Source organism: Struthio camelus, chromosome 3 (genome assembly GCF_040807025.1).
Source record: "Struthio camelus isolate bStrCam1 chromosome 3, bStrCam1.hap1, whole genome shotgun sequence".
NCBI classification, from domain to species: domain Eukaryota; kingdom Metazoa; phylum Chordata; class Aves; order Struthioniformes; family Struthionidae; genus Struthio; species Struthio camelus.
In genome coordinates, this window is record NC_090944.1 from 92297612 (window position 1) to 92441790 (window position 144179).

Sequence of the window (144179 nt, forward strand, 5' to 3'; positions counted from 1 at the left end):
TGGATCCAAACCTCATCTGGCATGGTCCAAAACACTGATGCTGAGAAGTCTATGATTTCTGCAAACAAAGAGCCTAGATATTGGACTACTGCAATGGCATGCCTACTCCCCCAAAGTGGTCCCTAAAACATTCTCCAAAACTCAAAGCCCTGAAGGAAACATGACAGCGAGGTCAAACCACAAAAGCTGAGGTCTAGCTGGTGATAAGATATTATAGCATCTCAGTGGGAGGCTACTTTATATCATGACGTTTTTGTTTTTTAATTAATCGACGTGTATAGGGTTTTTGACATCTAGCATATGAAGGGTAAGTATATGATTGCTGTATGCAGAAAGAGAAAGGGTATATATTGTATACATCTACATGTACACATCTATAGCTACTGAAAATATATGTGTGTATGTGTGAGGAAGTGTACAATACATGTTACATATTTTGAAGGAAATATATGATAATTTCTTCTCGAATATTGAACAGAACACCGGTTGCCAAAATAGCACATAGGGAAAGTCCTCCCATCCCCTCGCAAAACCAAGCATCGTCTGTACTGCGTTCTGGCACATAACAAGCACTAATGTTCTTAAACAATGTGTGCCTGAAGAAAAAGGATGGATGGATGGAGGCAGGGGAGGTTTGTAAATATTGCCCACAAATCATTCAGGACTTCTTTCACAGTGCAGTATCAAAGCCAGACTAAATTAGCAGTCCACTTCCCCCGCTCTCCTTCCCACTCAAGTCATGTCTGTTTACCCTCAGTAATGACAAAACGTAGACAACTGTCTGCTAGGACTGTGGTGACATTGGCACACACATACCAGACAAGCAGAATGTTGTGGGAAACAGAGATTGAAGCATCTTGATATACGAGAAACAATTATCACGGGAATTGTTGTTTCTCAATGCAACAGCTATAATAAATAGTTGCCATATGCTAAGCACAGATGCCTCCTTGAAAAGCAGCGCTGTGATGGCACAGCCCATGTTCTTCAGTCTGGGGCTTTGATAAAATGATCGGCTTTTTGCAGTCAGAACTGCTGGCCCAAGGAAAGGTACGTCAGGCCACTGAGGGGCTTAGAGAAGAGAAGGGGCTCAATAACAGCTTTGTGTTTTGTTGGTAGGTTTTGGAGGGGAACCTGAAACTGATCCCTCCAATTAGGCGAGAAAACCTGGGATGCCTCTTGGTAAAATGGCTCTCAACTCTGACTGCTTCTCAAAAAGCAGATAATGGAGAGGCAGAGAACGCTTTCTTGAGGAAGAAGTGCTAGATTGCCTGCTTTATGCACGTATCAGGACTGCAAGATGATTTAGTGCATTGCAGGGGTTTCAGGCTTCGTTTGACTTCAACGCTTATGAGTGGAATGGTTTATATAGGTTTACATGTACACACACGCGCACACACCCACACCCACATACGTATTTATCTCCACCCATATATCACAAGATTGTTTCGTTAATCTTGATAGGAAAAAAATACTTTTGTAGCAGAGGATGGTAAAGAAGCAAACAGAAGTCTGTGAGGTTCTTCCACCTATTTCACTAACATATCAGAAGACAGCTGCGGCGTTCCACAGAAAAAGTAAAACAAAACAAAAAACTAACCTGTCAAAACAAACCAGGCAGACCAACTTACACAGTGTGTTTCCCGCTGAGATTGGCAGGACTGATGCTATTTCACCAGCACTCCTGTTTTTGCATGCTGCTCATCTGCCTAGATCCTAAACTCTTTAAAACTGTATCTTCCTCGCATTTACATAACCCTACAGGCACATCTCCAGCCCTGCCTCTTGCACAATGTAAGGGCTAGATTGTCATTTAAGTGCTGAAAAAAGGCAGAGGGAACCCAGATCTGTATCCTTAGGTGCTCAGATACTTTGGGGAAAAAAAACCCTGCCTCTGTGCTCTTCAGGGCAGTGACCAGGCTTTTACAGCAGTCAGCACACTGAACCCCTGCGCTATGTACGCTACAAGCAACTGCTAGTAGTATCTGCTTCTTCCCCTGTACTATAGTGGGACCACAGTCTCAAACTGGACATCCAGGTATTACTGTAATAGAAACATCTGTTTCACACTCAGGACTTCACTGCCAGCACACACAAAAATTGGCACTCCAAGAGACTTAGCGAAGTGAGAAAACTGTGGATGAACATCTCAAATTAAACAACCTGGGTCTGTGTGCGTGTGTGTCACTTTAAGAACATGGAAGGGCATATATTTGGAAAGCCAGCTGTGAAACCCGTAGATAGGCTTTTGAAAAAAACATCGCATCATGCACAGCAGATGCTGGCTTCATAAATGTCACAGAAGGCTATGATGTAAGCTGCCGTACTGTTCGGCTGACATAATTTATGTGCGCTATCATACCGAACGCTAATAGTTTTTAAAATACATTTTTTAAAAGTTGTTAACTAAATGAATAAAACATGTTAAAAAAATCTTGGCTAGTTTTTCATTTCTCGCATGATTAACATAAGACAGTGATTAAGAACTAAAAGAAATTTCCAATAACTTCAAAAATTTCATTCATGCAGTCCCTTTTAATCAGAATTTTTCTTTTATCTGAATTGAGCTGTATCCTTTGTCAAGAACTGTAACAGCAACAATACCAGGAACTTCCTTATTATTATCCTATTTATGCCAAAGATTCTGATTGCTACCCCCCAACTCCCACCCCAAATTTAAAGGAAAATGGAAAACTGTTAAGGAAAATTAAACCCTGCAGAGTGGTTGCTATGCATTTTGAATAGCTCTTTTGTGCATGGATCGTACATACATACATACTACACGATTCTTTTATTGGTTAAATTTGTATCTAGTGTGTGTTTATTACACAGCCAAGAAAAAAAACACTGTTAAGAGGCTGCCCGTTTTCAGCTCTTGTTCCATTTGCAGCAACACTTACAAGATAGCTGAATAAAGGACAAATGCTCAAGTACTAAAGTCCCTTTTTTTAGCATACGAAGACTTTACAGGCTTGACACTTAAGAGTTCTCAGAAGTTTTACTCTTTCCAGGATCTTTTTGGACTCTCACTGAAACCTCTGCAACATTTCTTTAAACCCAACTCATTGGTCATAAACAATAAACAGGATTTTCCCCAGCAGCCTTGTTATTAGCCTACTAAAGATATTGTATGAGGATGACAATATCAATATACAAGCTATTTTAACTCTGTGCATTCCACAGCCCATTTCATCTGAAAGACTTATAAACCCAGACCCCACTGCTGCACCTGGCTCCACACAGAGAAGCCTTTTCAGTCTCGCAGAGCTGAAGGGAAGGAATGAAATTCTATACCGGCACCAGCGTCTGCTTTAATTTAGATACAGGACTGGAGCCACTTTGCAGTCCTTGTGCAAACCTTCTTCACACAACGCTTGCACTGAAGTCAAGGGGAGCCCCTGGCTAACGCTGAGGACAGAAGGATTCAGTTTGTAGTTCCACTGTACAAACTGAACGCACTGCTGACTGGGGCTGTCCTTGGCTACAGCAGTACAAGGAAAGCGGTTTAACCCAACAATCACCGCCCAACAGCCTAGGGCAACACATGAAGGAGAGCAATGCAATCACTCGAGGAATACAGAGAAGTAAAGTCCAATCACTCAGAGTTGGAATTTAGCTGCAACGCGCAAGCTGGTGCATTGACAGTTGTGAGAAGGACCAAGGGACATTTAAGAAGAACAAGCAGTCAGGACTGGGGCTTCACAGTTGATTTGAAGGAGAAGTTAGAAAGGTACATGGAACAGTATCTGTGATGGAGCTGACCTGCGCTCACAGAGAGCAGGAAGTTTTCCCCCTCTTTTAGGGGACATTTTACTCATTAAGGGAAGCAGCGTCTTTCTCCTTCCTCTGGAGGAGCGGGCTTATTCTGCAGATATTTACAAGTGAAAATTCTGACACTCAGCTGAAGGGAAGGGGTAGAAAAGCCGTAGCTGAGGGAGTTCATGGAGAAAGGTGTATGCTCCTGAATGTTTAAGCATGGTGTGTTTAAGAGGAGTCACACAAATCACTCTACAAAATACATCAGGTTGAACAGAATGGCATTTTATCCTGAGTTACAAGTTTTGCCAGTCCTTTCTATCGGGGACGTCACCCTAGCATCCTTTTATGCAACATGCTGGCTGAATACTCTGCTGCACTATCAATACATTAGAATATGCTTCAGCGGCTAAGGATTAACAATTAAAAAAAAAAAAACGCAGCTCCAAATGAGTTCCTCATTTCCTCTCCCAGGCTGTGACTGAGACACTTTCACAAGCCCTTTTATAATATATTGCCTGCAAGGATTTCTCCAGGAATCCCTTCAACTGGGACTCTAAATGTAAGACAGCGTCTTCAGCATTCCTCAACATCAGCAACGACAAACGTGCTTGGAGCGCACCCTGCTCCTTGATGGTGACTCCAAACGTCCTCAGAGCTGCAGCAACAGTGAGGAAAGGTGGCCATCACATCCATGTCTCACCAGCTTGTTGCTGCTGCGAAAGGGACATAGATGTGCAGCACCAACATGTCTTGCTATGGCTCCAAATGCCACCATAATGGAAATACTGAGGAAGAATAGGTTCAGAAGACAGAATTTGGCTTAGCCATGTAACATCACTAGAGACTTTGCCCTTATCTTTGTTACTCTCCACTGTTACCATAGCACTTCTCTACAGTCAAATGATTTGGACATTTATTTCCTCATTTGCAAGCACCCTAGACAATTTGTTTCAGGTATTATATCTGTATTTTCCTTTGACGGATATCTTAAGTGCTGTTGCACAGCTTATTGGTAGCAGATGTCCCACAGCATTGTTCTGGATGGGGGATATTGCAGCTACCCATAAACAATATGTCCTGCTCACATCACTCACTGGGCTTGCTGGGTGTGAGAAAGAGAACGGTGGTTGTTTCTGACTCTCCCTTTCTTTCACGTCTGCTGTCTCCAGTGACTAATCTCTGATAGACAGTCCAGTCTCCTGGGAACATATGTCTGTCTGTTGGGCCAAGCAGCTATTGTTAGTTCTGCTTTCTGACAAGTCTAGTTCAGGACAGTCTCTTAAACTTGTGCCCGTAGTGTCAAGAGTTCCCGTATAGGGATCTTCATCTAATCTCCTCTGGGATATTCTTAAGTGTTGTATTTTCCCTTTTCCTCCGGCTTGGGCTCTGTCCCTTTAGGTTTGCATGCCAGCGACGTTTTGAAGTTGACAGCAATTACTGAGAATCTGAAGACAACTTCAAGTATCTCATTCACAGGAAGAAATTCCTATTTTCCTCAGCTCTACTCAGCTCTGCTTCTACTGAGTAGTTGCCTTGGGTAACTACCCTAATTGTCCTGCTCAAAGACAAATAATAGCGTTTGTGTTTGACTCTCAAGTTTCTCAAGGCATCAGAAAAAAAATGCAAGAATAACCAACATTTTCAAGCACATAGTGCATGGCCAAAATAGGATCAAAAGTCATATTTCAAGAGCTATGTGCATGTTCATAACAGCTTGTTATCCTCTGCTCTGGGTTTTCCTTACTGCTCGTGGGGATGGACACAAGAACTTTGTAGCTCACTGCATTTTCAGAGGAGACAAGTTGTTACAAGAAGAGCTCTTAACATAAGATTCCCAAGTAAGCGCACACAAAAGCAGATAAGAAAGTGCCCAAAGCATCCCAGGATTCAGAACTGCGATGAAGTCACTAGGAGCTGATGGAAGATAGACCTTTCTGCTCGGAGATAAGAGCCTAATTTTAGACAATTATTTTAAACCTAGTTTCCTAAGGAAACAAGGTTTATTCACTGACTTTCTGTATGTTTGCCTGTCTCCCTGCATGCTTAGCTCTCCTAACGAACTTTGAATTAACTAGCTAGTTTGCACCAGTTTTGGTGGAAGCTGAAACTGCTCTCCAAAATACGACATTTCTACAGCTCTTATGAAAATGGGCGCCGGGGCAGAAAAAGAAGGTTCTGTTTGTGATATTACTGAAGAAAAGGCTTTTGCAGAAGCTCAGGCCTTTTGAGGTGCAAAGAATCCATATGGGAGACATAATGAATGTCTCAGTTATGGGAAAACCCTAGACTAGAGCCAACATTTCATTAAACACCAGAGAATACAAGCATGACACGGAAATCCTGCAGAGACCACACTCCGTTAGTTTCTCTGCTCCTGTCACAGAACTTCTTGTCTTAAACTGTAAACAAATTTTCTTACGTTGCTGATTCTCAGGTTCCCCCTTCCTAGTCATTATGGGTCATTTTAGAACATCCAAATCAAAGGGAAAATACAAAGTATCATACAGACAGTCCATTTACTTTATCCATCAGATCAGATGGTCTGTTACCACTTGTGTATTTGTATGATTACTTACATTTAGACAGTAAGGGAAAGGAGCAAAGAAAGATGAGTGGGAGAAGAGCTGTGCTAAGAGTGCAATTGCTTTCTGAAGACAGTATCTATTTAATTTAAGGTGTTATCAAATACTGCTGGCCAGGGCTGGTGGGGGCATTTGCAACTACGTAAAATTCAGTCAGGCATGCTGTTGTGCTGAGGATGAAATGCTTCTCAAGAACATATCTATTTCAACAGTCTTCTGGTCCAGATCCCTCTAGTCACTTCTTATTACAGAGAAAGAGCGAGTGGAGAATGAACCGAAAGGTTTGAATTTTCAAGGCTACTTATATGAAAATACAGTAACAACTGAGTTATCCATCTGGTTCTGAAGGGGAGCCATAACAATATTAGTAAAATTGGAATTTTATATGAGTCAAATAACACAAAGCATCAACTGGGTTCAGCTTGCTCTGAGAACAATCCATCTTTGCATTATTTTGCTGTTGTTGTATCTTACTGAGTTGTTGATTCTACCCTTTTGCTAAAATTTCGCACCCTCTGCTTGGCTAAAGAAGGGCAGGGTTAGCATAAGGAATATTTATCTTCCCAATGCTGTTTGAGTGCTCACTGAAGTGGAGATACAGCACTTCTCCTCCTAATCAATGATTCAAGGTAGCAACTAGTATCATTTGAAATGGCAGATTTTGAGTTAGGTGGACTCATTTGTATGAATCGGCAGTTTTTCTGTTATCTGTATGGCTTGGCTGTTGTTACAGAACTTATCTACGTGGTTTGATGACATATCACAGCTGTCAAGCTGATTAGCTTTTCCAAAGTGGTCACCAAATGATAACTGCATGCAACAGTATCAGTTTCTTTATACATATGCTACTTCTGTTCATGTTTACCTGATGGCGAACTCTGCTGATGCTTCTAATACAGGCTTCTTTTTATTGCAGATTTGAAATATTAGTGTTACATCAATGCAGGCAAGCAGTAAAAAGGGAGGAGTCAGTGAACATCTTTGAAAAGGCAAAGAAAACACACACAGTTCATGCAACTTCAGAAGACCAAGCCCTAACCTAAAGCCACATCTGGGCATGCATTTGCAAATACGCTTCTGAGAGCTGCCTAGATGTGCATTTAGATTCTATTTCTGGATGCTGCCAAGGGCTTGAACAAAAACGAAACATCACAGATTCAATATTATGAGAAGTATGAATGTTCATGGCCAAAAAAGGTCTTTTGGGATGTCATCAGGTCAAAAGAATAATGCGGAAATGGCTGAGAACGGAGAAATGTCTACGAAAGCACAGAAACAGGATCCAAGGAAGAGGAATGTGTCTTCCATAAGGAGAAAAAAAAAAGAACCTAAAAATCCCAAACCCGAAACAAAATCCTGCAAATACTTGAAAAGACAAAGGACTAGGAACTGCCTGTAAAAAGTAAGACACTATGTGCTGATGTGCAGTTAAGGAATATTGCAGCAAAGAACCAGGATTCTTGTCATTTCCAATAGAGAAACTGTGGCTGCAGGAGTCCATCAATTACTGGTGGTGTCAGCATTTGTACTTCAAATCAAAGGCAGTCAAAATAGCACCATTTAAGACTACCAGCTGGATAATCCAAACTGAATGTTATGCAGAAAAAAACCTCCTCTGTATACCAAGTACTCTTTGCATTTATCATAAAGTGTCTTTGCTAATCCAGATATGATAACAACCTTTATCTCAAAGCAAGAGTAGTTCTATCTGAAAAGAAAAATGTAAACCAATAAATAATGTCTCAACTGAGAAACAAACCCTTTGAAACCTGAAAGACCAGGTTTGAAGGAGACACTAGGTATGTATCAGCCAGGGTGACAAAGGGAAACAGATCATGTATCCAGACAACTTGTTGATGGATATGCTTGCCAAAGATAATTTAGTGCTGAACACAGAGCTGAAAGCAACCAAGTAAAAATCAATAGGCATCCAAGTGGTGCTGAGTAGAGCAGTTTTACAGGGGACAGCAGGCATCAAAGTACGCAGTGAGAGTGAGCTGTGGCCTTTTCAGCTCTCAGAACTGAATTAAGTCAAATGCTTCAGTCACATGGTTTCTTCATACAATGTTAACAGGATAGAAGGAAGACTTAAGCCCATCAGCAAGAACAGAGCAATGGATAAACCCCTTTGGCTAAGACTTAGTTTATTTAGTCAGATGGGCGAAAAAAAAGTCCACTAAAGCCCCCCTGAAACCATCGCTACCCCATCTGTCTGTGTTATTAACGAAGACTTGTCCAAAGACTGAGCGGTGTTAACAAGGCATCTCTGCTCATTCGAACTAAACAAAGGTGCAGAAAGTCATAAAGTTAATACACTGTTAAACATTTACCAGACAATAACTAAAGGTGATGAGAAATCCAACAGAGGATCCATGACCAGCGTTCATTTCAAGGACACAACTGCAGACCACAGTATCCAAATAACAGAAATATTTTTGTCTTGTCCCATCAGCAAGTCAAACTTCATTCAATTTCTGTTTAAAAGATGGGATGGAGGTACATTACAAAGGCAACGTACATTATGGAGTTCTCTATTCAACTGCGACTCTCTCTTTCTGACTAACCAAAGACCACCACCAGAAAACAGAACTCAAAGTACCATAAAAGAAGGAAGATGTGTGTTATAATGCATGCTCAAATGACAGATGAAATCCAGGAGTAATCCAGGTCTTGGCTAACGCATGACAAAGTTCGAAAACAGACACACAACCTCATTCACTGACAGTAATATAAGAGCATGCCCCCTTGGGACAGATGCATGCAGAGTAATGACTGGCCTGCATGTTTTTTTGGGATGCAATGCTGTTAGTGTGTTTTCACACAAAGGAAAACTGGGAGCCCTAGAACTCATGCAAAGAAAATGTCATTACCAATATAACTTTTCAGTGTTTGGACAACCCTGGGAGCTTTCATCAGGTTTCTTTCAGAAATTGCAAGAATTCACATGCCATCTGTTTGTCCCTAAAAGTTCAACAACTGATGCCATTATCGACTCTTCTCTGCCAAAAGGGATGAAATTGACTCCAGCCAGCTTCCCCCATGCAAAGACTGCTTATTCCAGCATGAACTGCATGCAAACCATTAAGCAGGAATTTTGAGATGATTCCTGCAACGTGAACCCACTCTGCTGGATCCAACGAGTTATGGCTGGACAACTGATGCCAAAGGGAATTTGGACATTCAGTGGATGCCTGAATCATCATCACCCAAAATTGTCTTCAAGCTTATGAATTACAGATGTGCAATGTCCACTCCTGCCAAACTGATGAATGCTTATGCATTAGTAATGGATTCAAATGCACAAAGATATGCAAGTTCCAAGCCATACCAACTAAGCGACTGATGGTAAAAAGGAACGCAGTGTGCAAATCACTTCAGTGAAGATTTGGCAGAGAAGGATGAAAAGGAGAATAATCATGTTATCTGAAATACCACATTCAAACAGTGTGGTATTATACAAGACCTGTGCAGCAAATATCTATAAAGCTTCCATGGCAGGGAAATATTATACTGTTTATTGACGGTATATTTAAACTTTTCAGATTCCTACTTGTATTCTGAGCCTTTTTTTTTACTCACAAAATATGAAATCAGATAAAGTGAAGATCGCTGTCAAAAACATGCTTAGCAGCACTGAGCCACCCACTGCCAAAACAAAGTCTACAGGTAGTAACATCAGCAAAGAGTATCTGCCACCACAGGTACTACCAACAACGGAAATGTCTGACCTTGGCTGCTGGCTGGGCAATGACACTCACTTGTACTTTGTAAGTTCTGCCCAAGTGGCAAGGTCTTTTGGCCAGCGTTCCAGCTGTTAAAAACGGGCAAACTGTCCTTACTAAATGGGAAGATGGGACTTCAATGGATATAACAAGCCAGGGCCAATACAGAAAAAACGTGGACCTGCTCTCTCGCTGTCCTGGCTGCTCATTTCCATCCTTCTGGTACCGTGTGCCATCTACCAACACGAGGGTTTCTGCAGCCACGCAACAAACTAGATCCAGCTACCCCCCGCCACACAAACAGACAAACACGCACCCATCCCTCTTTCCCACAAACTCAGAAGGAATCTGAAAGGTTATTTCCAGATGAATCTGCTCCAGTTCACCATTAGACTCCAAAAAGAACAGTATGGTGAAAAGAACAGAATAGCACAAGAGTGAGAACAAGCAGCCAGAAGCAGAGGAAGCGCGGAAGTACTTCTTTTATCAACACTTACAACTTATGCTGGCTTAAAGCATTTGTTTGACTACAACCCGGAGATCCTCCAAATAGCATCTCATTCCAGTTTATATATTACCACTCCATAATCCTGTCATCACTGCCTGGAGCTGGTCAAAACACTGCAAGGGAAAAAAGAGAGTTCCTTTTTCAAAATCTAAACTCAAGCCTTTCTTCGGGTGTTGTTAGATATGAAAAGGATTGAAGACTGTTCGTAAACATTTAGTTCCAACTTGATCCCTCCCCCAAAATATGGGAAAAGATAATGTCGGGCCCCATTTCCTTGATAAGCACTATTTCCCTATTACTTTGGACCAACCAAGCAGTCTGCAATGCTCTCCCTGAGCTACAGCTCACTAGTAACAATTTTACTTTGCACTTTTTTGCAAAATTAATTGTTGGGTCAAAACTTTTACATTATTTCCTGTAAATCAGCACAACTTCTCCAATATCCACACAGTCGTTGACTTCACCTGAATCCAAAGTTTATTTGAGATCGGGGTATTTACACGTGAAGCAAACAAGCCAATTCAGATGCTGATTTTAACCTTCTCGGTGCCCAGGTGATGACAGAGGTCTCATTTCAATCTAATGATTCAAACCGACCTTTGCTGTAAAAGTCTCCTAGCCCGGGTAGCCTATAAGAAAGGCTGACAAACTTCTGGAGCTCCAAGAATCATTCTCTTCTCCTCACGCTCCTCTTCAAGCATTTGCACTAGCACTGATAACAATACCAGAAACAACAACAAATCCCTACTCAAGTCACATTCGCAAGAAAAGCAGGTAACGCTATTCCCCTTCTCCCCGACAGAACTCTCCCTCAACAGCAGCACACATGAAACATTTTATTAAAGTGACATATGTCTAATTGGCTGAAAGGTAATATTCAAAGAGGCACACAGGCCCGCTGCTCCTCTCTGAGCTCAGGGACTGCAGCTGGCAGAGTGTTAAATCAGTTAACAGTTGGGCCCATTACTGTGCTGCACCACTGCTGCTGCTGCTGCTGTTACCGGGGCTCTCGCCGAGTTTGGCTCATTGAGCTCCCCAGTCAATGGAGAAGGCATCTCTATTGTGCACCTCAAAGCATGCTCACAGCCCCTGAAAGAGAAACAGGCCCCAAACTACTGGGGCAGATCGTATGACAGGATTACTTGCTTGTTGTTCCTCTTTCTTTCTTTTTTCCTTCTTTAAAGGACTTCTATTGGACTACAGGAAGGAATTACGTGAGGGGGAGACCGTGTTACATAGTGACAGCTGGAAAACTGGGGATTGCAGACCAGTAACAGAGAGCTGGGTTCCTTCTGTGCCTGCTGGACACCTACCTAAGGCATCTTTTAATTAATTTGTGTAGAGAGTGATCTTCAGAACTCGGGCAGTACAGAGCAAATCCTCATGCAACTGACGTTAGTGGCAGACTGCCCTCTGACTGCTCTGAGGCCAGGATTTTTGCACAAAAGCATACACAACAGCCCCACTTTGAAAACCTCAGAGCACAGCAAGGCAATCAAGTATGCATTGCTCTTCACAGGATTCAACCATCCAAATTCAGGAAATGTGTTAAAGCTGTGTTTAAACACAGCTCTGAATGTCCAGCACACCAGCCACAGCAGAGATCACATCCTTGCCTGGTAAAAATCAGTATCTCTCCAATGAAGTCAATAGATGTCAGCTAGCTGAGGAGCTTCCCTAGCAGCACAATTGTGCCTTTGCAACCAGTTCTGACACCCGTCTAACCAACATCAGACAGGCAGTTTACGTTCACCCCATCGGCTTTTCACAAGCATCAGCCAAGGCTATGTGTACACACCTCGGAAGCCTGTATATATGCTTTCAAGATAATACCTAAAGTTTACCTTCCAGTGTTGCAGATAGGCCACAGTATCAGAGACCTTCACCGCTGTACAGTGATGACAGTAACCGTTACAAAGCTTTCCATTAAAGCAGCAACAGCATCACTATACGGAATTTCAGCAGGAGCCTTAGCGCTACAGACTCCTAGAAATGCTCAGTCATTACACATTTTTGGTAAAGCACAGGTGTGTGCCTCATCGCTTTCTTAGTGGCATCTCCAAGCTTTGAAAGTCCGTATCGTGCTTGCTGTTCAACCACCACTCATTAAGTCCACACGGTAATTTATCCTTTCTGCGGCATGTAGAGATCAGTACAACTGTTTAATTTGAGTCTAATAACTGCACAGAACATGCAGGCCTACCCTGTGTAAAGCACTTGCTGTTCTGAACTACAAATCTTGCTATAGCTGGATAAACAGTGGCTTATACTATCAGTTTTGCTTCATGTATTTTGATCAAGGGAAATTCAAGTTGTCACATCTTCAAGTAAAGTGTTGAATTCTGCATTGCTTTGATTTGAAAAGCACAGTAGCCCAGGCCTGTAAAACTAGCAAAAACCCTAGGCTCTGTAAGGTTTTTTAAGAGAGGAAAATTTGGCCCAATTTTCATTTACGTACAGGCACATTTATACCATTCTGGCAACACAAAAGGACACGAAAGTGGATTTAAAAGAAGACTGGCACCAAACGAGTTACCACAAGATAGGATATAAATGTAGCGTGCTTAAGCTCCATTGTGGTAACTGATAAATTGAAGATAAATGCTTTTCATCATAACCACAATAAACGCAAGGTAAGAGACTCAGCTTGCCACTCAACAAAAGCACAGCACACTACCTCACACTTACTGCGAAACAACAACCAACACACACGCCGTTGCCACAAAGCAGATGATGCAATATAAACCCCCACCCATGCTGCCCTTCTGGTAATTTGTTCATGTGCTTGCCCGAGGGTGAATAAAACCAGTCTACTATGCCAGAACAACCTGAAATAGTAACATATGCTGAAGTTATACATTATTATCGTTATTAACGCCTAGGATTATGTCAGCGTGTACGATATCGTACCCAGTTCTACCACACACATCATGTAGTCTCACAGCACACAGCATTGTTGCACTATGCAGTCATTTAATTAAAGCCATAATCGACGCATGGGGGAAGAAAGGAAGAGCCCTTTTTCTGAAGAGTTTACAATCCAAAAGCCTTATGAAAAGAAGGTTACAGGTATCTGACAGGATGACGTAAAGATTGAAAGGGGATTTTGTGCTAGGAGCAGAAGACAGGAGGATTTCAAAAATATGAGAAATGAGAGGAGCTGGCAGAAAGGCTAGCCAGAGTGAAGGCCACAGCTATGATGGAGAGGGACAAGATAGAAAGGAGAGCTTGTAGGAGGGAGAGGCTAAAAAGTTCACTTTTTGCTAGGTAGGGACTGGAAAGTGGCAGCATATATGAAAGAAGATTCTGAAAAAGCAGGAAAGAGGCAAGGCTGTGGGCAGAAGAAGAGGAAGAGCAGTGGACAGATGGATGGAAGAGCCTTCAGCCCTGAGGCTGGCGCTGAGAGACCATGGAAGTAAAGGATGTTGTCTAGGGCACAAAACTGCAGAGTCAGCAGAGAAGAAAATGCTGAAGAATACCAACACAGAAAATGAGAGGCCGAGGCATTTCACAACTTCATCGTGTTTAAGACAACCGAGCATCCAGATTTCTTGCATTCCAAAGGCCATTATGCTTCCCTCAGTTGCCTCAGCCTTGAGCCTAGCTATCACAGTCATCTTCATCAGAAATGTTCATTTATCAGACACTGCTCTTTTCTTTTTACATATAATACTAAAATCACTAAAGGACATAGTCTACTTGGCCCTCGTTTCCGGTATGCAGCTCTGTTGGCATCACGGCTGAGCCGGGGCTCTCGGCATCTAATGAAGGTCAACATGGTCTAGCGATCTCAGCAGGCTAGGGTTGGGAGGTAGGCATGCCTCGGTTCTCATGCCAGCTCTCACACTTTGCTTCTCTCTCCTTAAAATGGGAATACCACCTGCCAGCCCCACAGGCTTGTCATGAGGATTGATTAATGTTTGCAGACATTTTTAAGAGACAGGGAAAGCTCACCAGGCAGAGCTGCAAAAAGGGTGCATGTGGGCAAACAGTTTTATTACTGCTACTGTGGCTTAACATCTCTTTCACTCTATAAACTGAGGGCTATGTGGTGAAGGAATGATTACATTTGGTAGCATTCAGTTGTGTCTCAGAGATTTGTGGTTGTCAGACAAACACAAAACACAGTAATTACAGAACAAATTGCTTTCATCCAGGGGAAAAGTTGCCCATCTCTAGCCCTTTGCCTGGCTCTCAAAATACCTCTGTAGCCTTGCACATCTTCAGGGCTACAAGCATTTCTGTGCTGAGCCAGTCACTTTTATCAAACAAACTTTATAAACACCAAGAGCTCGAGCCATAGATGTGTTCCCTGACATTGATACCGGGCTCCTATTAGAAAGTGTGCCTGCCCTTAGATTTCAGCCTGTAACGCAAACAGTTTATCACGGGCATCACGTGCACATCAGTATGCGGCCTTTTACGTTTGCCCTAAAACTTGTAACTTGCATTCTGACTGCAACCACCTCCCCCCCCTCCACAAGCCAAAGGAAAAGGCAGGCACGGGGTAAGCCATACCGACCCGGGGCTGCCATTCCAGAGCACAGATAAAAGTGAAACCTGAGCGGAAAATGTTTGCGGTGCCACTGGCAATCAAGGGCTCCGTTGTCCCAGCAACGGGAACACTTCATCAGCTCAGCTAACAGATGGTCAGTGAGCAACAGGCAGCATATGTTCCAATAAGCACTGACATCAGCACAGATGGAGGGTGGGCAGGAGGCTGGCCCTGAAACATAACCTGACATTTCCTTCTCATTTGGTGCTGCATTGTTATAACTCACACAGGAAGATTAGCAGGGAAAAGTGAATAGCATTAGGGAATCTGCTCAGGAACCGATTACTAACACTTCACTGCAGTTTTAGATTTTTACTTAACCAGAGTGCAACATTGTTAACAACATTCAGCGGCAGAAAAGGAAAATGCAATGGGTTTTAACGATGGGGCTTTATTTTCATCACAAGCAGGTTTTCCCAAGAACACTAATTAACAGATTGCCACCTTCTAGGACTCTAGATCTCCAGTTCCACTGATTTCTACAGCTTTTTCTTTTTCCCTCTCCATCCACCCTCAACAGAACGCAACCAAATGCCCCACAGGATTAAATAAACCCCCACAACACATTGTCAGGAAAGGTATAACTTTCCTCAGCCCACAAATAAACTTTAAATATTGCTACAAAAGACAAAAAGTCTTATAGCCACAGGGAAAAAAAAAATAGGCATATATATCCCTGCTGATGAGCATTCAGCAAAAAAAATGGGACTCAAAGGGGACTACAGTCCTTGGAAATCAACAATACATTCATCTGGGACATAGGGAATTAGTATGCAAACAGGTTACAGGCAAGTTTTATATTCATAGTCTTGCATTGAGGATTATGGGAAAGCATGTTGGACGGCTTCAGAACGCCTCTTTGTGACAGATAGCGAGATGTCAAGTAGATATGTCTAAATGGTGTAAGCACAGAGCTGTATCACAGGCAAATAATAAAGAAAGGGAACATGTGCAGCAACAACCTTCTGTTACCTCCTAATACCTTTAGAAGCCTTTTCCTCCACTAACGCGTGGGAAAGTTTAGCAGGCACCTCCCTTTAGTGCCAACGGGACTTGCATCTCTTGCATCAATGGAAGAACAGACCCTCCAGTGAAGCCAGTCTTCACTCCTGGGGGACTGCCAAGCTGTTCTGGGGACGGCAAACTCTTGTGTCTCTGTTCCTTGTATCTTTCTTTGGAGAGCATGAATTTTCTCAGAGGTGTGCAGTCTGGACAACCCCAGAATGCCCCTGCACTAATTCATACAGTTTCTCCTCAGAAGCTTTTTAGGAAAAAAAAAAAAAAAACCCAGATACTCCGCAGTCCTACAGTCCATTCACATGAGGACCTCCTACTCCTGCTTCAAGATTAATTTATTCCCACAGCACCTCTGAGAAGCAAATATTGTCAGAGCTGTTTTGCCAATGAGCAGAGAGCAGCATGGAGAGACCTGTGTCCATATCGTCAAGTGGCTTCCAGTTTGTGCACTTTGGTATTTAACCTCATCATTACAGTTATTGTGGGCAACGTTCCTGTGGCTATCCACTACCATGATCAGCACCCAAAGGATCTAAGCTTCATAGAGATTTTTAGAGAAAGACAGGCCCTGCTCCAGAAGATGACAGCAGGTGGCAAAAGAAGTTGGTGTGACTTGACCACCAAGTAAGTAAATGACAGGTCTAGGAAAGCGCAGGAGAATTAATCGGGCTTCCTTACACCCATACCCTACTCATTAGACAGTATCATCTTACACCAGGCCAAATTAGGTACTCATCAACACTGAAAATAAGTGTCCAATAAGAACTTGCTAATGAATGATGTATCTAAATGACTGGATATGCAATCCCATTTCAACTGCAGATTTCTGCATGAGCAGCAAGGAATCCCAAGCACGTATTCTTGTTCCTGACTTACAGCAACAAGCACTGTAACTCTAGCAAAGCCTTTTAAGGACACTTTTAGGTTGAAAAGACTGAGTAGCTGAACCATTTGTGACTCATTTCAAGGACAGGGATGCCAGTCTCCTGAGAGGTGCCAATCTTACGCTCTGGGCTGCTTTATGCCATCAAAGGCTTTTAGCCATCGAAAAGGCAATCTGCAAGTCTGGGATTGGGCTGTCAGATGCCCAACACTGACGCCTGTCAGTGTTATTTGGGGGTTCTCTTCCAATCATAGAGGACTTTTTTTTCCATTTCCTCCACCCTATGTAAGCAAAGACTGTGCATACATAGCAGTTCAGTGCAGCCTCTCTGCCTCAAAGACTATTTATTTCAAACAGCACTCTTTGGTGCTTTGACAAATCTTCATCTAGGTTAAATCAGCACAGCTCCTTTGCGATCAACATGCTTCTTACATTGTAACTGAGAATGGGCAAAGATATATAAACTCAAAAAGAAAAATCCAAAGGGTTTGTTTAAGTTGCAGGGATAATGCAGACTGTTTACAAAACTGCTGCGATAGTATCTTCCAGTTAAGGACATCTGAAAGGACATTTAACATATGAAGCATTTTAGGACCCAGGAGGATTGGTCTGATTTGGTATGTGTTCTTCATTGGAGAAAATATCCTCTGAATCTCTATTTGTACTATTCATGCACCAAAATGTGAGGTAAGTAGGGCAGACCTTTGCAAGGGATGAGTTATCCAATAAGATAGGCACTAGGTGTGCTTTTTCTCCCCATCTACATCTATAGGAGACAAGGAGTCTCAACAGAGCTAACTTCTCTAGCAAAGCTGGCAGTTGGAGGCTGCATGGCTAACTCTCCAGAAGTTCCCTGCCTTCAGTGAGGTCCGTCAGCGAATGGACCAGGTTGAAGTAACTGAACACTCACTTCCAGTGATTCCTTCAGTTCTCTGGAGTGGTACAGGTAATGGCTCGGGCTAGTGGCTAATCTAAGGGAGAAAGACAGAAAGTCAGACAGACAGAAAGACAGACAGAGAGAAAGAAAGAGAGAAAGAGAGAGAGGAGATTGCTTCCACCTCTCCCTCACTCTCCAGCTTCCCGATCCTCAGAACAACAAGCACAATCACATTTATCAAAATACAAGATTATTTCTCTCTCCTGTTCACTGCCTTTGTTTTGCTTCACTACAGCCACCACTTTCCAAAAGTTAATCTGTATCTCCCACTGTGGGAAGGGAAAAAAAAGAAAAGCCTTGCAAAATGCTGCTTTTCTTTTATCATCATTCTTTATCATTCTCTACAGCAAAGAGTACGCAAGAAGGCTTGTAGCTGGGCTGGTACCTTTTCATGGCAATTTTGGAAGGTCTATTTAGAGGTGAGTTAGAAGGCTTTACAAAACACACCCTTTTTTCTTCAGTTTTCTGTTCAGTCAGATACAGTCTTTTGGTAATCCTGTGCAACTTTGTAGTATTCTCTTCTCCACTTGCCTTCAATTTCTTGGTTTTGCAGGCTCTCTTACTCTGCAATAGCAGACTCAGAGGTTCCCCTGAGGTTAGGTTTTTAATTGTTACTGTTGGTTAGAGATGCAGCCAGTAATATATTCTGAACAGCTTTGAAATGTTTAGCACGACCATATGTTATCTTTGTAACATGCTACGAAACAGTCAGCAAAATTATAGCTTCTACATGTAATGGCCTATCGTTGCTATAAATACATTCCAGGTGCGACCAAGACATGCAGCTAACTAACTGACTGAGACTCTCCCTAAAAAGCACTTGGTTGTCACAGCTTGTTCCCTGACATACCAAATCACTTTGGTCAATGAGGTCTGGGACTAATGCCATATGACTGATGGAACTCAGTACTAACATCTCTGTGGACAAAAAAAATACTTTAGACTCCAGATGGCTGACATTTTTGCATGTGTTTGTAAAAACAAAGCCAATGTTTCCAAATAATCAAATTAGGTTACTAATGCTTTTATATCAAAACTGTATGTATTGCAAAAGTTTCACTAGGATGCATGTTACCTACTAACTGACCTCAAACTGAGACAGTAGAACTGATGCACCAGCCATAATAGTTCTGCAGGGTAACCACAAATCATGCATTCCCGTGACTGTGGGTTGCGCAGAACCCACATGCATTCCCGTGACTGTCAGGTTAGCGCAGAACTGCTGCACCCTGTCAACACCCTCTAATTTAATAGAGTGGACCCCACACAAAGTGCTTGGACACAGTACTCGGGGACAGTCAGCTAGTCTGTCTCTTAAGACTGCATGAACATCCCAGAACCTCCAAGTAACTTCTGCCAATTTACCTTTGTGAATTACCCTTAACAAGGCAATTCTCTTCTCTGTGACTCGGCTATAATATTACATCTTCTGCTTTGAATTTGGTTAAATGAAACACACTACGTAAAAGCTAAGCACTAATTATGCTTCTTTAGCATGGACACAAACATGATGCACAACCCAGCAGATGGAGTATCTGACCGAAAGCCTTGCTTCTGGGGAATGACTGCTACTCTTAAAAGAGGCTGACAGTCCAGGAAAAGGAACCACATAGCTGGAATTGAACACACACACTAATGCAGTACCTGCCCTAGGGAATGGCTGGAAAAGGCACCATTGCCCTCCCCTGCCCCAGTGGCCTGCTTCCAGAGCCCTAATGATGGCAATTACCACAACTATCAGCACAGGAACTAAGTGAGGATTGAATATGCCTGAAGCAAACTGGAGGAAGGAGAATGACCCAAAGAGTAACTGTTTTCTGTATCACTGACTTTCAACGTGTGGTCTGAGGGCCCTGGGGAACAACTTTTGGCTTTTGAGAAAAGAGGATGGGCTCACTTTAATACGGAGCAAGTCCCATTATCGGTTAGGTCCTGTGTATCCTCACCTGCTCCCAGCTACTTGTTTTTTCTGCCTCTCTTTTGTGCTGGCTCTAGTGTTTGTGCAGCCACACAGCAGACAGATCAGGTAACTGATGAGACCAAAAACTAATGATAATTTTTAGTTCCTTGATCAGGTTAGCTTTCAGAAAAGCCAACTCCCTGACTTCACAAACAAAGCACGAGCAAAGCAAGACTGCTGACAGTAGTCTTCAGTTTGCTATAAAGCGGCCCAGCGGAAATTTTTAGGAGGCCGTGAACCAAGAAAGATTCGATTCCAGTTTTGTTTTATCCAGCGTGCTGTGCTGTGCACAAGCAGAACAGGAAACATTTCTCAGGAGACTACGCAGGCAGAAAAGGGAGTGCAGTGGCTAACTCCCGGGAATCAGTGCCATAGCGGATTTTTATTTTAACTCAAAGGTAACTAATGTATCTAAGTGACTAAGACTGGTGACTGTAGGGGAGGATAGCCTGCAACTACCCAAACCAGACACAGCAGTCTGTCAGCAGAGAGCTCAAAGAAATAAGGCAAACCGCCCACAGCGAAAAAAAAGCATTTTCGTTTTACTGTGAGGTAAATTCACTTAGGCAGCTTTGTCATCCCTCCCCTCCACAAACACCCGGGTCTGGCCTTGGCCCGTTTACCTGGCAGTAAAACCAGCCTTGCCTTAAGCTGCTTTCCACATCAGTTGCATATGGTTAACTGCCCCAGGGGTGAACGCACAGATCTTTGCGCAGCAGCGAAAGGGCAGGGCAGGGCAGGGCAGGGCAGGGCAGGCCATGCCAGATCCTGGCTGCCAGGACTGGAAACGCCAAGTGAAGGAGCGCCGCTAGCTGCCTGTCACTCAAACGTGCATTGTGCAGACACGCACGGACATCTCAGCCAGCAGGAGCTCACTTAAATTGGCACTGTAATTCTGTCTTCAGCTATGCGATCCCAAACTTGCCCTTGCAGAGGACACGTGGCCACAGGGCAAATCAGTTCAGTGCATTAAACCAGCAGAAAAATTAAACCAGCTTCAAAAAAAAATTAGCATCTGGATCCAGCTTAGGATGTCAGAGGAACGCCAGTGCCAGCACAAGAAAGCGGGTAAAGGAGGGACAAACAACAGTAGTATCAGTTGACTTAAACCGCTGCGGAAATGTAGCCTCAGCTAAGTATCCAGGAAGTAAGTGGCAGCTACCGGGCAATGTGAGACTTGTCTTGAATTTTTACCAGCAAAGCTGCAGAGTCCTAGCACAGACAGGGCCTACCACAGCTGAGCTACACCTACAGTTAAAATCCCTGACAGGACAGACAAAGCCGGTCACCAGAAACGAAGACATGGCTCTCAAAAGCAGTTCACTGGGCGCTTCCTGAACGTTTGCTTGTGGCCCACTGATGGCAGGGGAGCATAACATATCAAAAAATCCTTACTGAGAGCAGTTCCTGAAGCCTATGAGAGATCACAACACACGGTGTAGTTGCTTGCCTAACATCCCCATCAATTTGATGGCTTCAGTGGTAGGTTAAAGCACTGCAAACAGAGGGACCCCAGCAAGATTTGCTCAGAGGAAGCATAAACAGAACAGTCCTGACAAGGCTTATGCAATGTTAGGAGCATATTTGTGCAGGGACTGGCAGCGTTTTACAAGCAATTGCAGGTGCCTGATCTTAATGCTAGCAACTGCTTCTTTTTGTCTGTACTGTAGCCAGGACTTGTGAGTGTGAGAGAGATTGAATGCTTTGTAATGAAGGTATATTGTAACATTTCTCTCCAGGTGGCACTTTGTTAACAACAATTAGATCCTGATTGATCTCTGAAGGGCTAATTCTTATGTGGTTTGCAAGGGTCCTACATGGAGCAAGTGTTGAGTGGGGGCACTTTAAAAGTATTAGTGAGAAAAAGAAGAAGAATAGTGCCATAAGAAATTTGCAATACAATGCCCAAGCCTCCTTTGCGCCCCACAGTAATTTGTTCTTATTCCTGTTATTATCCCCTCGGGCACTAATGGTCACTTTATTAATTAGTTGAAAATTGCATTCTAGGTCAAATGGCAGCTTTTTTTCCCTCCCATTGTTGCAAATTGCTAGTGGTATGGCCCAGTAAATGGCAGTGTTACTGCAAAATGGGAAAGATCCTTTGCTTTTCAAGATAAAGCTCATAGACCAGCTGCACTTTCCAGGGCATTTCTAAGCATAGCCTTTCCCCAGGCCTGCTTTTAAGCAGTTAGAAATTAAACAGAACTCACTGTCATTGTTAAGATTTCTAATCATAGGCTGTTACTGTATTTGCTCTTACTCTCCTCACCCTTCCCCCACAGCCCGTATTTTAACTCCAACCAAGCCTGTTTTGTAAGGTGCATCTCTGCAGTGCTTAGCCCCATTTTTCAGGAAAGGAGGCAATGTGTTTAAGTGCCTTCATTTCTGTTGCTCTAATGGAAAAACTTTAAAGACATCTGCTTTCGCAAAAAAGGACAAACGCTCAGCAATTTCTGAGAAGTAAGGACTTGTTGGAGATATCTGAAGTTAGAGACTCAAAAATCACAAATCACTCTTGAAAATATTTGTTGCCTAGTGAATGGAGAAATTGAGCAAACCAAAGTCTCAGAAAACAAATTCAGAAGCCTACAGATTTTGCAAAAGCTTTTAGTAAAGCAAACCCCTACTGAGGACAATAGGTGTTAGCCTTTAAACCAGAGGAACAGCCCACCAGAAGGGAACATCAAAGCAGTCTATTTTCCATTAACTACTCTCTGCATCCTACTGTGCTGGATGCAATCTGTTATACAAGTTTGTGTTCCAGCAGTCAGGAAACCAACCAGAAGCCAGAAGGTCTGGGCTAATTTCCCAGCACTGTCAGGCTAACACATCCAAAAGGAAGCAGTTAATGTGAAGTCAGTTGTGCAAACTGTCCAAGAAAAAACGTAGCCCTTAATTTCTGTTTTTCAAGCCGTCCTGGCCTCACAGCCTCTCAATTCTCTTCTGTAAAGGTACACTCAAACTGCCTTATCTCCTTGTCTGGTGGGCCCAGTTTAAAACCAACAGAAATCAGAGAAAAACTTCCCTCTGGCCTTTCAGAGCTTTGAAGTCAAAAAAAGGGTGAGGAAACATCAGTTTGGGAAGAAAATGCTACAGAGCCTCTTAGAGAAGTGCTTCATACCCTTTACCCTCACATACCTAGAAGTACATGAATTTCATGGTTGAAACCGCTCCTTCCCCAAGGACAGACTCATATCCAGCATGTGGAAGGGTAAACGCATCTCAGCCCGCAGCAGCCTGAACACTCAGACTCCCAACAATGAAATGCTGCAGGCTGGCTCTAGCTGTAGCCCCTAGTGAGCACTACTGGGGGCAAATAACAACCTCTTGAATCACTGCACTTTTGGAGCACAAGCATCAGGTGGTGGTCATTTTTTTTCTTTCAGATCACAGAATCACAGAATGGTTGAGGTTGGAAGGGACCTCTGGAGGTCATCTAGTCCAACCTCCCTGCTCAAGCAGGGTCCTCTAGAGCATATTGCCCAGGATCACATCCAGACGGGTTTTGAATATCTCCAGCGAAGGAGACTCCACTACCTCTCTAGGCAAAGATCCTAATTTCTAAAACGATAAGCCATCATGCTTGCTAGCTTGGGCCAATAGACTAAGGAGAACTGGGGATGTTCAAGAGGGAGAGGGAGGGAGAAGATACTGGACTGATTAAGCAATAAAATGTTAGGGTAAATAAATGCATAATCCCAGACTTAGGATTTCTCTGCTACTCACAACAAGTAAGTATTAGGACACAGAAGCTGGCTTCTATTAGCACCTAATATTTTTTCCTTTGATGCTATTTTTTAACTTGCTTAGAGCAAGAGTTTCTTACAGCACTGTTTGCTGCCAGGAATTAATGTAATACACACTGATACAAAGGAGTAAAAGAAGTCTGTCCTCAAGAGTAACAGGCTGATGAATTTGGAGATTATTAATGACTTTTTCTCTTCAACGACTTCAGGAAATCATTCAAAATGTAATCTTCATGTAAAACATAAACCACAGCAACTGACTAGACTTGCGGAGGGGGTCACACTGAGTTGCAAAATCAGCCTGGATATGCAGAGACTCAATAAAAAACCTAACTGGAGAAAGCATATTGCAACCATGATGGAAGTCCAATATGTTTTAGAAGGTTTTCGAATTGTTTCTAACACATGGAACTTTTGGTATGGATGCACAGCCCATCTTTCAAATGCTCTGCGCTGCTGTGTATACACTCACCTGTGTAGCTGCTCTCCCGCTTTTGTTTAGAAGTGCAAAGTCACTAGTGGATTTCATGGAAGCTCAGCTTTTTGTTCCTCTGTGGGGTCTGTCCTCTGCATAGGTAAGGCGGAGAAGAAAGCCTTTCCCTTGTAGGTGTTATTGGTAACACCTACAAGGGAAAGGCTTTCTCAAAAAGTTTTCTAATCTGCCCAAAGTTAGTTAAGATTCTGAGTCAGCCTTTTCACCACATTTCAGTAAACCACACATTTAAACACGGTGCTCTTTCATATGCATATTACGTAGCAGAAGTTTAGCTTTATCACCAGAAAGCCTCAAACCTGAATAAACGTTACTCAAATTGAAAACCCTCCAGCAGAATGCAGACTAAAGGATCTTACGGGTAATTAAACCAGAGAGCAAAGATGATTATCAAAAGGCAGCACATTATACATTTACATACTTTTAGATGAGCTGCATCTTCATTACAAACGAAAATTAAAGTATTCTCAGAAAGTAAATACAGGCCCTGCTGGGCCTCCTGTTATTACCAAACAAATGAACCCTTGACTCAAACTAAGCTGGATCTGATAAAGATAACCCCTGAATGGTTACCTTGAGTTCAAACTGCCAAATGTGATAAACAGCATGCACGTTTCCTACCACTGTTCTAAAAATTATGACTGCTTTCACTAAACAATGACTTTTTGAGCAGTCCACAGCATATTTAGAAATCACATTTGAGATCAGGGCTGTTCTTACAGTGTATTTCGCTGTTTAATCAGAGTCCAAAACCCAGTTTCATAGTTGGCTACCTAAAGACAGGGGGGCAACATCCTCTACTAAAAAGCCTTCCGTTATCAAGCACTGTCAGATGGTTCATATCCAGGACTGGTTTCTACATCTAGTATTTCTTGTGTCTTCTAGCACAGAAGACACACGCCCACATTTGAAATGGCTAGCTTTTATTATAGTTGCTGGCAAATGGAAGGGCACGAAATGAAAGCCATTGTATTTGCATTTCACATCAAAAGTCATGCCTAGATTAAGTATATTAACTTTGATTACCTCCCTTGTTATGCATTTGACCGCTCATAATAATAGGTCATTCAGTAAGTAATCTAATGACTAACTGTGAGAAAATAAAACATATCAATACAAAAATACAAGCCTAAAAACATTAAGCCTCATACGCATCCCTCTTTTGTCTCTTCCTTGTTGTCCAAGATTGCATGATTTTCAGGTTCAGGAATGTATGAGACAGGTAAGCACGTCAAGTCCTTCATCTTTGCAGGCCCAGAGAGCAGCAGGTGCAAATACAATCAAAGAGAAGAGTCTTATGATGCTTACACTAGCAACACCCTGCCTACTGATGAAACACAACTTTGATATCAAATATGAATACCTAGCACAGAATGTAACACTGTGTGGTTGCAATTTTGCAGTCAAAGCAGGTCTCTGACCCCAATTAAATGCCTACCTTCCTATTGTAGTATACAGAGATATGGGAGGCAGAAAAGAGAAGCTGAAATTACTACAGCTGAAGTCCTGTTTGCACTCTGGTTTCAAGTGCACTACAGAGTTTTCAGCTGTGCGCTAGCATAACTCCTACTCCACGCAACAAGTGCTGCTCATTACAAGATCAGGGCCAGTATACGGTTTTGATTCCTAAGCTCAACAGACAAATGCTTAAGACTCTACACTTTTTATACAATAAAGATACATTTGCCCAGTTAGCACATGCCAAGACAAATATTAGTTCTCGCCTCTGTAATGAGCTTAAATGTGATGTTCAGGCTGATGAGTACTCAACCAGAATATCCTCCCAGCCCCCTCTATGTCTTTTACAGACAAAACTGCAAACCATCATGTGCTGTCTCTAGGACAAAGATGGACATCCAGGTAAGAAGTCCTAGCCTTTGGAGGCACTGTAGGTTAAACCTGCAATCTGATGTCTGACTAGGACTTCAAAGGCAGGAGAAGACAGCAGAGCTCTAAAAAGCATGAGCTGTAGAAATGTATTCTGTAACAAATGAATTTCCAAGCTCTGAAGCAATTTCACATTTATGGTGTGTAACTTCCAAACATAGCGTACTCAGTAGTCTAATTATGAGTGAGAAAGTTCTGGATGTCACCTGCAAGGTCTATCAAAGCAATGGATGCAAGCTCCTAACTATATAGAGAAATATACAGACACACCTTGCTGGTGGCAGCTGTCTTTGTTTTTTCTCATAGCAGCAACCAGTCCAATAAGCCATATTTGTTGTGCTTACGCTGTCCAATTACTGTTGTACCTAGAGTCAAACTCCCTGACTGTGTGTGCTGCCTAGACCTTAAAATCCACTGGCAGGGAGCAGCAAGGGTGGGCTGCTCCACAAGGGAAGGCAAGCCAGGAGCTGATGGCGACAATGCAGGCAAGGCAGCGTCCTCACTGATGAGGGTGCAGTGATGCAGTACCTGAAGAAGAGCAGCAGAGCAGGTCTGGTGATGGTAACCGGGTTCAGACAACAGCCCAGTGATCACCAGGGAAGTCCACAGCGACAAGGCTTGTCCGAAGCCAAGCCAGAAAGCCAAATCAGCAAGGCACGGGCAGGATCAGCAAGGTACCGGCTGGACACAGGCATACCTGCAAAGTAGATCAGGCAGGGACCAAGGGCAAGGACCTGGGCTTAAATGAACCTCCTGAGTGCAGCAGCCTCCCATGAGACTTCTCACAACTCTCTCACACACCAGCCGGAACCACGGTCACCCAGCTGAAGGCAACCAAACCCATGGGGGCTGCGGGTAGAGTCTGGTAGTGCACTCAGCATGTAGCCACCTATGTGGCTCTCAGGCCCATCTGCACCTGGAAGACTAGGGCACACTGCGGCTTGTACACACGCCACCACCGAGCCCTGCCCTGAGCAATTTCAGCAAGTCTGAACGACCTACATTCAGGAGCAACATTACCAGACTGCCAAAACTTAGATCTAAGAGCGTAGCCTCACCAGACTCTCAGACGTTGTCATGCTACCCCTATATTCTCAAGTACGCTATGCCTATGTGGCGCAAACAAGCCAAGCTTTCCTCTTATATACTAGGCAGACCATGCTCTTATACCACCAAAAGACGCCTTCTAAGGATGGAGGCTCTTGCATCATAACAGGATCTTCCATCAACCCTCCTATGGAAGCAGTATATACTAGCCTGCCTCCCTGCTTCACCGACAAGAAGAGAGCCAATGTTTAAACGTGAACAAGTAAACTTTTGATCTTATTCCCCAACATTTAATTAAAGGCCACTTCTGCAAAACAATAGCATGTTTGCTTATCCTTACAACTTTGCCCAGAAAACATGGTACAGAACAACTTGCAGAGCTTTAGCACTGCTGTTCCCTTCTCCCTGAGGGCAGTGTTTGTTAACGCGGCAAAGCAATTGAAAGTGTAGCTCCCCATTTTATAAAATAGGCACAATCCATACCTTTGGCTGCTTACTGCGTCGCAAGCATCGTAAGATTAACTCAGCATTTTCTGCAGCCCTCAGATTCCCAGAACAATGGTGTCACATATGAGCAAAGTAATGTAAGATATGACGCATACATATAGATAAAAAAGGGGGATCAACAAATGTCTTCCCATTGTTTTCACTCGCAATGATCAGGTTACTATTTCTGTTAAAGTTACAGTCAATTAAGTTATTGATGTGAATGAAGGTTCTCTCAACCCCTTTCCTGAACAGCAGCTGATAAATAACAGCACAATTTCAATGAATATTTGCTGAAAGGTAGCTACATGTTGCAGAGGCTAGAAGAGGCAGCAGTACAGAAAGTAAGCAGTAAGAATGTTTTTCTCGCATTTTTTTCCCCTCACAAACATAGGTCCCTTCACTTCAGATCCATGCGTCTCTTCTTCCTCTCTCCCGTACAGATTCAAAGTATCCCTGTAGCCCAAATATTAAGGAAACCCTGTCAGACTGGAATCTTTAAGGACATTTTCTTGCATGCAATTTACTTCTATAGTCCCTAAGTTTCCTGGTGCTCTGACTAACCTAAAGTCCATTAGGACAGGAAAGTAGCACCTCCATGCTTCAACTTCATGCTTCTGCATTGACGCTCTGCTTTGCGGTGGGGAAAAAAACCTTTGGCTTAGAAATAATAATAATAGCAGCTTCTGCTTATGGTGTAGTATAATTATTACCAATAATTCATAACATACCACAACTAGCACAGCAAAACTCCCACTCTAACTGTATTTAATTTTGGCTGTTCAGGCCAACAGAAATCTTTCCCAATATCAGAAGCTAAACTGGGAATTATCGACAGATCTTGGCACACAGTGACATTCTTTTTAAATGCACTATTATACAAAATGAGATTCCTGAAACTAGAGAACTTTTCATAAAACTCAGACCACATTTTTCCAAAAGAGCCTGAAAAAACAGGAGGTAGTACAATTACAATCAGCGACAAACCAGTAGAAAAAGGCAGCAGGAATGCTCCTATCATCAGAAGATCCCTAGAATGCAAATCAGATACTGCATTCTGTAGCAGTTGCGTCTACTCACATTTTTAATAGAATCAGAAATGCTGTGCTGTTGCCAGTTTTTAGCTGGACTATTGCTACATGCAGAGTATGACAGAATATACTTATTGGGATATAGACAAAAATATACATATGAGGAAATTACAGGATCATGTTATGTATGTCTGACAATACTATTCCCATTGACACAACACGTATACTAAATAGGAAAAGTTCTATTGACAGTTGACTTAAAGAAGTTACCTGCACAAGACCTAAGACACAACATTAACTGAACACGAATGGACCAAAACCAACAGATTTTAAATCCTCCAACCATGAGGAGAAATCTAAGTTCTGTAGTAGCTTTGGTATTCCTTTTGAAAAGAAATTTCAAAATTAGAGCTAAACTTTCCCTTTGGGATATAAAAATAACAAATATTTTCTTCATGCTAAACACTTCTACAGATAGATTTACTTTTGAGTGTACATACGTACTATTTTAAAAATACCCATACCTCCAAAGCAGTGATTAAGATTGCGTGATGTGTAACAGACCAGTGAAAATTAACACAGGAGATACCCGATTGCCTTACCTGTACACTGCTCCTTTACTTATATCTCTTAGGACTATCTTATTAGTACAGAGTGAAATTATGGCCCCACTAACATCTACAAATGATTCACCACTGAGGTCAATGGACAAAAAAATTTACCCTCTGTGCTTCAAAGAACTGCCATTAAAAAAATGAACGCACTCAAAATGCCTGCTAGTTTCCTCTTGATTTACAGTTTCTTCCAAAATTATACTGGCTAGAGCCTCACACTGAAGCCTTTAGTTTGAGGGTAAAGACAGATTTAAGGTCTGACATAAATCTTAAATGTTTAGGGAACGGCATATGGAGGACAATTCTCCATGTTCTAAAAGAGGACACTGCATTTAGCTAAGCTCTGAACGCCTCCTAACTGACTGGACATTAAAGCTGTAGCAATCTTGTATGCAAAAAAACTTAATTCTACAAATTTCTTGAATGTTTTAGCTACAATTTTCTCATTTTCTGCGACTTATGATGGAGGAACTATTAAGCCACAGACACAAACACAAATTTTTTTAATGCTAAAATTAATGGAAACAATCCACATTACAGAAAAGTATCCTTTTGTGTACAAGACGGACGTACATACATCCTCTCATAGCAGAGGATGATATTTAGGTTTATCAAAAGAGACTTCTTACCGTCTTTTGGTAATAGAAACAGAGGAATTAATTAAATTTCTGCAGTCGTCTTTGACAAGTCGTCTACTTTTTGGTCATTTTACTTTTATGGTTGATTTTCATAATTGTGTCAACAAGGCTTTTGTAAAGGGCTCAAAACAACAGTATCCAGAACCTAAATTATGTAGTAACTGTTTCATAAAATTCCATACATTTATTTCTGTAAGCAAGAGGTTAGAAACAAAGAGGATACAAAATAAAATGCAACTGAAAACAAGGAGCCATGATACGCTTCTGATCAGAGCCTTCCCATCACCGTTCTTGAAATACTGATGAAGTTTTTATGATCTTGAGCATATAGTACTTCATAAAAATATTTATTGTTTTCTTATCCATTTTCATCCACTTTCAGTAATGAGCAGAGTCATCTGGGCCATCTAAAATACAAACAGCTGTGAGGATCCAGATACGACACACAAACAACACTGAAACAATTCTAGTAACAAAAAACCCTGTGAAAAGCTAAAGTAATCAAACTGCTCAAGAATCCAAAGAAAACACAATGTGCTTGACAGGCACCAAGTGTCTAGGGTAAAATTTTTAGTCTCATTTCCAGAATGTTTTCAAAGGTGCATCTTCAGATTTACAGGTATCTCTGAAAATCTGCTAACCACTAGAGTTTTCAGAGCCTACGTTTTTCTGTGGCTGTAAGATTCCTGGGACCACACTTTTTAGTGGTCTTTATACAGTTGAAGATGCAGCCTACAGGCAGCTACCACTGTTCTATCAGATCTGGAGCACCTAGTTCTTCTTTGGGGAAAAAAAAGATATAGGTATATTTTGAAAATTTTATTTTCCTCTTCAGATGTCTTCTTCTCTCAGTTTTGGATTTCCTTAAATACATCAATGGAATTTAGAGACAAAAATGTGTGGATACAGAATTTAGACCAATTCAAGCTACATATAAGGCATGGAATATTTTTATAGTAACAGGACTGTAATCCTTAGCTACAAATATTATGTATTTTGCAATACCCGAAGTCTTGATGTCGTGACTAGATACTCTTTTCAGGTGGGGTCCACCTTAATCAGAAGTTATAGCCTGATGCAAGGGTGAGATATTGTGGTCTGTATTATGCAGGTGATTAAACTATCATAGAGAAGCACACTGGGTTTTTTGATCTGTGTATTAATTATCCAGACCAGCACCTGTGCTTTAAACCTTAAGCAGGGAAAAGTTCTAGAAATCTTAACGCAAGGATAAGTCCTGTAGCACCTGCTATTCTCTGTCAGAAAGGGTCATGAGATAGTTTTCATATAAGGATCTAATTTTCAAATGCTTATAGAAATAAATTATCTGGCAGCAATGCAATAAGAAACACAAGACTGAGATGCAGTTGATGTATCAGTAAAATCTAATATGAACTATATGAACAAGATACTAATCAGTGTTACTCAGAACAAAAAGGAAAAATAATCCAAGACAGCTGACTTTCTAAGACAATAAACATTAAGACCATGGTGCAACCCCACTGATTTTGGTGAGAGTTCTTCAGTCCAAGTGATTTCCAGGACTGGAATATAAAATAACTCATGGAATTGTTCTTTTTACTCTGACAAAAGTTAACATACCAAAACCAGAAATAAAAATCTGTCACAACTCCAGATAAGCTATTTTCACATAATTCATATACTTTGGGATGTAGTGGTCTTAAATGATTTGTGAAAAATACTTTTCTGAATGCTAAATTGAGACTTTGGACAAGACAAAACTGTAAAATCTGTGGTCTCTGACTCAATGAACGTTAGGCAAGAATCACGTCAGAAACGTCTTAGTCACTCAGCATAGTAAAAAATTTGCTGGTTCTTACTAAAGATTGAAAATACAAAAGTGGAAAACTTCTAAAAGCTATTTGGAATAGCTATTATTCTCAATAACTAAAGATGCTTTTATGAAAATGTGCAAACTTTATCAGATTTTAAAACTGCATCTTAACATTTCCCCCTGTCTTTGGATATCTCCTCATTCTTATGCTCAGTCTTTTTTGTGAGTAGGAATGAGACATCATGCTTTGATTGTTCTTTCATTCCATACTTTCTGTATGAAGAAGAGAGGTTATTACATAACTTAATGTACCCAAAATGTTCAAGAACCAAACTAAAGATAGGGTGATTCCAAAGCACATAAACAGAGAAAAACCCATCAGTTTTGTAAACATCCACTTGAGCCAACCCAATCCAAAGACTGCTAGAAAGCTAATAAAAGCATGGAATGGCTGAAGACTGCATAAATGGAGACATTTTTCAATTAGGTTGTTGAGATACAGACCAGTAAGGAGATAACCACAGTTCTAAGTGCGTCATCCAGTTTCTATGTGACCTAAATGCTGTTGACACTTGAGGTTTTTTTTTCCCCCCGGATATAATTTTTACACTTCATGATCTAAAATGGGACTTTTATATAACTGCCTAATTTTATGTCTGAAGACAGCAATTAAGCAAAGTACCTCTGATTATTTTTAACTGAATGGATATGCAAACAGAAGACATTAAGAAAGATGCTACAACCTCTAAAACAAAGTTTCTTAAAAAAACACAAGTACTGTCTGAGGATGGGCTTTTTTTGGTACCAGTTTACTAACATATGACCTTAAGATGCTGTTAACAACATTATGTGTTCTTGTGTTCTGTTATTATGTATTTCTTTGGTGTTGCCTGTATTAGTTCTGTTCCAAACTGATTAACTTTATAATTAAAGAAATATATATGTAACACTGAAATTGAAGCAAAAAGTAAAATATATCAATGTAAAAAATCTAATTCTAAACAAGAATGCTTGAATCAGAATTCTGGAAAGAATAAATGCATAGTTCTCATAAATATTATTCACTGCAGGAGTAACACATGCTAAGACTCAGACATAGCCTTGATGAGCAGAAATCATTCTCTCCTCAGCAGTGATGTGGTTCACCACGTTCAACTGAAGTAGAAAAAAATTGCTTAACTAAGAAGGACCAAAGCAATAGCAGTTTTGGGCTCCTGTAAGAAAGCACCGCACTTCATAGGAAGGTTATTTTGTTTCAATGGCAAGTGACAAGTTACATCAGTGATACAATGTTTCAATCTTTTCAAGAGGTTTCAGTAACAGGGGGAGCAGGGTATAACCCTTAAGACTAAGCTTTCATCTGCTAGTACAACCCACAATTCAGCATGGCTATTCTACATTATTCACGGTGAGCAAATTCTTGTTAATATACGAAGCTACATGCAAAATGCACACAATTATAAACTGACCACTCGCTAATGATACGGTAAAAATACTTTGGACTTTCCATGCCAGTAGGACAAAATAACGTTGTAGATAAACTAGTACGCCTCATCTGGTTCCCTTCACAAAAGTTTTAGTGATTTTGGTCGCATAACAAGCATAGTCCTAAAATGACAAGGGATTAACAGGCTAAATATGCTGCTCAGTTACTTGGCAAAGTTCCTGAGAAGTGGATGGCGTAGATAAAAATGATCTCAATGGTAACTATCCCATCATTTCAGTTTGCTAGCTCTACAAATATATTCTTTACCGAGGAGGAAGCTCGCATCTTCTCCTTCGGTCTGGAGGTCCCAGTCTGTATTCTCTACCTGCAGGGAGTAGAACAGGAATTAAATATTTTCAATTGACAGTAAAGCAGAAAAACACAAGCTTATTCATGATGGCATGCAAGAAAAAATTCATTTATATGTATTCCAGAAAAAGAATGTGTCCCCTTCCTGTTGGTGTATAACTGTTAGTGTATAATTATGGCTAGTATTTTGAGACATAGGAGGATAAAGTCCATGGTGGAATTGCTCTTCTTAAAGCACCTGCGCCACTGTAACATTTAATTCCAGTCCAACTGATGGCTTGGGATAGTGAATCATACATCAACGTAATTTTCAAACACGATTTCTGTAGGTCTTAGTGCTCAGTTTATTTTTAGCTATTTTTGGAATGAGGTAGCAATGTGATTCAAAACAATATGTCTGTGATGTTAACTGCTAATTAATGAGGTTTCATCTAGGAATAGGCTATAAGGCCCTGTCTACACTGAGGAAGGAAGTACATTACTTAACTTGTTTTCAAACATGTTTTGAAACCTGTTTCGCTTGAGTTGAAGGGACTACAAACCATGGTGAAAGTAGATTTTGAAACAGCATTTCACTTTTTAAATACTTCCTTTAAAAACAGTAAATTCCATAATAATAAAATAATATGTATAATCTATGAATTATGATGATAGTCCTCAACACAGGGCAGATGGAGAACACGTCTAAGGCATACGGCCTTTACTCACTTTAACAGCATGCAAACAATGTGTTGGAAGGCACGCCAAATATGTGAAACATGAAGTGGCCTTTTCACCATACAGTATTCTGTCTTGGACTAAGTGAGTGTTCTCAGGTCAACAGGCAGCACTTAATGCTAGAATCCCTTACCAAGTGTTAATTAGCTAAACATCTAAACTAAAGACGAGGGGAGCTGTTCCTTTATGAATTGCACATTCGGCACTTTTGAGTACTTGTGCCATATGTATTGAATAACAATAGAATCAGTATATGTCTGCAAATACGATACTTAAAACTTAATGTGCTTGCGGGAACATGCTTACATGCACAGGAAAAGACACTGAATGGCCTAGCTGGAATTTCAGTATGGTTTTTTAGCCATTAACCTAGAACCCAGAAGGTTTTCCTTTATTACAGACATCTACGCGACCTTACGCAAGACTTTTAAACTCAAAATACAAAGATCATGATGTGCTGCAATGCCCAATTTTTAGGTATTTTACATCTCAATTACAGAAGCCTAACCTTAGCTTTAAATTGGATACCTAGACAGATTAGATTAGATACCTATTAGGTACCTATTGTATAATAAGCATCAGAATGTTTAGGCACTCAGAATGGGATACACAAAAGTCAGCATGCTAAATGGGAAGTCATCTAAATTAACTAACAAGAAATGCTGCGCATAAAACTTCTACTTCTCCGTGCGAAGGCGTTCAGGTGTCCTGCTCTGAGTTACATGGATGTACTCTCTCCTTTTGTGACATATGGCCGAGAAGTCTACCAAGAAAACTTTAAAAAGAGACCCAGCTGAGCCCCCTTTTCTCAAAACATGAGGATGAGATGTCATTACAACAGATCAGTGGTTAGCATTCATCATAAAATGAGGGATGCCTAGGTTCAAGTCCTGTTCTGCCTGAGGGGATTCAAACCACCATCTCAGAGAAATACCAGTGCTTCTTAGGTTTATGCTTTCTGGGTGGATGCGCTCTTTCCTCCAAAGCTGAAGTTGAGCTACTCTCATGGAATCCTTAAAGAGTAATTAACAAGAGACAGCAAAAGCTGCCTAATCATTAGGTACTTTCTTGAGAGCAATGATACATGCCCCACGGTTATTGTTCCATTACTTTGCAACGCATTTTATCCAATGATTTATATATAATACGCAACACTTTCCAGAGCAGAAACTATACCACAGGAAGCTAAGGGATGGGGTAGCTGGATATCAGTAACAGTAGTAGGAAGTTTTACGACATAAGCTATGAGGAACACAAAATGCTTCTTTTTGTCCCTTTCTTTTCTCTTCAGCGAGACATATATAGCTCAGACAGTAGCGACAAATGAAGCAAACTAAACAGCTCTCTTAATACTAGCAAACTTATAAATAAGAAACTTCATCAAAATGAGTCATCTTGCCAGGTCAGTTTAAAGGGAGCTCTAAAACACTGCAGGACTCTTTTGTAAGGGTAGGCATAATTTTCTAGTAAATGTATTTTACTTGTAACAGAAGCCCTTTAATTGAATTTACGGGATCATATGCTAAGAGTCTCCTGAGAGTGGCATAAAAGGGCTTGATTTTGCCCGTGTAGAAGAAGCTAAGCTCTGTCTTAATAATGCTGCTGAATCATGTTCATAATATGATTCAGCACTCTTACTGTGGAACATACTTTGTGAAATACATCTTGTCATAAGATCCCTGGAAGTGATCAGAGAGCCTACAAAAGCCATCCCTGAAGAGCAGGCTACTTGAGACAGTCACAAGAATGATGATTAGTTTTAGTTCTGCTCCCAACCAGCATTAATGCTCTTTGTTTTAGCTTTAGCTCCACAGGCCATCAAACAATCTTATCTATGAATCAAATGACAGTTCTCATTCTCAAGCATGCAATGACAGAAACTAAAACACATTCAAGATTGTACTGTATTTATTTATTAACACTCTCCCCCAATCATATCATCAATCTTCTTTCAAAACCTAACCTGGAAACATAAAAGAAATTTAGGCGCTGTAGACTTAAGAAAATAACTGACCTGTCCTAGGTGCTTCTCTTCCTTTTGCTCATTTTATTTTTTCTACATACATATGCTTTACCTCATAACAAGGAAGAAAAAAGTTGAATTAATGTCAGCTCAACAGCGTTATCCACAGTGATGTTTCACTGAAACACCTGTTCTGTTCAAGAAGCGAGGTTAGTGAATGATTTAATCTTAACTTCCGCCAAGACAGAAGAGAACTTACATTTGTATTACTTAGGCAAGGATCTGGAAGCTGAGACCCTAATGTAGAAAACCACTTAAAATGTGTTTAACTTTATTCACATGCTTAAGTGCTTTTTTGAAGTATGAGTTAAGATTTGCAACTAAACATTTCAGAAAGACATTTCTGTGCAGCTGTGACAATTAATTTTAGAACAACTACAATTTTTAAAATCATTCAGCTGAGATCAGAATTTCTGCTACGAGTGGTACACAACTAAAACTGACACAAATAAGTTTTGCTACTGACTGCTGTGGCCGCAGGACAACCTCATACATACAAATGCAAACTGCGTAAAGGAACAGAGTTATTACAGTTGACAGAGATAATTCCAAATATACACACACAGATATTCTTTTTTTTTTTTTTTTTTTTTTTTTTAACCTTGTGGCTGAGGGCTTCTCCACGGGAACCTCCTCATCTGATTACGATACGGAGGAACAAAAGAAGTTCTGTATGTTTGCTGGAACCTGGGGTTGAATTCTCTTTGAAGTGTTCCTGAAAAACAGTATTTACTAACTGTTTCTGACTGTGTATTAGATTAAATGAAGAAAAAGAGAGAGGAAATGTTCTTTTTTGGGAAACATCATTTCTTAGATTTAGGCCAAAATACTTAGGTGAAATTATGACTTTTCCAAACTACAGTTAGCCTAATAACTATGGTTCTCGTGCTCATTTCCATCTATGCTCATCACAATTACAACCTGTTAACAAGTGTATTTAGAAATCAGATTGAAATTCTGTAACATAGATTTGGAGACTGCAGTCATTTAAAAGAAAAAGAAATCTTTGTCCAAATTGAAGCCACAAATCATAATGAAAACGGTTAAGTATGGCTCTAAAGCAATAGCAGATGCTAACAAGGTTCAGTACCATAAATCACCATCAGGTACTTTTAGTTCAGAACGTTCATCACCAGTATGGCCTCGTATCACACCAGAAGTATTGCTGCCACATGATGCACAGCACTGAACCAGCAGAAAGTCGTTCTGTCTGTTGCAATTTGCTCAAAAAAATTTGAATGGGTAATTTTTATCCTTGCAGACTTTATACCAGATCAGGTATTAAGCAGGTAATAAACATAAAATCAGTGCAAACACTCTATCACGTGACATTCAGCTAATTCAACTGTAATAAAATCATCCGCTCGTGCCTGAACCAGATCAAATTTGTAGTGTTAGGTGATCCTGTTGTGCATAGATCTGTAATTAACGAACACAGAACCATAGGTCTGCTAATAGTAGAGAAATAATCTATAGAACAACACCACAAAGAAATAAAAAGGCCCACAAAGAGGCTAAAATAGTCTTTCCTTTAAAAGATATCAAAAGCAGGAAGCAATAACTTTTTAAGTACTAATGACAGTATTTTAAAATCTATTCGTTGCAATTAAAATGATGCCACTACATAGCCTTTGAACCGAGATTTGGTGTGAATCAGTTTGAAGCCGCAAAAGCCTAAAAATTCAGGCTGCTCTGCGAACGACGCTGAAAACCTTTTAGACGTTTCTTCCCTGAAAGTCAGGCAGAACTGGTGGGAAGACTAGTATCTTTAGTAAACCAACTGATATAGTTGGAAAAAATAAGCATAGCCTTATGCAAAAAGCCCTCCTTCAGGTTGACCAAAAGCTTGCCTGTATTTTCAACGACATCAGTCATTTCTATAAAATGTCTTCAGGGACTCACTCAGGCCTTAAAGTATCACGGCTAAAATAGCTCCTCTGAGGGAAAAGAAGAAAAAAAAAAAGCTCTGAGTCATCTAATTCCTGCCATAAAAATAACCTTAATTACTAAACAAATAGCAGTGATGTTTCTGTCAGTGGACAGTATTTTATTTATTGCATGCATCTCAGCAGCTATGCAGCTAGATGAAAAAATTATTTTATCCAAACTTGGGTAATCAAATTCTCAAAAATTCCTAAAAAAACCAGGTAATATTTTCTTAGATCTCTCCTTCAGTTTCTTGGAGAAAGACCTTATGATTTACTCAGCTTGACAGGCTGCCTGGGGAAATGCTGCTGTTGTTGAAGGATAATTGAACTCATCAATATACTGGCTTTATTGAGGAAAATTAACATGATGCCAACCTGTGATAATTCCATTCCCCCTCTGTCTGCTCTGGATTGTTCTGTTCTTCGCCATGCAAGCCTTGCAAATGAATGACTTTAGATTCTGGAAGGGTGTATACAACGACTCCTGCAGACAATAAGGTTAAAATCAATGACTGTTTTGCCTTTGTCTCTTCAGGTGTAGCACAAATCAACCACATTTACAAATATTACACAAATTTTCTTGGCCCAGACTACATACATGCTTGAAACTACCACATCTTCTGGTTTGCATTTTTCAGGAAACAAAGTTAAAACATTTCATATCAAAAGAGGATTCTTGAAGGGGTGATTAGGTGTGTAGAGGGAATGTATTTTGTTTTTCCCTCTCTCGGTGAAGTTTGCTTTTCTGCTCTGCCCACATCCATAAGTCACTTCCTTCCCTATTATATCAACTTGCATCTGCAGATATACCTAACTAGACTTATTTATCAGCAATACCTCAGGCAGAGACGGTTAAAGCCTCCAGACAAGGAGTCATGAACTGATGGAAAAAGCATTGGTGAAAATCAAAGTATCTTCATCTCATACATCACAGATGAACCTTAACACAATAGTAACACATCAGCTATAATTCCAGACGTTTGTTGACTGATAAAGCATAACTTCATCTAAAGACAGATGAGGAATTAAATGAAAATGTTCTTCGTGTGATGAAAAGTTCTACTGTCAAAATGACAAGCTGAAGCTATTTAAAGACCCAACACGAAGATATGTGATATATCCTCAGCTTTCACTGATTTAAGGCAGCTTTGAAGAACTGTCAGATCTTGAAACTTTTTTCTTGGTTTATTGGTTTGTACCGAGCATTTGGGCAGTAGTGCACATGGAAAAGAATCAGTAAAAAGGGATTTTTTGAGAAATACTATAATATGTGATTTCCATAAAGCTGGACTGACCCTTACCAGAATAAAAGTATCTTTTTATAACCAAGATTTGGCAGGCAGGGGGAGAGGATTATCTGATAAGGCAAAAGACCACAGCCAACAGAGAGGTTTCTTAATTAGAGGTAGAGTCCGAATCCCTGAAACCTTCATTAAACTTTCCTAGTATGTTTTTTGAGTTAACAAACTTCCTTAGAGATAGAGCTTTATGCACAACCCATAGATTTTTTTTTTTCCACGCAGAGCACGGTCTGTGACAAACTTTCACTAACAGGAAATCCTTTCATTATATTCTTGGGAGAATAAATTCCGAATGTGTTTATGAAGGTTGGATGAAAGGCATGATCAGAAAAGGACAAAACATATCACCTATGCTTAGTCCATTAGGTAATTTGTTTTTAATTTAAAAAACGGATCATGAACATACCCCATTAGTGACAGACAAAATAAAAAGGCTAATTAAGTGGTAATATAATTGCCTCACTACTTTATGAGACTATTATATCCAATTTTCTCTTTGGATAAACAAACTAATATGATTACTCTTATGGAAAACAGAGAACTAGCATCCTACGAGCTTATATTAAAAAAAAGGCGAGATGCCTCTATTTTTGATTCTTATCAGGGGCCTTCTATTTTTTATCTTTAGCGGCTGCTAGGGCTACACAGAGCTGATTTACACAAAAACTTACCCACAAATACACCATCTTCATGTAATTTATACATTATATTCTTTTGGTACAAGGATCTGTGTAAAAGTAAACCCTAAAATGTTCAAATATTGCTGCTATACATGTCAATATCTAACCAAGACTGTATCTCTACTGTACTTTCCATAAAGATATTTACTGTATTTAAACCCACCATCATCAAAACAGTACTGATTCTGGGATCTCCTGAACTCACAGAAGTAATATAACTGTTCAGATCCTATGCACACAAAGGAGAGACCTTAGGAGTTAGGCAGCAGGGAACAGTAAAAGAAGTAACTTTTTCCTACTACTTTTTAAAAACAAAACATCCACGTAGAATAACTGTTTTTCTGAATACAATGCTGTAGCTATCAACAGATTAGATTTATGATGCTCAAGGGCAGATTGTTAACAAACAAGTGTTGAAAGACCTTGGCTTCCAGCGCTACATTACGCTCTGCCAGGAACTAAGTACCAATTGTATTTATTAAAGTTGAACTTATAATAGCAGGAACAACGAATTGCATATGCTTGTTGTTTTGCCACTGTCCCCAGCTAAACTGGCATCTCTTGGCAATTCTCTCAAAAACAGATTCTTGCCTTTCATACCGATAAGCTGGAAAACTATTTTATTAGTCTGGGAGCTATCTCTGCCATATATGTACCATAAAACCATAACTAAAAAAGAAAAAATATTCAAACTACTCTAAAAATTCACAGGACTAGACTGAGTATTTTTTCCACAGCAGAACAGTTTATCTTGGGTTTGTTTAGACTGGAATATCAGGCTTTTTAAAACCCTAAGTTAGATATGTTAGCTGAGAAGTAAATCTTCAGCTGTGTGCTAGGGATCTAAGCATTTTCCTTCATCTCCCTCCTACGACATGTTGAAATATAACTTCAATTTGACCATATCAGTATTTTCAACTGTAAGCTAAAACATGCTTGCTAACATGTTTAAGAATACCTTTCAACCAATATCAGTTTTATTCAGATTTAGATACATATTTTAAAGGTCACTCACTAACCTGAATTCTACCCGCACGGAAAAGTAGTACTTTCATGCAGACTTCCATAGTTTTCCATTTTTTCATTTATTCTTTACATTCTCTGCTATTCTGCATAAGTCCTACATGAAAAACTGGATGAACCAATGGCCCAATCCAAAATCTAGTGAAATCAAGAGAATGATCAGTGGGAACCACACTTATGGTCCTCATCATGTGATTGATTCAATATGGAAAGGATTATGCTCCTCCGCCATGCTGCAAACCCATACAGTCCACCCACCCATATGCGTTCCTCTCCTCACTCTAATTCAGGATGGAATCCAATGGGACACCAAATCAGAAAAAGAAACTAATTATACAAAGACTGGTATTAAACGCATGAGATTAGAATCGTCCAAAAACAAAAACATGTTTTTCCGTAATCGCTTTATTTGAACCTGAGGTGATATGCATAACAAGTTAAAACATTTCTAAGGTAAAATTTTCAAAAATAATTAAGCGGTACAGGATTTTCAGTTCCATAGTCAAGGGATACATGAATCTAAGGTCTCACGTGCTTTCTACGCGGATGAGTACGGCACTACACAAGCTCCTCTTCACATGTTTTGCGCTAGTGGGGCATGAGCCAGGTCTAGTCTGGGGGCTTCACAGGTGCCTTAATCCAGACTTTGCATCCTGCCTCTGGGCCTGGACATGATGCCACCCTAATGCAGCCACCTGGTCCAGGCCAGACCGGGCTCACGTCTAGCAAGACCCTGCTGATATCTGTCTGAACTTGCCTGTGCAGACATGCTTTAAGTCACATTGATTTAAGTAACACAGGATGCAAACCGTACAAATGATCAGCTTCTGAAAGTTTAGAGCTAAATAAGTACTTAAAGACACAGGAAGGTATGCAGGGAGATTCTAAAATATACCTAGATATACACTTCACTCTGATTTCCAGTTCCTCTTGGAATTCACCTATCTCAAACTTTAGGTTCCTTAATACCTTTAAAAATGTCACTCTTCAGCGCTTTAAAAATTTCACCCATTATGTTTATTTAAATAAATTCTTAAGATTTTGCCTAAAATCTTGTGGTAAAGTATTTCATTAACGTCTCAGTATTACAAAACTGTTACAGCTATTTTCATTTTTTGAAATGGACAACCAGTCTGGCGCTTCCTTGTACTATTATTTTCGGAGTAGTGGAAATCAAATTAAAGGTAAAATTTAATTTCCTTCACAGTCTCAGCACTTCTACTTTCTTGTGTTTTTTTGGCAGGAAAGATGAAATAGGAATAAGAAAGAGAGGAAAAATAGAAAGAAAGAAAGGGGACCAGCGTAAACATGAATCTTAAAATGAAACAAAGTCTGTAAGGGGCAGGTACATTTTTCCAAGAACACAAAACTATCTAAGAGGATGTGATTACTCACATTGCCTTCCAAAAGCTCCTCCATAGAACACCCTCGGTGTGACTGCTGATACTTTTCTTGAAAAAGTTTCCCATCAAACAGTTTCCATGGCATCAAATCATCCATTCTGAATGGAAAGCCACAGGCACTGTTGGCCATGAGCAAAGTTGTAAGGCCGCGAATAAAGACAGCGCCAAGATGTACAGCTCTGGAGTCCACTTGAGCAAGCTGTTAATACAAAAAAAAATACATCTCACAAATCAAGGAATGTAAGTGACCTTACCATGTCACAGAACGATGCGAACAGCAGAGCAAATGCTTAACAGACCCAAAGCTGTGAGAATGACGGTTATGCGGCATCTTGTATAAATGTCCTCTATTCCACAGCACTGAAGGGCTTTGCAGAATTCTGTATCAAGTTTTATACATTAAAGTAAAGGAAGCAGAAGTTTGTTTTAACAAATACAGCATCACATTCAAGTTTTTAAGACAGATACGCTCAAAATGAAAACTGAAAGACAAAAGGAAAGGCTACTCCCTATAGTATTTCTCAAGTGTTAACAGTTCACCACAAGGAATTCCATTAGTGGAATGTAAAACACTAACTGGGAGTATAAAGTGATGTGTACAAAGTTATCCATTGACCTTCCACAGTTTCATCAACTGGGAAATGTTACAGCACTTAAGAGATCATTTAAATTATAAGATCTGACAGAACAAAGTTCATTGTGCCCAGGCTTCAGAAATATTTTAAATACCCTAAAATTTCCTCTGACTGCAGAGGCCAAACTCTCTCTTCAACGTGGATTTCTTCAGAAGAAATAGTGGAACGGTATGACAACAACCAGAAAATACAAAATGAGAAACTCAACAAGAAAACTAAAACTTGCAGCCAAAATAAACTTAATGGGTGATTTTACCATCCTGCTGTGTCACAGTATGGCCAGCTACTAAAGCCTTGAATCCAAGAAGGTGAAAACTCTGTAAGTAAGCATAAACAGTACAAAGCTCCTCTCAGGGGAACGCCTCTTCCACAGTCTGTATTGCTGCTGTCTGTCAGGAGCAGGAGGAATTTGTAACAATGCTGCCATCAATACAGCAATCTATGGCAGCTGCTGTACTCTTACACTACAGTTTTCCTTACAGCATAAGTTGCACCAGGAATGGAATAGCATCCAAAATAGTCCAGAACAGAAAGGACAAAAAAGTGGCTCAAATTTGCTTTAGCCCTCCCTCCTGGAGAACTGTGAATAGTTTGTATGAAATGCAATAGAAAAGGTTGGCCCGTTATTAATAACAACAACAACATCTTATATCCTGAAAGGTTCCCCCAGAAAACCTTACAGGTGCGCATCATTGCTCTATTTAAAGAATGACAGGTAACAGCATACAACAGAAATGTTGCATTAGCGGACCGGAACACTTTTTCCCTAAGGTTCACATAACAAAACCACAAATCCTTCAGTAGCGACATGGAGCTAGGAAACTTCTTATGAAAGATCCAAACACAGTAAATCACATGGAAGAGAATACAGCTAGAACCTCATGGTCAAGGACGTCAGTTTTCTTTTTTATTATACAATGAGCTGCAGCCGGTAGTATAATGAGATTATGCAAAACTGGTTCCTGTGATAGGGTTCCCCTAACCACAGACAAGGGGCAGTAGGGTTCTGTTAAACCCACTTGAAGAAATTAGGTGTACCTCTACTGGCATTTTTTTCTGCTGGGTGGAGGCAAAAGAGGACCTAGAGATGATGCTGCTGGCAAAAGATACCAGGGAGGGTGGTCCAGAGCCCTGTTAGAAGAACTTCTGCCTCTAGCGATTCCTGGAGAGGCATTGAGCTGACCACCAGGGCACTGAAGCAAAACGACGCCCAGTACCTGAAACCCACCCAACAGAGACAACTGAGACAACCACAGACATCCAGATAAATGCCACAACTCCAGCTAATTTGAGCGGTTACCTGAAAAATGAAAGGCCTATCCTTCACTGGCCTTCGTACCCTTCATACTTGAGAACGGGGAAACCCTGCCTCTCCCCCGCTTAAAATAAAAGTATTTTCAGTATGGGATTCAGGCTATGAGTTTTAGGAAGTTACTGCTTCCTTTGGATGTAAGTTATCTTTTTCTCAGCTGAGACGGGTAACTACATGCACACTCAAAATCTATTGCTCTGGCAAGTAAAGCAAGTTTTTGCGAATTGCCACCGAACGACGCTGAAGGGTACTTAACCAAGGAACGGGGTTTAGGTGAACCAGTATTATTTGTACTAAGGAGACTATAAGGGTGCACACAACCAGTTATTATGTCATAGCCGAGAGATGATAGGTTCTTACACTCCATTAACTAGATGGCTTCTGATCACCTTTTCAAATCTCATGACCCGATAAGAAAACTCGCTCATGTCATTACAAGCTTTAAAATGGAATCTGCTTGCTTTGTGATCGCAGAGTAAGACTTTACGGGAGGAAGTACAAAGAGTAAGAATTGGCAGGAATCTTCAGAACTCTCTTTTTTCTAAACTAATTCAGCTAGGGAATTCTTCCAGAATTTAGGCACCCTGGTCTCCTTTGCAAGCCAACAATAAATTGAACTGTAAGTAATTTCAATGAAATACCTTCTTGCACTCTGACGAGTACTAAATCAGGCTGAAGTTTCGCTCTTCAGCTATAAGCAAAACAGAAATACTGAACTCAAATTAGCAGTAAAGCCCAAGGGTGAAAGTCACACACCAACCAGAAAAAGCAAGCTTGCCAAAATTTGTATCAACATGACCTCTAGTACCAATATTCTCTTATAGATCAGTCTAAAAAAATTCCCTAAGTACAAATTAGTATTGTCTTTCACTGAATTATCAGTTTGCATTGATAATGTTAAAAAATATCATTGTTGAAAATAAACCTTCATGAAGAATAATGAAAACAGTTATTTAAGCTTCTGAAAACAAAATAGTAAATGCTGTCATCTGCAGCAAGCATTCTACCATCTTCTAATTTAACTGCTGTGTACGGTATGACTATCAATTCATACTTTTTTGTCATTTACTGATAAAAATATAGTGTTACTTTTTTTTTTTTTTAAATCCCACTGGTACCAACGATGCAAAACTACTGTTAGAACAGATTACTAATACTAGATGCGGATGCTGCATGCCATCTGGGCCACAAATCTTTAAAGCAGAGTTCTGTTCTGAAAACTCTATTCATATACCCAACACAAATATGTGACTAATCCAATTTCTTTCAATGACATTACTCAAATCAGTGCAGAACAAATGCATACATATTTGCAGAACAAAGGTCTAAACGAAAATTTGAAAACTTCTGCTTTTGATGGTGATGCATAAAACAGGAAAATATACTAGACGACCTTGAGGCTGCAGTTTGAACGCTGTTCAAGCTGGAGATCAGTGTTAATACCTTCACTATTGATGCCAATTCTTATTGCAGCCAAAGTGAGATGAAGACTGAGCTACCAGCACAACTCTAGCTTTACTCTTTCAACTGTGGCTGAGACGTACTAGTTTAAAAGGTAAAAGAAGGTCGCTGGTGACAGGTTTTACAGCTAGATGGCTTCATTCTTCAGCACTATCAATCCAGAACTTTCCTTGAGCACCAAATTAACGGGGCGGGAGGCTTGCTGTTTTTTTAATGGAAATCAATATTGGCAAGAGTGAGGCAAGAGCTATCAACAGTGATTTCTTTGTTTTAATAAGACAGGAAATACATTGACTAAAGAGTACTTTTATTTTCCATGTCTGGCAATGATAAACAAAGAAAATGAAAGCACAGTGAGTCTATAATAATGAGCCAGTGCACATGGCAAACCACAGACTTGCTTTGCCATGGGAATGCTCACAACTGCTTGGTGTCTGTAATGCAAAGACGTCACAATGAGGATAAGTGGAAAATTCCGAAAGAAAAGACGACTTGCCTTCCAGGGCATTACACCCTAGAGATTACTTCTTGTTGGAAATTGTGTCTGCTCTTTTTATTATTTTTATAAATTCGGGACCCCGTGAATCCTGTGAGATACACTCCTGTGATCCTGCTGCTTCTACTCCTACCACCAGCTGATGACATTTGTGTGAGAGAGCCAGGGAGTGCGTGAGAACTCTTCCTCCTGCACCAGCTGCTGGTACTGTGCTCCTGCTGTTGTTCCTACCAACAGCAGCTTCCCCCCCTTTCAGAGTTTTGGGAAAAAGATTACTTTTCCTATTTGACAACACTAACTGAAGACTGAAAGGAGAACTCGGAAGTTCACAGTCCTCTACCATCACTGCAAGAGAGGTTGCTGATATCATGCTTAGAAGGCCTGAGGTGAAGCGGGTAACCATACTTGAGACAGCAATATTACAATACCCACATCGTTAATGTGAAACATTTTTGAGAACAATTTGAGAAACACCTTTGCTAGAAGAGGCATCAGCATAGGTTATCTCATACCATGTCTTTTTCTGCTCTATGAACACACAGCTTTAGCTTGTGGACCACGAGCTCAGGCTGATCACGTTCACTGACCTCAGAAAGCGGCTTTGCAAGAGGGAAAGTGTTTGCCCACAGGGAGCAGTTTGTGGGTCCAGATTTGCAGACTGTGTATCTTGCCGAAGAGTTTTTACTTACAGGAAAAAAATACACGTATTTTGAAAATGAAACACAAATCTCCAGTTCCAGCTGTATTTAATAAAATACTTTAAGAAAACATTTTCAGAATGTAAACATACCTTTTCATTTTAAAGAAATATGTGTTAGCTCTCTGACTCCTCTTTGTGGATTCACAACAGATTTTGTGATAGAAGTGCACTCTCTATTCTATTCACCCGGAAAGCAGGACAAGCTATTTTCAGGAACATACTAGAGGTAAAGCACAACCCCTCCACCAATTACTGTGCGGAGTTTTGAAGGTTTAAATTCTCTTAAAAGGATGAATAGGCTTTACCATACTTAAAATGTGTGGACAAGTGGCTCCCATTCTTCACTTCTAGAAACCAAGAAGGAAGGTAAAGGTATGATGGTAATGTTATATTCTTTTACCAACTCTAATTTACACCTCATCCATATCTTGATGCACTAAACAGTACATTTCATTTAAGAACCGGTTCCTTTAGCAGGATTTTTAATTACATTCTGGGGACATACTTTAACAATCATGAATATATTTTTTTTTCATTGAAACTTAGTTTAGAAGTTGTTCTTGAACTTTCATTTTTTCCTAGTCTGTTGCCTTCCTCCTGTGGTTGGGTTGAATATAAAACATACGAGTCTGGCTAACATTTTTTAAAATATAAATTAAAAAAAAAAAAAAACTTAGAAATGACATCAGTTTTTTTTTTTTCCCCCCAGAAGTTTCTATTTCTTTCTGTTATAAAAAGGAAAATGCAACACTCAAGGGCAGGTTAGCACTTGCTAAATCCTGGTCAAGATTAATCAATTGAAGAATGATAATTAAAACCAATGAAATTTGATCCAAGCAATAAACTGCTGGAATTCAAATGATGGTGATCAAAATCTGAGTACTTTCCTAGTTAAACTAGTTCTTTTCAGATCCATTTGAACTCAGTCAGTATATTATTAGTATACTAATACCTCCCTCAAACCCACCTCTATCTTAAACGATCAAATATTTAACTATGGGCAATATATGCTTGAGCAATAAAGGCAGTGGGTTGATCCTATCTCAGGAACTTGTCATTAAAACAACAAGTTTTAGCTTTGCCCTTCATGAAAACTGCTGGGACAGGTAAGGCACGCTGTGTTTCAAATATAGACAGATGAACTGTCAACTGCTGACAACCTCACTAAAGTTAAATTCTCTACTGGAAAAAGCACAAAAGGATGACAAAATACATTTTCTCAACCAAAAGACAGAGTCCCTTCCTGAATTCTAGACCTCCCTGCTGTCAGCCGTTGGTATAAATTCCCAGTGTAAGCTGCCAAAAGCTGCTACATAAACCATGTGCACTGAACTATATAGTTTGTTCCTGAGTGAAGACAAGCTGAACTGGTGCAGATATCTGTCTACACCAGAGGTTTACACTGTCGCAGCGGATAACCATCTGTAGCCACTTCATCTCACATATTCTACTGCAAGCTATAAATCACCTTGCCAATGAAAATAAAAGTTGTTCTGGATAGCTTCTGATCTAAATAGCTGCGAAAATTTCTCATCAGCAAACCTGTTTGGAAAAATCAATAACTCAAAACATACACACTGAATTTTTAAACTGTCCTCAGCCTGCTGAAACAGTGCTTTCCGTAACACCAAACTAATACCAGAGTACCCACGCAGGTTTTCTAATTTCACCTCATAATTGATCTACCTAAGCTCTCCTGAGCGTCTCCCTAAATAAATGCAAGTTGTTTACATAATGGCTTGAGTTTGTTGGGGATTTTTGTTTTTTGAGCTAAGATTTCCTACATTTATTATCACATAAAGCATCTCATATCACATGGCATCACATAAAGACTGGAGACCCACATGCATTTTAAACAACTAGTGATGCGAAATTACTCCTTCAAAACACTAGCTCCTCACTTGTTGAAAGCTGACATTATGCATGGAATTATGCTATTCAACATCTTTTCCAACCCAGAGTATTTGAAATACCAGTGGCTGTTTGGAATCCTGTCTGCTCAATGGCTGCATCAGGGAAATGGAAACGGTGGCAGCAGTGGTGTCAAACTTAAGGAATATTATCCTACAAAGATAGACTGCTAAAACAGTAACTTCAGTTGGCATCCATTTGCTTTATGCAATAGCTTGCTGGACGTGTAGTATTTCAGCTGTTTCCTTGACCTGTCAAATTGAAGGAGGGGAGAAAAGCCAGTATTTTGAAAACATGATTAAGGTTTATTCTGGTAAAACACTACAGCTTAAGTTAAGCTCTTCCTGCTTAAACAAGGTGAGTGCAAAGGAAGTAAGGGCTGAAAAGAGGAGGAAGTCCTGTGAGGGCATCTGCCACAGCAGAAACTAGAAAAACCAGTTCTTAAACATTTCTAATGCTTTACAGTAAATATTTAACAATAAACAGCTCAACTGTTTGGTGTTTATATGTTGAGGACCGTTTATTTACTGTGTTTTATCAGAGTTTGATGTAAAATGATACTTCTGTGGAACAACACTGTTATTTACATTAAACCATAAACCCCAATGAAGTGAACCTAAACAAAGCTTCAAACATTGCTTTTTCCATTAGGCACCCTATAAAATAATAGCAACAAAATAGTACTGCTAATTAATCCACACCAGGTAAAAATCTCCTTCAGCTAAAAAATTTGCTTTTAGTTTCTTGTTTCAGTCTCAAAAAAATCTATCAGAACTGGCTGTCTTTATCAGAGCTCTTGATTATATCTACAATACAACTTTGCATAGATGGGATTTCTGTGATGATGAATACCACCAGATACAGGGTTTAGCTCTCAAAACTCAGTTATTTGTATACAGTTATGCAATTGACAGTGCACTAGCATTTGCAGAAAAGATCAAACTACCACGATTTTTCTGATTTTAACCATAATTGTGCAATTGTTCAACTCTGATATAAAATGATTACTGGACTAATGACAATCCATAATGCATGTGACAATTATATAACGCTTCCATAAACTTGGAGTTGCATTGACCAGGCTAACCATCTGATTAACGGTGACCCACCCAGCCACACACTTCCTCCTTATAAAAATGAATTGATTCATTAAGTTTTTAATTTTTACCCCCTTTATGCATACACTTGTGTTTTTTGGTGACACACTTATCTTTGAATCTTGTCACTTTTCTCTCATATGGATAACATTGAGTTTACTTGGTAGCAAAATATAAGAGTTACCTGTTTGGGACTTTGAAAGCTCTCTTGGTCATATATATACACACATTTTTTTCTTTTTTTCCATACATCAGTTAAAAGTAATGGAATTACTGAAGGGTATAGAAGGTTTTCCAAGTCTCCCTATATACTTTAATATTCTACTAAATACTGACCAGCTCTTTCAACAAAATCGTTAAAAATAAGAGGTTTCATTTGCCTCTGCAAACTCCTCTGCATCTTGACCACCCTCCTAACCTGAAATCCTTATCCACACCTTGCCCTAGCCCTTCTCCCTGTTTAATCAGAGGCCTGGTCCATGAAACAGTTTTAGGAGTAAAAATTCTGTGACCGGCACAATTGCTCAGCAGAGCGTCCTGGGCTACCCCTGCCAATGCAGTGTGCTCATTCACAGCAGCAGACTATACTGGCAAATGATAACTGTTCCGGCATACAACTGTTCAGGGTACAGCTGTCTGATGTCCCATCTTGTGGGCACTTTTTTCAGTGTACTGTGAAACCTTTGCCATGGATTAAGACACCTTCGTAACTATCAGGAAATCTTGATTCACTGCTAAAACTGTCCAGGGCTTAATTAACTGAGCTTAAAATTTACGGGCTTTTTTCCCCCCCTAGTCAGACTAGATGTTTACGATCTAGTTAACTGTCGCAGTGTATAACCATTCCTTCTAAATGCATTCCTTCTAAATGTATAACCATTCCTGCTCTAAATACAACTTTCTAAAGGCCTGATCTACTTTCCAGTGAAATCAACAGAAAGACCAGGAAACTTCAGTAGAATTTGGATTAGGCATAATTTGGTATGTCTGAAGCTCTATAGCTTCATGAAATCTTATGACAACTGTGGCTACTGTCACGTCTGTCCCACAAGCTCTTCTGATGAAACTGTCACTGAACCAAGACAGTTACTGAAGGGCATTCCACAAGATCAAATGCTGTTTGCCAGAGCACTCAAGGGTTTTTTTGGAGGTTTTTAGGTTTGTTTTTTTTTTTTTTGTATTGGAAAGCAGCAGCACAATAAGACTTTTACTAAGGTTCATCCTTTAAGTCATTTGGTCCAAGGTAAGCAATTTTGGCTAAGGGATTTTCCAGGTGTTAAGTCTATGAGTTGAAGAAGAAAAGGAGAAGTGCTCTGCTTCTGTTTCAGGACAATCCTGGGGTCCAAGACAAATTGAACCATGAATCAACCAAACTATCTCAGATGATCTATGAGAGGAACCGATTGCCTGTAACTCGTGACCAGATACTTTCAAGATACTAGGAATCACACACATTTTGTAACTGAGCTGCAATAAAGTATCCACTTCCAGATGATCAAATTGTTTTGGAATAGAAAACTGCCATACTTTGCTTGAAAATTGCTACCTTTTGGTACAAGAATATCAACACCAACCCTATGCTACAGTCAGATGAACACATAAAATTAAACTAGAAAATCCTCCATAGTTTGGTGCACATAATTATTGCACAGAGATGGTCGTCTAAGCTATTCAAGAACTGACTACAAATAAAAGCTTCAAGGAAACCAATGTTATTTCCTATGATATTCTACATGTTCTTGTATTGGCACTGTGTCAGAGCAAACTGAATACAGAAAGGGAAAACTGAGCGAGAGTAACTCAGTCATTTTAAAGGCGTTCTCCACTTAACATGGAGAAGAACGTAGTTTAAAAGCAAATGCATGCTCTGAAATCAGTAAAACTTCGCGTTCTTAGCACTTCGACCAGCATTTGACGCTGCAGGAGCTCTGCAGATGAAATAAATATTTCACTTATGTTCCAGCTTCAGGAATTGATCCACTGCCACTTAAAAAAAAAAAAAAAAAAAGTACCTAATTTTTTTGGCATAAGGGGCTGTACCAAAATAAACTTCTTGCAGGATCACTACATTTTCGGCTGTGTTACTGAAATATTGCTTTCTGTTACTGCTAGTTCAAAGCACATCTCTGTTGTATTGAAGTTTTATTGCACAAAGGCAATATATGTAATTTTGCAAAAAAGTAAAAACACTGAGCAGATTGAGGAACGGTTTTTCAAAAGTGTATTGGCATAGTACTGCTTTTATTACATTGACTGGTAAAGCTCTTACTGACTTCAGTGGGAACTTACAGAACTTCAGTCCTAGCAAAGAAATGTTTTCTGCCGAGATGTATTTCTGTATCCTATACACATAAAATAAACAGAAAACTTTCCTAAATAGGAAAAAATGCGTAGGTATACATTAATTGCCCAAGCTAAAACAGCAATATCATTCGTCATTGAGTGAGGAACTGAATAATGCTTGTTTTAAATATATCATAATAACCTACATAATAACCTAGCTGAATTTGACGTAGCTTTTTAGTTAATGGGCGTACGCTTCTTGTTAGCGGCCCCATTCCTTGTTCTAGCACTGAGTTTAGGTACAACTCTAGACATGTTGAATAGATTCCTAAACAACTCAGTAAATCTCCCCATAACTCGCATTTAGGTTGCTCACTCCCACTAATAATTTTTTGGGGGTAACAGATGAATACCTTTATAGATCTGGCCTTTATTGTCCCTGGGTTTTGTTTCCTCACTTATAAAACAGGGATATAACTGTCTTAAAGAGTGACAATGTCTTGGGTTGCTAATAATGCTGGTAAGGCCTATATAAGATAGATACAGATGTTATAACGTACATGTATCATTTTTCTCTGAACACAGCTCTTTCTTCTTAAAAGGAGAAAGAAGCGATCAGTTTGCCCACCATAACAGAGGAAGTAACAAACAGGAACAAGGCACTGTTTAAACTCTTAACTCCTGGACAATGATGATGCCCCTCAAGCATATACTTGAAGGGAAAGAGAATAAATAAGCTCTTGGTCAGCCTTATTGTTTCTGATACCTTCAAGACGAGCATTTCTACTGCAGTCATTTGAAAAATACCAGTACATCCTACAAAGCACTGTAACTATACGTCTACAAGGCTTGTTTTATCTGCTTTCTCCATCCACCTACAAATGGCTCATGAGGTCATTTCAGAAAACATTTTTGCTTCTCCCAAGTTACCCATAGCCATCTGCTTCTCCAGGGAAAGCCAAGACAGATGTGCAGCTTGCATTCCTGCTCAGGCGTGACAGGGGCATGCAGGCAGGTGCAGGCAGCCCCGAGCAGATGACAGGCAGGTGCACGTGTGCCGCTGTTTCCTGATGGCACGGCAGCTCCCTTTCCTCCCCAGGCTCCAGCCCCTGCGCACCACCTGCCCGAGGGGACGCAGGTCAGCCCTGAAAGCAGCGGGGAGCAACCGCACCCATGCCAGGCAAACACCACCTCCAGCCTCAGGTACTGCTTGCTCCTTCTAACACACAATACAACGCAAGGAAATGACAGCTGTTTGTCTTATGAGTAAATGTACACTTTGATCAATGCAAAACCTGGCAGGAAAATGTCAGTTCATACCAGAAATTAATAATTTCCTTCTGTGTAAAAAGCTGTCCCTGACTTTTTCAAAGTTTTCAGTTTGTCTAATCAATATTTTGGGAGGGTTTTATTACTCTTGCTAGCAAGAGCTACGTTTCACCTTCTGCAATATTACTGAGCGTGGATTAAAAAGTAACAGTAACTATGTTATCTGAAACTCCAGAGTGTCTTTTACCCTAAACACCCTAAAAATTCTTTAAACTATAAAAAGGTTAAAAGCAGTTTACAACTGAAACACTGCCACTATTTCCTTGCTGTTGTACACCTGGCTAACAATAAGCTACATGGCAGTAAAGAGGAAAACTCTCAGGAAAGCAGAGTAAGTTCACACAGTTAAGAAAAAATGCAAGATAATCTTCCCAAAAAAGGAAGACAAATCCCCCATTTTAAGACGCTTGCTCAAAAAGATTTTCTCCGTAAGCAAACTGCATCCAACTAAATAAATGTATTTTTCTCAGAAGGTAGAAGGGCTGAGAAAATCATGCTGAGGGAATAACTATGTGAATTCTGATATGTGAGCTTCTGTCAAATTTAATAAACGTTCAGGGAAGTGGTCTCTACTACTAATACTAATAAACATACCTAAATAGGGGAAGAAGAAAATGGCGGGGGGGGGGGAGGGGGGGACAAAAATCTTGTTTGAGAGTTGGATATGCTGGCCTAAGAATTTTTCACCTGTTTATGAACCAACAGCGGTAAAGAAAAGTAGAATCAGTTCGCCATGCAACAGGAAAAGACGACCTTGAAATTCTTCATAATTTCAAAAGATGATGCTGAAAACAGTAACAGATCTAGAGATGAGACTTTCAATAAATACTGTAAACAGTAAGTAACTTAAGCTCCTGAGACACAATCATATTTGCACAGTTGTTTGTGCAAGTAAGTGCAAGACAACTCTCAGTAACAGAATGGGAGACCCATACCCTCCGCTTCAAAGTCACTAGAGAAAACAGACAAGTTCTGCAGTACAAAGGCAACACACTGAAGTATGCATGTAGGCCCAGGAGACTAAAAAATTGTCATTAAAAGAAAAGCAGAGAGCATGGAAGGCTGAATGCATTCAAACTTTAATATATAGATCTAATATAAGTAGGGTTCCTAAAGTGAAACTTTATTCTCTGAATTTCTTTACTGGAATGTCAAAGGTTTTGAACTACTTCAGCAAGATCAAATGGTCTCTTAGTCTTGCTGCCTTCATTTGATGCAACTTACCCTTCATTAACCACTTAATCTTTTTTTGAATGTTTAAAAACAAAACTAAAACAGCTACTTTAAGACTTAACTGTTTCTATTTGGACTAATTCACTTAAGGTTATCTTGAGGAGATGAAAAGAAAGCTACATTTCTGAAGTTGAAGAGGGCCTCAACCAATCACAGCTTGAAATCACAGCTCAAATTATTACACTTTTGTTCCAGATTAGCCCAAAGCACTGAGAAAATCTAAAGATTGCAGATGAGAGAATGGGCTGGCAAGCAAGGCCAATATCAGTAAACCACTGCAAGCCCCTCCCCAGTTACGATCTCACTTACCACTTTAAAAATGCTTTTGACAGATCCAAAGTTTGTGGGGATATAACGACCCGGTTCAGGAAAGCATTCAGGAATGCATTAAGACTCCACTTCAGTTAATATTGAAGTATATCACAGAAGCAGGTCCTAAATAAGTAACAGAGGTTTATCCAGGAGATCTTTACAATATTCATACTTGTATTTTCTGTTATCCTCAATTCAATTAGACTTCAGGCAAATATTTCTTAGGAAAAAGTCACACAGGCACGATAAACATACATTGAACTGGCTTTATTTTCCTGGGGAGAAAGAATTTTCTTTTAACAATTATATTTGGAAAAATGCAGATATCTCACAAAGGCTGTTTGGAGTCTGTCTGAAAAGTATCACATCTAATGGTGTTGACAAATGTGGTTTGGCTGGCCAAATAGGTTGGAAGACTGAAAATGTGGTATGTTCAGAATCAGAGTGGTTTTTCTAACCTTCTGCTTGGGTGGCAAAGGGAAAAAAAAAAAAAACGTTGCGTTTAGAAGTACAAAATATACTTAACTATACTCCTCTGAAATTTGAGGGACCACAACTTGGACACACACTACTGTAAAATATACTGCGTTTTTTTGCATGAATGCGGCTAAATATCCCTCCGAAAAATATTCACAGAAAAATACCTTGTGTAATACTGATATAATAACATTATCAAGTTAACTTTGCTTCCATGGCACTGCACAGCAGAAAATATTAGGAGTTCACATGGCATTGCAATTTTTGCTAAAGCTATTTCTGCTTGTCAAAGTAGTTTGCTGGGTGTTTTTTAATTATTTCAAAAGCTGATTAAGTAATATTTGTAAATGTTTTCTATGAAAGCTTATTTACAATGGAGTTGTGAAGATTCTCTGGAACTTATTTTTTAAGATCTAAAATGACTGTGCTCATTTCAAATCAGTAATCCTTTTTAAATAATTGTTTTTAATAAATGCACTTAAAGAACTGAAGAAGCACACTTTCAGCGTTTGACATTCTTACACCTCATTCACAGCCAAAGTGATCCTTTTACAAGTGGCACAAAAGACGTGATTACCCAGAGCAGATATTTTGGCATAACTGGATATTTTATAGAGAACTATAAAGAGCTTACAAGTAGTTACAGTGCCATAAATTCCAGCAGAAAGTGCTGTATACATCCACCCATGTATCTGCTACTTCTGTGAAACATCATTTTGACTGTAGTATGTTATCAAGGGAAATCAGTCACTACAGTAAAACAGAAAAGCAAGAAAGAAAATACACAGGAGAAAAAGGATTCAGATTTTAACAAGTTTTGATTCATATCTTCTCACATACATTTCACTTTTAAAAGCACTTGAAGTACATCGAACAGGATGTAAATTTCATCTGCCAACTTCCATGTATATTTCCTTTTTAATCAAATTTTCTGAGCTCATCTTTGGCCATCACTTTCAGAAAATATGCAATTCACAGCTTTCCACCTCCAATATAATTTTTTCATATATTCATGTATTTGGAGACATCTCAGAAGAAATGTATTTCTTTTTATAGTTCATTGCGGCCTCTCCTGTTTGGACAATATTTTACGTGCATTACAGGTGAAAGATGACCTCTAACTGCACTTGTAAACGACTGGGGCCAGCACAATATAAAGAAACAACACAGCAAACATGACTGCTGGTGCCTCTTTTTTCCTCTACCATGGCTGCAAAATTAGACTGATGGCTCTCTGGGCTTTTTGCCAAAACCACACACCAGATTAAAATAGAAAGAAGGGGAATAGGCAACCCGGGGTCCAAAATTTAATTCTGACCTTATGTACAAGCTCTATGGGAGTCTTGTGCAAAGCAGAATGTTTATATACTATGTGTGTGCGTTGGGGGGGGGGGGGTTATAAGAAAACTAGAAAAAAACACTTAGAGAAAAAGAATGTATAAAAGCTTTTGCCTATCACGTGTACTTTTACTATTCCGAAACCACTGATCTTGAAAAATAATCAAATCTGCATGTATAAACATTAATATTATTCTCAGAAAATAAATACTTAATTTGCATTTTAGTTCTACATGCACAGCTTGCTTGCTTTCAGCCTGAGACAAATCATAGTTTTTATGGCTTTAACCCGTTTTATTCAAACCATGCATATTTGTGTTTCATGAATTTGTGGGTTTATGGATCTCATTAACTATGAAACATGGATAACATATCAGAAAGCAGATTTGGAAGTGAAGACCAAAAAGATCTCTTCACCATATGAGAAGAACATCCTCTCTTTACTTTTTTTCCCCCTCATACTTCACAGTGGAAGTTAAGTTTTCTTCTGCTAAAATACATTTGCTAATGGACTCTTCTGCAGAATCAGAGGCAAATTATTTTGATCAAGTCACAGTATTCTTCACAGAATTGTTCACAAGGAGCAAACGTTCTTCTGCATTCAAAATAACATAGCCTTATGTCCAAAATTGCAACTGATCTAACATTTCCACAACATTTTGTAGATGCTAAACAGGTTTAATCTAACTTCCCTGAAAGCTTTGTTATTAAGCTGTTTCTAGGCATTATGTTTAACTCCTCAGCAGGGAAGAATTATTATAGAAAACAGATTAAACTCTGGTTTCCTATTATAAGCTCATAAATTAAACTTATCTCTGAATTAGTCTAAGTCATTGCACTTGGATCTACCACTGCTTTTAAAAATAAATGCCTAGAAAAGTAAGCTATTAAATACCTACTAATAGTCTATTTAATAACTATTAAAATAACATAAGTTAGTAGGGTAACCCTGAATTTTGTTAAAAGCATTACATAAGCACAGCAATGAGTAAAACCAGTTTTAGCTATTCTGGGACGGAATTTTGAAAATGAAAGTTGCTTGATTTACAATCTCAGAATACTTGCATGACTGATCAATGATTATCTTTAGAGTATTTATATAAGCTATTTTATCAGTTTAATCTCCTGCCCTTCCATGAAGGATCTAGCACCAGGACAGTGCTAGATTCATCTACACGTCATAATTTCAGAAGCACAGATATGAGAAACGATCCACCTTTTACCCTTTGTGTGTTGTGAGATTAACCTCATACAGATCTTCTAATTGCTGCTTCTACTACCACAAAATTACAGATGGCTTACATACGCAGAAAAAAAGTATACACATGGCAACTAATATAGCCCATCATTATCTCTTGATGTAGCTTAATGAGTCAGAAATATACAGCGGAGACAGCAACTATTTTCCACTGAGAGATCCAAGGCATCAAAACATGTGAAAGGAGGTATATTTCAAGGTAATGGGGGGAAGTTTTGAAACTGTTATTCACCTGTTCACAATCTCAGAAGGGAAAGAGGCCAAAATCTTTCTTCACTGTTCTCTGCAGACAGTCAGTTGATTCTGGCTCTAACAACTACCACACGCACTACTATGAATCTCAATAGAAAAAGACAAGAGTGAGCTCTATAAATGACAAGAAATACAGACATTTCAACTGCATTATGTGAGTCTCTTCATGGTGTTTTGCACAGCAGAAGGGATTACACATCATTGCATGAAGTGCTTATATGAGCAGTGGGGTGATGTAACTTTGGAAAGTACCTGCCCAAGCACCCACAGCCAAACTCCAACATCATACTCCCCGCTTTGGCAGAATGCATGATACAGTGTTAACGTGAACCTCATGCTTCATGTAGTTCTGCGTCAGCTATGGAAGAATAGACGATACCTGATCTGCCCTAAGGCTTGCAGAAAAAAGTTACAAAATTCTGGGAATAACTCTGAATTAGCAGAGTGACTGCTAATAAGCACTGTGCATCAATCTTATGCTTTTTGATGCACTATCAAGTATCCTAAGTTCAGTTTTATAATCCCATAGAACCACAACCTAAGTGAATCACACACAGACATTTAATTCAAATAGAATTTACTTCCAAGCACTTTAGAAACGTGCATAAAAGTACCTGTAAGCACACTTATAAACAAAATATGTCAACACTTCATGCTTATGCTTGGCTTCCTTTATGCTTTTTCTGAACGACTGCCACATCAGACGTTAAAAGAATGATATTCTCCACGTTCTGCATACTATTATGTTCTATATGCCTTCCATACAGGAATAAATCCTAAATTTTTGTTGTTTTTCATACTGCCTTCATCTCATCACTTCCTTTTGGCTACAAATACCTAATATTTGATTGTCTGTACAACAAATCTGTGACAAATTCAGAAGAAATTAATATGAGGTTGGATTTCATCTGTTAGAATAAGTCAAATAACGAAACTGGAACCACACCATCTTGGGAATTGTGGTCCCCATGCACTAGAAAACAATGGAAAATAACAGAAGTGGCTAATTTACCTTTCTATCAATAAAAAGGACTTTTAAAACTATAACATGGCCTGTACAAAGGAACAGAGAATTCCCTGGAAATATAAACAAGATTTTCAGAATGAGGATAGAATAAAGTTCCACCCATTTCTAACCCTTTCCCTGTTACTTTTAAGTAGACCCACAACTCAAATAGCCAAACATGAAAAACAAGCTATTTACCACTAAACAGGAACTTGGATTTGAAGTGATTAGTCAGTAACTAAGACATGCAATCTGTCTGTGCTGTACATTGCCAACATTTCGAATACTATCTGATGTCATTAGCTTGAAAGTACGCTCACATAATTAGATGGGCAAGAAGAACCATTTAGGTGATCCCACTGCAATAACCATCTAAGAAACTGTTTTTCCACATATGGATTTAAGAAGACAGGAAAGAGGAAAACATATATATTTGCTTTAATAAAAAAATGTAACCCCCACCACATAATTGACAGTCAGGAAATCTGGATCTTAACAATTAAGTTAAGAGTCACCAAAATAACTTACTCACATAAAAAAACCATAAAACAAAATAGAATAATACTCCTACGTACTATTTATGCAGAGTCCAAAGCAGTTTAAAAATATTTAAAAATTAAATTTCACAAGCCATCCCTGGGAACAAGGTAAGCACTGTGACAATCATTTGGTAAATGAAAATACTGAGGTATTGAAAGGGTAAGAATTTGCCAAAACCATACTGAAAGTCAAGGGCACAACGGAATAAGCAGACAACAATTCCTCCATCCTTCAGTCTCCTGAATATGCAGCATATGGAAGTGAACGTGCTTTTCACTGGCAAGCATCAGTTCACAGTACAGAAAATCAATGGTGCAACACACAATTCTTAATCTTTGCCAATATCTTAAAATATTTTTTCAAAATCTACTACAATCTGGTCCCAGATCTAATGGCAGATTCTAGAAAGCCTTATAAATGTTAGAAAATCTTATCTGTATTGATACATTGCTATTATTAATATATCACAAGATGGTCTTAATTTAATTAATTGATCGCTCACATAGGCAGTCTACCTCTCTGATTCCACAAACATCCATGATTAGACAATTCATACAGTTTCTACTGTCTTAAGTTTTCATACCCTGCTACCCTTTTAGTAATAAAGATAAATAAATATTATATCCTACTTCTAACACCGTGCTGGAAAAGTTTGATCCGCAAATCACAAAATCTAAGTGATTAAACTAGTTCACACCATCACGGAAAAAAACAGAACGGTTCTTTGTTATCCAATATTACAGAACAGAATGATCCAAAAGAAGGTCTTTACAATAGTGGGCAATATTAGGTAACAAGCCATTTTTTCCAGTCAGGTTTATAATCTCAATTATAAATAACATCAAACTTTATTCAATGAAGCGATTTTCATACAACTTATGTTCTGAAACACTATCTCTCCTCAGGAAAAAAAGAATGAAGAAATGCTGCAAGATAAGATTCGGCATTAAAATTTTCCATCCGCTAGAAGTCAGGAAGCCAAGTCAGGAAGAAACCTGAGATTGTAATTCCCTCACCCTAGGACTCCAACCATTAGAAAATACAGTTTTAATTTTTTACGTAATTAACACATGTAAAATTGATGCAAGCTGTAGCACATTAAGAGCCCATATATATATTGTGACCCTCAATTCCCACATCTGAAAAAAAGTTAATGCAGAAGAATTCCCCAAAAGAAAATTGTATTTTATTTATCCCAAAGTCACCATGAATATTTTATGTTACTACATTGTTCCAGTCCATACCTGCAAACCTGCCAGTTGAGCAGCTGACCTCCCTCTGAGGCAGAGAATGAGTGCCACAAATGCATTTAAGTCCTCCAGAGAGAGGCTCTTGACCTAAAACGGAGATGAAAAATAATACATTACCTGCAAGCTCTGAGGAGAGACTTTCTGAAAATTGGCCCCTCTTATTGATCCGGAATACAGCGCTTAAATCAACGACCTCATGAAATTATGACCACCATGATGTGATGACAATTATGATTTATTTCAAACCTTTACATGGATATCTGTTGAAAACTTAAAAAATAATCTGAAACTTTTCAGTTACTTGTCTTTGTATTTTAAACTAAATTTCAGGATTAAAAATGTATTTGGATTATTTTACTTGCTTTAGCTTACATATTGATGCCAGAGGAATTCAGAACTATGAAAACAAAACCTAAAGTGCTCAAGTGAGAAAACATGGATGAAAATTCTAAATCCAATTTAATAGGATGCAAATACTTCTCTCAGAAAAAGGAGAATAAGGGCATCTACTTTCGAGAAATAGTGTTCCAAGACCCTGTATATCCAAAGGATTACCTCAGGAAAAAGCTGGCCTCTAGACCAGCTGGGCTGACTCCCCAACAGTATCAGTCCAGTTCTGATCATTTGCTTCCTCTATAAGAGCACAATAACCATAAACTACACAGGTGCATCAAGACTGAATATCTGTTACAATTGTTGAGGCTACCCAGAGGCCTCTAAGTGAGATCCATATTGGCACTATAATTCAGTATCATTTGGAAGTTGTGGGTGGGTTTCTTTAGTGAAAGTGTGGAGAAGAGCTTTGTGGGACTACAGTACACCGTGTGATTACAGTACAGTTAAAAGGCTACCTAAAACTTTGTACTGCCTTCCCTGATTGTCAGGGAACATTATGCATACCCCATTACAACCTCTTTAAGATTTTCTTCTGAAGGACATTTATAAATTACAAAGTGACAAAAAAAAAAAAAAACAAGAGAGAGAAATTACTAAAAAATATATTGATATAAATCAACAGAAAAAACAAACACTGAGAAGTCACCTATAACAGCTTCACTTCTTTATTTGCTTAGGAGCAAATAAAGCCCATTTTTTCCCCCTCAAGATAAAAAAATCTTCAACCACTGTTCAGAATATACATTTTTTCATTAGGCCTTGCTGCTGATCCCCTTGCTGCAAAATAGCTCCCCTCTATTACACCTTGCATAAAGCATTAGAGGGTGAGGGATATCAGAATAAAGTTTAAAGCTTTCAGAGTGCTCTTTGGTGTTTGTTAACTCCATTCAACCTTAAGTTATTGACTAGCCGCTAAGATGCGATGATGGCCCTTCTTTACCCCACCCCATTTTTATTTCAAATCAGGTGTCACCTTTGCGTAGAGAGCAACAAGAGAGGTTTATTAAAGCTATAAACTTCATACAATGTAGTAACAAAAAACATAACTTTCATCTACAGAGCAGTTTTTAATACTTGCACAACTTTGCTCTAAAAAGGCAACTCAAAGACTGCTTGCAAGTACTACAGTGAAGAAATGCCTGCAACACAGCAGAAGAGCCAAAAAATGTGAGAAGGCACAGCATGTAAAAAAAATTTCTTTCAAACACTTCATTTAGTATCCTAACCAGGTGGACTATCACACTTCCATTGTCACACGGTTACCAAAACTGTAATAGCTCAAAACAAATGTTTCAATTTCCCCTTTCTTTGGGGACTCCACAGTGTGATCGCCAATCTCATTTACTCCTTTACCCGGTTTTTGAAGATCGAACTATTATTTTGTTATTTTTTCCACTATTTTTATTCTAAATTTGGAGGATATTTGAGCAGTACCCACACTGAAAAGATTACTCTTCAAATCAGCACTTTCCGTTTATTCAGTTAAGCTTGCTTGTTAGGATTTTTTTCTCCCTTTTAAAAAATTTGTCTGAATTTTTACATTAAATAAATATACACACATTTTGATGAAGCCAGAGGTGTTGATCAATATATTGGCTCTTGCAAAAACCTATGTTTTAGGTTACGTTAGATGATAAGTAATGAAATTGTTAATACATTTATTTCTTCATCAGATGAGCATCTAAATGATGCTAGCCTGCTTCAAGGAAACCTAAAACGGCTCAGCTTCAGCCATCTTTGGGTTACTGCTCATCTTTACTCTCTAATACAAATGTAAGGTTAAAATATAAAATATAGACAAGAATTGGGTGACAGTTAGACAAGCATTGTTTTTTTCAGCTCTAAAACAAATGGAAGCACTACTGCCAGCTCACTGTATGGCTGTTGACATTCACTCTTGCTCTCTTGCTTTCCTCTCAAATGTACCAAGAAAACAAATGGATAAGATTAGAAACCTAATCAGAGTTAAAAACAACTCAGCAGTGAACAATATTTTATTCCAAATCAGTTCCCTAGTCTGATTCACAGGGTATATTGTATCAACACAACTCTGACAGCAGAAGAGAATCAGAAAAATAGGACAGGCATGGCTGAAACTGGCACTGTCATGAAAAAGCTTCCAGCAAACTAGCCTTTTGCACGATCTCTCCGCTATTCTTACGGAAGACATGAGCTTTTTTTAACGTTAGCCATTGGATAATAACTTCTGAAGACTGTATCCCTAAAAAGTTTTTTTTTCATTTACCAATAGGCTGTGATCGAGGCTCAGTTAACCCTCATTTCTGTAGGTGTTCTATCTTACTATTCCTCTTCTCAATCCTACTAAATGAACCTTTCTCAGCTAATTTGGTAACCATGGTATAAAAGGGTATAGAGAATAGCACGAAAAATAAGTGAAACAGTCAAAATATATCATATACAACAAATACACAAAACACTTAAAAGTATGTTTTTAAAATTAAGTATGTGATATTTATCCTGTGGAATTGAAACCACAGGGCATGAAATTACATTTAATGACCTCCATTTTCAAAAATTTTTCCATTAATATTCTGCTATACCATGAATAAAGAAAGAAGTAGCTATTGACCATCTGTAGAATTCCCATACAAACTTTCACAGCGCACCATCTAAGTTTGAGCAAACATATATGAAGGGAAAAGAAAGGAAAAATTGGAGATAACTTGTGTTATGTATCACACACAGTATAAATCTGTTATTGAGAAATGGGAAGTCTAAACAAGCAAATCATGAAAGACAAAATGCTATTCAGTGCAAGAAAGTGCAACTAGAGCTCATCCAATTCGATGAAGGCACTGTAATTTTCTTATCCTCAGAGAGGAAAAGCTACTTGTGCAAACGCAATTTGAAAGGTGGCAAGTTTATTATTTATTATTTAACCTTGCATTCCTTTTTATTACAATAGAAGTAGTCTGCAAGCTGCCAGATGTTTGGAATCATAACAGAACTACTACCTAATGATTCCCTTCTACTCAGAACTTAATGAGCGCAGCCATATCCTCAATACTGGCTTGAAACGGAGTAGCTTCATGAAGTGGTGTGAAAAAGTAGTGAGAGCTGACTAAATATTTATATTGTCTGTTGGTACAGCCTGCATAGTCACCTGGGGGGTGTGAGAGGGTCTTCTTTTGATGACATGAAGGAAACACAGAAGGAGAAGCTTTGATTTGCAGTCAGGTCCCAAAAAGAGCAGCAAATCCCTCAGCTGACACTGCTAAACTGCCTAAGGGGCTTTGTCATGGGGCACGTGAAAGTTACACACTTACTACTAAAAAACTACAAGTATTTTCTTAAACAGGACAATGCATGTTAAATGGAATAATTAAAAATACTGTAATGTAGTACTATTATATTTGACCAATTATGCCTACAGTAAAGACTAAGGGAAAAATTGAGCACAGGCGAGGAAGAAACAGTTTACTAGAAGTAGAGATAAAGAAAATGTAACCATTCAAGTTACCTGCAGGATAAGATACGCAAGCAAGCAGCAGAATCCTGCAACAGGTGCTTCCAGAGCTTGGAGCTCTTCCATCATGTCCTGAAGGTGAAAGCATGCCAGAAATGTACTATACCGTTGCTTTTCCACATCAGGTCCTTTGGCAAACCACAGTGTTTTCAAATTAGGTGTTCCACCTACAAAACAAATCCATTATTTTATCTTGGCAGCAGCAAGACAAAACATGTCTTCCTCATTAAAACCTGAAAGGAAACAATGGATCTGCTCTTGGAACTTGCAAAGACCACAAAGTGGAAGTGAAATGAATTTGACAAAAACTGATATTTAAAAAAAAAAAGCACCTGTAATCTAAACAAGTTGTATTGACTATAGTCATGTTTAGCAAAGCGGGGTGAATTCAGTTGTTACAACAGCATAAACCACTTTGAGACAAGAGACATCCACCCACTGCAAGAATAAAGTTTGTCTAAAATTGTTTCCTTTCCCTTGAGGACTCAGAATACTATTACAGTGAGATTAGCATCATCATAAAACAGTAATTCAACAGGAAAAAAGAATATCTGTATCTTCATCCTTCCTCCTACAGCTGACCTAGCCGGGCTCACTGAAAGATCCTGGCATTGGCTCCCTCATCACCACCTACTTTAAGGAACAAACTGGCCACCTATGGCATTTGCTGGTAAAGCCAGGGGTTGCACTCACCCTCCACAGAGCACTCTGCTAGTAGCACGACTCCTCTGCAGTAGGTCCACCAGCAATTTTGGGGGGTGGGGGGGAAAATCAAGGCTACCTAGTATTTTCTATTCCCTAGGCTACAGTACAAAACGTTACTGCAAACACTTGCAAAAGAACGGTCATCAGTTAGGTATAATAAATCTTTTGGGGCTTTTCTACAGTATCATTCACCAATGTGTCTAAATGCTTAATACTTACTCTGTGTTGCCATCTCCCAACTTGGGACATGTGTGAACAAATATAAGATTTGCTCCCCATCTAAATTACAGTTAACCTTTTATCAAAATAAACACTAATGAGGGTGAAATAACAGAACAGCTAGCCAGTTATGCTTAAGAATCGCAATCAAAGATAGAATCCTACTGTAAAGCGCTGCTGCTTCTGTAGTTAAATAAAAAGAGGTGTGAATTTTAAATGTGAACTAATTAAGCCACATTTGTTAACACCTTTTTTTTTGGTGACGTGAAGCAGCTGTAGTCCACAGTTAGGACCACTTGGTGATAATAAACGGTTAAAGTGACAAGGTGCTGAGATCTACATAGATGATGTTTATTGAGCACAGAAAGCCCATCAACCAAATGGTACTAATTCTACAGAGGGGGAGAAACTAAAAAGCAAGTTCTCTAGCATTTTCTTTCTTCATTTCCCTGGTGGATGTTTGTTTTACTATTTTTACAACTAACTTTCCCACCAAAAGTTGCAACTATGTAAAGAACTACTTGCAATCCTACCAAAGAATCTGGAAGTTTTTAGCCTTATTTTGTAAGGAGATATACATATAAATAAATAAATAAATATGTATATGTATATACATACACACACACATACATATATATATACTGGTAGATTGATTTGGGTTAGAAATGTAGGTTAGTGATATCACAGATACTGGCAGTTGAAAGGGCCCGTACAGGCAGCACGATAAAACTCAGATTACTGTTTTTAGCACTGGTAATTGCTGCATTAGGAAAAAAAAGAATAGCAGACTGACTTCCAGGAGGGAAAACAAAGAAAACATACATTTTAAAAAAAAAAAAAGACAGCTTTTCCTATGAAGGCTAAGCAACTTTAAAAACATGAAACAATTTTTACAAGTGTAAAAACAACCAGTTTTGATGTGTACTGCTTTCTAGAAGGTTCTGATCAGCTGCACATGAAGAGATGCTCCAAGAATCAGAGAAAGGAAAGTACTCTCTCTCATCTGTACAATTTTTTTTGGAATGAACTGTGTCCAGGGGTATACCTAATAATAGAAATTTTTCTTTCTTCGGAGTAACACTACTAACTACAGCAATAACACAGACTAAGTCTTGTTCGATGAAAAATAAACATTTTAAAAAATGTGTAGCGTCACTTCCACTAGCATTTCGTCCAATTAACCTTCAAACAAGTACAACAAAAATGTATATATCTATATTGAGAGATCTCAACAAAAAATTCAAACAATCTCTTCTATAAACAGTTTCTTACACTTTCAGAAATAACGTCTACTTGTGCCTGGGAAAAAGAGGTACTGAAGAATTATGAGTTATTTGCTCTGGGAAAGAAAACTTGACGCTCTCTCCTTTTGGCTGGTATGTTCCAAAAGCAGTACTTTTACACAAAGATCTCAATGCATTCTTCAAGTAATTAAATTCCATGTCAGACTCAAGAGTTACCTGTTATATTAGCCCTTACATGAAAGATAAGTACAATGAAGTCACAAATACGCCGAAGTTTAATAACTCTCCCAGGACCATATGTACAGTCAACAACAAACCTAACATTTGTATACAGTAGACCTGAAAAACAGTTCTCTGCTCCAGTTACATCCTTACTACATACTTTAACAGTAATTAGAAAACACTCCTGAAAGAAAGTATATTTGGAGAGGGAGGAAAAATAACTTACTTCCTGGACACATCTGAATATTTACAAGCTTTGCTTCAAAAAAACAAAGCTAAGTAACAGAATGGAGAGGCACAGAAGAAAACACTTCAAAATATATAACTGATACACCACTACTCTAAACATTACTCACGAGAAAATTATCTCCCCTATTTGGTGTGTAGCAACCAGGAGTTCCTACGAATTACAGGGAGAGAACCAAACACTGCGTCCTACGAATTACAGGGAGAGAACCAAACACTGCGTCCACTTACAGTTTTTTTACACTGTTTTGTGCATATTGAGGATAACCGTATTCAGAAGTATGTACGTAGTACTTATGCCATCCTAGAAGGAGAGCATCACAAAGACCTCTAAGAGGTCCTGTCAAGAGGTAGCGCTTTTCTAAAGCCTAAAATGGACAGTCAAGTGAAAGAGAAATCATTGATCAATTTATTTTTTCCTTTTAATGCATATATTTAAATACATGATCAAATGGAAAGTGCTCTGAAAAACAAGAGCACTTCAAGTGAATACATAAATACTGATTTAATTTGGTCAACTTCATTAACTGACTTATGAGAATATGCAGTGTATGCAAAAGTTGTGGAATGCATTAATAACGTGATAACGTTAATTTCTATGTTTAAACAAAGGTGATCCCCACATTCATACCAACCTAAGTCAGGTAATCATGCTGTACATAGATATTTATGTATAATATTGATTTTTCATATCTGTTTGAAGTAACAATGACTACTGAATTTTCATTTTATAACAACTGTAATAGAACTTTAACATTTCATTGTTTAACATGCTCATGTAAAACTGAGCTATAAAAATAAGTTTGTAAAACTGTACTTGCCAGGCACGCTCAAAATTAATTTGTCAACAACCTTGGCCAATTTTAAGGATGCCATAAACCCAAAGGCCAATTAAATCTTAACATTAAAGAAGCATTCAGAAGAAAATAATTTGAAAATGAGCGCACCCATGACATATGCCTACAAGATGCAATCGTTAGAAGACTGAAAGCATACCCAGACTCCTGCAGCTGATCTGCATGCACTTTCAGCTACAATATCCTACACGTTTTCAGAAAGAAAAGGAAAAGCAGAATCAATATATTTCCAGTATAGACTATATAGACTATACGACTTCCTTCTGTTCCATAATAAACCACATGCACGCTAAACATATCAAACAGGTCAGCTATGCTCACAATATAAGGATGTTAAACAGCATTTTCTTAGATCACAGATCTTCTAACCAAATTAATTTCTCAGAGATGGTTTTTCCAACTTTTTAAATGGTATTCCGTCAATGTATGGGAAACATCAAGATCACATTCATTCCAGTGAAAGAGAATACTCCAGAGAGAATGAGAGAAAGACAGAGAAAATGCCTTTGCATGCTAATTCAGAGACTCTGTCTTGAGAAAAAAGCATATACATAATACACACAACATTTTCAATCTATTTTAAACTCTCGCTTTGTTGCCTTTAGGATTTGATGCTCCTTTCAAACAAAAAAAAAACCACACCCACCAACATTCAGTCTATCACCTGCAAGCTTTTCAGATGCAAGACCCTTCTACCGTTTTATATGCACAAAAATAGACTTACAAATTTCAGTGGGATTTCTTTTTTAAGATCAATGAGAAATTTCTAATATTTCTAGCGAGGTAGATTATAGTTCAAAATTCACATCACATACTCTTTCTTTAGAAGTTTCAATCCAAATCAACTTCAACAGAGTCAAGATTCCCATATATTCTCAGTACATTTCTAAAATAGTATGATGATGCAGTTACCATTTTTTTCTCCTTAACAGGTAAAACAAGGACCCTTCCAGATTTATTGCACCTATGATTTTTCAAATAATTTCTATTCAGATTTCATTTTTTTGAGTAACCTGATCCTGACTGATGATTTTGAACTCTAACTTCCTAACAACTTCTGTAAATTTAGCTCTAAGTAAGATCCCCGTCTGAAAAACGTGATGCACTGCCGAGAACCTTATTTGGTGAATTACAAAGTCATGCAGTGGAAAATAAAAGATGCATGAGCGAATGTAAGGCATACAAATATGGACTGCAAAAATTTTAGAAAAATATTTGTTCGATGAAGGAATGACAACAGAGAACTAAAAATACACACTAGAAGTCCTCCTCCCCTTTTTTAACAGTCTGCTAGAACAGCCTTTCATTATTGAGTTAGTAAAGATTATGGCTGAGAAGATGCTGCTTTTATAAACTCCTGTTTTGTGGTTGATTTTAAATCCTGTTTATTGTCAATATGAAGGTGGGTTCTCTGTGCAGCACGTTTGCAGAGCAGAACCAGAGAATACGACATGAAGTAGATTTCTCTTCAGAAAAGGAGGAATGTACAATACTACCTGGGAAGGAAAGTTTCACAACAGTAACTATAGAATGTCTGCCATGCAAACTGAAACGCAGCTGCATCAGAAGCACACATAGCTGAGGGACCTTGAGGATGAATATTCAATAATATAGCCCCAGTACAGCATGCTCACTTCTGGCCAGGACTCTGAGGTCCCACTCAGGTGATGATTCCATGCTCCTACGGTTCTCTTGCTGCCCAGAGGCAAGCGGATCCACACCATAGATTAGGTATGTTTACCTCTACTGTAATCAAACTCCTGTTTTTTAAGTAAATCACCTCAGCAGGAGTGCTTGGAACAGAATTTGGGGTAGTTTTGCATTTTCTTGTAACACACATCGGTATGGTTTATGCTTTCTGGCAGTTTTTTTTCTTTGTTTGATAAATGCATGCTCCCGTACAGCAGAGCATTGTATGCTGAAATAAAACAGTTCTACAGGAGAGACCAATCGATTTCTGCCTCATGTATTCATATCCACTTGGAAAATTTCACAGCAATTTCATGATATCAAGTCAATTAGATAACCACTCTCCTAATAACACATCAGGGGCAATGGACATTGCAACTACTGTGTATGAGATGAAAGCAAGTTCATATATTCTTTACACAACTCAATTCTTCCCAAACACAGCTCCTTTCGAAAGGACTTTGAAAAGGCTGCTGTCTAAAGATCAACTGTTTTTCCTTCATCCTTGAATTTGAAGACTCTCGTTAAACATGTAAGTTTCAAACATTAAGATAAACATATAATCTTAGGATACATTAACAAATGCAATTTACTATAACCCTAGAAAATTAGAATCAAAGAGGTTTTAATCAATCTCCAGCAAAAAAAAGGGAAAAAAAAAGCAAGAACTTCATATGATGTTCACAATAAAGGAGGGAAGGGATTCAGACTAGAGCAGAACAAGGCCTGCTACTGAAAACTCCGGGTGCTGCGCAAAAAACTGCTAGTAACTACTCTCAAATTCAATTACATAACCATTTTTCCTAACAAGATATCAATGGTAGTATATATCAACAGAACTAATATAGATACTGTATCAGTAGAACTAACACATTTCATATGAAAGACTAAAAACATCTGAGCTCCTGATCCATCTGTTAATGGATGGATAGACAGAGAGAGAGAACGACCAGAGTAAAGACAGAGGAGTTACAAATACAATTGCACGGACAAATTAGCAAGGTAACTAACTGCTTTTATGATTCTCTCTGAAATACAAAACTGATGTGATACCTTTTACTTTTTACCAGAAACTGGCATAGCATGATACAATTTAGTGATAAAAAGATGACTGACACACACAGGACCCAATCATTTAACTAAAGTATAAGATACTTGCTTATAAATGAAAGACATCCCTCATAATATTGAATTCAGTAAGATGTTAATGAATGTGTCCTTCACTGAAGGAAAAGACAACTACCAGAAGACTGAAGTAAATACAGTAAGAATACCCAAAATAGTTGATGCTTAAGACAGTAAAAGAGACTTCACAGACACAAGTAGCCAAATTATTTTTTCACTGAAAGTTGGATTCTTTTTAGGGGTGTCACAGGTGATCTAAAAATGACCACTTTTTATTTTCTCCTCCAATCCTGTTAATAGATTATCTCAAACAGCACAACAGAAGAATTTTAATATGGCCCTGCACACCACTTATCTTGGCCTTGGGGCAGTGTTTAGAACCTTTAAAGAATTGTTTGTATTTTAGAACTGATGTTTGAATTAGCACTGGGTTTAATGAGAGCCAGTAATAACGTACTTCAAAGCTGAATCCTATTACAAATACACAGGGCAATTAGACACAATTACAGACATGCAGAAATTCCAACTTCAGCTCCTTGCTGTTCACAGTCATTTCAGATTCCATATCAAATGCCTAATGATGGATTTTATATAATGATGTCACAAAAAACAGTTTATCAGTTGAGATTTCAATACGTATTTTAATGCTACCTGGAATAGGAGGCTGTACAGGTTGTACCAGCTCTGGTTGCTGTAAAGGATTTCCAAAATAGACAAACCACTCTTTTACCGAAGGATAGGCTCCATCTTAAAAAAAAAAAAGACAGAATTGGGTCAATAAATCAAATACATGCATTGACACTAGTGTAAAAGTTGGAAGCACTGGTGGTCAGCATTGTAAAGTAAGAGAAAGCACTTCACAGTGACTTGTTTGCTTAGCTTGTTTAAAAACAAACCCCCCAAAATTAGTTCTGGTATCTTTATGACAAATCAGAACAAATGAATAGCGTTTGAATTATGTACTGTAAATATGAGTTTCGAGTCAGGAATTGCAGCCAAAAATATAAGCACAAGAGTCTGTGGAAAGCATTCTAAAATGGCTTTCAGCCAATTTTAGGTCCTCTCATTCCAAGGCAGTAACAGACAGCTGCAGAGGCATCTGGTATAGCTTAGGGACCTGCATGAGCTACCTTAGCTTCTTAGGGGTGTCCCACTGTCACATGTGCAGCCAGCCATTAATATAATCCTCCTCCCAACTTGCCCTGACATTTCCTGTGTCAGGGTTTGAGACAAAATCTTTACTGGAGGCCTTGATGGCTATCTATTTGAAAGCTGACGGCAATGGAGTCATCCCAGAGTCAGATGCGGAGCTTTTAGAGCTCTTTTACATTGTTTCAGACCTTTTATCTGGTATAAAGGGACGGCGTATGTCTAATAGCTCAGGTGGCTTCCTACCTCTCCCAAACCCCCCTAAGTAAACATTAAGGTATCTATTAACTTAGAAGTTTTGCTACCTGAGCCACACTTTCCCCATCCCATATTGACTTTAAAGCCCAGATCCCAGTATAATCTAAAGGAAGCTGGGTACCTCACTTCTCTGAATGTTTCACTTAAAGAATCTGTCTACAGAAAGGGGGCATGCAGAGACAAGGGTGTAGCCAATTATCAAATTTGATTTACATTGCATGAGGAAGGCCTAACAATGTCCTCAGTCCCTCCAAATAAAACACCCTTGCTGGATACAGGTTTCTTCCTTTCCTTGCACAGCATTCATTCCAGCATATTGGTATATCTAATCCAGTTATCTTGATAGGCTGGCTCACTTTTGTAGATGTTATAAATACACTTAGGGTGGAAACGGTTACATGTTCTCTTCGTTACTGCATCTAACTACTTGATGCTTTAAGAATTCCAAATGAAAGAAATCCTCAGAATGCCTCAAAAAGTTAAGAATTTTTGAAACGCAGTCTACCTAATTTGAGATAGTCAACCCATAAGCATTTTAACGCACGTCTTCACACACAAAAAAATCTGCAGATGACTTCCCTAAATGCAGAAACTGGGAGTTACCACTGCTATACATGGTGCTTCCGCATTGAGCATAGATTTTGCTTTTATGATAACCTTGTCACAGTACCTTAAATTTTCACCCCTGTGATAAATAGTACGAAATAAACAGACTCAGCTACTCCTGGGCACTTGGAAGAGTGTTTTTAAATCTTTTCTAAGCAAATCTCAAAGCTAATCTTTTTTTTCTTTTCTTCCCTCATCCCTTCGCAGATTCACAGAACTGCGTCTCTAATTCCTTCTAGCCGTGGCCCACAGTGCTGAAGCTACTGGTTTTAAAATACTGGGGCTTTGGGCGTACTAACACCTGCTTTTCACCACCAATTCCCTTTACTCTGCACTATCATGCACAAGTATTTCTCATGCCACAGTCTGAAGTCCAGACAAAAACCTTACCCAGCTAACACAAACAAACAAATCAATCCCTCCAACACTCTTTCCCTCCACCATGAAACCTTTGGTTATATCAATTTCCTGATCTCATTCATAGTTCAATCTGCAAATGACTGCTGGCATGAAGGAGCGATTGGTGTGCTGTGGCATGGGGCAGAAATTCCTCAGATGAGGTGCTAGTGTCAGGGATGAGAGGAGGGAAAATATAACAGCACATAATCTATTTAGCAACCCTACTTCTCTCTCTTCTTCCTTACCCAAGGACCTGCAGCACAAACTCCCAATAAAGGTGAGGCACTGAAGAGCTACCAGCTGGACTGTGTGGGACAGCACTGCACCTGGCTTTCCATGCTTCACTGTTTGGGAACTGCTGACATGAGGAATTAAATGAAAAATGCCTTCACTAAACAACAAAAAAAAAAAAACCCTGATATGGCACATTCCAATAGCTGAATAGTCTCACATCTTGATTATAAATCATTGCCTATGATGATGTTATTTCATTAACAAGAACTTTCAATTTAATAGCCCAAAGTCACTTTCAGAAAGATTTCTGATATTTTTAGCATTCTGTTTTAAGATTTATTAAGTGAGTTACTCTGCCTAGTTCAACTTAGTTAGCTCACTCAGCCTCCACATTTTATCTTGGCTTCTCAAGGAAGCAAGGCTTATATAATTAGGAGGTCTGTCTTTTACTTAATTTATGAACCCACTGCTCTGTTTCAACTAAATTGGACAGAGAAGAAGATGTTTCAAACATACTAAGTTACCAAACATTTCAAGAAACTGGTGAGTCAGCTGAGAGAAGGAACCTATTAGAGCCCCAGCTGAAGGAAAGGCTGGGAAGTCGTTACCTATTGTATTTGGTAGCACCAGCTGGCTAATGAATACATATTCATTAATCATGAATATATAAATAGCTATGGAAACAATAAGGCTGAATAAAGAGGTAGACAAGATTTGGGGAGAGCAGGAGGCAACAGGGGGGCATACCTGGGTCCTCAATATATTGCAACTCAATATACTGCTGGAAGAAGGTTTTATAGACACGGGGAGAAGTTAAGAGGATACTAGGAAGGGGCATGGGAATAAAAGACCTTTGCTGTGAGGAAACTGGTGGGGAGGAAGTCACTCTTAATTGGTTCTACTTCTCACAGAACAACTTATTAAAATGTCACTTGATCCCAAATGCCAGTGAAATACTATTTTTACATTGCCCATTGAACTCAAGAAGAGTAAAAAAAAGTTAACAGGAAATCTCTAGTATTGTGTTTTTAATCTATGTGAATGTTAGTACAGGATGCAGCACCAACATCAGCTGAGTGCTTTTCACAATCAGAATCCATTACTTACAAAAGTATATGACTATTCATATAAGCAGCTGCATAAACATAGCTGAAAGCAAGGTCCTGTAAACTGATAGTACATTAACCAAGCAAGAACAAAATGGAGACGTGATTACTAAATGGCAACTCTCCCTACATTGAAGCATCTCTGAACAAATTCCAGTCTCCTTTTTCAAACCTTTTTCCACAATGTACATTCAGAATATCACCACTGAAACTCAAAGAGAGCAGTTCCTTTGTTTAAATAGATTCTGAACAATCTGTGAAGGAGCGCCGCCCATCAGTCTAAGCAAATTCTAACCGTGTGCAAAACACTACGTTCAGACTGTTGGAAATTATGTTACGCATGCTCCTCTACATACGCACCAACACCAGCCCTACCAAGTGGTCACCAGCGATACCTGGCAAAAATTCTGCCAGTGGACTGTTTTTGACAGTATCAAAGCGAGGGTCAGTCTGGCCTGCTAATCTTAGAACTGGGCGTGATTCCAGGACTTCCAGGAGTTGGCCAGTGCTTATGCTGTGTTACATAACCTCCTAACCGGCAACAGTAACGCAGGTGCAGGTTATTTCCATGGACCGAGCTAGTTCCAATTCACTGTTATTCTTCCCTCCTTAAATTTTTCCAGCAGTGCTGTTATTCTAGGAAAGAACCTTCAGGAGGAGAGCTTATATATCACTGCACGCAATATTTCACTTAAACAGAGGTAGCCCAATTAATTATAAAGATATTTTAAAAGTACATAGACAACAAATGCCATTTCATTCAAGATCACCATCCAAGCTCTATTTATTTTTTTAGAGTTAAATTAAGGCTCTGATTCTAGTAACACATCACTGAGTAAAGGTATGCACATGCTTAACACATCCCAAATCATAGCTAAAAATATAGCTCCGTGAACAATTCTCTCAGCAGCATCGCTAACTTATGCGGCCACTGATTCGCTCATTCCCACTCTGTGCCGTTCCCTCAGGTTATCTCATCACAACTCTGTGCCTGCACAGAGAACCAGACTGGGCAACTGATTCAGGTTAAAGTTACTTTAATGACAGAAAGGCCAGGGAGGACAGAGGAGGACTATTTTAAACTCAGATCAGTTTCTCAATCTAGGTCACCCTGTGGCTGCACAAGCAGCTGCACGAGCACAACTAAGAGGGACCACAGGGGCTGAAATGAGTGGCTGTGCAAGAGAAGTGCTTACACTGGCACTGCTAAAAAAAGAAATACTTATCAAACCATGGCTTCAGGCAAAGTGTCATTGCCTAGGCAGGTGAATTCAAAGAATATGAAGACATTCTGCTCCTAGTGATTCTCAGTTCCCTTTGGCACCCTTGAAAACCTCAACCTAAACATTCACATCTAACAGCTTCTTGTTTCGGGGTACAGGAAGCAGTTCATATTACTTTTTAACCTGTTCTTGAATAAAACTAATTATCGCTTTTACAAACTGTTGGCCGCTTTGGTATCCCCATCGACAGTAAATAAGCAGGTTTACAAATTCAAAATGTTAGCGAAAAGGTCAGTTTCCAAGACAGGAATCTTGTAACTGAGAGATCTTAAGGAATTAAAAAGCTAAGTGCGATATTTAGTCCAGACAGTCTGATTCCACACATACATCTGCACTGCAAACTGGAACACTCTGTACAGTTAGCCAAGTCAGCTGTAAATGAGCTACACTGGTAATTGTTTCACAGTGACAGCAGACTCCACAAGGACTGATTTAATTGGTTGACTCCTTCCAGTAAGCTCTTTTTTAATGCTAACCCAAAGCAATTCCATATTCCACTAGAGTCTGCACTGTAGACGTATCATTAGGTGGGTTCTTCCCATGCTACCCCTCACCGAATTACAAAAACCAGTCTAATTCATCTAAGGGAAAGTGGTTAAAAATACCACTTCTCGTAGCTCTAAGAGCAAATTCATAAAAAGTAATGCTCATGTTTACTTGTAAACTTCCATACAGAGTCTGATTAACGGTCCACCTTCTTGACCTAGAAGCAACTATACAGTGGAGTAAAACACCAACCTACAACACAAACAGGAAGTGACATGTTTAAAACTCTTAAAGGTAGATATGTCCACTAAAAATGCGGATTTAACATGGGTGACCATGCAGACATGCTGTACCTACTGTTTTGGAGGGGGTAAGGGACTAGGGTATTCGCCGTGATTCACTTTAGAAAATTATTTACAGCCGTTTGCACCTGGAATTTGAAGTATGAATGGAGAAGCAACAATACATGTTACCTGTGGATGTATGCAACATTACCTTCTTAAAAGACATCTTTCATGTCCAAATTGCATTTTCTTTAAGATTCTAAATTAATGTTTCTTCCATTCAAATCTAATCTTCGTCTGAGTACAACAAATGCTGTAACACAAATGCAAATCTGTACTACTACCCTGCCCAGTGACAACAGTTAATTAGAAGTTTGGGTTCTGGATATCCCTGAGGACATTAATGAATATCGTGCTGCTTGGCAGAATAAACAAAACCTAATCAAGCTATAATTGTCCCCAAATTTAGAGGCAGTGGGCTGAAAAATGAAAAATGACAGATGTGCATGATTACTGCTGAGCGTTTCGTTATTCTCTCCAAATGACTGTTTAATCTCTGATTCATTTTTTCCTGTTTTCCTGCCTATTATAGCACAACTTCAGTCTGCAGTGGCCGAAGGAAGTCAGGTACGTAGTTACGTGGCCTTTCTAAATACATAATTAAAATATTAAGCTTGATTGTGGTGCACTTTCATCACCAAAATGTGAGGCAATTAACAAGGAAAAAACAATATATTAAAAGGAATAAAAGCGCAATAATTTTTAAATTTTCAAATCACTGTCTAAAAGCTATTGGTAGCAGGAAATAAAAGCCACTGTAGCTAAATAACATTTAACAAATGGAAGTTATGAGAACATAACATTTGTCCATGTATTTGCATAAAGAATACTCTCTCTTTACACAGAGGAATGTAAGCACAAATACATATCCTGTTACAGAAACAGTTTACATCACTGGATAAAGAAACTGTATATTCCAGCAACACGATGAAAGAACTAAAAATCATTGACGTGGCTGCATGTGTTCGTGTTAGTGCAATAATCGGATCCACCTATCAACTGTTCTTACAGTTGCAGACCTAAAATCAAGAGAAGGTAAAATGCTAACAGTGCATTACTGTTTTACAAAAAGGGTATTACACCTGACGTTAACTTCAAAAGAGATATGTTTATCAAATCAAAATAAGCTTTCATAGACACTCAGACTCTTAAAACATTCTTAACTTCAGTGTTTTTGTTCAATCTCCTGATTATTAACAACTTCCACATCTCCCCATTTAACAAGAAAGACGAAAATTTAGTTTTTCCTTTAATGTCTTAAAAGGCACTAAAATTCAACAGCATGTGAAGAGACTACATTTTCATGGTCATGTTTTCCATTGATTCCTTACTAAGCACACTTAGGCTGCCCACAGTATTTATCCTAAATGTCATGCAGATGTAGCCACTGAAAGATAGACTTCTAAGATTTCACATTTCCAAATTTGAAGTATGCCTGAATAATGGCGTAAGTGGTCTAATCCTTACCTTTTCCAGATTCCAACAAGACAGAATAAACATGCTGACGAGCAGGGCGGTAGATGAGTGCCTGACCAGGAATCTCTGTATCACATTCGTCTTCCAAAGAGTTGCTGCACTCAATCTCTCCATTACTCAGGATATTGAAGATTGCGTAATTTTCAGATTGGATGTGCTGTTCTTTAGCTAACTTCAAAGAAGTAAAAAGCTGTTGATCTCCAAAATTAAGAGTGAACAAAAAGTAACACAATTACTTCACTGTTAGAGGAAATAGTACCTCCTCTATCAGTGAAAATATTGAGGGAATAGTCAGGGAGGAGGAAACAAGTGCTTTTTCCAAAAATAGGAGTCTAGAATATCTTCAGACACCTATCTTTTTATGGATGGGAATTCTCAGGAAACCCATCATGACCTTTCTCCCATTCTCTCCTTGAACTCTTACATCTGTTCAGTGATGACACCTTTTCTGAGAATAAGAATGCTTACTATGAATTTCAAAGTCAGTCATAGAAAAATGAGCTACCCTCCTTTAGTCACATGAAAACTTATCTTCCCTCCTTTAAAAAGCGTTCACACACATTTTCTTGTTTTAAACATGTGAGCGGAGGCGTGACAAAACCAAAACTTTTCATTTTATTGCCGGATAAACTACACAGGACATCACTATTCCTTTTCCTGACACTAGCTGACTTTGTGTAGTTTACGTCACAGTGCAATTAAAATACTCTACCTTCACTACACGTTTGCTTTGCAATAGCTTTTCCCCAAGAACAGAAATATAAGCTGGACTGTTTCTGCTCCACACCCCCAGACCAAAGCTACCAGAATTTTCAAAGAGTTGACTGGAGTCAGTCCCAGTTCCACAGAGGGGACACTAATAAATTCTCCTGGACTCATGACGTATTGTGAGCAAGCACTCAAGCTTCTCTGCTCCGTATTCCCTGTACGTGTCACACTATCTGTATTATTTGGGCTGTGCCATCTACAGAGCTAGCTCAAATTCTTTCATGGGGAATTACTACAACATTGTCCAGAGCCAAATTCACTGCTTCTGCAAAATTCCTAATATCTGCAAGCCTGGGAACTCAGGGATCCATATTTGAAAGCTGCAGTCAATCACTGGGTCATTATGGAACAAAACTAATTCTACTGAAATGTCACGTGAGCGTAACGTGAGAAAACGTCTCATAAGAGCATAAAATTAACAATAGGCTTCGGCATATAGCGTTCATCGACATAGTATTATCTTACAGGAGTGAGTTAATGACTGCTCTGGAAGCAATACTTCAGGATTCCTGATTTACTTGAAATACGTAATCCCCCAAATCCACTTTTGTATACTACAAAAATTAACAGCTCATTAGTTTCAAGCATGACTGGAATGAAGTATGGAACTATTTCAGCCAAACCACTTTCACAGATATTAATTCATTTGAAAGTGCTAGTTTCTCACAATTTACCAATAATCCACACATCCTAGTGCAATAAAAATGATGCTAGTTTCAAAACGATAGCTGTATTCACTGCTGTATCATGAAAAATATTTCTGATTTGCACGTAGAGATAGCTAGAAAGTTATGCTTTACTTTCCCTGAGAGAAACAGCAACATGAGGCAACGTCCTCAAGATTGGAATTGAGCTATAAAGTGTCACTCGTGCATTTTAGATAATGCATAAGGTAAGCAGAATTGGGCATGGGTTTCAAAATATGAGGTGCAGCATAGACATTACAAGTACTTAAACACCTGTAACAGAAAAACAAAAGACACGTTAACACATCTACGAATCAGATGGCAATTTCTTTGGCCAAGGAACTGACTTAATGTATGATTTATGCAGCAACGGTGAGGCCACAGCCTTCACTGAAACTTGTAGACTATAATAAACTATCTAAACTATAATAAAATTATAGTTATTATAGTACTATCTCAGCATGATGCCAGAGAAATGTAACCCTTCAAATGAAAGACAAAAACAAGAAATAACGACTACTTGTCATAAAGACTGTATGGCACGTTCTCTTAAGAGTAAGAATTCTAACACTATTGTCCTGGCCATAATCCAACCTACATAATTACATTCTGCCTAATTTTTCCTTCCTTGCACTCAAATCACAAACAGTATTTTTCAACCCTTTACTAGGATGTAAGGTTTTTGGTCTTTTAATAATGTCTTCCATTTAACTAGTACAGTAAAAAATTATACGTATCTGTGTGTCGTTAATATCAACCCCAAAGACGTCTGCAGTTTTCAAACTATGCTTTTAAATGTTTTACAGTCTTCTCAGAAAGGAAAATGTAAAATACCGGATTACATTAGTGCAATGTAATGAAGAAATAGCAAGACAGTTTTAAAGAAAAACCTCAAGATAACTTAAGACGCAGACAAAAAAGGACTCTCTGAAGCCTCTACGTACCTAACAAAATGGGGATGAATAGATGACTGATACAGGGGCCAAAAGATACTACCGCCTAAGATTTTTTAAATTAAATCTCAGTATATTCTCTCAACTTCCATGAATTTACAAGGCTATACTCTCAATTTAACACTGCTATAAAAACTAACTCGGACACAGCTGGTAGAAATATTAGTCTACACCCTAGAGGCAGGGTTTTCTACTAGCCAGGTAGTCTACCCTTTGGTATCTTGACTACACGGGCCAGGCACCAAGAGGCAGACCGTTAGTAAGCGCTATCTGATCTGAGGGTTCTCAAAGCAAAACAGAAGCTATTACACTGTGCAATACATGCTTAATGTAATTAATTTTCATTAAACAATAAAGTGATCATTGAGCTTTTAAGAAGTGAAGTACCTGAAATATTTCCTTATCTTGACACATGGCAGTTTCTGGCTGAACGGAGAACATTTGGATGTTTGTTACATTGGGAGGAATCCATGGAGACTGCTGCCCAGGCAAAAGATAGGACTGCATTCCTCTGTAGAGTAATGTCTTGTCTGATCCCAAAGGCAGCAACTTTTCCAAGTCTTTCAGGCTGCTGTATGAGCACGGAATTTTTGAGATGTAATTTGCTACTGCTAGAAGTACGTTAGTTCTTCTGCTGTAGCTCTTGTTCTTAGGGGGAGAGATGACTAAACATTTATGCCAAAAGCCTTCCAACAAGCTTTCCGGAACAACATCGTTGCCAAGCAAGCAAGCAAACAGAGGGAGGTGTGTCATACTAAGACCCAATGCACGGCAAAGGTCTTCTCTAGAATACATAACAGTGACCAGTCTGTCCAAACAGAGCTTCTCGATTGAAAAGTAGGGAGATGTATTATAGATGAGGTAGTCACTATCCTGCCCAAGAATTCCCATGCAATTATGCTGCAATCCATAAGCAGCCACCTCAAAGTCCGCCTCTTGCAATGAGCATACTGTTTTTTGACCAAGTGACTTTAGGGCAAAACGTGTAAAAGTAGGCAAAGCAGAAGGAATAACGAACATTTCTCTCCCTGGTTGTTTCCTGTGAGTCTTGATAAACTGAAATATTCTGGCTATTTCCTTGTTATTCTGCAATCTCCGTTTGATCCACTCATCTCTCTTTTTTTCTTCCACCACACCATCGAAGTAGAACACCAACTTGATACCAGCTGCCACAAAAACTTCAATAAAATTCTCTAAATTAGCAAGATACTCCTGCCACTGGCCACCACACACCCAAGATTCTGGTGTGTACCAGTATCTAACACAACTCATGGCATCTACTACGATAACAGGAGGGAAATCAGGATGATTGATGCGGTGATTTTCTGCCATTTCTTTCAGATTTACCACTGTGCATGCATCAGGACAAACCTTTGTCACAAATCCCTGCAAACCTTTAATGCCCATGGCTGATCTCTGAAACTCTCAGCACCCTGAAAGAAGAAAAATAAATACAGCGTTCTAAAATGCAGTATTGAGAAAAGCAATGAAATTGTATGGTTAAAAAAGCAGCTTGGAAACTGGTCACTTCTTCCGTTTTTGCTAATGTCTTGCTGTGTTATTCAAACTGCCTTTAACCTGTCCTTAATCTGGCCTTTAAAGTGTCTGAACTAATTTTCTTCCCATCAGCAAATGGAACATAAAGCCCACTCACCTTTGCCTCTGGTTTTTGTATGAAGTGAAAATTGTAATTATCGAAAAGGATTTCACAGGCATGACTTTAAAAATTTCAGATGAATAGAGCTGAATATATAAAAAGGGCTCATTACTAGGAAAACAAATGTAGATATAATTAAAAAATAGGAATAGGAATTAATGGCCTGATTTTCATCCTAAATATTTATGTGCACCTTTAATAGAGATTTTATATTCTGTCATCCATCCTGGTTTCACTATAAAATCAACTCTTACATTAAGGAAGTCACTGTCCAATCAACTATGGCAGCAGAAGAGAAAACAACTGAAATCTACGGACTTGAAAAGTACTTTCATCTTTAAATACTTGAACAAAGTTAGCAGAATAAAGACTTAAATGCTTTATGTTGGAAGAGTAAGTTTCTAATGAAAATTTCCATCTCTTAACAGTGAAAAGCCTGTGTATTTTGTGCAATAGATGAATATTTTAAGACTAGACACTTATTTCTAATATTATCCATATAAAATTGATCCTGGGTTATGAGAAGATCCCAACTATGTTAACTATCAAGGGCGGGACTGCAGGAAAAGTTAAGTTTTCTCCACAAACTGAAATAATTAGAAATATTTTTCCTCTAATTTTTACATATACACAGAAATTCACATAGACAGCCCCTACTACAGCTACTGAGATGTCGCTAACTCTATCTCGTCAGCAAACAACTACCATCATGCAGCTTTTATTACGCTCATGCAAACAACGGCTAGGCTGGAGGCAGAAGCGTTTAAAATAACTACCCCAATCCTCACAAGAGCCCCCTAGCCTAGAGGCACACATCACAAGGGGCCAGGAGCAAAGCTCTCTCCTCCCGACCCACTTGGTTAAGGTGCACTAGACACCGGTGCACAGCCCCACGCACACAAACGAGCGTGCCTAACGGGCACGGGAGCACAGCACGCCCGGCTGCCGCCTGGGCGGCCCCTACGTTGGCAGGGGCTCAAGGAGACGCCGACGCTCAGGCGAGCTGCCAGGAACGGCTGGAGCCGCTCCTAGGGGCGCGGCGGCGCAGGCCCGCGGCCGGCCCGAGGCAGGTGAAGGGACCTGCGGTACCGGCCCGCCGCTGAGGGGGAGCGGCGGGACCGGGGGCCGCCGCCGCTGCCGGGCGAGGTGCGAAGGCCGCTGCGTCCAGCCCCGGAAGGGGAAAGCCCCTTCCTCAGGGCACCTTGACGGCGCCGCGGAGCCCAGGCCGCGCTACGAGCGACGGCCGGAGCTGCCGGCCCCTCTCTGCCCCCAGGGGCCCCCGAGAGCCTCCCTTCCCCCCCCCCCCCCCCCGCACGCACACACACACACACGCGCGCGCGCACGCGTGCGACATGGCCGTTAAACGGCCGCCCGCCCCCCGCCTAACGGCGCCCCCAGCACTAACCCGGGCCGGCGCTTCCGCTTCCCCTGGGGGCGGGGCTGCGCATGCGCGGGCCGCCCGCCGGCAGGGCGGGGGCGCCCGCAGAGGGCCGTTGTGCCGTGAAACGCCCGCCGCCGCGTTATAGCGCGCATCGTGGCCGCTTTATAACGCTGGTCCTGTCTCGGCCTCTCAGCGGTAGAGGTCGGCGTTGTAAAGGACGTATGGCTTGGGGGCTGCTGGAGGGGGGGGGGAGGATGGGGAGCTGACTAAAATGAAATAAAAAGCGGTGCTCAGGTGCGCCCCCTCCGCCTGAGGCGTGAGGTTTGAGGGCGGTTGGGGGCGCGTGTGTTTTTATTGGGGTCCCTTTCTCGCCGTCCCCGTATTGGGCTTTAAAAGGGAGCGTTTCCTAGCAGCCGTTTGCAGCAGGCCCATTCATATGACAATAGGGAGAGAGGAAAGAAAGGGCCTGGTCTGTTTAAACTGCCTCTGTCTTCACTCACAGCCTGGTGTCCGTGCGCATTGTGCGGGCCACAATGGGACCAAAGGGCTCATTGTGCCCGAAGACAAATCAAAACAGAATAAGAGATGATCAGATGAAAGAGTCGTGCACCAAAATTGCTTGGAAAAAATCTAAGCCTTACATCTGAGATTTATGTTACCTTTTGGCTGCGTGGCCTCTTGACCGATGTTTATAATAACCACTAGAGTCTGATAAACAAAGCGAAGCATGGGGAAACCTATGTAAGCAGTTTTAACGGGAACGGGGCAGGAATGGGGAAGGGGGCAAATTTGCTTGGTTTTGTTGGGTAATTAAAACTGAAGGGGCGTCCCCCACCCCCAACGTTATCACTGTGCTCCCCACCTCTCTGCACTCTGCCACCCTGTGCCCTCAGCAGCAGACCGGGATAAACTCGTTACAGGCAGGAGCGGGCCTCTCCGGGTGTGCTATCCACTTCCACCCCGCAGGCAACAGGTGGAGACCTGAATAACTTCACATATTTTCAGGGGAGAGGAGGCACTTTGGGGACCCGATGGAGGGATTAGATCAGATGTTATTGCTGGTGAAAAATTAAACAGAGCAGTGCTCTGGGGAGCACAGATTAATATATTTGGTGACTCCACGTACACAAAGCCTTACCATTGTAGCCGTGTCTGAATGCCTGTGAATAGGACTGAGCATATGTGGCCTGTCACCGCAGGTGCCCACATCTGTTCGTCTCCGGGCAGATGCTCTCAGAAAAGGGGAGAGCATTTCCAAAAGCACAGGCCCGCCCCATCCATACCCATCCTCTTTTTCATAATCACCTTCTGCAAAGTAGTTTCTGCCCCCTTCTTCTCCCTCCCTCCCTCCCACCCCCCACCCCACACATCTGAGATGCCGAGAGATGCAGAAAAAAAGAAAAACAAGGCACATTGGAAGTGGTTCAGAAAGCCCTGGAAACATACTATCAAACAATACCCCCTCTTCCAAAGTTAATTTCCAGCAGGTTTTGCAGTGCAGCAAGCACACGAGACACAAGATGTGCACACCATGCAAGGGGGGCTGCAGGCCGCAGGGGAGCAGAAAAAGCTTTCATGCATGAAGCGCAGTACACTACAGCAGCATGCTGTGTTGGCAGTCATAGGGAAAGAGTGGTCTGTGCGGATACCATTAGGAGTTCATTCTGGCTTAAGACTATGATTAATTAAACCGGGGAACAGGGAAGAGGAGTTTTCCCTATAGGAACGGGTGAACACAGGCAGTGCTGCTGCTGAAGTTGGATGTCAACGAAGGGAATATTTTCAGCCATCCAGCAAAATCTCATAACTGAGTGCAAAACATTTTTCTGAGAAATGCTGTAACAGATGTTTTTTCCTCATGCACGCAAAGGTAGCTAAATTACCCTCTCCCTGCTCTGTGACACTTGCACTGGGGCAAGCTGGGCCTCGGTGCTGCCAGGCTTGCTCGGTGAGACTGATGGGGTGCTAGAGAATAGGATAATTTTTAGGATGACAAGTTATTTCAGGTTGGAAAGAATCTCGGAAGGTCGCAAAGTTTAAACACAGTCAGTGGTTTCTAGTGTAGGTAAGTAAATGTGTTGGGAAAACGAGTTTGGGGCTAAAAGGGGTGGGGGGAAGAGGCCAATTCTCTAAATGTAAAGCTGAGGTGCACCCAAGAGTGACGTGGGAGGTGTGACATCTTGTTTCTCCAACTGAGCTAAAGAAACGGCTTGGAAGAGTTCAGTCTGTGTACGTTTCAGCAGAACAGAAATAAGAGAAGCGGAGAGACCCTGGAGGAGCAACCCGGCTTTCTCCCCAGGCTGGAGTCATCCTTGGAGAATTCCATGAGAAGATGCTTTCCTGTGACCTTGATGTCCCCTCCCGGGAGGCCACCGGGCAGAAGAGACACCCACTGAACCTGTCTCCACGGCACCAACGGTGCATGCGTGTGCACGTGTGTGTGTGTGTGTGTGTGTGTGTGTGCACTCACATGGATGTGCAGCCCATAACCCGGGAACAACGGCAGCATGCACACGCGTGCGCACACACACGCCCAGACGTACACGAGTGGCCAATTTTATCCATGGCAGTTCCGCACAAGCAAAATCACGTCGGAAACAAGCCAGGGAACAAACCCAAACAAACAAGTGGTGCAGAGGAGAAGGAGGGGGAGGGAGCGCTCGCTTTCTCCTCGTGGGCAATCAGTAAAACACATATAGGGGCCACTTTCAGATTTGCCCAGGGAAGGCTTGGAGAGCAGCTGGCTGCGGTAATCTCATCGGGAGACAAAGGAATGCCCCGTCGGTTCTAGGATCACAGGTAAACACACAACCATTGTTATGAAAATGAGGGGCTAGGATAGGGCTGGAGCAGATGATTTGCGATTTGAAAAAGGGGGGTGGGGGGGGGGAGGGAAGGCCCAGGGCTGCTTATCTATCATCTGGCCTCTCTGTGTGCCAGCTGAGCCACGCGACTGCCCTTTCTTATTCTAATCAGCACATGCCTTTGCAACTTTGGGCTAACCTACACGCTAAACTTCTTAATCCCCCCGCCTCCCCGCACACGGAAAGCACATGGGATCCCCCGTCGGGGCAGCGCCCCCCGCGCCCTCCCGCCCCTGCCCACCCGCTGGGGTCGGGGCAGCGGGGCGCTGCGGGGCACCCGGGGGCGCTCGTCCCGGCCCCGCCGCCCGGAGCAGTGCCCCGCTCACGCCACCGAGCCCGGAGCCCCCGGAGCCCCCGGAGCCACGGGAGCGGGGGGGCGCGGAGCCCCGGGGCCCTGCCTGCGCCCCATCCCGCCCCAGCCGGGGCGGGGGGCGAGGGGGGGAGCATGCCGTGCGGGTGGCGTCGGAGGGGCAGCGGCGCACACATACCTCCGTGGGGACTACAGACCTCATTACAATATTATGCACACTCGGCTACACATAGCTCCACACGTACGCGGCCGGCCGCCGCCGCACCGTTCGCCATATGCCCGGAGCCCTCCGTCCCCGGGGGAAAAAAAAAGAAGAAGAAGAAAAAAAAAGGGTCTCACGCCAGGGACCGGAGCGCGCTACCCTAATTAAGAGCCCTTCTTTGAAGTGACTTTTTCCCATAATCTGGCTTGTTTGGAAAGACAAGCTGCGGCAGGCTGGGAGCTTTCGGCTCCGCGGCGGGACGGCAAATGCTTGCCCGGGGACGAGGGCGCCCGCCGTGACGGCGGTGGGATCAGCTCGGGGCAGCCGGGCAGCGCCAGCCGGGCAGCACAGTGCCCCACTGGGCGGCGGCGGTGGGGGCCCCGGCCCCGGCCCCGGCCCCGGCCCCGGCCCCGGCGCCCCGACGGGGCGGGCGGCTCGGCCGGCTGCCGGGCGGGTCTGGCCGCCTCGGCCGGGAGCGGGACTCGTGGCCCGCGGCGGTGCGCGGGCGCGGTTAACACCGCGGGGGCGGCGCGGGGGGCGGCGGGCGAGCGCGGTGCGGAGACACGCGGTTGGGAGCGAAAAAGCGCCATTTGGTTAGGAGCAGATGGCTGGCTAGGGGGCTGATCGCGTCTAAAGGCGTGTCATCCCCCTTCAGCGAGAATCCCTAAGGGCTCCCCTTGTCTTCAAAATCAATGAAAATTAAAGTGCAGAGAATGGATGAATAGTTAGACCTCGAGTCCCTCCTTTGTTCGCCTCAGCTACTGGTGGGCAGGAGTTAAACTACAACAGCCTCCTATAGAAACACTTAAGTTAAACAGTCTCCCCGTTAGCCCAGCATCTGAAAGAGAGAGGGAGAGGGGGGAAAAAAGCAGAAAAGGGAGCTTTCTGCTTGATTTCCCCAATACAGAATCGCGTGGCATAAATTAAGCCGGAGAAGAATGAGCGCCGTGGGCAGGATCCTGCCGGCTCTCACGGCGCCTTTCAGTCACGCTCAGCAGCGGTAATCGAGAAATCTGTGCCACGTCAATTTAACAAATACCCGGTACCGAAGGGGGGTTGTTAAGGATTTGGGGCAAGTTTTTTCGGGTCCTCCCTCCCCCCCCCCCCGCCCCAAGGTTAAAGCCCTCGCGCGTGTAACTTTTTATTTCCAGTTTTTTAAGCAAGGGGATGCTAGTGGACCAACTTTCTCTCTCCCGTAGATTAAAAGATCCGTGGTGATGTGTCACTTCTCACCTCCACCGACGGGCGACCCCCAAATTTCAGTACAGACATTGCTCCCCCTGCCGCCCCACTTGCTTGGTAAACCCGAAACGAAGTGATTTTTTTTTTTCCTTCCCTCTCCCTTTCTGTCCCGGGGATAACGCCGCAGCGAAGTTTCCGAAGCAGCGGCAAGCCACTTGAAAAGATGTTGACGCTAGGTGGCAAAAGTAATTTACAGTTAAAGCCGGCGTTGCTGCTCGGTGCGCTGGTTAACGCGCCCACAGGCTCCCTGGTTAAGAGGCACGGCAACGCGGGGGCGGATTTTCGCCTCCGCTCGCTGGGCGAGGGCATCCTTCGCGGAGCCGAGGCGCAGTCCTGGCCCAGGCAGCCTTCCCAGCGCCTTCGCACTGTGCCCGCGGCGTCGCTGCTCCTGTGTTTGCCCAGATATGACTCTGGAGTAAAAACAAACATTCCTGCACATTTACGCTTTTGCTTAAGCATCGAGGGCGGGGGGCGGGGGGGAAGTGGAGGAAAGGAGGGAAGAGAGGGATACGTGAACATAGAGCTCTCGTTCGACTAAAATTATATTTAAAAGCCATGCACACAGAGCGGTGAAAAGGTGAAAAAGTCTGCCTGCTTCTTTGAGTGTCAAGGGTACCTGCCTAGGTTTGAGGCGGCTGCCACAACCCCCCAGTAAATGAACGTGCGCGGCTATAGTTCTGTAACAGTCAAGAGGAGCGGGGCTGAACGAACTCATTAGTGATTTTCTTTTAATTGGTATTACCCAATGCTTTTACTTTAAGAAGTCTTTAAGAATTTTTTTCAGCGCATTGTAAGATAATTTGTGATCAAGACATCTGCTTCAATGAAAGTCACATTTTGCCATGCAAATGCACGTTTCAACCCAATAAAGTCGCCATAATAAGGCTTTTAGTACGGCATACCTACAGTGAGGTTATTGTAGCCAAATCCTCTCCTTTTGCACACAAGCTTAATCTGCGCTGAAATGATCTGTTACAATTAAAATGACATTTACAGAGACAGTTACACCTTGCATCCTAATGAATCCGCCTGCGCCTACCGAAGGTGTTTAACAGAGGGCCCGAACAAAGTGGAAAACTCCGCTTCGAGTGACATGCCAGAGTAGCCTCAAACTTTTATCCTCCACTTCCATCCATCATTAAGAAACTGCTCAAATGGGAATCATCTTTTACCCCTCTTTCACCACACCAGTAAATTCCTTTCCATGTTTTTAAGATCAAAACAAAAGTTCTAGTGTCTGATGGATATGTAAAAAAATCATAAGGTGACGGTTGGTGTAATTTTTTTTTTTTATGGAGGGGGGAAGTGCTGGAAGGGATTTCTTTAAAAAATGTGCGGACATTGTTGTAGAGGCAGTAGCGTGCGCCGAGGGGAGCTCTTTCTCTCCCTCGCATTGTGCAAGGAGCAGGTGCTGTCTACATTACCATACAGCTGAGAGCACAAAGAGCTAACTGATTCAGCCCTCACACAATAACAAACGGCCTTAATGACAGCCACGCGAACGACACACACCAAACTCACTTTTTACTAAGCTGAAGGAGGAAAAAAAAAAAGAAAAAGAGAGAGAGAGAGAGAGGGAGGGAGAGGGAGAGGTTGTTGGTGATGATGATAATAATCATACAGGGGTGTAGGACCCGGACGGAGCGGGCAGCTCGTCGCTGCCGGGCAGAGAGGGCTGCGCGGGTGACCCTCCGCGGGCGCGGCCGCCCGCGCACCGCCCCGGCCCCGCCACAGCCGGCACCCCGGCACCCCGCTTGCCTCCGCCGGCCGGATCGCGTCGGTGCCGTGAGCGGAGCCAAAGGAAGAGCAAGCCGCGGGCTCGGCTCGCACAAATTCATCCGTGACACCCCCTGCCACCACCACCACTCCACCCCGCGCCCGTCATCCCGGTCACGCCAGGGGAAATATGGTGTGAATTTAAAGGGATCAGCTTTCCCTCGTTGTGGCGAGCCGGCTCGCCCCCACCCCCGTCCCTTGAAAGCTGCAGAATCCGCTTGGAAACGGTCGCGATCACCAAGTTACTTTTTGGGGGCACGGTGGTACTTTGCACGTTTCGAGAGGTGATCACAGCTCGCAGTGGCCGGGCTTGGTTTCTCGCCGGAGCGTGTTGCGCTGCCTGTCTCCGGGGCAGAGGGGGTGTTACCCTCTCCCGGGAGCAGAAGAGGGATTCTTGCGGTTACCAAATTTGCAGGAATGTAAATGAGCACGTTTTGTGAGCGCGGAGGGGAGGGGGAGGAGGGTTGCACATTTTACAGCTCACTGACCATTTGGCGATCCATTGAGAGGAGGGTTTGGAAAAGTGGCTCCTTTGTGACAGCTCCAGCCAGATTGGGGGGCTGCTCATTTGCATCTCATTAGGCATGCAGGCGGCCGGCGGGATATAAGGGAGGCAGGCGCCCGAGGAGAGGCAGATCCTCAGCGCTTCACACTCGGAGAGAGCCGCCGAGGCACGGCGCAGAGCACCCCCCCCGCCCCCAGGAGCACACCCGGACACGCTCAGTGCGCTGCTATTGAGACGCGAGCTTATTTTTGTTGGCTGGGATTCCTCTAAAAACAAAAGTAAGCCCACAGCGACGACAGACAGCTGCGCTTCTTTTGCAAAAAAAAAAAAAAAAAAAAAAAAAGGGGGGGGGAATCAAGGCGCCATCGTGACCTGCAAGCCGCTGCTGCCGTTTGACACCTACCAGCCCCGACGTGCGCAGGGCGTGCGGAGCCGCGCGGAGCCGCGCAGAGCCGCTCCCCGCATCTCACCGCACCGGGAATTATCGCCGCCGCCTCGTCCGCCGCTTCGTCTGCAGGGATTTCCAGATCGCTGATTTTTAATCTTCCTTGGGAAGCCTTTTCTCGGCCTCTATTGGGAATTAAGTTGTTTTTGTTTTTATTTTTATTTTTCCTGGCGAAAAGAAGGATCACCGTGGATTGGGAAAGAAAAAGAATTTAGCAGATAATCTTAACCTTTTTTTTTTTTTTGTCATCCAAAAGAGCTGTCAGTCACCGAGACGCTGCACCTAGAGGCATCGACAGGGGGGGAAAAATAATCAAAGACACTCCTGAAAGAAGGAAACCGTGACACTAACTCTTCCAGCTCTGCTGGGGCAAGCGGCTTTGGCCGCTTAAATTTTTCCTTTCCCCGAGAGACACTTTCCCCTTTCCCCTCGGAAGAGAGGCAAGGGGGAGGCAAGCGAGGGCACGAGAGCCTGCCCCTCCAAAATGGGAGGCCGGTTCCTGCTGACGCTCGCCCTCCTCTCGGTGCTGCTGTGCCGCTGCCAGGTGAGTACCTGGGGGCTCCGGCGGGCTGCAACCCCCGGCGGGGCCGCAGAGACGTGCAGGGCGTCCCCTATGCGTATATAAGCACGCACCGGTCCCGTGGAGGTGCGGAGGGCCTATAGGTGGCCGGTTCGAGTGGGGAGGAGCGGCGGGGGGGACCGGCCCGGCGGGGCTGGGGGGCGGCCGGGGGAGCGGGGCTGCTCCGCGGCGCTGACGGCGGCGGCGTGTCCGCCCCGACCCCCTGCCCCCCCTGCAGGTCGGCTGTTCCGGGGTCTTCGAGCTGAAGCTGCAGGAGTTTGTCAATAAGAAGGGGCTGCTGAGCAACCGCAACTGCTGCCGCGGGGGCGGCCCCGGCGGCGCCGGGCTGCAGCAGTGCGACTGCAAGACCTTCTTCCGCGTGTGCCTCAAGCACTACCAGGCCAGCGTGTCCCCCGAGCCGCCCTGCACCTACGGCAGCGCCATCACCCCCGTCCTCGGCGCCAACTCCTTCAGCGTCCCCGACGGCGCGGGCGGCGCCGACCCCGCCGCCTTCAGCAACCCCATCCGCTTCCCCTTCGGCTTCACCTGGCCCGTAAGTGGGGGGCGGCGGGCGGCGCCGGCCGGACCCCGGCCACGAAACGGCGCCGGGGGCCTTGCGGGCTGGGCCGGGGGCTGGTCCCGGCAGGGCGGCCCTAGGGTGGGGGCCGGCGGTGCTGTCCCCGGCCCCTGCTGGCGCTCACGGCCCGCCGGCGGGTGGTCTCTGCTCCTTCTCTTCCCAGGGCACCTTCTCGCTCATCATCGAAGCGCTGCACACCGACTCGCCGGACGACCTCACCACAGGTAACTGTCCCGAAACGGACCCTTTCCCGGAATGACCCCGTCCCTGCAGCTCTGCCGTCCCGCTTTGTCCCTCTCTCCGCGTTGGGCAGTGCGGTCCCCGTCCCCATCCCAGCTCCTTGTCAGCAGATCATGGGAAGAGGCCAACCTGTTGGCATATGGCCCTAGCGGTCCTGCCTCCGCAGTTTTCCTCCCACCGCAGACCCCCACTTTGCGTGTCTTTCCCTGCCACTGCCCGCTGTGTGTCCCCTGATGGCGCTTCTTCTCTCCATCTCCTTGAAGAAAACCCTGAGCGCCTCATCAGCCGCCTGGCCACCCAGAGGCACCTGGCTGTGGGTGAAGAGTGGTCCCAGGACCTGCACAGCAGCGGCCGCACTGACCTCAAGTACTCCTACCGCTTCGTGTGTGACGAACACTACTACGGAGAAGGCTGCTCTGTCTTCTGCCGCCCCCGGGACGATGCCTTTGGTCACTTCACCTGTGGGGAGCGTGGCGAAAAAGTCTGCAACCCTGGCTGGAAAGGCCAGTACTGCACTGAACGTGAGTGTCATCTTCTTGTTTCCCTGGGTGGCGTTTCGGCCATGCCCACGGAGCTCGCTGGGAGGCGTTGCTCTGACATGAGCCCCCAAGAGAGCGGGGGCACCAAGTTAGGGCACATGGAGGTCTGGTGCTGCGTATGGGCCTTAACTGCTGTGAGGGCTGGGAGGTCCTCAGCTTTGCCATAGAGAGTTAATAGCCCCATCTCAAGCTGATAAAATGCCGGTGTCAATGTTATGCTCTCACTTACTTGCTGTAATCATCAAAGTTGATAGCAAAATGTTCAAGAGCTGCTTGAGGATGTATTAAAATATACCAGGTCTAGTTCTTATGCCTTGCCCCACTCCTTCCACCATGGTGCATCAGTATCATGAACTGAGGGGTACATGGCTTCAGGAAAGGAAGCTGCTAGGCTTTGGCAACGTCCACTCATTAGTCCAAATGGCAGGCTTGTTAAGGTCTGATATCTTGCAACTTCGTAATCAAACAAGTACAGGGAGATCCAAGATACTCTCTCTGGGCTGCAGACTGTATGTTTCTAAGTTGGGGTACTCATAAACCTGCCACTGACAGACACTCTTGCACCTGAAACGGCAAGAACATTCACCTTCTTCCCCATCTCACTTCTATGACGTTGCCTTGATGATTACTGCTAATAAAGTAGCAAGGGATATGAGTTTTAAAGTAAACCTGAGTCTGAAGTTGTTCGGGAATGCGGGGTTCACTCTTCCAGCAGGAAAAGCTGGAATAGTGAGCAGCTAACAGATAAGGTAGTCAGAGATGGCAGATACATCCATCTCCGGATGGAAGATCATCATGCTGTGTAGACACATAGTAATGTGTGTACAAACACACACACATTGTGAAAATTCTACTGTAGCATGTGATGGCATTCTCTATTTGTGTATACACATACATCTGAAGTGGGCTGGCAGATGACTTACCCACCCTATGAGAGCTTCTCTCCCATCATCAAAGGGCCAGGGAGGTAGGGAGAAAACAGTTGCAATCGGAAGAGCAGCCTCTCTGTTGGTGTTTTTGTTTTTTTAAAGCCCACCTACGCTGTGGTCACAGACGGGCTGCTATCAAACAGGCCCAGATTGATTATTCACACTGTCAGTGACTGCTAAGATGCTTTTAAGAGTTCACGATGCACTGCTGCACAATAAAGAGTAGGCAAAGAGGCTTGCATTTCCTTTGACAGTGTTCTAAATAGGAGCTACAACCTTTCCCATGATCAAAAGTGCCTATCCCAGTTGTGTCAAGGGGTGGGGAAAAAGGAAGTATTTTGATAATGAGCTCTTTCAGGGCTGTCAGCACTTTTGGATGCCTGTGCACTGCTGCTCTTCCCACAGCAAAGTAAAATGTTTTGCATCTTTCCTGACTCGTTATGTATGCTGTTCACTCTTCCTTCTGTCTTAGAAAAACGGTATATAACAACAGCACGGACCTTCTAGGCAATAGAGATGTGTTTGTGTGTGCATGCAAAAAGAATGTTTTCCTGTTAGCGAGCGGAGTTCCCAGCCCCAGATTGTTTCCCGTCTACTTGCCCTCAGCTCCATTCTTTTCCAACTTTGAGGCGATCTGATTATCAGCGCTGATTCTTTCTTTTTTTTTTTTTCCCCCTTCCCCTCGCATGCCATTGTCTCCGGCTGGCTTTGTTGAATTAAAACTTTGCAGTGCCTGCTTAATGAGTTCCATAACCAGGCGAAGTAATGAGCAGAAGTTCCTTTTTTCCTTCCCTCATCCTCCCTCCTGCTGGCCCGCTTACCTCTTTACCATGTCTGTACCCACCCGCCCCTTTTTGGAGCGGGATGGGGAGGTGGGGAGGGGGTGGGAGGGAGAGCGAAAAGGGGGGAAGGAGGGAGGAAGAACTTTAGACTTATTTATTTGAATAAGAAAAAAAGTTTTTGCAGAGAAATCACGCGCGTGCCATAGATTAGCCGTGGGCAGGGATAGGCTGCGCGGGAGCCGGCCGCGGCCCCATTGGCTCCGGGGCTGGGGGTATTGTTGCAGTGGGGCAGCTGCTGGGAGAGAATAGACAATAGAGCAGCTGTCTTGCACTGGCACCCTGCACACCAGCTGTCCACTCTTATCTACACACACACTTTCGGGGGATATTAAGAGGTGGAGCTGTGTGCATAGAATTGGAAAAAAGGACTTCTGACCCTCACTGGGAAGGGAAGGGGGGCGAGGGGCTGTGGGGAAGGGAGCAATTGTGAGTCCTCTTTTGTCTGTGTGCAACTGTATTAAGAAGAATGCTCATCCCTGGCGATAAGTAAAGTGCCCAGTTACTAGGCAAGATCAATACTCCTGCAGACTTGGGAGATTAACTCAGCTGCTGTTAACTGCCTGAACCTAGTAAAAGAGGCTCGCTCCCTGCCCACAAGGTGCTCTCAGAATTGTACTTCTAGAAGGGAGGTGTTTGGCCCTGGTGCTTATATCTCTCCCTGCTCGATTTGTTTACAGCAATTTGTTTGCCTGGATGTGACGAGCAACACGGCTTTTGCGACAAACCTGGGGAATGCAAGTAAGTTTTCCTCTTCCCTTCTGCTCCCTTCTTTAATGTTGATGCTCCGGTGTCAAATAAGCCGTTGGTCATTTGAGGGTCAGCTTAAGTGCCTTTCTTCATATTAGATGGTAATTTGAGAAATCCAGGTAATGCCAGATCAAAGTATTAATCTACAAGTCAAACATCAGCGCCATTAATATTTACCTAAAGAGTTTACAGTACCGTGTGTAAGGGTTAGCTGTTTGTTATTAGAGTAAACAAATTAACTACCTGGAACCGTGGCTCTATCTAAGGAAGTGGAAGAAATAGCTGGGGCTGATGAAAGCTGATGCTACAGTTGGACTCGGTGACTTTCCCACATGAAGGATCACTGAAGGCTTTTAGGAAACTTGATCCCTGGCATCAGTGTGTTTGCAGAGTTTGCGATAGGGTTTCCAACTGTGAGAAGTCTAAATCTGATGAGACTTTGTTTTTTTGTTTTTGTTTTTGTTTTTTTTTTTTTCAGATGCAGAGTGGGTTGGCAGGGGCGATATTGTGATGAGTGCATCCGATACCCAGGCTGCCTTCATGGTACCTGTCAGCAACCGTGGCAGTGCAACTGCCAAGAAGGCTGGGGTGGCCTTTTCTGTAACCAGGGTAAGTGCTCAGCACTTGCCTGAGCGTGCGTTTTAGAATGCAGAAAACAAGCAGCTATTTCCAGCTCATCTGCACTATGCTCGCCTTGTAAAGTAGCAAGTGTCTTGATGGATCTCTTTTTTCAAAAAAAAATCTTTTACAGACCTTAACTACTGCACCCACCACAAGCCATGCAAGAATGGTGCCACATGCACCAACACCGGCCAGGGGAGCTACACTTGTTCTTGCCGACCTGGGTACACAGGTTCCAACTGTGAGATTGAAATCAATGAATGTGATGCCAACCCTTGCAAGAACGGTGGAAGCTGCACTGTAAGTTTGAGTTGCTTGTGCCATTGGAAACCCCCAAAGGAGGAGGAGATGTCAGTTTCACTGATTTTTCCAAAATCCTTTTTTTGGGGGGCCGCTTCAGTCAAACAAACAAAAACTCTGTTTCCTTCCCAACAGGATCTTGAGAACAGCTATTCCTGTACCTGCCCACCAGGCTTCTACGGTAAAAACTGTGAGCTGAGTGCAATGACTTGTGCTGACGGACCATGCTTCAATGGTGGGAGATGCACCGACAACCCTGATGGGGGATACAGCTGCCGCTGCCCACTGGGTTATTCTGGGTTCAACTGTGAAAAGAAAATTGATTACTGCAGTTCCAGCCCTTGTGCTAATGGTAAGGCCAGACACGCTAAGGTGACCTTTTAAAAGGAGACTGTCCAGTTACTTAGGCTTGTGATCTGGAGTTCATGTAAAGACTTAGTTATAGATCATAGCCTGCGTCATGTCAATAGCTGACTTGGTGGAAGAATTGTACTTAAAAAGTAATGGCACGATACAGCTCACTGCTACAAATAGCATTCTCTTAAGGGGTGACTGTGGCCAGGTCACTTGGCCTGAAGCCTTCTGCGTAAACTTGTGGAGGCTTTCTTCCAAATGGTTTATAAAAACTCTTTGAGGTCTGTGGATGGCAAATACCGTACAAATCCTAAATATTGTTACTTACAATCTAGTGGTAGTAATCATCTTGTTTTGATAAAACTAGTGAAGACTTTCCTTAATATGGTCCTTCACGTTCATTGCCACTCTAACTCCGTAGCATGGGACTGTGATGTGATACTGATCTGGACTAGCTTTATTGTCTAAGCCGAGTAAAATGTCAAAAAGCTAATAGGACGGTGAAAGAAAGGCAAATCTGACTAAGAAAAATGTCCCTTAAAAAAAAAAATACTTTTTAATGGTGCAACAGACTTAGCAAAGATTGAGGTTTTCTTTCTTTCAAAAAGAAAGGTTTTCTCAAACGTTGGTTGTGATAATCACCTGGAGAACATCACTCAGAGTGTACTGGCTGTTCGAAGCAGAAGCTCTGAGGTTGGGCAGCCCGACTGTACAGCGCTCAGTGCTTGTCCCATTTAATGTATTGCAGGAGCCCAGTGCATTGATCTTGGGAACTCCTACATATGCCAGTGCCAGGCTGGCTTTACTGGAAGACACTGTGATGATAACGTGGACGACTGCGCCTCCTTTCCGTGTGTCAATGGAGGAACCTGCCAGGATGGAATTAATGACTATTCCTGCACCTGCCCCCCAGGATACAACGGGAAGAACTGCAGTACCCCAGTGAGCAGATGTGAACACAACCCTTGTCACAACGGGGCGACGTGCCACGAAAGAAACAACCGCTATGTGTGTGAGTGTGCCCGGGGGTATGGCGGACTCAACTGCCAGTTTTTGCTCCCCGAGCAGCCTCAGGGACCAGTAATTGTCGACTTCACTGAGAAGTACACAGAAGGCCAGAACGCCCAGTTCCCCTGGATTGCGGTGTGTGCCGGGATTATTCTGGTCCTGATGCTATTGCTGGGGTGCGCTGCTGTTGTTGTCTGCGTCAGACTCAAAATGCAAAAGAGGCACCACCAGCCTGATGCATGTAGGAGTGAAACTGAGACCATGAACAACCTGGCAAACTGCCAGCGTGAGAAGGACATTTCCATAAGTGTCATTGGTGCCACTCAGATTAAAAACACAAACAAGAAAGTAGACTTTCACAGTGATAACTCCGATAAAAACGGCTACAAAGTTAGATACCCATCAGTGGATTACAATTTGGTGCATGAACTCAAGAATGAGGACTCTGTTAAAGAGGAGCACAGCAAATGTGAAGCCAAGTGTGAAACATATGATTCAGAGGCAGAGGAGAAAAGTGCAGTACAACTAAAGAGGTATCCTTCGTATCCAAGTGCAGGGGGAACAGCTTTGCTCTGAAAAGTGCATGTATCTTGTAGATAGCGCTAGCAGCAGCCATCTGATTTGTGTTGTCTCTTTTTGTCTTCTACAGTGATACTTCTGAAAGAAAACGACCAGATTCAGTATATTCCACTTCAAAGGACATGAAGTACCAGTCGGTGTATGTCATATCAGAAGAGAAAGATGAGTGCATCATAGCAACTGAGGTTAGTATATTGCCTGGTGTTTGTAAAAGCAGAGACAAGTCTTGGTGCATGATCCCTGTCTAACATACGTGAGGCCAGCTAAACCGTTTTTCATGGTGCCGCATTGATTCATAGCTCTTGAAATCTGGTCCTCTTGAGTTTATTGTGTTGCGGAGGTTGTAGAAACTTTTGCTTTATTAAGGCAAGGTCAGTCATGCAAGCCACTTGCTTCAGTGGATATCACAGGTACAGTGACTCTTGCAGCCGAGGGTACAATTATGATACAGTTGTGATCTATTGACTTGCCCCTTAGTATGCTTAACATGGAGTCTGTTCTCGCCTGGCATGAGGATAGACTCCTGGCCCTCTTGAGCCTAATCGCCATATTTTTGCTTTCTATTAATCTCTTCTGGTCTCTGTTCTTGTTTTCTCTCACCAGGTGTAAAACAGAAGTGATATGGCAAAGTTGTTGTTCAGAACAATTTCAAAGGAGACGTGCCCCAATGAATGCTGCTGAAAGAGGAATGGGAGATAGCTTCCTTCACTGACTGCTGCTGAGAAACTAAATTCAGGCTTGAGCTGGTTCTCTACTGAAGTTAGCAAAGTGACTGCAAAATAAAGAAACAAGATGGACACTAGGCGAGGGTCTGTGTTCAAGGATTACTGTTGCACTGCCTTTTATGAATTTTATCATTGCACTATGGTCAGTTGCTTTTCTATATATATTTAAATGAATGGACTTACTTACTACATAAGAAGCATGCACTGCCTGAAGTGTATATTTTGGATTCTTATGAGCCAGTCTTTTCTTGAATTAGAGACACAAACACTGCCTTTATTGTCTTTTTTGATACTAAAATGTGTTTTTACTAGGTGAGAAAAAGTGTGTTATTTTTTTGAATCTGTAAAAATATTTTCATGATAATTGTAAAGCTTGAGTATTTTGTGATGTTCATTTTTTTATAATTTAAATTTTTTGGTAAATATGTACAAAGGCACTTCGGGTCTATGTGACTATATTTTTTTGTATATAAATGTATTTATGGAATATTGTGCAAATGTTATTTGAGTTTTTTTTTTTTACTGTTTTGTTAATGAAGAAATTCATTTTTAAAATATTTTTCCAAAATAAATATTATTAATGATAACCAAAGTGCTATGCTTATTCCATAACGGATGATGGAATCAGTTACTGGGACTGAACCTTGCAAACAGGCATCTAGCAGGCTTCTGTGGGCTAACAGGGAGATGGGGTACGACTGAGATCTATCACAAAGAGTGGAGATTAAGTTCTGTGTAGACCCCTCCTTTCCCTTCCTAACTTTCTGAACTGTTGACCCCAAGGCTGTGCTCATTCTTACCTCAAAGGTGAGTGTATCTCAAAAATCTGAGTAATGTTTGTTCAGTCATGTTGGACTGCGTATGTATAAACAGATACGGCGTCACTTCCCAAGAAAGAGCGGTGCAAGTATGCTCTGTTTCAGTCCAGACACGGGGCCTGTCACGACACAGCTCTTCACCTCTTGCAATCTCCAACACTTGCCCGGAGTCTGGGGCACTCTGGGCATGCCAGAGAGAGCACCCAGCCTCATCTCCTTTATGCCCAACCACGGGAAGTGAGCTGCCCCCTCAGTCCTGTCTGGAGGTGGCCCTTCCCTCTCCAGGGAAGGGTGATGGTGAGGTAATTGATGGCCACAGCTCTCCTGACTGTGATCCCTATCTGAAGTACCAGTGGTATCTTTGGTGCGACTCTGCCCTCAGCGCCTGCTGCCATCATGCCAGGGTGGTCTGTGGTGCTATCCCTTGGCTTGACCCCAAAAGTTCAGGCAATTTCCCCTATTTGGTTTGCCCTAACTAGCTCTCCCACAAGTTGTCCTGTGGGTTAGTTAACAGAGTCCCTTCAGAAATATGCAAAGTGTTTTTCCATTGCAAGGGAAAAAAAAAAAATCTAAGAAAACATTTCCTTTCTGGTCCACTACAGCTGAACACACCCTGCTCATTGTGGGCCACCTCCTGCAGCTTCTTGGAGCTGATGAAAATATTCTGCTCCCAGTCACTTCAGTGGAGTCAGATTCTACCCTAAAAGCAAAGAAGGGGATACCAGATAAAATCAAGCAATTATTGCAGTTAGTGATCTATAACTCTAAATTATGTATGTTTCTGTCTTATTTTAGCCCACATAAATACGGGAACAACAAGGAGTGAGGTCAACAGAAACGAAACCTTGACTCCCGGGACTTCCCGGTCTATAAAGCCTTCTCACTAAGCCAGTCCTTAGAACAGATATACAGACATACTTCACATGAATCCACACGACAGTGTATAATCCTTTATATTTATTCCAAGGTGTGCTTTTAGGGAAGGTTTTTATGAGGAGACTGACATGAGATACTGTCAGTGATGCTCTGAAGAGCATTTCCAGTCCGAGCGGTAATATAACAACCTGCCAATAATCGTAGCCAGTGCATTATGTATTATCCCAGGCATGACAGCGTGTATGGTGGCAGAGTGTTCAGAGCAGCATAATCTCAAAGATCAGACATAAAAGTGAGCATTGGTTGGTTTTGTGTTTTAATGCTGCTTCTGTCGTGGAGTTGCTCTCTAACCTTGGGCAAATCACTCTATCTGTGTTTCCTCTTCTTGCTAAGCTTTTTAGAGTGGGATTGCCACTTATTATGTACTGTACTTTGTACGGTCAGTGTCACGGTCTCAGCTGGGCTCTGTTAGTGCTACTCCCATATAAGCAGCAATAAAAAACAAGAGCTTATTGATGACTTTAGTGCCTCTATGATAACAATAGGTCTTCAGTGTTAGACTAAGTACTACTTCAATATAGTGTCAGGTAAAGGTCCGGAAAGCGTACAGCTTCTTTCTCTTGCAAATGGGCATGACATCAGCATCTGCCTAACTTAGGCAGATAATATACCTTAGGAACCCTCAGCTTGCTTAATGTGCTAATTACTAAAATGCCGAGTTTGATGAGTGAAAGAAAATGTGTTGTGGGCAAAAAGAAGGACATTTCCCGTCTTTCTGAAGTACCATTTCAAGTGGTAGCTACACAAGTGAGTTTCACTGCTTTTTCAGTTTCCATGATGAGCAGGGCTGGGGCTACTGCCACAGGCAAGAATTCTAAGTCCCCAAAATCTGAACACATATGTACAGGGGCCCTGCGTGATCAGACTAGGGTAAGGTATGCAATAGGGAGCAATGGATCCACATTCCTCATCATTAGCACCTAGTCCTTTCTAGGAAAAAATAGTGGGTTGAAGCATTCATGCATGCATTTGCTCGAGAGAAAGAGGGAGGCCCATACAGGCAGGGCATACAGGCAGTGCTCATGGCAGGTAAAAGGAAGCAAAAGGCGTTAGTTGGCTCCTGCCTATGCTGGCCCTGCGAGGGGCTACCAGCTGCCGATACACTCGAGGGAGGAAGGGACGATCCCCTGCCAAAAAGTGGTAGGAACCTCCCTGTCAGCAGGGTCTCCAAAAGGCCTCCTCGGTCTAAAACGAGAGGAGAGCCAGCTCGAGGAAGCCATTTAGCCAGGACAGCTGAGAATTCAGATCCTGATCCAAAGCCCATTAAAATTAATGGAAAGACTCCAACGAGCTGCAGGGACACATGGCACCGTGCCCTTCCTGACACAGCACATCTCTGTTCCCCTGGGGAAGCTGTGTATGTCCCCAGCAGGTGGAAGATGCAAAATCTCGTGGCAGTACCAGCCAGGTCTGCTCTCGCTCGGGCTGCTCTTCCCCCTGAGGACTGCTGGGCAGCAGTGAAGGATGGTTTGGACATGTTTGGCCTCATTCGGTGCCCTCCTCCAGGTGGTGGCATGCCTCAGGCTACACCCCTTCCCATAAAGCTGCTCCTCTATGGCAAGTGGTGTCATCAAGGGCCCTGCTTCCATAAGCTAAATATTTTGCAGGGTTGGCATGAATAGGACAAATTAGAAACTTTAACTCGCTGAGATAGTAGGAAAGAGTTTGCTACAGGCAACTATTAGCTGCCTTGTTTGAGAAAGGGACCTTTTTAAGCAACGCGTGTCACAGCTTTCAAAACATAGGAAGTTTTGGGCTTAGTTAGTGCATCTGAGGTTTAATTGCAACACATAAATTGCTTTAAATTGATATTTATGCTTATTTTGTGCACAGGGAGGGAGGACGGCCTGGGCGTCAGGAAACTTGGGTACTATTCCTGGCTCTACCACAGACTTCATGTGTAACCTTGGGAGAGGAAGGATGGTCTTGTGGTCAAGGCTCTGCAGTGGGACACCGGAGGGCCCTGCTCTATTTCTAGCACTCTCTCCAGACTTCCTGCACAACCTTGGACCCGTGTCACTTAATCTTTCCAGTGCCTTAGGAAAATGGGGGCCTCCTGCTTGCGCTAACAGGGAGGAGGTCATTTGTGCTTGTGAGAGGATACTGTGGTGATGGGGAACATTAAAATACCCTCTGAGGCAAATAAAGCTATTTCCTATCTCTGCATGTCAGATTGCTTGTCCGTGAGATGGCGAGCTATTTTTGTGGAGAGCTCGCATGGAATAAAGACCCCGATCACAATTGAAACATCCATCATTTTAGAGAGGATATGCAAACCCTAGACTGGCAAGCAAGGAGACAAACTGATGGGGGGGGGGATGCAGCTGCAGTGGTAAAAATGCATGTGCAGTGATGTGCCAGTGGTTCGGGATGTAGCTGAGTGGCCGTGACCCAGAAAGGCTGCCAAACGAGGCAGTATTACTGAGGAGAGTAGCCTGAGGGCCACAGTGCCATCAGCCTCCTCTCCTAAATCAGCACCTGCAAACAAAGTCTGAAGTATACTCTTCCAGCAATACTGTTTTGCAGGCAGAGGTACAGATTAAACTTGGCTTGGGACTATGGGGATGAGGAAGGAAAGCTGCAGAGATGATACAGACGTGAATTCTCCACTGAAAGACACTGCACATCCTCTTTAGCATTATGTCCTAACATCCAAAGTCGCATATTTCAAAGAAAATCCCTGGAGAACTATTTCTTCCAGGCCAAATCCCCAAATAAGTAGCAGTCTCTCATGACGTCTGTGATCTACTTGGGTCTCTGGTGAATGAAGATCCTCCAAGTGCTTTTCTTTCCTTAGGAGGTACTTTTTTTCTCCTGGCTGTTAAGACCTGGGTATGCAGCTTTGCATCCTGTTATTCGCTATGTAAGGCAAAAAAATCAAGACCCTGGCCTGAGAAGACCCAATGCGCACTGTGGAATAGATTTTTAAAACAACCTGGGGCCTCTGTTGCAAAGATATGGTCACTGATCCTGCTGCGTGAACTGAGGCAGAGGTAGAGACAGGCCCACACATGGAAAGCCTGTTGCCCGCTGAGTGGGGCAGGGAGACAAGGGGAAGATGGGGATGGGGGTCACAGCCTTCGGACAACAGGTTGGCTTTTTTTCTTAGGAAGTAATAGCCCAGGTCTTTTCTCCTTTTCTTCCTCATCTCCTTGAACAAACTCATACCTTTTGAAGCCATGTCTGCACTAATAACTTAAATATGCCTGGGACTGCTCTCCAGCCCCGCAGCCAACTGGCTTGGAGCAGTCCACATCCACACTATTAAACTCCCTCACCCTCCAGCACAGGCTACTCACTTGCAAACTGCCATTAGGAAGGCTCCTGGTCTGCGCCTGGGAGGCTGCAATTGCATGCGGCAAAAGCATGACAGGGACCATTCTTGCAGTTTAACAATACAGATGATTGGGCTCCAGAGAGCAGGAGCTGTTTAATTTGCTAGCACAGATGTATCCAGAGCGTCTCACTTAGCACTGTGTTCAAGAATGCCTTACCACCCAGCGTAGGCAAGGAATGTCGTGTGTCAGCTGTAGGGCGTAACTGTGAGGGTCAGTGCAGTCTCATGTCAGCTGTTTGGGGTAACCATATCAACATGGCATTGTTTACACAAAAGCCTACTCTACACATGGGTTATATGTGAATGTGATGATTTTTTGTCCTGGTATAAAATTATACCAATAGAATGTCCAGTGTGGATGCAACTATGTTGAAATAAGGGTCACTTATATCAGTAAAAATAAATGCCCTTCCCTTGTTTATTCATCTAAGTTGTGCTGGTGAAAGCAATTTTATACCACTGTGTTCTCCAGAGTATGGCTGTGCATGGTTAAGTTATACCTGCTGCAAAGATGCAGGTATAATTCAAAAAATATATGGCCGTCTAGGCAAGACTTGAGCGCTTAAAGTTGTGTGGGCTAACAACAGTTAGTTAACACGTGTATCTACATAGGATAGTTTCCCAGTGTGCTGAAGGCTGTGCAGGAGAAAGGATGAGGAAGAGAGCGTCCTATGTTCTCATTCATAAAGTGAAACCTGAACTTTGTTAGGACAGTATTTTCTATGGGAAAGGGCAGGACAAGAACATATTCTGGTAGAAAATGATGACCAGACTTAGTGCTGGGAGGACATGCTCCCAGCAGAAAGCTTCCTTTCATTTTTTTCAAAAAACCATTCTGGGAAAGAGTACATTAAAAAGTTGTATATTTTACTTTTGATTTTGCTTTAGAATGTGAACATTAAATTTTTTTCTTTTTTTTTTTTTCCATTTTTTGACCCCTATTCAGTAGCACTTCAGTGGCCTGAGGAAGGCTGTGCTTAACACAAGCAAGTTGCAGCATTTGGCCATATGACAGAAACTGATTTTACTGGTAACATGTAAAGGGAAAACCTAGCGTACTCAAGAACAACTGACTACATAAGGCACAAAGCATTATGAGAAATAAGCTTTTAATATAAAAGGCTAACCCTTTACCATTAACAACCTCTCCAGAACATTTTCAACAGGCACAGAGTCAAAATACCTCATCGACACTGAAAATAAAAAGTCTACAGATAAGAATCAGGCCTTAAATACTTGGATCTGAGTTCCACGTCCAAGATAATTTGGCTGAGCATTTTCCTTTTGCTAAGAGACTTTCCTTTATGGGATTTCCCATATAGGCACACATGTGTGTTTACAAAGGCCACCTGTCCTAAAAATGTACCCTCCCTTGCTCTGGTCTGGTTTTACCTTGTTTCAAATCAAAGGGAGCGAGGAATTCACCGTTGTGCTGCAACGGTGGTGGCTCGGCACAGCTGCCGCCGCCGCTGTTCCCGTCTCCTCTGGAAACGCCAGGTGCCCGGTGCGCTCACGCGAAGTGAGCCGGGCTGCTCAGCGCAGAAAGGGACCGTGCAGCAACGACACATCAGGCTTGTTGCAGCTTGGATCTTCCTCTTCTTTCTTTCCATATTGATTTGAAGAAAGGACCCATGACAAATGCATACTGTTGTGTAAGTTCCTCTAATTGCCTTCGGGAAGCGTTGTCTGGAGCGGCAGTTGTGAGCGCACAAACTCAGCAGACTCATCTGTGTTATCTAATTACCAGATGATAAAGTTCTGCTGACATTTCCTTTTGATAAATACACTACACTGCTTTCTTTATCTGTCTGTCCTCCTAAATCCAGTCACATGCATGCATTTACCTAAAATAATGTTATAAAACACAAGACTAACAGAAATGTTGTCACAAACTTCAACAGTCATAAATGAAAACAGTGGCTTTCATATGAAAAATATTATCTAATGGTGGTAGGAAACCACTACAAATCTGAATGTTTCAACTATAAATAAGTAAGCCAAACAGATTTGACTGATACTTATTAAAGAGAAAGAGAGAGACAGAAAAAGGAAACAAAGAACATAAATAATACTGATGTGCTTGCGTTCCTTTCACTGTTGATGAAACTGGTTTAACCATGTAGAGAAAAATATCAGTTTGTATCATGAGAGTGTTAAAATACGATTGCCAGAACTGGCTGGACTTTCGGAGCTCCCTTCTGTGTGTGCATGGGAGCATTTTGGATGACCGCTGAAAGAAGGATTTCCCTGCCCCAAGCTTTAGCGCACGAGGCCTGCAGGTATAAGACGCAAGGGACATGTGCTGCACATGAGGGCTTGTTGCTCTGTAATCTGCCTTGGCTTCTTCTCTTACCTTAGAAGAGCCTTGGGAACCTCCTGCTCTGGGAAGGGAAGGAGGAAGAGGCAGATGGGGGCTGATGCCTGCTGTTCTCTGCAGCTGGGGCCATGCAAGGGTAAGCTCGACCAACGGGGCTGCAGCAGAAGACATTAACTTTTAAGAGCCAGCCTGCAAGTCCTTCGAATTTCTATTTGCCCAGTGAGAATTACACACCAGGGGTGGTGGTGGTGGTGGTTGTGAATGTTTTGGCACCTATATACTTTAAGAACCTGGAGCTAAATAACATGCAGAAGGACCACAGAAAAGTTGGGGCAGAGCTAGGGAAAGAAGGTGGATCTCAAAAATCTCCCGTGAGTGCCCAGCTCTGCTGGGCTATCTTCTCTAAATCTGACAGGCTGCACGGCCTAGGACTAAATGGTCACTGATTTCGCCATACTCAGCGTGTGCCTGTGCCCCTATGACCAATTTACCAAGGCACATTGAAAAACAGATGTCCCACAAATATTCAGTAAAAGATATGAGGTGTTCTGGGCTTTTTAAACCTGCATTTAGAATAGAGGAAGGATCCACAGGTGAGAAAGAAAAGCTCCAGTACCATGCTGGGGTAATCTGCAAAAGCACCTTGTAGATCAAACGTAGCCACCAAACGTCAGGGACGTTCCAAGGCGCTCCATGTATTCAGAAAGGAAAGATACCCATTTCTGTTAGAATTACTAAAGGAAGTGTTAATGATAGGGAATAAATAACAGGTGCTGGGAGCAGCTGTTACTGATTAATGACTCGTCTTTTTTTTTTTAAAATAGGTTTTCTGTTGGGGGAATCAAAAGTTTTCAGTAACATCCCACCATCAGACATTCGAGGAATGTTTTTCCCTTTTTTTAATAAAGAACTTCCCGTTATTCCTAAGATGAAACTGATTCAAGAATCAGTTTAAATTAATATTTGAGTTTAAGGCCATCAGTATTTGAGGAAAATCCAAACTGTGACGCATGTGACTTGCACAAATAAGTTTCTATCTGTCTGTCAGCCTGTCAGCCTGTGTTGCTCTCTCTTGCTCTTTCTGTTTCTTTCTCTCACTCTTTCTGTCTTTACCTCTCCACCTCTCTTGCTGTTTACATGAAGTACCCTGAGATGGTGGTTCCATGTCATGTATATTTGACCCTGAGGTTGTCTTTTTATAAGTGTATGGAGGATGACAAGATCAAATGTTACAACAAAAGGCTGGCACTGCTGCCATTTTTCAATGATGAAGTAATTTAAAAGTCACTGAGGACAGCTCAGTGAAAACATCTGCTCTGTGCCTTGGGGCAATCAGAGAAGCACACAAAATAGTATGATAGAAAACAATATGGAAAATATACTAATAATTATCATTAGTTTCCATATAACAATTGAATTTTCATATGGCTATAAAACCACATCAGAGGCAATGGCTAATATCATAACTCCCTATTTTTCAGCTGCAAGGATGGAGGCAAAGAAGCAGATATCCTGGCCACACTGAAGTCATGGCAATAGTGGGACTTTGATGGAGCTAGAGTTTCCTACCGAAGTGTTTACTTACTCTAGGTCACCCAAGACTGTCTTTCCAAGAGTCTAGAGCCCCGTTTGATTTTCTGCAGAGATAACAGTGGATATGACTAGACATATGGAAAAGCTTCCACAGTACGAGAAAATACTAGGCTTTCCTTTTTAAAGGATAAGTAAAGATGGAACATGATAATATATGGAACAAGGAATAGGGCTCAGCTACTTGTTTGCTGGAAAAGGCCAAAATAAGGGGACATACAACAAAACGAGAAAGCGATGTTTTTCAAGAGGAAGGTACAACATGTAGTTCACCTGTGGAATTTACTGTCTCTGAACATCTTTGATGTCCTTTCAAGAGCTTAGCAAGCTTTAGAAAAGGATCACTGTTCATATCAATAATGAAGATCCCCACAGCTACTTTTGAGAGGATACGTAACAGAATACAAGCCCTCATATGCTGAAGCATAATGTAACCATTAACTACCTGGGAAATGCCAGGTGCTATGTCCTCTCCCAAGGCTAGCTGGATGTTCTTACTGTTCATTACAAAGTGTTTGCATCTCTTTTGTAAAGTAACCATTATGGGCCATCATAGAAGACATGGCGCAGTATTAAGTGAACCACTGGTTCTCCCTAGTTTAGAGATAGAACTAAACTGAAGAATTGAGATTTGCTTCCCCACTGCCTAGAAGTTTTCAGAAACTCTATGTTATCTTTAACTGATCTCTGTTTTTCATTCATCTGAAGATGATGTTAACAGTCATCATGCATCAGGCTCCTGAAGGCTTTTTGATTGCTCATATAAGGAAAACACACTTCCTATTGAAATGGAGCTGGAGCGGGGAAAAGCACAGCTATAACAGAAAGTTACACCTGCACAGAATGTAATGGTCCTCACTGACACTGGTGACAAGGGCTGTTGGCTGTGGCTTATAAGGAGAAACCAGCCTGTTGTGTGCTGTGCACAGACGTACCCACTGCTGCGTGGTTCCAGGTCGAGCAGTGCTGCTCACTGTCCTGCCAGGGTCGCTTCCAGGGCTGTGTGTGCCGCCATCCTGCGGAAAGCCTGGCGCAGTCCTGCCCTCGATTTGTTCGCGCGATGTGCCACGATCGGAACCCGAAGTAGTGCAGACACGCGGCTCTGTTCCAAAGAGCTTCTAGAGCATCCACGCACAGCAATCTCTTATCATCTGCCCACGCTGTTTCCCGTCTGTAACCACATCTAATTTTTTTTTTTCAGCTGACTTGACCAAAATGAAAAGTATCTCTACGTTTAGATTTGCTGATTGATATGAACAAGCTGCTTCCCAGTGGTTCCAAGAAAACATCCTTAGCTAAAATACTTTCTGAGAATGAGAAGTGCCACCCGTAAGGGATCTGTTTGGTTTTGCATGCTGGTCATAACCATCGCTGATTGGTTTAAGGATCTTCAAGAAGTATTCCCTTTGCCCAAAGAAATCCATTCCACAGTTTTCAGCATCCCTCTCTGACAACCAGGATTTGAAATCCCTTTATCTGGAGGCAAACAGAAAGAGTGTGCTTGTGGTGAACAATTTGAGCTGATATTCTTGCCAGCTGTTAAGGGACACATGCGAAAAAAAAAAAAAGTCAGTGACATCTGGTCAGCACTGATATTTCCTAACAGAAGTATTTGTTTCAGGGTGTGGAAGGGGTGGTGGGGGTAAAGAGAAATACCATCTCCATGCATCCCTTTGCCCCCTTTTGAAAAGTGAAAGTGATAACATTGACCACAGCAACTGGAACAAAAATTGCAACTTACATCATGGGGAAACAGTGACATTACATTAGCCCATATTACACAATGGTTGAGCAGTTGCTTTCACACACTAAGCTTTCAACTTTAACTTTTTTTTCCCCTTAAGCTACACAATGGATTTTTTGCTGAGTTGGAAAATATCGGGAGACAGGCAGAAAGCCTTCCTTTTGTTCCTTCATCCTGCCCAGCACCTCATAATAAAGATTTTTTCCCTTCTGCTCTGTTTTGCTTTCCCAACTTCCTTTCCCCCTTTCACCCTCCCCCACTTTTTCGTCAAATAAATGTGACTAATGAACAGCGTGACTTCTTTCCACCAAATTGTAAAATCAGCTCCTTTAACTTCGTAAAGGTAATAACACTGCATCCTGGTTTGTTCCTAGGAAGCACACTTTTTAACTGCCTTCTAAGTGCTTTACTTCAAGTGATGGTTTTTCTGGGACTCAGACTGGAAGATAAGTTGACTTTAGTTCACAAGTAGCTTCAGCTCTCTCTCCTCTTTTGGGTCTTTTCACGGAAGTACACCCAGCTCAAGTCAGTAGATAATAGAAATCCCAGAATGGAAACACATTAAAAAAGTTGTTTCCTGGGGTCAACAAAGGACAGGAAAAGAGCCAACAATTACTTAAATAAACAGTATTCAGAGAAACAAAAAAAAAAAAAACAAAAAAAAGTAAGCCTGTACAGACTGAGTTGCAAATGAGGGAAGCAATGCTTTAAAGCAACCCAGTGTTCATTCTGCTGAAGTTCAATATTGCTAGGAAAAGGAAATTCACATCAAACCAAATCAAATTCTGAGGGCATTTACCCTCAGAAAAACATCTTTGGCTTTTTTAAATCCCCTTCTCCCCTCATAATAATACTTTCCTCTTATATAATACTTTCCATGCTAAGAGCAGTAACGACTGCAGGGTGGACATTTCCTGAGGATTATGACTAGCTGGGGGTTAACGACCTTCTGCTGCACCTCAAACCAACAGCTCCTCCTGACTTGTCAGTAACTCTTCAGAAATAATCTCTACACCTCCGTCATTGCTGCTTATTAAGATTAGAAATAGAATGGTGATAGAATAATTGTGAGTTATGTACTATATACAGTTATCTTGGAACAAGCTTGGCAGGAAACAAAGTAAAGAGATGAATAATGTCCTTAAGCTACATGAGAAAGATGCAACAGTTAGAGGAGGAGAATTTAGTATTTGAGTACTAATGACTACTACTTACTGTAGTAAGTAGTACTACTTACGGCAAAACCCAACCATACTAGCACCCGCTCTAGAGATTTCTAGCTTTTCAGAGAAACCTTAGGGTAACTCTAGGGGAGAATAAGCAGGAGGAATAGCCCTGCTGAGAGAAAATGCTTTGTCTTGATATCCAGAATGCTCAAGGAAAAATATAGGCCCTCATATAGGTAGGTGCTCTGGGAACTAGAAATGTGGGGAATCCTTTGCTCCCTAGCACTGGCCCAGCTGGAAGAAGCAGCTGCCATGGCAGAATTTACTGGCAGGTAAAACTTAGTGACCTTCTGCAGAAATCACGGTGAAGGCAGGAGACAGGAAACAGGACTCTGAGAAATCCATGAGAAGAGCAGGTCTGGCCCTTCTCAAGTCCTTGAACAAGGAAGGACATGCAAGGACATGCTATTTATTTCCTTCATTCCTTCAGGCTGTGCCCCCTACGTTTCCTGCTGTGACTGGGTGTTAGGGGCTGACTCTCTGCCCACAAGGTGGGTGAGGTGCTCCAAGACAACCCACCTCATATGCTAGACCTACAGTCTCCATTAAAGGAAGGAGCTCTAACTTTCTTGAATAGCTATTTTCAGAATGCTTGTCAGGATCAGCTGAGCCGCTCAATTCTATCTAATCTGTTCCTTCCTAATTGTAATCTTTTCTAGGAAATGGGAGTTCAAATGGGTAAAACATTTACGGCCAAGTGAGAAGAGCTAGAGATATCTTTACTTGTGTCTTCAGTTTGCTATGGTGTCACCTTTTACCTTGTGAAGCCTTGTGGATGAAATTCATTTCTTGCTGAAGATCAATAGAAAGTCTTAGGTCCTTATCACTTCGGTCCTCAAAATAAGAACTCACTGCCATGTCGGTTTATTCCGGACGTATGTGCAAAAGTAATCTGTGCTGTATTAGCAAAGCCCAGTGTACTCTGAATCAATATCAAAAGGCCCCAGAAAGCGTCCCCTCGAGTCTAGTCTTTGGCATGATCTCTCTTTTTATAAAGTACCTAGAAATAAAGTACTGAAGCAGCAAAACTGATGAGAGTAATTCAGTTAGGGAGAGAGGATATACGTAATGCATCACACACCATCTCCCTACTCACTCCTCTCAGAAAATTTCTTATTGAATGAAACTGAATTTTTCTCTTCAAATATTTTTGGGAACTGTTCTGACTCTAACAAATGAATTCCTAAGGCAGCTAACAGCAGCTGGTATCGCCTCAGGGCTCTCCCGCCTGCTGTTTATTTTCAGAGAAGGGTGCTCTAACTGTCAGGACAGGGGTCTGACACTCCTGGATCATGATCCTTGCCCTGCCCAGAAACAAGAATGAAATTTTGGGCAAATCACTTTGCTCCAATATCCTATCTCCAAAAAGGAAACTGTCACACTTCTACTTCTTAAGGCATTGCGGCTGCGTCCCTGAATGTTAGCACTTCAATTTTTGCCTCCAAGATGGAGCAGAAAATAACTACGGGATCACTACTATTGGGAACCAAGTGGCAGCCTCATAGAGACCTCAAACAGTCCTTCAGAGAGCACGCAGCACTCCAAGTATGGTATAATCAGCACATCAGGTGCAATGACTTGGGAAGAAAAGTGTTGCATAATTAGGTGAGCATAAGTGGTGAGGTTCAGTGGTGAGTGGCAGTGAAAGCTGTTTGGATTATGAGTTCTTTGAGAGCAGCCAGAACTATTTATTTAAATTGTTGATCTTGTGTGCTTGAATTTAAATGTTATTGTCACTGAAGCAGCATTGAATTATAGAGTGTCACAGGTCGACTGAACATGAGAGGAGAGTTAGCAGGTGATCTGAAGGACAAGAAACACTTCTGCAGAATAGTGCTGAAAACCAAGCTAGCCGTATCAGAAAGGTTATTCTGAGTTGAACTTCACTTTATGAGGATTAGCCTAAAAGGTGTGCCAGGAACTAACCAAATATTGATCTTATTTACATTACTCATTTGACAGTAGCATCTAGAGTCTCCAGTCAAAGATCAGGCTCACATTATGCTATGCTTGGTCTTGTATTAATACACAGTAAAAACATAGGCTGGCATTGAAATGACCTCTTTCAGCACCTTAAACAGGAGTTAAGGAAGACTGAGGCACAAAGAGAGTAATTCTGAAACCCAGTTCCCCACTGCCGGGGAGGCACCAAGCCTCCTTTGGTTTCTGAGTTTTGGACCGCACAGTTCGCTGGGCACCTGAACTTCCCCCATTGCCACTGGAGTTGCACGACAGTCACTTGCCTCAAGGCTAAGCTCCTCTGAACTTCAGAGACACCTATGCTTTGCTTAAGTGCCTGCAGGGGGATTAACCTCTTTGGTGTGCTCAGAGCCATGCTTAACGTACCCCAAGAGTTTTGAGGCCCTTGCGAAGGATGATAGCCACGGTGAAACAGATGCCTGCTTACCTCAGAGAGTGCGTGAAGACTGCAAAAAACATGAGCATAGAAGGATGAAACATACAATTTGCAAGCATAATAGTTTGCTGATCAGCTGGCAGTTGCAAAAATGATGCAACTAACTATCTCATTTTTTTTTACTGGGGAGTTAGGAAATTTATGGAGGAGGAAAGTAAAACACACTCCTGCATTATCCCCCCAAAATAGGGGCCGGTTGAAGATGATGGCCTTCATACAAGCAGTATGGCAGTCAGGTGCACACTTACAAGCTGTGATGATCAAGTCGATAGCCAAAATTAAGTTAAAAAAGATACTAGATTAAGGACTGACGAAACAAAACTTACTCTGATGGAAGCATAGCTTGGCCTACTCAGTCTGGAAAGAAGAAACAAAATCATATGACTTCTGTGAATCGCAGATTGCAAACACTGAAGGATGAGTATATGCTGAAAAAAAAACTGCTGGGGACAGTTTGCCAGTGACTATGCTGTTCTCATGAAAGCTCAGGAACCAAACAATTTTGCATAATGAGCAAATTAGGCTTGTGTGGCTACTGACCTTTCAGAACTTCACAAGCAACTGAGGATCAGTGCTAACAGAGGCTATTCTGGATCACAGAGAGTCTTTAACTGGGAGCTATTTCCCATTTTTCTTTTCCTCTTTCTCATGACGCTTCTGATCCTCAGCTGCAGTACAGAGAGCCTGACATGCTAGTGAGGTCAGCTTCAGCAGGTAAGATCAAAGTCAGAAGGCAAATGCAGCCTCACACTGTGCTCTCTGGCCAACCCTTTTTCATTAATAGAGGCACAATCCAATGATTGCTGCAATTCTTGGCACACATACAGTTGTGGGACTAAATCCCTGTGCACCTTTTGCAAAAATGCAATGGGAACCTCTGCTCCTTGCTCTGGCCTGTCATCCTTTCAGTGATTGTAAGTAACAAAAAAGAAAAGCGTGGGGGGAGAGAACCCCATATTTTACAGTAGGTGGATGGGGTCACGGTGCATGTGCATGGCCTGAGTAGCAGTGTGTGGTGTATGCCTGGAGCAATGTGCACTTACAATTAGTTGAATTTCACTGTGTTGGAGATGGAAGCTGACAGGCCACCACACAAAACCTCCCTGCAGCCAGACTCATGCTGAGATCCAGAGCGGAAAAGGATTTTAAGTGAAAGGCTTTGAAGGCTTTAAACATGGAGGCAGTGAATTCATGCACTGTTTACCTTTGCAGTCCTGGGCTTGACTCTGTCTTTCATTTTGTTTTAATGAACTAGGTGGTGTCACGTAATTCCTAATTATTGCAGAAAACCAATCCCTAAACCCTGTAACTTACAAGTTAAGAATATTCATTGTGGCTCACCCAAATTCTGAAGAGGTCACAAGATTGCAGTATTTAGATAGAAGCAGTTTAAAACAGGTATACCACCACAGAACTGTCCATTACAGGGGCTTAACAGCTTCTGAACAAGCACACGGTGGCACTCCACTAGTGCCTCCACTAAGGCACTGAATTAACTGGACCAGAGGTCTGAGCCACTGTGGAAATTTCTCTCTTCCTGACTGAAACAGGGTTCTTCTGTTTGTGGCTTATTTATTTTAGTATTGATCTAATCTCTGAAAAGACCAAATTCTTTAGAGGAAGGCCTGAAATCTCACGGGTACAATTCACCGCTGGATGATGTTTCCACTTGCTCTTGAACTTTTTGTTCTGGTTTGTGTTCTAAGACAGGAGGATTCATGGATGTTTTAGCTTGCCATCTGATATTATATGAATGAGATTCCTCTTAACAGAATTTCTTACCCTTCTGTGAATCACAGATCTTTTATCCCATAGCATACTGTGCAAATGGGCTCATTCCACAGGCTCTCCATCCCAGCTCTGCCCTCTCTCTTCTTTGCGTATGGCAGGACACTCTCCCCAGCTCTTTATCCATTGCAGCAAAATTCAGCTTGCACTTACCCTGCTGGCAAAGATCTGAGCTCACTTTGCCAATCCATATTTCCCTGAGCAGAAGCTTAACTTAGATTAAATAGAGAAAGCGTCCCAGGAAGTAGAGACTCCAGCCAAAGCCCGGCTAGTTTAGTTGTCATAACACCCATCTCTTGTCTGTAGTCCTGTAAGCGCTTTTCATTCTCCCTGCTACTGACTAACTTAGGCCAAGGTGACACCGGTGCCTGTTAAAATATTACCTGTTTCCAATCCATTCCTAAAGATTTCAGTTAACGGGAAGGTGACAGCTCTCCTGTCAGTTTGGGAGATCTGAATATACCCCAAGCATTCACACACTCTTCAGACACCGAGCTACAAAGGAATTCGGTGTGCACAGAGAATTTCACTAGCAGTCATTATTATCCAGACTCAAGCTGCTAAAAGTATCCATGCTTTTTCTTTTCTTGACATCAACATGGCAGATTACCAGTGAAAACTGAAAAGCGATTTCTTCCATGCAGACACATAAGTTATTTCCCCTCCAGCTCTAGAGATATGGCATAGAGAGTGCATTTCCCAGTGAGAACCTCTGTCACCCTTTCACACAGATTCTCTCTGGCTGTGGTCTGTCTGATGATGGCCGGAGTTCAGAAATGCACCATGTGAGACAGAATCTTGTCTTTTTCTTGCCTCTACTTTGAGAATTGAGGTGCTGCTTTCCCTAGCACCCACTCTGCCAAATGATAGGGATGCTTGTGTATCAGACAGGGATGATATGTGTATCAGAAAGGGGTTTGAGTCTATGTAAAGGAGGAGCCCATCTGGCAAAAACTTAGTTGCAAAATGCAGCTTGTAAAACCTAGGTTCCTCCTAATCTTTTCAGGCTTCTTTTCTTCTGTGTCCCTGTCCCACACGCCTCTGCCCAATAGCTCCTGAGATATCACAACATCTGTTTGTGAAGTGCAACGTCAGGAACAGTGCATGCAAGTGTCAGGAATTCCACTTGCAGCACAGAACCTTCCATCTGGAGAGTGCCCGGTGGGACCTCACTATCTTATATTTCTGTGTGTATCCCTGAAAGGGGAAATGGATCCTTGCAAGATAGACTTCCCACTTTGTGAGGCCTCATTTCACAGCTTTGCCACCAGTCTCATTCCCTTCACCCACTGGTGACACTTGCCCTGTTGTCTGCAGCGGCAGGACAAGCACAGATTTACCTTTTAGAAGAGCGATAAAGAGAGGCTTTAGAAGAGAAGCCTTTTTCCTACACGTAGGCTCTACCGACACTGTAGCAGAGAAATAGGAAACAGGAGATAACGTAAGGGCAAGAAGCTCCTTTCAAATCTGCTGGGGAGCAGAGCATTGCAGAAGCAGCAATGCTGCCCCTTTCAGGACTGTGCTGGCACCGGGGTAGCTGTGCTTTGGCCAGTCACAGAGCCTGTGCCCTGGGTTAGAGCTGTGGGGAGGGTGGGATGACACTCTCACCTCTAATGTGTGAGCCACTGGAGGGCAAGGGATGGGGAGGGTGGGATGACACTGGTCTGCACCATCCAGGCAGGATTCGGAGCACCTGTTGGTGCTCCCGGTAAGCCAGAGCCTCCTGGAGCAGGTGGAAGGGCGACTTTGATTTCCCACGGCCATGTCACTGTTTTTAGGGCCATCTGAGGGGCCAACTGCTTAAAGCATGATTGAAAGTCCTTCTCATAATATCATCCTCCTCATAATATGTTACCTCCTCACAACAGGGCAGGTATTGGCTGCTCAGGCAAACACTGATAAAATTCATGATTAAAGCTGTCCTCTATAGGGCATCAGCTTTTATTAACCTCTCAAAGTTCATCTTTTATTTCCTCCTCTATTATTTCAACATCTTAGACTCAGCTCACTTTCTCATGTAGATTGGCCGTTCTCTCCTCACAAAGGCCTGTTCCATTAAAAACTGAAATTCTCTGAAAAGGTTATTAAACTCCTTTTGATGTGCCTGTATGTGAATGAGCACAAGAACCCTTCACTGACATTCGTGGAAGCTGGACTTGGGCCTTCTTGCTTCTGTTTTGCAAGTAAAACTGTAAGTTCCCAATTCCTGGGGACCACTGGACTTGGTCCTTTTAGGCTGGTCCTTTCAAAGTCCTGTGCTTGCACAGAAACCCTTTCATGGGGTTGCCAATAAACAACTGTATTCACCTGCAATATACTGCGGGCCCGCAGATCTGAGGCTTTACTACCCCACATCCTCCCTAACAGATCTGTGTTCATGAGAAGCCTTTATCACTTCAGAGGACTCCCTCTTGATCCTAAATCTTTTGTTTATTTAAAGAGCAGATGTAGTGTTGGGCAAGAGCAGTGCAAGCTTCCTCTAGTGCCCCCCAGCACTCACCTGGAGGGAGCAGCTTAACAAGACAAGTGAGGTGGTTCAGCTCTACTGCCTTTTCCATTCCTCAGCCTTTTAGCTGAGCTTGCCTCAAAAAAGTACCAATTATTGCCACTTGTAGCAATGGTCTTGATGATGGGGAGAGCTGTCAGCTGGGAAGTGGACTGACACAACCAGTTCATTTCACATAGGTCAGCAAACAGCCATCAGATTAAAATGATTTTTGTTCACTATCGACCTGGGCTCGATTGGAACCAGTGACCCGGAGATGAAAGGCTCAGAAAAAAGGGTTTCTATTTTGTGTATGGCCACACATCACTTCTGTCTCCACCTCACTCATTTTCTTGTCCAAAACTCTTTCTTTTCTTTTTTTTTTTTTCTCCGCTCCAAAAATTATAAATCCATCCTCTACTCTTAATTGCAATGCACCATATGGAGATCTGTCGAGGTTCTGTTAAGGCCTCAGTAATCTATTAGTCATTCTCTCTTTTGTGTTACAAAAGATCTATCCTTCAAGAGTCATGTATTGATTTCAGCATTTCTGCAGTCTGTTCAAGTTTGGAAGGCACTTTGTGAAGTAAAGCAGAGCATTGTTTGAAATCAACGATAGCATAAGAGCTCTAAAAATATTAGGAATGATCTTACAGTGAATTCAGCATTCACATAAGAAAAGAAAAACTTAGATGAATGGGAAAGAAGATATACTGGTAGCCCAGATCTACTTCTTTTGGGGGCAAAGTAATATTTTCTTGGGTCTGAAATGTCTCTATCCATTTTTAAAACATGGGTAACTTCCCTATTCTGTCTTTTAACCTCCTTCTCTTTCTTCTTTAGTTCCCTAGCCTCTCCCTATGACAAATAAATTAAGCTTCCAACCCTTTTTAAGAAAAGGACATGTTCCAGACAGTGAATACACTTAACAACAATTCTGGTGATAATATATGGTTCCAGGCCATATCTATTTATTCCTTTGTTTGAGAGAGCATCCCTCTCATTTATGCTTGTGTTTAAGTCGCACTGCAATCACAGGAGTTTAAGCATTCTCCAGAATTAGACTTTCTGTGGCTCATGAATTTCACAAGATACTCACAAAACTTAGTTTCTTTTTAGTATAGGGATAGTTTTACTTTCTATTCCAGAAATAAAACAAAATGAAATGAATAGGACTAAAGAGGAAAATGTTAGAGCCTATAAAAAGTAGACCAATAGACATGCAGGGCTCTGAAATGTCTCTCCTTACCATGACCATGATCATGACATTAACACCCATTTTTTTTAAGATAGCAAAGAGTATCTAACCAAAAGGGCTACATTTCCCTTCTAAATGAATAGTGCAAATATGGTAGCCTGCCACTTAAATCAACGTAATTTTCAGGCATTCAGAATAAGACATTTTCCTAGGGACTCTATTTCTCCATAAAATTCATTATCTGTGATAGACTATTCATTATGATTAAACCTGTAATCCGTCCCCTAAAACACTGGTTATTATCATCCTTACTACAGTTGAGCAGTATCATCATCATCCTCACCACCATCATTACCATATGAATCGCCTGTAATAACTGATTTTGCTAGGATAATTGCTTCTTTGTCATATCTGCTGTTGCATTTGCAGTACAAGGGCGATGGCTGAAGACCAGGAATGGGCAGTAGGAGGAGTAGGAAACCTGCAAGCCTCCCTGGAAACACGGTGTCTTAATTCCTCCAGGTACTTCTATTTAACTCACAGAAGTCTGCAGGCACCAGCCCTTATCCTGAAGCTTTTACCACGGATAAGCTGTGCTGCCAGGCACCGGCCTTTGGGCCCTTCAAGGGAGAATCCCTGCTCTCATTTAAGAGACTGTGAGCCCTTTTCATCCAGATGGTAATTCTAAAAACACAGATCCCAGGAAAATAGTCCTGGAAGGTCCTTTGGAGGTCATCAAGCCTTGCTGTAGCCTTACGCCACAGCAAGATCAACTCTATCTTCCTGAGAGATATTTGTCTAATTGCTTCTTAAAGACCTCCAATGACAAAGATCCTGCACTAAATCCCAGCAGTCCAGTCTGGCGCGTCACTGTCTTAACTCTCAGAAAGTTTTCTCAATGTCTAATATGAATCTTTCTTCATGTATTTTCAGCTCACGACTTCTTATGCTCACTGCAGTGGATAAGGAGGGCAGATTACTCTCTTCTTTCTAATGGCCTTTTATGTCTTTGAAGACTCTCATCCTCATACTTTTTTTAACGTGACTATCCCAAGCTTGGGCTCCCTCCAATTGCCCACATCTTGCTTGAACAGTGATGCTCAAATTTGCACAGCGTACCGATGGTGAGCTGAGTACAGAACTGCTGCTTGCGCCTTGCAAGCTAGACTCCTATTTATATATACCACTAGGGTACTTGTACTTTTCTTGTCTGCCTGGCATCGTTCCTATTCTGCTTGGCCTGCACACTTTCTCCTAAAGGACTGCTATCCAGCCAGTTGTTTCTCATCCTGTATTTGCACAGCCCATTACTGCTGTAGTAATTCCAAAGCAGTAATCTTTTGTACATACAGTATCTTGAACTTATCCCTAATGAATTTCCCTCTAGTTTTTTCAGTCCATTTATCCAGTTTTTCAAGATCAGGTCAAATGCTAATCTGTCCTTTTTAAAAAATTCAGCTCCATTCAATATAAATTCAATGCCCTATTTCTGCAGACTTGATAAATGTACTCCTTGTTCCATTGGCTCGATTATCAGTGAAAATTATCACAGAGGGGCAGATGAGATCTGCTTCCACATTGAATGTATCCACTCACATACTATTGGATGTTAGCACACAGAATCATCTAAAGAACTTCCCTTCCCAACCCCTTGGTGACCCTTGTGTTTCTCAGCAGTGAAACAAAAAGTCGGCATGCATGACAAGAAAGTCCTTTGTGAACTTACCCCCAAACAGTGAGCCTTCTGGATGCACTGTTGTTGCCCTCCTCCATATGCACTTAAAGAGAAACACTTTCTTGCTCTAATTAGTCACTACAACACTGATGTAAGGCACAGAGACTGAGGAACGTTTTGACACCTTTGAGATTAGGCGTATGTACTCCTATTCTCTGACTGCTAGAGCGTGTTTCTCTCTCACACACTAACGTCACCACCTGTGAAGTCAGTATATCTTTATATTTATATAAGATACATTCTTATATTACATATATTCATTAAAATTGATAAAGCAGTTTATCAGACCAAATTAAAATAGCATTGACATCATTCATTAAGAGCATGCAGTAACTGCAGTCTGGCATAGTCCTTGGCTGGAACTGGCACTTGTGGCTTTACCAGTTGTTTTTCTTAGGAAGAGCGTAATTTAGTTCCTTGAAGAACTGCTAGGGAAAATTCTAGGTTGCCTGTTTTCCTGGAGAATTTACTTCCAGATTCAGAAGATTTTGACCTGTTTCTCTCTAACTAGAATGAATTCTAGAAACAGTATTGTTTCCGGAGAATCGTACAGTAATATTTTTCAAGAGGGGTCTCAGACAAGGACATTGAGTATTTTTTGCCCATCTCTCCTGCACACAGAGTATCCCAGAAAGGTTACTCTATGGTTCAACAGCTATGTGATACTTTACAGACATACCACTTAGTCAGCTTGTACAGTGAGGCAGCTGGATACAACAGACTTCCAGACTGGAAGTTGTGGTGAGAAGGATGCAGAGCCTGGGCAAAGAAGTCCTGCTGAGAGAGGCAGAAGAAGCTAGCTGGGATCCATGCAACACTAATACAGCCGCATGGCCTCTAGAACAAAGTCTGCTTGGTTTTCGCTGGGACGGAAAAAGTCTGAGTTTGCCTGGAGTGTGGGCAGAGTGAGCTTGTGTCAGCCTACAAAGCTTTTTGCAGCCAAACCCTAAGACAGTGATGCAGAGTGTAGGTATTTCTTTAGTGCTTTCTGATTCATTTCAAAAACTTTGGCCCCTAGAGCTTTTCTGAAATACCGTCTAACTAGTTGTTTCTCAGCCTGTGAGTGCAGTGGATCATCATCAGTCCACAAATCTGGTTTATAGAAGAATGTTGCCTTTACAGTGCTTTCAGTTAAAAGACGACTGCTTAATTTACCTGATGTCTGAGATGAATGTGAATGATTATTAACGGCCTCTGATCCAGAAAGCCTGAGGACTCCCACACTGAGAAAATCTCTGTCTATATCGCCGAATTCTCCTCCAACAAGTAGCTGATTTGCAAGACCACAAAATCTGGTACTATTCAAGAGAGTGCTGGTGGATAAACAGAATGGGTCCACAAATCTCCTTAGTGCTATAGAAATACGAGCAACAACAGGAGAGGCAGTGCACAACATGACTAATGCCAGAATAGTTAAAGCTTGGAATAGTGTTTATCACTAGATGTTGTGCAATTTTCTAAAGATGTTACACATATCAACAAAGTCTCTTTATTGCTGTGCTTAGTTCTTCTGCTGGCTTATTTTTAGGCACAGCTTTTCTACCAGATATTTCTGGGTAAACCAGAGATTCCAGGGCATGTGGACTGAAACAAATTGTGTGAATGCTGGTAAAAAGAAACCACCAAGTTTTGCTCAGCTTGCTTGACTATCTGCTGTGAGAGGAAGTTCACTGTCTCTGGTAGCAGTATCAGGAATGGAAAATTATTTGATAATAATAATAATAACAATACCACTTTTGCTCTCTCCTCATTAGTTTGCAAGAATAGTTGGCTCCTGCCCTTTGTATAAATACTATGTTACATTGCAGTTACCAGCTATAAGAGGCATTTGTGCTGAACAATGTGGTCACTCTTCTTAAAATCGAATAGCTTCCTCTCTAAGGGCAGTAGTTTTATTTAAAATTTGGCATTGACTGCTGTACAGCATCTTGGCTCCTATATCGCCTAATCCTGATTTTGGCACTGTTTTCATGAAGCTCAGTCTCAGGGATTTGGCAACAGAGCCCAACATGTTTCTCCTCTCACTTTTCTCCCTCTGCTCCCCACTAGCTAAACTGGAACAAGAAATAACACCATCCTACATGTTCCACGGTGGGGAAAAAGTGGCCTACAGTGCTGACAGCTGGCCGACTCCATTGATGCCTCAAAAATGTCTGTGTCTGCACATGCGAGCAGCATCTGACTGATGGACTGAACTTCAGTGTGACAACACACAGCCTACAGCTGAAAATCTGAGTCAACTGGTTTCCAGGACTGAGGCCCAGCTGAACCTTTAGTACCAGTCACTGAGCGCCAGCCCTCTGCTACTTTAGCTGCTCCCAGCATCTTCTTTGGAGACTGCAGCAGATTAAAAAGTCCTAGTAATGACAGTGTATTAAACTGAGGTCCAGGGAAAAGGAGTGTCGTTAAGCTAAGGAGAGGCCTACACTCTTGCTTACATAATGTTGAAATATTAGCTTAGTGCCAGTACCAGTGGCTGGGAACTAAGTTGAGGAAGGATTGAATTTGCAGTTCCATTTATATAACGATTTTTCACATCAGAGGGATGTTCCTGGGTAAAGGCTATGTGGCCTCAGTTCCTATTTGATTGTGCAGAAGGTGAGGTATTAACAAGGCTCTTTTTTCTTTCGTGCTCAGCACTGACTCCAGCTCTCACACACAGCGAATGGGCATTCTTACGATGCCTACTGCTGAAAACAAGGCATCAGGTGGGACTACAGGGAGAAGGAAGTCGGATGGGAACAGGCGATGTACATTCGTCTCAGTTACACCAGAAATTTTCGTGTACAGAGAAGACCAAGAAGCAAGAGGGGAAGGATCCTGACTTTTTGGCTATGTCTACACTAGCAGCTTAAACAGTGCCACAGACTGTCCCCAAGGGCTAGAACCCAACTATCTGCACTGCTAAATTGTTAGACTGGTCCCTGGCATGCTCCTGGCCCCAGGTGACCAGCAGGCTCCAGAGAGCTCCTGGGCATGGCGAGGAGTTAGCATAAGTCAGGGAAGCTTCCCGACAGTCATTTGGGTAAGTGGACCCTGTTTTGAAAAACAAGAGAGTTTAATGGTATGGAAGCAGACTCTCCCATGGCAGTCATCATGAAAGAACAGGGCCAGAAAATGATTCAGCATTAATTTAATTTACAAGTACAGCTTCTGAGTCTTAATGAGCTTTTTTATCTGCTCGAGGAGTTGTGCAGCCATGTATAGAAAAGGACTCTGCCACTGAACCCAAAGTGAGGTAGTGGATGCACAGTGTGTCTGGATGCAAAGAGCATGAGGTATGTATATGTGACCATTGTGAAGCAGCAGGTGTGAAGCAGCCTGTGCCATTAAGTAAAGGTAACTTTCCTTCCTAAATTTTTAGAAGAGTGAAGGTCCTTAAGAAACTAGCACAAACTATTAGAGAAGAAGGTAGTTTCCCATGTTTTGATTCCATCTCGTTAGGACAGGATGCCTCTGCGTGATCTCTTTCAACCAAGTGCAGGGGATTAGGCTTGGTAGGGGAATAACTGGGTAAAATATAATGGCCTATTGTATACAAAAAGTCAGAGTGGATGATCCAGCAATCCCTCTGGCCTTTGACTCTGAGAAATTATGAAATCTGTCTGATTAAGTTTACTGCTAGCAAAGTGCTGACCTTCAAATCTAGGCTTGGTCCAGGAGATTCTTTAGCATCTTTGGACCTAGACAGATCAACTTGCTGTTACTGCAAACTTTCCAAGTGGATCCTAGAAATTCACTGAACTCAAACAACTCGCACAAGTTTATAGTATCAGCTAACTCTGATTGGCACAGGGGAGGCTGGAGAAGCTGATGGGCAATGGCAGCTGGTCACCGATCAACAGTGACAATATACAGAGGTAGTGGTAAGGCCAAATCTGGACAACATCAAAATCCATGGAAGGACTCTCACTGATTTTAGCTGGCTTAGGATGAGGCAGAACCAGAGTCCTGACATTTCCATTTACTTACATAGAAACAAGTCAAGTCCAGGGGGAGTGACACAGTGTTTAATACCCATATTATGTGTTTGCTGCATATGGAAGTTAATGATGCATTCATTCTCACTCAAGGATTATAACTTGCTGAAAGCTTCTCTACAAGATGCCACATACATTAGTTTTAAAAATGTTTATCATGCTATAATTTCATAGGTTTAAATATCAGCTTTGTAGCTATTGATGAAACAAGTCCTAGATTTTGATCTTTAAGAAAGTGGGGGAAGAAAAAAAAACAGAGAAACAGTAAATAGCTTTTAGGGTCTGACCCAAGCTAACACGAGACACAAAACCCCAAGTCCAGACTGGCACCCAGGGACCTATCCTCTCCCCTTTATGCTGAAGAGCATATGGCCCTTTGGACTGTGCAGGCAACAGGACTGCTTCCTTCCACCCTGATGTTGCTCCAGGATAGGGTTCGGTTTTGAGTTAAGTCGCCCTAACCAGGGCTTGCCAGCAATGTTGCATTCTCCTCCGTCCACAAAAGTATTAAAACTAATCAAAGCAGGTCTCTTTTAACAGGCACTTTGTGTCTACGCAGAATAAATGAATGAGTTAAAGGTAGGGCATTGGCCACTATGCTGGATTTCCTGCCTTTTGTTGTCAGCCTGTGTAACAACATCCAGACATTATTTCACGGCGGCAGCAATGACTGATAAAGATTTGTATTTATTAACGATTTTAGTGTATGTGAGGGCTAGGCACTTTTGTGTGCAGTTTTGTTTTTGCATGTTCTGTTTTCTTGCTGCCGCAAACACTCGCGCCTGCAGAAAAAAAGAATTAAAACGGGGAGAAAAATAGATCAGCTTCTATCAATTGGCCTGTTCACCAAAGAAGGAATAGATTTTACTCTAATCTGTACCATTAGCATAACAAGAGAAATGCTGGAGCAGTTGTTAATAACAGCAAAGAGGTTGTTTAAGTCAAGCATGTGTTTCAGCTCCACGGGCTGATTAATCTTGTCACCAATTTTTTTTTTTTTGTTCAGAAAACTTTTCACTGGAGGCAGAGGGGAAGAGGAGGGGGAGGAATAAAGAAAAAAAGCCAAAAAAAAAAAAAAAGAAGCAGCAGAATAGCCACGTCTCCGCCTTCAAACCTGTCTCTGTGTCTACCCTTACTTCTGCCTGGATTAGTCGACATAAAGCTGTTTTCTACAGCCAAGGCCCTCAATGGCAAGTTAAATTCAGACAGATTGTGAGGAGTGGAGAACACGGGCCTGAGAAAAGGGACGTGGCTCCCGCCCTGACCCCTCTTTGTTCGCCCGCAGTGGTCACCTGCCACCCCGCACAAAGGCCCGCGCCGCCCGCCCGGCCCGGCCTGCGCCGCCGCCGCCCGCCCTGACCCGCCGCCCGGCCCCACTGGCTGCCGCCCGCCCCGCCGCTGTTGCCGGCGCCTCCCGCCCGGCCCCGGGCAGAGGGCGCAGGCCGGCGCGGGCCACGTGCGAAGGCAGAGGCCACGAGGCCCCGGCTTTGCTCCGGCGGAGCGGCCCTTGCCGGCTGGCCGGCCGGCCGGGGCGCCTCACCCCCGGCGTTCGTGGTGCGCGCCGCCCGGCTTTCCTGCGGGGAGAGAAAATGAGAGAGGGCGAGGAGCCCTGCCGGCCGCGCTCGGCCGCACGGGGCGGCTGGGTTAGCTGAGCGTGAAGGTGGTCTTCCCACCCGGCGCAACGAACGTCCCTGTCCTGACGCAGGGCAGGCCGTCGCTGCTGAAGTGGCCGGTCCCGCCTTGTGCGGGCGCGGGCTCGACTGCTGCCTTCCTGGTTTAAGCAAAATGCCTTTTCTGCCTCTGCTGCGTTTTATTTTAGTCTCCGTTGTGCGTGGTTGGAGCCATAACTGCTTTGCTATGTTGAAAACAGAGAGTAAGCGAAAGCAGCCTCCTGCTCACACTTGTTGTCAAAAGTTACCCGCACATGCCAGATTTTTTCCTAGTTTGCAGGTGGATGTGTTGACAATAGTGTTGGAGGGAGAAGGAGAGAACAATCAGCCTACATGCTGTGCTTACACAACTACGCATTGTAAAGACATTTTGTCCAGATATGCTTATACTGCTGAAAAAAATGAGTAAAAAAAATGCTGCTTAGTGTACGATATTTCCTGATTCAGGAAGACGTTTCTGCGCCCTCCTATCTGAAAGCATGCCAGTGGTCCTTTTCACTCAGTGAAGCTCCTGGCATGCCTGAAGCTGGCTGTGTTGTAAGGCTTGGGTGGCTTGGGCCTGTCGTCATCATCAGCAGGACAAGATGCACCCACCACCTTTCGTGTGAGCAAGTCCACCGACTTCAGCCAGGCCGTGAGCAGAGAGAAGAGTTATTCAAGATAAAGAGCCACAGAGTCCCTATAAATGGCCCGAAACAGGAAAAACTGTCCAATGAGGCTCACTGAGCAATTTTATGCCAGGAGGGTGCAAGTCTCTGCTGAAAGGAGTGCGGCTGTGCCTCCTTACATCCCACGCGAGGTCTGGCCCTCCTGTTCTCGTGTATCCTACTGAAGATCTCAGTGACGCACAGTGCTCTTCATCGTAGGCTTTACCTCACTTGCCTCTGTTACAGGAAAGAATAAACACACAGGTAGTTCTGGAAAGAGCTATCAATAAAAACGTTTGTATCCTAATGGAAGTAACAGAGCTCCTCAGGGAACTGCAGGCTCAGAAATGGTGGTAGGTTTGTAGCAGCTGAGCCTGCGCAGCCAAGTCAGGAGGAATCTGCAGCTTGACAAACCTGTTGTTTAGCGCATTTGTAGATTGTGATCCAGCTCAGCGATTCTGGCACAAGTCATCTTCTCCCTGCTAGGATAACTTTTATCACATGGATAGTAGTTCTATAAAAGTGGGTCTCACACTGTTTATACCTATGGATTCCTTCACATGCAGATGCTCTAAACCTTATTTTTTTTATTTTTTATTTTTTTAGAAAATGTGAGTTGCTCTGTGCAAATCCCCTATGCAGATTTTGCAGCTGTCCTGGAGACCAAATGTCACAAGTACAGAGGTCCAGCTCTAGGCACTGTCTTTGCTTCTCCGAGCTCGTCATGACTTAATGGTAGAAAAGCTGCAGCTGAATTACCCAGGCATGGTTTCCTTTCTGCCATCTGTTGACTCTGGAAAAAGGATTTCAAAGTGCAGAGGAGGAACTTGCTCTTTGACTCAGCAACGTTCAGCAGAACTGCTATCTAACATCACACCTAGTTTAGCCCGTAAAGTGCGTTATTCAGATCAGCTGTCCACATTTAAACTGATGATAACATTGTAAATTCACTTTAAATAACTAGGAAAGGCACAAAAGCAGGATGAACCATAACCAGGGTAGTGTGTCTGTTCAGGGCTTGTGCTTTGCGGTGCCTCCATGCCAGTTCTATGGTGAGCAATCTTACAGCAGCCATTGCGCAGGTGAGGGTGAAGGTGATGTCCCTTCCCTTCCCTTCCCTTATCTGCTTACCTTCCTCTTTGTTTTTCTCTGTTTTTCTGCAGGTCACACCTTCTGGTCCCTCATCCTCAGTTATTTAATGGGGATCTTGTTCCATACTGCAAGACTGTCTCAGTTTCCTTTGGTGAGGAAGAGGAAGGGTGAAAACATAGTAAAAAAAATACAAGTCCCTGGGTAAAGCAGGAATTGCAAAGATATAAAGCAGCACACAGTTTATCCCTTCCTCAGGGATGTTCTCCAGTGGAAAATATAATATAGATGACACAATATATTACAAATAAGAGAGGGGAACTTGGTGTGTGTGTACAGCAGCCAAATATTCTTTTAAGTGATATGCTGGTATTTCCTTTGCCATCATGTGCTATATTGCACCACCTGACAGTTCTTAAGGGAAAATCAGAACTGGATACAAGGAGAGATGAGAATTCTCGAGGGATTTAATTTTAAAAATGTTCTTCACAAGTTCCATGTTCCTTTTTTCTTTCTTCCCCCCTCTTTTTTTTTCCCTCCTCTGGCTCCCTACTGTTTAGGCCTGCTCTAAGATGAATTCTTTTCAAGGTATTTCAAAATCAAGAAAAACTCGGCTAATTAGCATTATTGCTTGTACAATCAGCCACCTTGCTTACTGTAAATATTATGTAATTGTGAACATACTTCTGAGGCCATTTAGGTATGATTCCGTGTATAATAAGTACCCCAAAAGTCAGCCCTTTTTATTATTGGTAAAAAGAAAAAGAAAAAAAAGGATAAAAGAAGCATGAGTGCGTTTGGGGAGATAAAACATTGCTCGTGTCCTACATATTTTAGGTAGCAATAGTTACAATTCTTTTATAGGTACTATGATCATATATAGCGGAAACTACTATATATGCAGCTGTAAATAATAACGGATAATATATGATTCTAAAGGCCAGCCTGTTACAAATGATTTGGGGGGAATGGGAGGGGCACATACGTGTGAGAGGTGTGACGTCTATTTCAGTTGTACTAATTCTCTTCCCTAAGATTTATGTGAACAGAATTGACTTAAAAATCCACGTGCTAGGAACCTTGTCATCTTTTAAGTGGGTTTTGGTCAGAAGGTATATAAGGGCAATAACTTTACAGAATTGTAAACATGCTTTTACTAGTAACATCTGTTGCGCTTTCTTTCTCCTTGCCCCATAGTGGGCTATTCTGAACTGACACCAAGGATATTGTCGTGAGTTAAAAGTAGCTCTCTGGAGACCGGACCGTTCTGTGCTTGCAGTCTCTTACTCTAAAAGTTCCCAGGAGAAGCGCTTGACACACTAACTGTTTGACAGAAGGACAAGGCAAGATGACAGCTTGGGACGCCTATGTCCATCAGAAGTCTCAGTCTGTATCCCACTAGCAGAGGGTATTTAAAGATCAGACACATAAATAATAGCATTCACACACGTTTGGTTACAATGCTTAATAGCCGTATCAGGAATCAAGAGAAAAAACAATGCATCCTTTATAGTTCTTTTAAAGGAATTTAAACTGCTAGTTATAACATTCTTTACTTTTCGTCTTTGTTTGTTTTTAAACCTCAAATGTACTTGACGCCAGACTATCATTATTTTAAATGCAAAAAAAACAACCAAGAAAACTGTTTCAGTTTCCCATCCATTGTAAGCCCTGAAGGTTTTCCTTCCAAAAAATGGTCCAGCCTATTTCTTTTTATTTTAATGGTTTGATGCATAGGAAAAGGGTTAACTGCATAACTCAATCACACAATATCTTAGATTACAGATAGCCTGCAAGAAAAGGTTTTGCAGTGTGGTAATAACTACCACTGCATCGTGGGAACAGGCTGTGGCAGACAATGATGGAATTGACAATGGTGCATACAAAGGCCACCTTTGGGAGAAACCATATCTCACAGCATGCTGGGAAAAGTGAGAAATAGTAGCAGATGCTGTCAGGACTATAAGCAACAGATGCCTCCTGGCCAGCGTTCAGCCAGTACAACCAGATCACACCATTCATAAGCAGGGAACATTTTTTTTTCTCCCTCTCTTTGTAGGAGGGAGGTAGCAAATACAAATATTGCAGAGGAATTAAAAACAGCAGATGGTGGCAGCAGGATTTGATGAGATCAGGGTCAGGTATGGGTATACATTTGGTAGTGGCATTAATCATCCTTTCCCTTTGGGAACTGAAAGTTCAGGCCACTAACACAGCATTAAATTGACCACCTTCAGGTTATGTTTTACTTACCCAGTCACCCTCAATACCCCCTTGTCATCCTCCCCCCTCTTCAACGGCATGGTCACATAGCTCTCCTGTGCAAGGCTCCGGTAGATTTAAGAGAGTTTAAAAGAACATATGTTCAATATTTGGTTAATTCAATTTGTGCTTAAATCATTAATAAGCCAGCCAATCGTGAACAGGAAACGTTAAAAGCCTCCTATTAAAATGACTGCATTATCTCTCTCACTCTTGTGCCAAGCTGGTTGTTTTCACCTACAAATGCTCTCTGTTTATCATCGGCTTGAATATATTTGGTCACCTTTCATCTTCCATCTATTGCTTAAGACGTTTAGCTTATAGCTCCCATCTTAGGAGTTCCAAAGGAAATGAGGAAGTAAATAATACAGCTCCCTTAGAAAAACAAAGTCAAAAAGTGTAAATGAGCTTTCTTACGTACGTTGCTCAGTGCATTTGGTTCAATACAGTCAGATCATTAAAGGAATGTAAATGAAGAGTTCATTTCAGAAAGTGACATGGGTTCCTTTTCAGGAGCTTGTTTCGGAGTTTAGTTTTACGTTTAGAGTGGTTTGAACTCCTTACAGATCTCTTTCTGCAAGGACTTGTCAAATCGCTGAGGTCATTGTTCAAAAATAAAACATATTTTCTCCCAGTCATTGCTTGACTACAAGATTGTTTAGTAAACAAAATAGTGCTCAAGGTGTAATTATTCTTCTCCTAGGGTTGTGGGATTATTTGGCAACTAGGAGAATGTAATCTGGTAATTAGAAGATCTGCATTCTAGCATTCTCTGTGATGCTGATTTCCTCACCTTAAATAGGTGATAGTTTTTCCGTGTCTCAGTTTTCTCTGTTATGAAATAGTTTTTCATTATACCTGCATCAAAGGAGCAGTGTGGATGCTTAAACAAATTATTCTCCATTTGTCTGTTAGGTTTGTAGAGTCTTTGAACAACGTGCCCAGTGGGTATGTTGTGTCAGACACCAAAGCTTGATGATTTTATGGTTGTAACACGGAACGCTGACATATAAAATGTAGATTCTGAAATTCAGAGTGGAAGATATGTAAGCGCTTGTTTCCCTTTATTGAATTTCTGTATTGACACTGAGGTCCTAGGCTGGTGTGGAGCATTCTGCGACGACGAGCAGTGCCCCAGCACCCTGGCTGTGCAGGGCCAGCTGCAGGAGACCTTTTTGGCCCCCAGAAGCGTTGATTGCCTAGAGAGGTAACAGGGAACCTGACAAGCAGTTATGGGTCAAATCAGGTCCTCCAGTGAAAGCACTAGATAAAAATTTTAGATGACTTTTCTTAGATATTTGCTATGTGGCTGATGAACTTTTATATCCTCCTTAGGAGGTTTTCTTTCAATTCTTACTCTAAAATTCACCTCATTATCACTGACAGAGGATTTGGAGCATATTGTATCCATATGCTGGGATAAACTGGAGACTAGAGAGGTACTAGTCAATTTATTAATCTGCCTCTTGCATAAATATCCCTCGATGAGTAGGAATGAAGAATGTATTTTGTGGGCAGCAGAGGAAGAAAATATTTCCCCTCTCTTTTGCATAAGTTTTCCTTCTTCCAGACTGCCATCTTCTGCATCATCAGATTCATTCACCTCAGGATCTAAGGCTTGATCTTTCTCCTACTAAAGCCAGCTGACTCCTCACTATTTAAACGGTGAGAAGACTAGGCCTCCATTATTCAGTTTACTCTTGTATTGTAATTATTTAACAGAAATGGGGGAAATGCATGTGTTCAACAGGAGACTGTACTGGAGATAGATGTTACTACCAGCTTACTTTTGCACACAGAGTGCATGAAAAGGGACCCTCTCAGTCAAAAGGAGCAAATTTACAACCAATGAAAGGGCATGACTCTTTACGCTACATTGTTTCACTGACCTCCAAGCCAGATGGGACCACTAGATCATTTAGTTCGACCTCCTCTTCATCAGAAACCATTACTTTTGTCCCAGTTACCTCACTCTTAAACCTGGTTGAATGCTTGCTTGCCTAAAGCGTAGCTCGTTGCGTGGCTGATGCACGGGTGATTAGCCAATGAAACTCACAGTGCTGGGATATTAATAAATAAAATAAAAAGAAGTAGACGTCTGCATGGATAAAAATATTGTCCACAGCAATACTGTCTAGTCTCATATTATGAGTGACAGGGGTCTTGCAGGACATTAACACTACAGCTGCACAACTGAGGGCTTCGTAAGAGATTTTATTATTCTTTTGAAGGCTCCGGCATGGACCACTGTATTTAGGGTATTGGCAACGTTATGATGGAGAAATATTTATTCTTTTACTGCTGTGATATTCTGCTGGACTGAGAAGGTATGGCAGACCTCTGCTGGATCTTGTTGGATGAAATGTTTGTATCAAAACCTGGGCAAGCACTCACTTTACGACTACCAGCAGCTAAATGCTGACAAATCAGCATAATCAAAGAGAAGGCTTTTACTGGATAGATATAGTTCTTCTGATCAAAAGAAATCAAGCCACCGTATTGGTTCTGACTTCTCTGAAGTCTTGAAAGGCACATGATTTTGGTGTCCGAAGTGCTGGATTGAAGCTGAACTTTTGTGGAGTCCAAGTCAGGCTTTTATCTCCCAAAAGTCTGGATAACAAACTAAACTGATGCATGACCCAGACACCGCAGAGCCCTGTAAATATGAATTTGAAGGGTGAGAGGGTTTGGAATCCATGCTTAGTTATGGAGCCACTTATTCAGTACTGAAACTGAGCAATCTTGAACTTTGAGATACTGAATTTTTGCAAACAGGCTATAGATGTGTTTTCTTGAAATACTTTTTTCTGATACCTCAGTATATAGACTAAATGATCCTATTGCATGTTCCTCTTTGATGTACTAAGAAAGCTGTATTAAGTACATACTACCTGACCCTTAAGCACACATGCTTCAAGGGCCATCAGCAAAGAGATTTCCCAGCCCGGAAGGCGGAGCCCTGCCCCAAGGCAGGGAAGGCAAGCTTGGTAGCCTGGGGGCGGAGCTGAGCATGGGCCTGGAGGTGATCAAGGAGAGGTGTGGCATGGTCCAGTGGGGATATGGGAATGGCACTTCTGAGACCTCATGACAATTTATTCCGCAGCACTCTGTGGCTCTGATAGCAGATGTTCCTGCCTGATCCTGCAGCTCTGACCACGTGGAGATATGGGTGTCTAGAGTTAGCGCCTCAAAGATTTGACCTGATTTCAAGAATACTAACCTCTGCCCTGCCAACTCCTAACATTTCTGAGGGCTCCCCAAAGCTTTTAGCATCTCTACAAAGCAGACCTCTGACTGAAATTCCAAAGAGTGATGGAGCTCCTGCGTTACACACCTACCTCTGAAGATTAACAAGATCCATTCTTTTCATTTCCAAATTGCAAAGAAAAATACTTGTTTGGGAACTTTCTTTTTTTGTTAACAGACTTTCATATGTGGTCAGTACAGTTTTCTTTTACTGCTCTCTTGACAAAGTTTGGGAACAGTGATCCCTAGTGAAAACTGAAATTAAAAAGTGGGTCAGACTTTTGAAGCCTAATAAAGCTCATACATTTTTTTTTCCTGCTAGATTTGGGAAAACCTTTCCACCCGATAGGAAGTTCTTTTGTTTTAACTTTCTGTCTCAAGGAGCCAATCAAGTCTTCCCCTAGCGCCTGCAAGTTCAGCTGTCATTAGTCCTTTCTTCTGAAATGACTAATTTCCATCGCTCCATGTCATCCATGAATGGGAAATTAATCAGCACCATCAGAGAGAAAAACCACTTGAACTGCAGGATCCTTTTCTCTCTATTGGCTGATTGTGATTTCATATCTTTTATGTAAAGCAGACTTCCAGAGCTGTTACCTATTTAAGGAATTTTTCAATTAACATTTTTTTTCCTCAAGAGTGACCAAGACCTTTCGATCCCACCACAAAAGATTGGCTTACTTTTCATATAACACTGTGCTCAGCTCAGTTCCTTCATCCTGAAGGCCTTTTATTTGGCAGTGATAATGTAGTTTAAATCCTCACCAATCAATAGCTGATCAATGCACAGCAGGAGAGGATTTCTGTTGAAAACCCATTACACTTCAAGGGACTAAAATTTTCTCATTTAAACAAAAAGTGCTCCAGTCTTATTCAAAATCCGTCTAATTGGCTCTTGGTTAAAAACAAAAATAAGCCTAAAAGGGAAGAAAGTTCCACAGGGACATTAAGGAGAGGCTGAGGTTAAGGGCTGGTCCTGAAAGGCAATGAGAACCTTTAGTTTTCGAAGAGCTTTCAGGATTTGACAAGGTTGGGCTCTAACGTTAAAGTGCATTTTATGAGGAAGGTCGTATTTATCTGTAAATATTTACATGAGGATTGATTTTCCCTGAGGGTGAAGTATATTATTTCCAAACAATAAATCATTTAACATGCCTAACTTTTCTGCCTTGGCAAGATGTGATAAAATCAAACCTCAAGCAACACATGTAATACTTTACTTACCCATGCATTGGTTGTTTGTTTTCCTAACCAGGGAATATCATACTCATAGAGTGTAAATATTGTTAATTGGAAAAGGCTGACCTCAGTGCTGATATAGAGGCTTGTGCTTTTCCTGCAGAATGATCCTCAGCTTTCATCTACATTGTGAGCCTGATCTGACACAAATGGTGTCACTGGGAGCTTTGTCATTGATTTCTGCTTCATTGCTTCCCTGTCCTGCCAAGTAACGACTGCAGGACCGTGCTGCTACGGTCTCACTACCAGTTCTGCTGCTCCCTGAAATGCCCATTGGAAACTCCTGTTTTGGTAGGTGCTGGCTGGCTCCTGGTTTAACCTGCTGCTGTTTTGTGCCCATCTCACTTCTGCTTTTTTTGTCTGTCGCTTGTCTCTGCAGTCTCAAGTGGATGGGGTGAGGGAGATCTGTCTCCTCCACAGCTACAAGAGCCCAGGCTGCTAGCAAGGACAGTAGTTGTAGGCGTGACCCAGCTGCGTGACTGAAACCTTACAGGTGTCTGGTAGCCTCAGAAGGAGGAGAAGTGCTGAGAGTGCGTCGCTGCAGCTGGAGCCCCCAAAAGCCTTCTGCTGAGCATTACTGCGCTGAGCCCTACAGGGGGTCTCATAGCCTCCTACTGCAGGACAGATGGTGCACTGAGCTGCGTGCTTGCCCCTCTGTGTCCTGTGGGAAGAAGAGACAATTACAGCCTTCTCAGAAGGGGATAAAATTGTATTTTTCCGTGTACTCTGCAGGGAGAAGGAAACCCCTTAAATACCCATCCTTACCCCGACTGAGCAGCAGATGCTCAGGTTTTGGATTCGTTTTGTCCAGCCAGAGTAATCCAGAGTCCCAAAAGGGCTCTGGTATCCTCTTTAGCTAGTCCTGGTGTGGGTCTCCTGATACAGACACTCCATGTCACTCCCCTCCTGACTGCCACCACCATCTTCCCTCTGTCCTGCCTGTTACAGCTGCCCCTGAGTTTCAATCTTCCGCCTGTTTCCACTAGGTGAAATCCAGCCCTGTGCATAGAGTACAGCACAAGGTCCTCGTGCTGTTTAATTCCTCCTTAATTGCCATGTGTGAGGGTGGCAGTCTTTTAGGGACAGCAGCCTTTGCCTTGGCCTTCTGCACTGAGAATTCTTCTTCTGTCCCATCCCGCTTGGACATCAATAAATGAAACCACTTACTGGGTCCCTGTGATCTAGCACAGTGAGAGAATACAAGCAAACACACCTGGTTAATAACTCATTTTCCTCCCTCGTAAGGCATTGTTTCCTAAGCCATGGCCGTTTCAGACAGCAGAGGAAACAGGCACAGTGACAGTGGAGATGTTAGATGTTCTTGCCTGAAGGTGAAGTTGAGAAAGTTATTTTACGGCTCTTAGAAAAACGTTATTCCAACTCTTATGCTAGATATTTTTATTTTTAAAGTCTTTTTAAAATGAAGAAAAACGAAGATGATTTTCAAAACAGCCTGATTTTGCAAGATTGCAAGTTTTTTTATATTTAATATAATAATTGAATTTTTTAAAATCAAGCACAGTGGATTTTCTTACTGGTAACTAACTTTTCATCAAATAGTCTTTCTGTGTGGGATTTGAAAGCACCTTCATCTGAAAACTTTGTTAAAAGGTTGGTAGAGAAAAAAATGGGAAAACTATCCTGGGAAATTGTGCAAAAATGTATCTACTGCAAATTCTACAAAACAAGCAGTTTTGATTTGCACACCTTTATAGTGAAACAACTTTCCTAGGTTTTCATCAGTTTTGCTTGAGAAGCGTAAGAAAGATAGACTAAACCTTAGAAAATAAAAATGGAAAGAGCTTTTATGCCATTTTTTGCTTCCCTTTACGGCAGATCTAAGATTTTTCTTTTTCCTATCACATGTCTTGCTACAATATGCTTGGTCCTGACCAGGACATTTTTTCACTGAAGAAATTATAGACATTTAAAAAAGAAAGAAGTTCTTCTGAATGTTACCAATTTCACTATGGCTAATAAAAAGGAAAGGGGTCTAATGCTCTTTTCAGCATTAAATATACTCCAGGAGGGTTAAACCATTTGGATCGGTTTTACTCCAGTTAGTTTTAGTTAGTTTCAATGTCTCTGAAGTTTTTCATTTTTCTTGTCTATTAAAGACTGTATACTATGATCATCTCTGTGGTAACTCACCTAATGACTCACCTAATGTTGTCCTCCTGCAAAGGGACTCTAAAGTTAAGGGAACATTTATTTCGGAATTAATGCAATGGTCAATACCTTTCCTGTAGCTTTTTTTTTTTTTTTTTTTTTCACGGAAATCTCTGTTTTGATAGCTGGAACATCTTTTTAAAAATGAGTGCAATTAATTGTTAGAATTAAAGTACAGTGCAACATGGTTTCACTGCAAACCCCTCAGCTTCACTCTGTCATACAGCACACAGCTGTGCTCCGCGTACACAGGCAGGTTTCTTGCCGTCCTGGTGCCCCTCCTCTGCATTGTTTGGGATTTGTGAGGCTGCCTTTCTCCAAACCGTCTCCCTTGGGATGGGAGCTCTTGGCTCCTTTGACAGACAATCCATCCTGCTGTCTGCCCCAGCTTTGTGATCCTTCGGCATTCTCTTGCACAGCCTAGTGCACGCTGGGGAAAGACAGTAACGCTGCTGGAGAAGAGTCAGGGCAATGCTGCTTTTAGAAATTGCTAAAAACCTTTCTAGGAATAACTAATGGAGTGTAAAAAAAAAATTTCCTAAACTTCAAAAAAGCAGAACATTCTCTTATTCATTAAGGACACGCTCCTATGACACTTGTCTAAGAGGAAATTAGACAAGTAAAGATGTTGACTTAAACGGGTTTTTCTGGTGAATAGGAGTCATTTATATGAGAGGGTTTGGAAGAACTAAACCTAGATACTAGTTTAATTCCAGGGTAACACCATGCCAGTTCTGAACTGGATTTGGATATAAATAACAATGGATAGCTAATATTTCTGCTGCTCTAAATTCAGTGAATGCTGTGGACATAAACAGAGCTACCCCTACTCCACCCCCAAAAAGCTGACAATAATTGATTTTTCTGAAGTGATTGCTCAGGGAGTTCTTTGCCCTGCTGTACTGATTTTAGTGAGAATCAGTCCTGTTCCATGTGGCAGAAGTTTACCTGTTGCTCATGTGAAAGGTAAAGCTCAGTAGATCCCGTTGTGGAAAGGCTCTTGTAATCCATAACATTTGAAGCTAGTGATAAGTCCTAGCTGTGAAATCCATGCCAGGTTTACCACGTGGAGGTGAACTTCCTCTGTGGTGGAGTACAGTTCAAACTGGCCCCCCTACTTTGACCCGATCTGGTGACGGACTTAAGCTCTGAAGTGTGGAGTCGATATACAGATTTTCATACCAGAAGCACCTCCTTGAAGAACAGTTCTTAAGTGTCAGCACACAGGCTTTAGGTAAAACGAGAAAGCATGGGACATCTCAGGAGGAATCCTGTTTTTGGGCTTCAAGATCCGTTTGCAGATCCTCTTTGAGGATGTGGATTCAAAAACAATGCTATAATAATGAAAACAAGAGAAACAACAATAACATATAATATCTACTTTTCAGTAATGTACACAGGAAATCACACTATAATGCTAGTTTTTGAGCAACTTTTGCAGGAAGCGAGACTTCACAGGCTGTCATTTTAGTACTCTCTCTTCCATGCTACTTCCTCATTCATTAGCCAAGATTTATTCTGTAGGTAAATGTTTTGTTTTCCTTTACAGAAGAATTGGGTGTCCTCGTTTCTTCCTTCCAGTATTCTAACTTATCAGTGATCTTGTAAAGCCATAACGTTTCTAGGAAGTGTGTTCTTCCATATTGATATAAAACGGTGACTATCAACTTTGCACTCAGCTTTCTATACACTGAAAAGGCTCCCAGAGGATTATTCTAAGCATCTTTGATGACCATTAAAAAGTAGACAAATAAGCATAAGGAAGAATATTTATTTTGACAAGGCAAAGTTCTGACACCTTCGCTCACGCTCCCTAATCCCTTACGCTGAGTTTTGACCTCAGTGGGCTCCTGGGACAAGGTACTATTCAAGAGGGCTAACTGAAAGCCATCTTAGTTTAGCCCTGAGCTGTTAAAAATCCAAAAAAGTGCATTGTGCTAGTGGTCCTTTCATGACCCCTGCCTCTCTATTATTAGCCATTTCTCCTTATTGAACCATTTTTAGTCCTTTTCTTCTCTGTTCCTCTCTCCTTGTTTTAAGTCTCCTTGTTCCTTTGAGTCATGTGCTGTCTCTTGTTTGTCTTTTTCTTTGCCTGCTTCCTCCCTCTTATTTATTTAAACCATTCCCTTGTTCATCTGCTCTCATTTTCTTTCTGTCTCTCGTGCCCCCCCCCCCTTCAGTGTTATTCTCCGTTGTTTTTTCTGTGTGGGTGTGAGCACATTCTCCTGCCTTATCAGCTCTCTGGCCCTTTCTCTGCAACATCTGAGTGGATGCTGGAATGATCTTTAGCCAGAATCTCCCTAGGGGTCTCAGTCCCAGGCTCCAGAGCTTCTGAAATGAGATGGAAAAAGAGAGACACCCTGGCAGCAGCTTGTCCCTAACGGCCAGATGGCCAGCACTCACATTAATACAATATCAGGCATTGCTCTAGTTCTGCCTTGGAAACTGCTTGCCTGTGCTGGCATCTTCTCACACTCCTCTGACAGCCATGCCAGTCCCAGCACCCTCTTGGGAAAAGAAATGGAAATGACCACATAAACACTTTTAATTCTAGTCACTGTGCAGCAAGAATCACATAATATTTTCATGCGTGAATGTTTACGTTATCCCCTCCCCCTGCACACTCCCCTTCCATCCCCCTCCACTTCCATTATACATTGTCCTTTCCTGTATGTTTTGCTGATATTGAATTCAGTCCCTTGCAGCCTGGGACCGATGTTTTTGAATTTACCCTAGCTTTCATGTGTACATCCTTTCATACTGTGCTTTGTCGGGTGGGAGACCAGAAAGCAATTGCACATGTCAGGACTGGAAGGAGCCAACTATCTACAAAGGAACAATCAGTTGTTAATGTTTGGCTATGGTTAGATGGAGGAACAAGCAGGCAGTTGCTTTTTTTTTTTTTTTGTGACCTTGTAATACCGTGGGGCTTTGCTTTGTGTCATGCCATTCCCAGAAAAATACGGATGTGAAACAGAATGTTTTGTGGCTGATGGCAGGATCAGAGGAGGCAGAGATGGAAAAAAAGGAGTTGAGTGCATTTCGCTCTCAGAAACACTCTTCCTTCTCTCAGTAGGAGTGCATTATTCAGCCTCTCCCACTTGGGTCTTATTTACATGAATAGCTCCCCTGAACTTGTGCTGAGCACAGTGCAGGGGTGAGTCAGGGCTGCAGGACAGGGCCCTTCTTTCTGGGCTCATGCAGTGTACAACGTGGCACAGCTCTGGCTGCTGTTAGCTCCGACTTTGCTGGCATGGTAGGTGTCACTTGAAAGGCCAAGCTGCAGTTGCTCACCCAGGTGTGCCTGCTAAAGTGTCCCTCTGTGTATGAGAAGCTCCAGCCCTTGTGCCAAAGGAGAGGAGTCACCTGCCTGCACGGGAACATCATCTCCTCCTCTGGATCCCAGAGCTTTCAGCATTCACGAGTCAGGACGGGTGGGCAGGCTGAGCACATAGAAGGACCTAACATCTTAGCTCAGCATCAGACAAAGCAGAAACCACTGAGTAGAGAGGTGTAACATGAGACGTGTTTTTACTCTTTCAGAGGAACTAGGTGTGGAGTCCCTTACTCTCCCTGGTAGGTGATGACTTGCCAGAGCGGTCCTGCTGGGACTGCTTGGGTGGACGTTCCCTTGCTGCTGCGGAAATGGGCTCTGCACATCATGCAGCTTTCTTTGCTTTTTAACCTCCACTTGTCTCTTGCTTGTCGGTCTCCCTTACAGCTTTGTAATCTTTCCTGGTTTTCTTTTACTTGGAGTGGAAAGCCGGGGCGGGGGGAGACTTAATCCTATCCTGCCTCCTTTTTTTTTGTGTGCTAACCCTTGCTTGTTTAGGATCTGACCCCGTTCCCATTGAAGTAAATTCCAAAACTCCCATCAAGTTCAATGAAAACAGGAATAGATCCTTAAATCATTATTATTATTGTTATTACAATGATGATGACAATTATTACTGCTATGACTACTGTATCTACTACAACTATTACTATTACTAGTATTGCTATTACAACGAATACTATGATTTATCACCTATTTCTGTTTTTGTTGGAGAACACTGTAAAGGCCAAGAGCAACATATGCAGCTTAAAGGATTTCCAATTTCTGACCAGACAGACAGAAAGTATTTTGGTGGGAACCTTTAGCCAGGAAATTGCCTCTTATGCTAAAATAGGCACAGTATTTACTTCAGTTTACATCTAGGAAGTGAACAATGACTGAAGTCGAAAAAGAAGACGACTGAAACAAATAGAGTTTAGCAGGTCTGGCTCAGCTCTGTCATAGATGTTGATGAGCCTTTCAAGTGGCCTGGGTGGTTTGGAAGTTGCAGGTCTACCCAGCCAGTGCTACCTTTAGACTTAGGAAAAATAATGAGAGGGGAGAACAGGTGGCCAGGCCTTTCATGCACAGAGGATTGGTAAATATTTGTCGGCAAACAGCATTGGCATTAGTGCACAAGTCTAAGTGGGGCTTCATTAAACACAGTTTCTGCTTCAGATCATTAATTCATTTTAATTGTGTGTCTACTGGTCAGCCTGGTTTGGGGAGAAGCCGTGCAATGAATGGCAGGCCAGGAGGTGAGGGGGTAGTGGAGTTGGCCCATGTGCAGGGAATCAATCCTGTGGGATGCCCCATGCGGATCATTTGGAAGGCCGCCGTCCGTGCGCCCAGCCAACATGCTCCTCTCCTCCCTCTTCCTCTCACCCAAGCAGTAATGAGTTTTGCACAGGACACTTCCTCTGGGATTAAATAATGCCTGGCTGGGGTTAATAGCACTTGGCTGTGCTTCATGTCAGCAGCTCCACCTAGCTGGTCATTAATCCATGGCCTCAGGGGAAGTCCTGTACCTCAATTATTGTTGGATTAATGAGATTAGATGTAGTCTGTACCACTCAACAGTTAATTTCCTCATTTGAATGTTTAAAATAGTGTGAGTGATGGGGAAAAATTTTAAACTTTTTTATATAAATTTCTTCTCCCCTTTATGTAAACTGTGCCATAGATCTTCATTTGACAGAGGCAGTACTCCTGTAGAGATAGCAGCTACTAGGGGAATCGGTAAGTGCAAAAAGATTAAGGTCTACGTTAGAAATAGAAATTACACTAACCCTGGCTGTCATGTTAGACTTTTAGCACAATGTACTGACAGAGACTCCCACTTAAACACCAATCAATATTAATGGCAACGGAGAGGGAAGCAGAATAGCCTGAATGATGTGTGAGGTAGTTCTCATGTGCATATTTGTTAGGAAATAAGTACATGGTATAGAATCTTCCTTTGCTAATCTATTATTCTGATTATTTTATCCAAGTCATCGAAATATATAGATATTAAAAACATGTGCTGATATATCATTAACTCAAACAGTAAATATACAACCTAATTTTCCCAGAAAGTGAGAGACAATCTTGCTTCATGTGTTATCATTTCTATTTGTGGATTGCTGAGTTTGGATAGCTTCCGTTCATGTCTTTTCTCTGGCTGTACGGTATGTTTTGTCTTAATCTCTCAGGCTGATGTATGTTCACTTTTACATATGTGTATCTTTAAAACATTTGGATTGCTTTTCTCTTCATGCTGGCCTCTGCCTTCACTCCACATTCACACCTGACAGTAAAGAGCATCGTAGCTGCCCACCTTTCCTACTTCTGGGTGATGGCACCTTTCCCCATCACCTTCCTCAAGGCACTCTCCAGGCTGGTGGGGGCACTGGGTCAAATCCTTTGGGACAGAGGGAGGAACCAAGTCAGGCTTCCCACTTTCCAGGAAGAGTTTCAGTCCAAAGTCCACCATGCCAGGCCAACTGGGCTGCTGCCTCTTGCCCTCCGGCTGTGTTTAAAGGCAAAAAGGGACCGGTTCACCTCTTTGAAAGAAAGTACTGAGGTGTCAGCCTCCAGAACAACAGTCAAGGTGGTGGGGCCAAATACATGGTCCTCAGTAGGGTAGTCAGAGATTTAAGACACACTTGGGTTTCCCCTCTTTTCCACTGGCTGCTCTAGTAGGCTTCTAGTGCCTAAACTGCTTTTTGCACCAGTGTGCAAACTGTGCGCAAAGTACCTAGAGCACGGTGTCAGGCCAGACTAGCAGGGCTCTGTGCTCCTCTTCCTTTGGGCAGGGGATGCCAAGAATTGCAGGGAAATGGAAGTCTTGCTGGGGCTCAGATCAAAGAGGGAGGAATGAACAGACGGGGATGGGCTAACAATTCTGTTACTATTTTTAAAAACAGTTAAAAAATAGCCGTAGATAACCCCCAGGCATCACTGGGTCTTGTCAACGGTCCATTGAACCCAGTATCCTATCTTTCATGATGCCAGTTTTGGGGGCTTGCATTTGTTAGAGGAAGGCATGTCAGAATCCTCGAAACAGTTATGAAGTAACTAATTTAAGCAATGTCACTCCTTGTCTGAATTACATGGAAAGCACACAGGTTTGTGTCTCACATATATACACACGTAAAACGATTCTGTCTGCTGTAACCAGATGTCCCCATTATACATGTAAAGGATAGAGGACATCGTGAATTTTTCATGC

General features: G+C 42.0%; 2 protein-coding genes across 6 annotated transcripts; one reads left to right on the plus strand and one right to left on the minus strand.

The window, feature by feature from the left end:
* Positions 1 to 30015: 30015 nt before the first annotated feature.
* On the minus strand, positions 30016 to 84534 carry FAM120B (family with sequence similarity 120 member B). 5 transcript variants are annotated; one of them, XR_011140309.1, is made up of 12 exons: positions 84421 to 84534; positions 81746 to 82791; positions 78943 to 79123; positions 72262 to 72357; positions 65298 to 65470; positions 61415 to 61507; positions 42523 to 42729; positions 38499 to 38607; positions 36797 to 36910; positions 36187 to 36247; positions 33414 to 33471; positions 30016 to 30272 (listed from the first exon to the last, which is right to left on the minus strand). XR_011140309.1 is itself a non-coding variant. In XM_068939088.1 (11 exons), exons 2-11 carry the CDS (start codon positions 82763 to 82765, stop codon positions 30260 to 30262), a joined length of 2064 nt encoding a protein of 687 aa, XP_068795189.1. In that variant the 5' UTR covers positions 82766 to 82791; positions 84421 to 84534; the 3' UTR covers positions 30016 to 30259. The 5 variants fall into 5 exon arrangements, 4 of the variants coding, with proteins under 4 accessions (XP_068795189.1, XP_009678661.1, XP_068795191.1 ...); XM_068939088.1 differs by lacking the exon at positions 36187 to 36247; XM_009680366.2 differs by lacking the exons at positions 36187 to 36247; positions 84421 to 84534 and adding an exon at positions 83013 to 83145.
* Positions 84535 to 91272: 6738 nt separating this feature from the next.
* On the plus strand, positions 91273 to 100345 carry DLL1 (delta like canonical Notch ligand 1). The gene is made up of 11 exons (XM_068939087.1): positions 91273 to 92284; positions 92538 to 92852; positions 93040 to 93100; positions 93380 to 93637; positions 96104 to 96164; positions 96652 to 96782; positions 96925 to 97094; positions 97230 to 97446; positions 98197 to 98989; positions 99106 to 99220; positions 99639 to 100345. The coding sequence occupies exons 1-11, from the start codon at positions 92225 to 92227 to the stop codon at positions 99642 to 99644; spliced, it is 2187 nt and encodes a 728-aa protein (XP_068795188.1). The 5' UTR covers positions 91273 to 92224; the 3' UTR covers positions 99645 to 100345.
* The last annotated feature ends 43834 nt before the right edge of the window (positions 100346 to 144179 follow it).

What these genes read in the sequence shown, in the direction of transcription:
- FAM120B (XM_068939088.1), bottom strand. Translation starts at nt 82,765, where the DNA reads ATGGGCATTAAAGGTTTGCAGGGATTTGTGACAAAGGTTTGTCCTGAT. An exon ending in TTGCGTATCTTATCCTGCAG is followed by an intron (nt 61,508 to 65,297) that starts GTAACTTGAATG and finishes TCTCCGTTTTAG; the next exon opens with GTCAAGAGCCTCTCTCTGGA. An exon ending in GAGAAGCCCTCAGCCACAAG is followed by an intron (nt 33,472 to 36,796) that starts GTTAAAAAAAAA and finishes TACTCCCTGCAG; the next exon opens with GTAGAGAATACAGACTGGGA.
- DLL1 (XM_068939087.1), top strand. Translation starts at nt 92,225, where the DNA reads ATGGGAGGCCGGTTCCTGCTGACGCTCGCCCTCCTCTCGGTGCTGCTG. An exon ending in GACAAACCTGGGGAATGCAA is followed by an intron (nt 96,165 to 96,651) that starts GTAAGTTTTCCT and finishes TTTTTTTTTCAG; the next exon opens with ATGCAGAGTGGGTTGGCAGG. An exon ending in TTCCAGCCCTTGTGCTAATG is followed by an intron (nt 97,447 to 98,196) that starts GTAAGGCCAGAC and finishes AATGTATTGCAG; the next exon opens with GAGCCCAGTGCATTGATCTT.